Source organism: Tasmannia lanceolata, unplaced genomic scaffold (assembly GCF_043159265.1).
Source record: "Tasmannia lanceolata isolate RefF3 unplaced genomic scaffold, GAP_Taslan_0.1 ptg000015l, whole genome shotgun sequence".
Taxonomy (NCBI): domain Eukaryota; kingdom Viridiplantae; phylum Streptophyta; class Magnoliopsida; order Canellales; family Winteraceae; genus Tasmannia; species Tasmannia lanceolata.
This window is the reverse complement of record NW_027518692.1, coordinates 43,639,346-43,783,524: the sequence shown is the minus strand read 5'-3', so window position 1 is coordinate 43,783,524 and position 144,179 is coordinate 43,639,346. Positions and strand designations below refer to the sequence as shown.

Here is a 144,179-nt window from a genome sequence, read left to right as displayed (position 1 = left end):
AATAGGCATAACCGAACGAAATCAAGAAGGGCATTTTTGTACATTGCCAGCCTCCATTTGGATTAAGTACGCTCCATTGGATTTTGAGGCTACATCAGGTCAAGGTTTTAAATTTCGATTTCGGGGTAATAATTTCGATCCTCACTGAAACCAAAATTTTAGCCGAAATCCTGAAATTCGGTTTTTTTGGGCTGAAATTTTGTAAAGGATTAAAAAAATAATATTTTATCAGAAATTTCGACCGTCATTTAGTAGATTTCGGCAATTTCGGTTTCGGAATGTTTCGGTTTCGATCCTCACCGAAATCTGAAATTTTGGATTTCTGCCGAAATTTAAAACCTTGCATCATCAGGGTCACGATTCAAAATAATTGATTGAATATTTGTTTGGCAATGACAAATTCTGAGCGTTATTCTTGAAGCAAATCTAAAACGAACATGGTCTAAATAATTCTAGTTCTTGTTCCATCAGAGGCCCCGTTTAAGGTTCAACTAAGAAAACATCAGACCTCTGATTTCCGTAGGGTCTAATCTTACCATGTTCGTTTGGCATGGACCATGATCATTTGTAAACACGTTGCAGTCACATGCAATAGTAAAAAGATTATCGGATCTACCAACTACATCAAGTAAATTATAAGATGTGATCTTACTAACCAACCCTGGGTCCCAAATGTTATACGTGTGATCGAGACCATTGATTACTCGGGGTCAGCTGCAATGAGCTAGACTTGCTCGCTCCTTCAATGGATTTGATATTGCATGGCCTAGATTTTTTTTTTGTTTCTTCTCTTTTCTTTTGTCTATGGGGTTAAAAGTCTTTTGATTTAGACGTTTTATGTATAGCCAAGGTTTCTTCTTCTTAAGATTTGTTGTCATCCATAATATAATATGTACAAATGTTTAAAGCATTTATCATAGTATAATGTATAAAAAGAAATAAGATTCCTTGGATATAGATTTTTTTTATTTTTTGGGTAGGAAAGCTGGGATTGAACCCCGACCTCTAAGTTGAAGACCAGAGCCTGAATCATTGAGCTAAGGTTCAATCCCTATTTTAATATAGTTCTTTGTTGGGTAAGGTATTTAAAAGCTATAAAAAACACAGTCAACAGATATTTAATAACACTAGTGATATTGACACTAGTATTCTTTTATAATTTAAATAGGGCAGTGATAGTGATAGATCGACCCCCATATATCTTAAATCGAAAATTAACTTTGTGTCTTGGGATTGGGACCACTTTAGCTTATCTGTGTACACACACCATGAGAGATATCTTGAGAAGTTAAGTTTGATTGTCCATGCTTCTTAGATGTGGCAACACATTTACGTAAGCCACAGGAACTTGTATTTTGATGCTGTTCTTTGCCTGGGTAACTATGATTGGTTATTCAAAGGATCTGCGACTAATACCCACACAATTCTAAGCATGTTTAGAAGATTTATCAACAGCTTCAGCTCAACCCACCTGGGCACTGTTCTTCACTTTCTGATAAAATGGAGCATAGTTCAAGGGCAGGGAAACGCATATAGATTGGATAATCCATATCCTATAATTAGAGAGAATCACAGAAACACATGTAGATTGGATAATCCATTTCGAAGAATTAGAGAGAACTGCAGAAAGTCCAAATTTTCAGATGTTGAAAGCGAAATGCCAGATCCCGCAATGGCGGGAGCCTCATGCACTGGGCCGCCATTTTCAAAGCGAAATACCAGGGGTAGGCCCTCCATTTCAAAGTCCATTGAGTAAAATTAAGAAGTCCTTACCATTCAAAAATAAATAAAAATTAAGAAGTCCTCCTTCAATCACTTGATCGCAGATTTGGAGAAGACCAATATTTGCAAGACCTAATAGGAGTGATGAAATTTCCACCAAGACTAGACAGATAACGCACATGGCTTTAGTCCAACTTTGTCTCACAAAAGAAACAACAAAAAGCTCCATACAGGGAAATTGTAGCATGTCCCAAAAATCCTACTATTTACAGTTCAAATCCTTGAATGGACTCCATGGATACGAATCACGATCCACCTTTGATCCAATTTGATAAAATTAAAAGTAAAGAACAACTGGTTTCTGATATATGATTCGTTTGGATGCCCTATCTGTCCATTAGTAAGAAATGCCATGTTTTTTCTTTTTCTTTTTTTTCTTTTTTTTTTGAATGGTAGTAAGAAATGCCATGCTCTAGATAGCATGCCACACATAATCAAAAAGTTAGCACATCACCTAATTACTGCCTATAAATGCACAACCTTCTGTAACCGAAAAACTTCTGATTTCCGATGGACCCGATGGTACAAATGAATCTATTATAAAAGGCGCAACAACTTGAATTTATACAACAGATCAATGTCATTGCAAATGAAAAATATGATATATGACAAGGTCTTGATCACAATAAACAACAGACACACATACACAGGTAAATAGCACCTGCAACTCCGAAACCTACTGGCAAAATAAACATAGCATCAACAAACAAAGCATAACAATGGCAATTAACATTTGACAAGAACACAGACTCCTCACCTTTGACTCAGTATGCACCACTTTAGCTTCACACAGAAACTGAAAAGTCTGATGCTGGAGACATAAACAATATAACCCTTTATTGTGATTCCTCAGTGAGGATCAATGCGTACTCTAGCCTAGCTTACGAACTGGCAGTTGATGAAGGGTTGAATGCAACTTGTTCTGCACAAGTAAGAAACTCATGGGGCCCAGCAGCCTCTCGGCCAATTCCCATCAAATCGAGGTAATAAAGGTAGTGTGAGGCGATGTTGTTCATTGAATCTACGTCGCCTTGACCACACACAAGATCTCCGTAAAGAATATTCATAGTAGTCCCAAAACCCGGCAACCTATTAGACAAGGTATCATTTTTTGTGGGCTTCCAGTTTCCCACAAACACATCGTGCGCCGAAGGTTGCTTCTCCCTCTTTGGGGTCATCCACGTCCACATAGCTGATTGAAAGGCTAATGTTGCATTCTGTTCTATATATTCTGGATGGTTCAACAAATCTTGCTTCAATCCCTGACCAATAATTCCATAGTTGTAGTTCCTGGAATCAACAACAAGATCCACAACCATACACACATTTAGGCGCTCTTCTTCTAGTCGGCAGAGCATCATAGTATTTCAAGTCTTCTAAACAATTATGAAATGCAAAATGAGTGTTATATAAAGTTATTGATAGACGCTCAAACATACCAATACACAGGAATGGCACCACGCCCATAGTACTCAGCACCGGGGGTGCAGGGGTAGAGATAGTTTGGATCACAGTAGTCTTGGCTCGGGCTCATTTCATGGTTATAGCATAGTCCCCATGCAAAAGGACCACCAGTCGCAACACCGTACCCACCTGAAAGAGTTCAAAACTATCAAGAGCCAACAAGTTTATCCAACTATGGAACATGACATTTATACACTTAACCATAGAGCACAACATGCCTTGATCAATCAATGTATAATAGCTGTGGTTTTTCCATTGAAAATTGTATGAGGTTAGCAAAAACTCATTTAAAATGTATAATCAACGCCGTACCGAATACACAGTGCTTTATCTGTATCAGCACAAGAAATATTCAAAAGAGAACTGAATAACCCATAAATTGCCATATCCAATACCTAGAAGCCCCTTGGTGGGCGACTTTTGTAGCATTATTTATTCTCAATTGTTGGGAATTCAATCAATAGTCTGAACTGAAGACAACCAAGGTAAGCTAAAAGGAAAACAAAGAAAGATATCAAGGGGAGAATTGAAACCTTTTTTTTTTGTGGGTGAGAATTGAAACTTGAAACAGGTGAAAGTGTAGAACCCAATTCCCCTAAATTAATTGACAGGCAACTGATATGAATATTTAATTTCTCAGTAGGATTCAACAAACTAATGACAATAAAAGGCTAAAATTTAATTTCTCAGTATTGATGATAAAAGAGCTAAAAAATTAAATTGTCATTAGGATTCAAACAAGAGATTAGATTGGTTTGGTGGGTTGCTTACAGGATGTCTTGCTACCGACATGGCCGAGGAATGCGGCGATCTCTTTCATCTGCATCTGTTTTCCGCCGGTAGTTCCGAATCCAATGGGCTCATAGACGGAGGCGGCGGTGATAAATGAGTGATAGTCCCAGAATCCAGTGGCATGAGCCACAGGAGCATTGCGGTTAGGAAAAAGCTGCTCAAAATTGTAGACCTGGAACAGATCTGATATAGTAGCGTTACAGCAAAAAACCCCTTTGCACTCCCAACCCTTGTCACAGATTTTCTCATGATTCTTCCCATCCACCCAAACAATCACAAAAGATAATAACAAAATCATCACAACCCATCTCTTCATTCCCTCCATTTTCACTGATTCAACAACCAAATGTTTGAGAGATTCTAATAATATATTAAAATAACATATAAACAAACAAGAGGCAAATGAGAGAGGGAGAGACTTACAGGATGAATAGATCGATCTATGAGAGGAATGCCCAACACACAAATAATGGGATTTGTTGCTTCTCTTCTACCTGAATTTTTAGTCTATTCCTTCCTTATTCCTTTTCTTTTCACAGACCAAAACCCCAGGGGCGTAAATAATGAGCAGTTTGTATATGATCCAACGGTCAAGATAGCTATATGAGGAGCACTATGAGAGAGAGAGAGAGAGATGTTCGAAGTTTAAGCGACTACCAGGCTGGAGAAAGGGATCTGCTACCCACCGACGCTAGCTTTAATAATTCTCTAATCCTCTGGTTTATACGGTGAGAGTCTTAAATTATAAAAAAGTCCTTCCTTTATAAATAATCTCAAAAGTACCCAATTCATTACCATCATGCCATGTACACTAAAATGAGGATATTTTTGTCATTTTCAAAATGGGTGAGGGTATTCTTGTCCGTAAAAGTGATGGTACATGGATTAATGTGTCATTTACTTCTCGACAGTGTAAACTAATAGAGAAAAGTGTCGGCAAGATTGGTTTTGTCGAGCACCGACACTAGGGAGTTGAAAACTTAGGCTGTAAAACTAAGGAACTCTCATCTTTTTCACTAGATTGGACGGATGAGACCAAATACTCTTAAACTTCGTTGCAAAGCTTATGCCATAGGAATGCTAAAACTCGGCCTCCAGTTGGTTTGAAAGGGAGCCCCGCATTAGTGGAACCGGACCAAAGTGCATTTATAACATGTAAAAGAACATTGAATGCGCTTTGGTGACATTCCACCAATGGGGATGCCCTTTCGGCCTCTCCCGAGCGGCTCAGCGTCTCTTGCAAGAAAGCCTCCAGACAACACAACGCCATCATGGGCTGACAATACCAAAATTTGCACCAAATCTCAGTCCCGTTGTACCAAGGTCTATTCCAGTCAACCGTTAATCTGTCACCGCTAGATCTCCTATCCTGTTGAATCGTCTTCTAGGATCATACATGCATGCACTGCCCGCTGGCATCTTCAGCGATATACACGGTTCAGGTCACCACCCCATCGCGCCCACGATACTGGAACTCCCTCCTATACAAGGGGGGACCCCCTATTTAAAGAAGAGGAGAGGAAAAACAAAGGAGAACTCCTTAAGCTAGACTTTCGGCATTCCACTCTCCGACTAAGATAACCCCATCAGGTGCACTTACCGGTGGCCTCACCGTCTATAATTTAGTTCTCCTTTCCTCCTAGTGCCTTGATCTGACTTGAGTGTCGAAGGGTCCCCTGGAGTTCCAACTCCGGATGATCCATAACCCTTTGTTTGTGGGTGCAGGATACAAGTCAGACGGATACGCATCGAGAGAAGGATCACCTATCCGGATTGTTCACACTCAGGTACGGATTTGAGGCGGATCATATTGGTGCTTTCATTGAGATCTGAACCCGGTACAGATCGCCTCTAACCTCCCATCCCCGCCCCGGGTAGCGGAGATGGCATTCAATCATCACCACGATCACGATCTTCATTCACCCCGGAGATTACCAGTGTGCCCATTTAAGGGTGCAACTCAAGTCGAATTCAACCCAAACCCGACGGGTTCAACCCAAAAAAAAACAAACGGGTCGGGTTGGGTAACGTTTGGGTCGGGTTCGTGTTTTCTAACGCGGGTTGAGTTCGGGTCAGGTTCGGGTTGAGGGCACGGGCAACCAGACCCGGGTGAAACCCAACATTTTTTTAATTCTTTATCATTTAAAGCTGAACAATTTGGGTGCGTCAGGTTAGACTCATGTCGAGTCGAGTTCAGGTTGGGAAAAAAGGGTTACTGAGGTTGGGTCGTGTTGAACCTCATTGGGTTGGATTGTTGGAATTCAAGTCGGGTCGGGTCGGGTTCGTGTTGGCCTCAACCCGACCCAACCAACCCGAGTTGCACCCCCATGCCCATTCCGAAGAGAGTCTGCAAATACCATTGTTTGCCCCTTATGGCAGCTCCGTCGATCCCAGAGAATATATGGATGGGTTTGGCTCCACGCTACTTCTCAGAGGTATCCCAAACGCCATCGGATGTTGAGTCCTCCCATCCACTCTAGAGAGGGTGGTGCGAGTTGGGCTCACCACGCTCCAGCCCAACTCTATCAGATCCTACAAGGAGCTCTGTGAGCAAATGGCCATGTGCTTTGACGCCACCTAAGGATATTGGGACCCAATCATCCCTGGCCACCCTCAAGCAACAAAAGGGTGAATCCCTCGACAGCTATCTCCACATATACAACGGTAGGGTCGGCGCAGCCAGCCTCGACGGATCTGATGCCAAAACCACTATGCTCGCTTTCCAAAGAGGCTAAGACCCCTCTTCCCCGCTTCTCCACTCTCTGCGGAGAACACCACCATGAAAAATCCATGACTTGGCCGTCAAAGCCAACACATTCATCACTTCCGAGAGGCACACCTCCGCGCACCAAATACCGGGAGAGCTAGTGAGATTCTCCCTTCCAGCGGTGCGGAGGGTGCAGCACTGGTCCACCCGAAGAAGAGCCAAGTAGGCCTCCCCCAAGAGCCGGCAATCGGCCCATCTCCAAGGCCCGGAGAGCATACTCTACTTAACACCTTCTTGGAAGACATTCTCTCTCACATATCCAAGAGGCTCAAAGGCCTCCTCTGGTGGCCGAAAAGGCTGCGCTCCAACTAGGGGCACAACTTGGCTTGGGTCGGGTTGGAATCACCTCGAACCCTACGCGATTTTAAGGTAAAAGCTCAACCCGTATTCCCAAAAATCAACCTGAGTTGCACCCATAGCTCCAACGGCGAAGGATGGACAAGATCAAATTTTGCCAGTTTCACGGGGATACGGACATACGGTCACAAAACCGAAGATTGTCACCTCATAAAGGATCAGATCGTGGAGCTTATCCGTCAAGGACACCTTCGTGAGTACGTCGCGGAACAGCCCCCCTCCATAACCGGTCACATCCATCTCAACGCGCCCGCACGACCAACTGGGACGGGCCTCAAAGTTCCTGTATTGGCCCTAGGGCTGCAACAGGGCCGGGTTGGGTCGGGTTTTTCAAAACCCTAGCTGAACCCTGGATCCCATTATCTCGGCCCTGACCCGCCCTGAGTCAGGGCCGACAAACCTCAACCCATTGCCTGCTCTACAGGGCTTAGTGCTGGCCCTGGCCCGCCTTGATTGGCCCTGATTGGGAAGGGCCGGCCCTAATTGACCCTAGTGCAAATACCTATTAAGAGTGCCAAAAATAAAGCAACCACTTATCGTGTAGAACAAAATGATCAATAAACAGAAAAAGGGAACAATAAGACAATATGAATTCAACAACATGACGGGCAACAGAGACAATTAATAATAATAATCTAAAGAAACATCAATCCAAGATAATAGAAAACATTAGCAAAAGAAACATGCACAGATGGTTCAATTCTATAATAGAAAACTTAGGGTCGGGCCGGGTCAGGGTACCCGAGGCATTAACCGAGAACACAACCCGAGTCAGGGTCTAAAAAAATGAACCCTGACCCTGTTCGGGCTCAGGGTGGGTTAGGGGGCGAGTCAGGGCTAACAGGGCCAAACTTGCACCCCTAATTGGCCCTCTCTCCCCTTAGCGATGTTCCGATGCACCGCCGCCCAGGTGAATCCAAAAAAGCACTTGTTGTGTTGTCACTTCACCAGGAAGGGCCCATCATGATCCCCAGTTGTACTTTCACCACGTTAATATAATAATAATAAGCGCGTTTATATTACTTGTTCTACTCGCTATAAAAGGGCCTCGTAGGCGTCCCACTACCCTTTATCTTGCCCATGGACACAAAATCTAGAGAGACAATGAAACTTGGGCAGCATTGCATGAATTCATGACTTCCTTAGGACCTTAAGTGGAGTAATGTCTGTGGTTTGGGATTTTCCCTTTCCAAGAGATTTGCTAGCAGGATGAGATATTTCACTTAGTGGCTTTTGTTCTACATAAAACTTTCTCATATAGTGGCGAAAATGGCAATTTATTAGCATGTTTGAGTCGTGGTCCATTAAGACAAAGAAAGTATGAGTGTATAACTCAAACAATGTAGATTTTTGTTAGTCTTCGACTATTAATTATCTAGCTCCCCAGAATATATTAGTAACATTATGTTGTATGTCGTCCATTGTAAAGGCAGCTTGCTTCCTCAAGGGGACATATATATAAAAGAGGAGAGTTCTAATCTCTTTGCAGATTTCATGGAATGGATAGATGAGCCCATATCCGAACTTATGAGGATGGAATCCTGCATGACATGGAATGCACTCCACAATGCTTTCATACGGGAACTATTCCCATTTATTCTTGAAGTTTGGCTACCTAGAGGATGGCGATACTTATTAGACCACCATTTTTGGAATGAATTATCTGCAGACAGAAAATTTTATCAATTGTGTTATAAAGCCTTCAAATGAGCAGATTCCAACCTGAAGAAGAAGAAGAAGAATAAGATGCTTGAAAGTCATCCATTATAGCAGTACATGACTGCATTGGACCATCAAATTCCGTGAAATAATTTTTTCCATGACAGAACATAAAGTTCCATGGCATGATAGGAAAGGAACAGGGAACTCCACTCATATCATAGTTAGAAAAAATTCGAATTTGCTAATAATTCGGTAAGACATTCGTTCAAAGATTTTGGGAAATGTTTGGAAAGAGATTTGAAAAAAATTGAAAAATATGTTTTTTTTTTTTTAATTATAACAAGTCTATATGCTATATAAACATTTTTTTTTTAAAGTTCAAAAAAATAAACACTTTTTTTAAATTAAGACAATTAAAAGTTTGGATGGATGGTTAAGTGCATGTGTTTGCTGGGGTAAGATTTGAGTTCAGTTTTCAGTGACGATGTCCCTTTCATTACTTTTGAATTTCTCACAATATTCACAAATCATGGAATCATTGAATTATTTTTCAAATTCGTATTTTATGATGAAAAAAGGGTTGATTAAAAAAATGCCATTTAAATCCAATAATGTGAAATATTTTAGATTATTCAGTGCATTTAAAGCTTAAAACAAGGCATCAAGAAAATTGTTCAGTAAATTTTGTAACTATAGTGGCAGTTAAGGAACTGCTTCTTTGGTGGCAACAAAAGGTGCCAGCAATCAATCTGTTTCCCAAAGAATTGGTAAGGATTTGCCCCCTTGAAAATACATGCCTGTGGGGGAATACAATATAAAAATCTTAGAAATAAAATGCATTTTAGCTATTTGGAAGAAAAATGGTGAAAGGGGTATTTCACCCAGTGTCTCTAGGGATGTTTTAGTCTCAAACAATAGTTCCAGATGAAATTATCTCTTCCAAATGAGAACTCAAACTGCATATAGACAAGAAATTAGAGAATATCCTTACAAATAATATGTGAAGCTTAGGATTTACACAATTCAACTCAACTCAACTAAGCTTTTGTCCCAAAGTAGTCGGTGGCCCAATATTCTGAGCCGTACAGCATGAAGCTTAGGATTTACATTTTGGTAAAATATAAATGATAAAAATAATATTTTGGTGAAAGCATTTTGACGAACATGTAAAATGGGATGTGCTGCACTCTCATTTTATTATCTGGCAATCAGCCTTACAGTAGGTTTGTAGTGGCAAGAAGAAATCTATGACAAGTATTCAACATCCCATCTCCCTTCTTTCAAAAATATATGTTGGATTATGGGGATATGACAAACTTTAAGACGGTCCTCGCTTTCATATGTACTTACCCAAGAAGACAGTTGCTCTGGCATCTCCAGTAGATTTATCTCTTTGAGGGTAGAAAGGTATTCAATGCCCCAAGGCAGCATCTTCAACTCGCCACAACGGAGGAGACATATTTCTTCTATGCTTTGCATTGTTCCCTCCTCCATTGTTATAAAATTCAATTGAATCATGTCACACAAGTATAGTTTCTTGAGTTTAGGGAAGTCTCCAGCATGGAAGCACAATTCATGCGCATTGTATGCCTTTCTTAAACAAAGGAAAGTGAGATTGGGCAATGGTGCAAGGAAAGAGAGTGGATCTTCTCTTAGTCGAGACCAGTGCAACGTCAAATGCGTGAGATTCTCAAGGGTGCCAAGCCAGTGAGGCAGCTTCTCTAGAGGCCCACACAGCAAAAATTTTTGAAGAAGAGGAGGAGGAGAAGATAGTGAATCCAAGTCAAGAGCTTCTTCCACTTTGTCTGCCATTACATTCAACATGATAAGGTTTTTCATCTTTGTTAAGGATGCACATAACTCTATTCCATCTTCCCTTCTCACATTTGTAATTCCAAACTTTCTCAGTTGGGTCAAGTTCCCAACATGCTTTACTATCCCTCCTTTTGCTTTGATCCATGAAAGACTTTGTAAGCTTCTTAATTTCCAAATTCCTCTGGGAAGATGCACTCCAGCTACATAATCAAAACTGGTAAGTGTCTCATCACGAACTTGGAATGCTAATAAGTGTCGCAATTTCTCCAGCTTTAAAATCTCCCGAGGAAGACACTCTATATTGGTTCCCCTAATATCAAGATATTGAAGGTTACAAAGCTTCCCCAAAGATTTTGGAAGCTCTCTCACTTTAGAATACCTTAAATTCAAGAACCGTAAACAAAATAAATCTCCCAGTATATTTGGCACACTCTGAATTAAAGAATTCTGAAGATCTAAGACCCTTAATAATCTAAAACTTGCTGTTATTTTATTCAGAGTAGATGATGGAATAGTGCCATTCACAAATATAAAGAAAGAACGAAGATGAAACATACTCATGCTTGATTGAACATCATCACTAATCTTGTGGATTGTTAGGCGGCGGAATCTGTCTCCCACACTTGCTTCTTGCCCGTCATATACCACGCAAAATCTCTCTTTCTCGGATATCGACAAAGCCAAATCACGCATAAGATCGTGCATTTTGATTGCTATCACACTTCCGTAAGAATTTGTCTCTGCAACTTGAAGCATGTTCCGAAAAATCAGTTCCTTCAGGTAGTCTTCTGCAATCTCTTCCATAGTCAAGCCCCTTCTTTCTTCTAAAAAGCCTTCAGCAACCCATAATCTGATCAACCTTGTTCTGTTAATTAGATAATCCTCAGGAAAAATGATACAGCACAAGAAACAATTTTTAAGGTAGTAGGGCAAATCGTTGAAGCTAAGCAACAGGATGCACTTCAATCTTTCCAATATGGGATTGTTACTTAGTTCTGAACCGAGGCTATTTTCAACTTTCTTCCATTCCAACATGGTCTTCACTCTTAGTGCCATGAGGCTACCTAGAGCGACAATTGCAAGTGGCAAGCCTTAACACTTTCCAACAATTCGTCGAGCTGATGACTCCAACTCCTGCGGGCATCTTCTTTCGAGGATGTTCCAAAAGGCTTTCTTACAAAACAAGGTGAAAGCATCATCATCGTGCAGAGGCTCATGGTGGAGAATAGAGCTTCCAATTCCTCCTGCAGAAGAAGAAAAAGAAGAAGCTACATCTTCTTGTCTAGTTGTAAGCATGACCCTACTTCCACATTTATCATCTGGAAGTGCAACACTTATTTGAGACCAAACATCCGTAGTCCAAACATCATCCAAAACAACCACATACCTTTTCCCCCGCAAATAGTTGATGGTCGTCTCAACTAGTTCTACGTAATCCATAGTATCAAGTTCATTCGAAGGGACCTCCATATTTGCCTTGAAAAGTTTTTTGATCAAGCTTTTGAGAAGCTCCTCGATCCGATAAGATTGAGAAACAGAGATCCAGGCATGACAGTGAAAATGTTGCTTCACGGCTTGGCTCTTGTAAGCTTGAGTGACAAGAGTGGTTTTGCCCAAACCACCCATCCCTACCACTGCAAATAACACGAGTGGTTCTTTTTCTTCTATCAACCATTTGGTTAGCATCTCCTTATTTTTCTCGATTCCTACAATCTCATCTTCATGGATGAATAATGAGGATTCTGAATAACGTCGCCATCTTTCGATATCATCATTTGAAGTTGATCCTTCTTCGACTGTGTCCAAACCGTATCGCTTTCTCCTCTCCGAAATTTCATATATCTCTTTTTTCACGGCTTGCAGTTGGTTGGCAAATTGATGCCTCACAAAAATGGTCTTGGGGAGGTGAATTGCTTTGAAGAGAAAATTCATCCTATGTTGCTTCTCCATGCGGTAGATGAACTCGTCGATGATATCCTCCACTTTGTATGCCGCATCTCTTACTTCCATCATCCAAGTTCTACCTCCTTCATTCAATTGTTTCTTTCTTTCAGCATCCTTGATGAAGGATTGCATACTCTCTAGCTCGCGTGTGACTCCATCTATTTCCCCAGAGACTCTTTGTAAGGATGATGCTTCCTCGGCTAATTTTTGAAGCAAAAAGCTCATGGTTGTCCCCAATACACTTCCGATAATTGCATGAGACATCTTATCTTTTTCACTCCCTCAACCTTCAACCTTGAAATTTTCTGCACTTGGATAGTTTCTTTTTTATTCAACAAACACTGTTAGTAAAAAAGGCTTTTAAATCTCTGCCCCCGTAATATATTAATATTGGAAGCACTTGCCTAGAAATTTCACTCCACGTAATTTACTAGACTCCATGATTGACGGACGGACAGGCTGTTCTTTCTTGTTTTTTGCTATCATCTTTTTCATATGATACTGTATTAATGCTCTCTCTCTCTCTCTCTCTCTCTCTCTCTCTCTCTCTCTCTCTCCGATATTGACAGCCCATTCTTGTAATTTTAGGATTTCTACCAGTCAAACACAAGTGTAAAACGGAGCTTTTATATGGTGGCCGACCATGTAACAACAAGGGCGGGAACCTTTCTGGTGCACGGTCGGCCATCATTTCAACACAAGTGATTGGGGGAGGGGGATAGCCGAGCCGAGGGCTGCTTTTCATTATTTGCAGAAAAAAGAGGAGTACAAAACTGATTATTGGACTCAGAATTAAGGCCCTTTTGTTTTGAATTTTATGAACCGACTGCGAGTCCAAAACTGATTATTAGACCCACAGTCGTTTCTCACAATAAAAAATAAACTTGGTCTTAGGTTCTGTTCGTTTGAGATTATGACAACCGATTGTGAGTGCCAAACCGATTATTGGACTCAAAATTAACAGTTTGGCAGTCACAATCGGTTGTTTTAATTTTGAGTCCAATGATATGTTTGGCACTCACAATCGGCTGTCATAATCTTAAACGGACAAGGCCTATAGGAATTTGAGAACCGATTGTTAGGCCAAACTAATTATTGGACTCAAAATTAAAGCCCCCTTTTTTAAGGTTTTGAAAACCGACTGCGAGTCATTGTTTTTGTCCAAACTTCAAATTTTTTGCAATTGAAGTATCCTTTTGCTTTAACAAACAATAGTGAACCCAGTCTATGAAATAATGTATGGAATGTTATCTTTCCACGCGGCTTCTTTAGCATCCCAGTGTCTCTCTCCTCATCATATAATGATACAATCATGGTTTTAAATTTTGACCGAAATCCGAAACCGAAATTCCCGAAACATACCAAATTTCGGTCGAAAATTACGAAATTTTGAAAACCTCGATAGGTCGAGGTCATTGCAAGCTCATCTAAGATAGGAAACTAACTTACATGTGGGCCAGAGCACGTGCTGGCGTCCTGCTATACATACGCGTTTTTTTTTCCCCGAAGACTTTTCCGAATTCTTCTCCGTCATTGGCGAAATCTTGTTAACACTCATTCCACCATCCGCTCTCTATCAGCAGTCTTATGAAACACTTTTAAAACGGGATCGCGTTTAGAAAATAAAGAAGATGGTGAAATTGACCGATGATTTGGTCAAATTTCAAATTGATTTTCCGCTTTTGTACGGATTCGTGCCCCTGCATCGTCCTTTTTTTTCCCACACGGGATCCCGTTTTGCTAGATTCCCTTTAATTTTGAAAACAAGTGTTTCGACCGTTCATTTCTGTAGGTCTCAATCGAGCAGATAGGACCTTCTTCTTTTCACACGCGATCAATGTCCACTATACTGAGACTTTAGTAGAGTAGAGTAGAGTAGAGAGAGAGAGAGAGAGGATGTCGAGCGCCTTGGCAAATGGATTGGCCGGAGCTGGAGGAGGCATCATAGCTCAGATCATCACATATCCCCTCCAAACGGTATCTTATCCGATCATCTCTCTTCCATATCCTTTTTTTTTTTTATGACATAGGGTATCGCTACTCCATTTAGGGCTCTCTCCCATATCCCAAATAATCACAGACACACACACACACACACGATGTCTTGCTTTCAGGTGAATACTCGACAGCAAACAGAAAGGGTTGCTAAGAAGGGTGGCAATCTCCTTGTCTCAGATGCTTCGGCCCGGACCCAGACCCACCGGGGAACCCTCCTTCAAATCCTTCAGGTCTTCTTTCTTATTCTCTCAATGCCCACTCAAAATTATTTGCATATGATATTGTAAAATGCAAATGTTTTAGACAAGCTGGTTCGGAGCTCACCCGACTTTGTTTCATGACCGGGGATTACTCATTCTCTGTCCAAAACTATAGAAATTCAATCTATGGATCAAGAGCGTAATAATCTTACCAAAATTACTGAAAGAGACCAAACGAGTTGTTATGCTGCTTGATCTTGCAAAGGATTTATCAGGGAATTAATGCGGATTTTTGTCTCTTCTCACTCCAGGTTATAAGAAGTGAAGGTTGGGGAGGATTATACAGTGGACTTAAGCCTTCTTTATTTGGTACTGCCGCATCACAGGTCCATCCTTTTTATCTTTTCTATTGATTTGTAAATGCACTTATTCATTATAGGATACAATGACTAATGTGAAACAGCCCGTTACTCCAAAAGCTGTTGGAGAAGGCGTTATTTATTCTTTTATACTTTTAACACCCCCTCACGTGTGGCCCTCTTTCTTTGAGTTGGCCTACACGTGGCACATGTGGTCTCACTTTTGGGTTGGCCATTTCATGTGGATTTTTTTAACACCGAGGAGGTTTGGACTTAGGACCTTTTGCTCTGAAACAACCAGTTACTCCAAAAAGCTTAAGCTGTTTGAGAAAACGTTATTTATTCTTTTTTACTTTAACAACTAACAATGCGTTTGGATTGAACATGGAGCATTTGGTCAACCACTGTTTGGGAATTGCGATCCAATTTATGATTTGATAAGGCATAAATTGCTATTATGGAATGTCTACTTCAACAAGAAAATTTCAGTTTTGCGACTTGAGTTCATTGATTCTAGAGCTCTGGTCAAGTTCACACCACAAACCACTTGTCTATGATAGAACCCAAGTTCTATCAAGCAAAAACAATGGAATTTTACTCAATATGAGAAAGAAAGTAGGCACAGAGTTATTTGAGGCAACCCAACCTCCAAAATGCTCAATCATGAGTATAATTCTTCTATGTTCTTCCTTTTCCGAAGACCTACAGTCCACACATATCAATCACATTTCTCCACATGTCTGCCTCTTACACTTCAAGAGTCAGCCCATTACAAATAAGTCATTTCCCCACCCTTAATTTCAACCTTGTCCTCAAGTTCGACCTTTAACAAACTCTAGAAATTTCCCTTCTAGAGAACGGAAAACTTCTCAATTAGCATCCTCCGCTGACAGATTATCCTGTATTGCACCAGTTTCTTAGTAACCGCCTGATTATATCTTGTAACAAATTTGTGTGACAACCCAATATAGATTGTGGCTAGATTTTGAAATCACCATCTGAAGTTGTGTCTGGGTGTTAGCTTTGAGCTGTCACTTGATCTCCAAGCTTTCTTTTTAAGCATGAAACATGGAAGACCGGGTGTGTTTTGAACTCTCTTAGAAGATCAAAATGATGTGACAGTCCTTATGCCCAAGCACCTTGTAAGGAAAAATTTCATTGAAGAATGACTATTGATTGATATCTTTTAGTAAGGTTGCATGTGAAAGAATAGCCTATTGCCAACCTCAAATTCATGTTCATTCCAGTGTTTTTATGCTTGTTGTTTCATCCGGGCTTGGGCTGCATGTAAATTATCCTTGAGAAGTTGCAAACCACAATCACTATCTCTTAGATTACAATCAACTTGATTAACTTGTAGATCCGTGTGAATAGGCAGTGGTAAGAGGTGGGGCCGTGGGGGTGCCCATACACAACCTCAATTGGTGTTCATTTGATATATTTTTTTAAATTGGTGTTCTTTTGATAGATGATTGGTAAGTATTATACGACCATTCCACCCATGGAAGCCAACTTACTCGCTCTTTTGGTCGATCACTTGTGAAACAACCTAAATAATTTTCGAACCATCAATCGAACACCTCAGTTTGTCCATCCATCTATGGTTGATATGCAGCGCTCATTCAATAGAGTTCATTCCAGAAGTTGGTAGTTAAATTCGGGTCTTGATCACTAACAATGGATCTTGGTATTCCATGCAACCTAAAAGTGTTGTTGATGAATGTTTGAGCATTCAGAGTTGCAGTGTATGGATTGGATATGGGGGGAAATGGGCATGTAATTTGAAGCTATCAATAACCACAAAAATTGTATTTTTACCTGAGAAAGTGGTCGTCCACCCACAAAGTCCATAGAAATATCTGACAATACCTGCATTGGAATGGGCAACGGCTGAAGTAATCCCAGTTTTTTGTTTCGCTGGAAGATATCGCATTCCTCTACAAAGTGCTTGATTTCCTTTTGCATTCCCTTCCAATAGAAGGCCCGTGAAACTCATTTGTAAGGGCAAAGAAATCCCGACTGGCCAGCATATGGCGATGCATGAAGTTCTTAAAGTAGAAATGATTTTTGAGTTGAATTACTCATTATTATGTCTCACCCTTTGAACCAGTTTAACTCGTCCCATATATAGTGTGGGATAACATTTGGATCCTGCTGCAACTTTTGGATAATTGCTAATCATCTCTTTTCAATATGTAGGGAATTTATTACTATTTCTACCAGGTATTTAAAAATAAGGCGGAGGCTATTGCAGTTTCTCGAAAAAAGAAAGGAGTCGGTGATGGCACTGTTGGCATGTTATCTTGGCTTGTAGTGGCAGCTATTGCTGGGTAATTATTTTTTGTTACCAAAACTAGGACTTTGAAGGATCCTAGCTTTTGATACCAAAGCTAGGATGTTGAAAGTTCCTAGATTTTGATTGTTGCTTTTTTAAGTAATTCAAGTAATCTTTTTATTTTTTTACAACAAAGTAAATAAATTTTATTAATTAGTAAAATAGTGCCCAAACTTAAGTTGCAAGGAGGATTATTGAAAAGATACAAAAATGGTTTGCCATGAGGGCACAAAGCAACTATTCTGCTGAAAAGTCGTCTAAAATAGTTGTATTTGTCTATTGGGATAACCGTGGAATTAAGATCTCTACTGGGATAAAATCTATCTTCTTGGGGAATGGTTTCAACAAAATGAGATGGAAACTCTCTCTCAGTTCTTTTAAGTTGCATTTGTAGTTATTTTGTTCTCTGCCATGTAGTTGATTTAATCCAAGCATGGACACCTTAGGATGCACGTTGGTGACAATAATTAAGTAGATTTAGCATGTTTGCTGCCATGGAAAGGAGCATATGTTTTGATTATACCTTACTCGGATTATCATACTTCACAGGTCCTTGAACGTATTGCTGACAATTCCCATATGGGTCCTCGTGACGCGTATGCAGGTAAGTTAGGACTGACAATCTATAGTATGTTTTATAAAAAATAATTGGACTTGTAGTTCAATTGGATGCGGTTTTGTGCATCATCCTCATGAACCAAATTACCTAACAGAAAAGCAACAATCATTTTTTCTTTTAAATCCTTAATTTGCAAAGCATATCCCAATTAATAATTGAAAAATAGGATATTGTAAAAATGTTTAATATTTTGAAAGTATCTTCACAAAATCCCTAAATGTATTTCAATTAGGCATTGGGTTTTTGTTAATGAAAATGTCCTTAAAGCAATATTAAAATCAGAATTTTTCTTTGGTTCAATTTTTATGTCTTTCTCATTTAAAAATAACTCAAGTCTTAATAAATATATATGAATAAAATATTTTGAGCATTACTTCTGATTGTAGAGTTTCTCAAAGGGCTTTATTGTCAAGAAAAAGTTTAATGTGTAATTATGCTAAAAAGGTAGTATTTTGGGAGTTCATGGAAACATTTTTCAAAATATTGAACCTTTCGGCTAAATTTTGATATTAGATTAGTTGTTTGGATATACTCTGCAAATTAGGGATTAATTGACAACATTAAAACGCGGAGTGTAACTTGTTTGTGTCTAGTTGTAATGTGATTCTACAATGAAGTTTAACTAGCAATCATTTGGTCCATGTCTCCTTTTTAAAAATGACAATATGCCTCTGTGGTGATATTTAAGAACAGGTCCATGTGTTTTAGATAGTAATCATTTGGTTCTCATCCAATGTGTTGACTGACAAATGTTTCATGTTGCTCAATATTTGCTTCGAGGAATTTCCATCAATTATGAAGAACACTGGCTTCCTACTCTTGGTTATGATGTATATATTTTTTTCTCAAACTAGTATTTTATAAATGAGGGAAAACAAACAAACAAAAAAAAATGGCTAAAGAAAGCACCTAGCAAACAAGAACAAAGGCAAAGAAAAAGATTGCATATTTGGTATCTCGTGCCACACGATTGGAGCTTAGAAATATACTCCTAAGTTGGGTGATGAATCTGCCTGAGTATTTTCATCCATGATGAATATGTGAGAACTGAATATCCCTCATTTCTCAACAACAACACCACCACCACCAGCGGCAGGCGGCATGAGTCTGATCCACTTATCATCCAGAGCAAACATCATGAGTCTTGGTTTGGAGGGAGTACTCAGCACATATAGATTACCAATCCTAAATAATATCCTGAAGACCAATACCTATATAAAAAGATGTGATTTTGAAACCTGGTAGGAGACTCCCACAGTGATCCAAACTATTTCTTTGCCTATTGGTATTTTATTATTTTTCTCCTTCCAAAATTTACAAATTATTGATGGTGACATGATTTTCCAAAGATAATCTAACCATTTGGTACCGACCCACTTTCTCTGTCACAGACATAGAGTACTCACAACCATAGTTTTAAATTTCAAAATCCTGAAATTTCAGCCGAAATCCGGTACACCAAAAAAAGCAATATTTTAATATTTACCAAATTTCGGAAAAATAATAATTAAGAAAAATGGATTTCTCGAAATTTTGGATTTAGAAAAATTTTGGTTTCGGTCCCAACCGAAATTTCGGATTTCGGCTGAAATTTAAAACCATGCTTACAACTATAACATAATCAATTCCAGGACATACTCCAAATAGTCCAAAGAAATAACTCCAAATCTAAGAAGACCAATGTTATTGAATAAACATATGAATTGGGGAATTCGACAGGAAAATCATAGAAAATGCAATCACTAGTCACAAATGTTTCTTCTGATTAGTTGCGCCAACAACACCCCCCCACCCCCCCTAAAAAAAATAGAACACATCACAAGAAAACAGTTGCCCTTGGAGTAGCCGAAGAAATCTAGATTTTTGGGAAAATAGGAAAGCTCTACTTTGATGGGAACAATACAGTTTCTAAGAAGAATCACCATGTGATGCAGGGTAAACGTGTAGGGGAACTATCTAAGTGAGAGGTTGCACAAGCCTTGGCCAATTAGATGATTCCCGGAGTAAAAGTGACTGTAATCTTTGTAAATAAGAACAAAATTCTGAAATTTCTGAAGCTATCATATAGGAAAAGTCTTCTTCCAATTGAATTCAAAAATTTCCTCTCAATAGTATTAGCCCTAATTCGTGTTCTAAAACAGTTCTCCTTATTAGTTTATGAACCACCTTTTGATCTCTACACTTCCAAAGCAATTGTCACTCTCAGAAATTCCTCATTCTCTAACAAGCTGGCATGTCAACAATGTGGCTAGCTGACTTGGGATCTGCCTAAATTTAATGCCAGTGATATAATGATCTTTCTTTAGATCCCAGACCAGGTAACGAATCACATCAGAATTCACGTTCAAAAATGGTAATTGAAACTGAAATCAATTTAAAGATGAATTCAACAAAAACCTGTCTATAAGCCACTTTTTCTGCATTAAACTTGCAAAATTTAGACCGTTTAGATCTTCAGTTCGGAAGAGATCATACCAGAGTTATGTAATGGTTGTTAGCTAACTGTGGTCTTCAGTTAAAATAGTGGGATTTTCAGATCAGCTAGCCTAACCTTCAACCAGTTCTCACAACACTGCTGAATAGCTCAGATCTGTCATTTTGACCTGAGAAACACCCAAATTCGTGGAAATTTTAGCAGATCTGGAGAGCAAAACCGTGGAAAGCTGAGGAGGCTTTGAAGACTGAATTAGAGTTTCCAATTCAAAGAAAAAAACTTCAAGATCCTTGGACTAGGCTCTCAGTTTGGACAACCATTCAACATGCAAACCGGGGGCACTAGTTCTGTCCTCTTGAATTTGATTCAAATAACGTCTACGAAATTCCTTCTAAATTTCATTAACTTGTTGAATTCAGCTTGCAGGTATTGTAATTCAGAGGCCAAACTCAATTCCAATTGAAACAGAAAACTCAGCTAGACACTCAAATCTGGAATGAGGTGTCCAATTCCAGACCTAGAAAGTGAATTCGGTGGATTCAATGGAAGCGCAGATCTGAACTATACACCTTTTGTTCTTACTAGAATTCTCAATTGCAAACTTCAAATTTAGTAGAGATAAAAAAAACAGCAATGAAATATTTTACCAAACATGCAGAGGGAATGACTTTAGGTGCCAAAATTCATAAAAGAATTGCCACGAGCAGAGAGTTTTCACACAGAGAGTAATGGCAGAAATCTGGTCTTTATTCATGAAATCTTCAATCAAAGACAAGGCTGTGCGAGGAGTCACCTGGCAAGTTACAAGGTGTTGATGTTTAACAAGGAAAGGAGCTTGAGATTCAAGCTTAGTTTTCCTCCTTGTTGAACATGAATTTTAGCAACCAGAATTTTAGTTTAAAAAACTCTCACCAATTTCAGATCTCTTTAAATTCAAATGTAAATCTAGCAAAAACTAAACTCTTAATGGAGGGAAGGCTATTTATATGCTCCCTTTACAGTTGAAATTCAAATGAAAACACTAATCCACATCTAATGTGGTGCATGTGCAAGTGGCACGTGCCTTATTAGTGTTTAAGCTTCATTAAGCAAGTAAACTTGCTTCTTCTTCAAAGAAAAGTCTTCTCCCACCCCTTAGATCACCTAGGCTGGCCCACCACATTTGAGTTAGAGGGATGCCAAAAGCCACTGCATCACCCTCCCCTTCTTGGGAGAACTTGACCTCGAATTGATAGGCTTATATTCCAACTTTCTTCCTTTTTCACTTTCTAGCAAGGCCCTTTTCAAACAATGTAAGCGCTTCTGTGATGTTCTCTGCCCTTGAACTCTTGTCTTGCATGGATATTGGTACATAGAAGCATTTTCAAACCAATATCAGTCCCTTGAAGCAATTTGCTCATAGTTAACAATATATCTTGCACCGGTGGCATGTGTACTTCATAGCATTCATCTAGGAGTACCCATGCCTCCTTGGGGAGTACGCATTGGTTCTCAATGCAAGTTTCCCTACCCCTTTGTTCATTCAAATCACGTCCGCTTGCAACAATTTCCAACTTCTCTTCAGTGCCCAACTTCTCTTCAAAGCTATATCCCAATTTCCCGCCAATTTCTTGCCCCTCCTTAGGAGATTTCCCAAAGATCGATTAACTACTTCGGTTTGTCCGTCGATTTGAGGATGATATTGGCTGCTGGAATTCAATTTTGTTGCAAGTTTCCAAAAAGTGAATTATGAACTTGGAATCTCGATCAGAAACAATGCTCTTAAGAATACAATGATATCTTATGATTTTCTTAATGAACAAATTGGCGATCTCGGTAGGATCCAATGTAGTTTTACTGGGAATGAAGTAGCCATTTTGGAGAATTTGTCTATCCAAGATGAAGTCCATAGTCCCCATACTAAACTATCCTTTCGGAGCTTTTGGAAAACCCAAGATGAGATGGAAACATCCATGGAAATATTTCCATTAAAAAATGTCCATGGAAATATCCATACAGGGGAAAGTAAGAAAAAAATAACAGTGTGTATAACCCTGCATCAGAAGCATGCCCTTTTCCCTTTTCTATCTTCAATGAATTGGATGCTATTCTATCATCCCAAGGTGTTCATCATCTCGGATCTCGTCATTCAACAAATCAAAACCCATGGTTTGGATTCTCATGGTGCTCAATAAAAGATGTCGATGAATAAGGGCGTTAGCTACTTTGTTCTGTGTGCTGGATTCATGCTTGATGGAGAAAGAGTGTGTGTGCGTGCGCGCGCGCGCTCACTTATTTGTCATTTTCCTAATTTCTTCAAAATGAAGAAGATGCTATTTCCTTGTCTCCTTCGTCCTCCTTCCCAAGCACCACTACCAATCCTGGCAGATGTGTTCTTCATCTACTGACCTTTTTAGAGCTCCAATTCACAAGTTTGTGATCTTTTCTCTTTCCCTCTCATAATCCCATCTTCTTCTCAAAAACTCTAACCAAAAACAAAAAGGAAAGCTATCATCTTCAATGCGAATTATTATTTTTTGGATTGGAATTCCCGTAACTCACTGGAATGTCATCCAAAATGAAGCTTTTAAGAGAAACATGGCTCATAAACTCACCAAAGGACGATAATCCACAAGCAAGAAGATCTTTTGAAAAATTAGTGCTGCCCTCTAATCGAGCTCTCTAGAATGCCCTTCAACACTTATGGGTCTTATCATTATTGTTGCTGATGATGTTCTGCCACTTTTTGGCCGGGGGATCAATTGCATCTTCAATCTCATTGCGGACATTCTCTAGCTTCTTTGTGTTCAGAGGGAGAGAGGCAACTCTTGCTTCAATCAAAATAAAACATATTGTTATTCAGAAATACATCTTTCCGACAGAGGATTTTGTTTTTATACATACGCACACATGTAGTTAGTAGTAGTTCCTCTCTCTCTCTCTCTCTCTCTCTCTCTCTCTCTCTCTCTCACACACACACACACACACACACACATATGCTTGCCCTGTTTGTATTTTTCAGTGTCCCTGCCATTTTTTGAAATGATTGGAATCCTAATTGGAATCTGATGTTCAAATTTATCTCCAAGCTATGTTTTTGAACAATTTCAACGTCTTGATTATTTTTTATATGGAATTCATGTCTTAAAAGACAGTTTTGTAGTTCTAATTCATTTGTCATAAGGGACAGATTTTCATCTGCCAATGGCTCAATGCAAGCATGATCTCTGTTTCCTTTCTTGCTTTTCAAATATTTTTTTAACTCTTTATATGCTTCATTGAGAATTCATCGGTTGATGTTATTCTATTTTCATTCTAGACACATACGCAAGCCGAGAAAAAAATTATGGAAGGAAAGAGGGAAGCTATTCTAAGGGAGGCTTCTGAGAGTGGTTCTACAGGTCCTTCCACAATTCAAGACAAGTTGGCCCAACTTGAGTTGATCAGACCTCATCCATACGGAACATTGAATGCGGTTGGTATTGTTTACCACTGCCTTTAGCCTTAATGCGAATATTTAGAATGTACTTCCATTTTGACAAGTTGGGCAAAGCTATTTTTCGATATATAAACATGGTATGCTTTGGAAAGAGGAATATGCCTAATTATGTTAGGACAAAGCTATTCTTCAAAATGATCGAGTTTAGTGTGCAAGCTCCTTTACAACACTCGTTCTACCAGCCTAGGTTCTCCACTCTAGCGACTGAGACAAGTCACCCTGCTCTATTGGAGAAGCTAGACTGATGACACTTGTCTCAACCCCAACTGTGATCACCTTTAGGTCTATGAGGAGTGGAGTGTCATATCTCCCTTCCCCTTAGGATCTGTGAATCCTTGGGCATGATATACATGCAATGTTACCTAGGGAAAACATGTGTTCATAAAAATAAGCACATTACACATTCCTTTAATTATCCAATATCAATTTTGAAATAAAATGATGATCAAAGTTTTTATTACAAACAGTCTTTTAGGACATATGGTCTAACAATAATATAGATTGTTAGGCTTTGAATGCCCAAAATGACATATTATAATATGCTAAGATATGCCTTGTAGATGATTTTATTCCTCTAGATGTTTGGTTTATTTACTTCTGTGATTATGAAACAAGTTTTAAAATCACCGTTGTGGTACAAGTCCAACATTTACTTTTGTTGCTTTTCTTATTGTGATTTCATGCGTTTGCTTGATTTTTAAAGGCAAAGGAGGTTTATTGTGAAGCAGGCATAGCAGGATTTTGGAAAGGCATTATTCCAACTCTTATCATGGTCAGTATATTTTGATGGCTTGGTTAACTTTCATATTTAATATCAGAAAATTAATGCCAATAATTACCAAAAATCTTAACTGCATGGACAGGTTTGTAATCCATCGATCCAATTTATGATTTATGAAACCTCATTAAAGCGCCTAAGGGCAAAACGCGCTGTGAACAGACATGGGTTGAAAAATGTGACATCCTTGGAGGTACATGGTGCCTTTCATTTTAGGAATTGCGTGATATCTATAGTCTTTAGAATTGATTGGTCACATTCACGGGTTTGATTTCTTATATATTTCTTCATGTGGCTTCTTACTTGTTTGGGTGCATTCGTCGCATAAAATGCTTTGCATATAAGATGGAAATATCACTGGAATTGCTGAAATGTTTCTTCACCCTCTTTTCTGTTTCTTACATGAGCAGGTTTTCTTATTGGGTGCCGTGGCAAAACTGGGAGCAACTGTATCAACCTACCCCTTGTTAGTCGTTAAGGTATAATTAGCTTCTTAAATATTCCATATTGTTAGCTTCTGACTTCATGATGATGATATATACATATATCAAGTAAGAAGGTGCTTTATCAAGGCGTATGAAGAGCTTCTCTAGGAAAGAGTTATGAAATATTTAAGGAAAACATAGGCTTTTCACATGGGTACTGTTCCATTTGTATTGGGAAGTAAGTGGTGGCTGATGTGTTGTCCAACTACTCAGATTATCTGTTGGATGTCAGGAGACAAACTTTGTTCTCAGTCTATGTCCTTTATGCTGACCTCCACATGTATTTTTAGATTACAAGGTAGTCATGAATTTCCTGGGTATGGTTGATGCAAAATGCCTTGTGTAGTATCAATATGTATTTTTACTTATTATTCTTATTATAATTTTTTGGGGTGGGTGGGGGCAGGATTTGGCCTAAGCAGCCTCCGATAATCTGGAATCAACAGCAGAAAAATCTTTTGTATGTTAACCAAACTTAATTTGACACCTGACAAAATGACAAATTTGAGAGTGCGTTGCTTATTTTCTCAAGAGATAGGCCTCAAAGAATAGGTTAAATGGAATCAGTTGCCCCTGTCAAGTTTCAATTGAGGCCAGTGAATTCCATTGACATTTCAAGTTGCCTTTTGTTTGAATTAGTAGACTTACGGAATTCAACCAAGTATTGGATTTTGTTCAGCTTTTGTAGAAGGTCTTGATCATAGTTAGCAAAACTCCATTTTAAACGGTATTTTTTTTCAAAAAAACACGTTTTATTAGTTTGCTGTTTAATACTTTTACACCAAAAATATTTTTTTTTTTGTTTTTGAGGAAAACGTTGTAAATATGTTTAAAATGCATTTTGAACGTATTAAACATGTTTTTGGGGCCAACTTTCTAACTTTATCCTCACTATATTTTGTAAATGACAAAATTTTAAATGCATTTTTTGGTATTTCCATTTTTTTGACAATGTTTTTTTTTAACCAATACCGTATAAAACTCGATTTTTTCCGGTCCCCTTTTTTTGGCGTATCACGTTTTTCTAACTATGGTCTTGATTAGGTTAATTACAATTATTTCCTAGCCGTCTGCAATATTTTCAACCATGCTCAGAAAAAAGCCACATTGTTGGGATAAAGTATAAATACTTTACATCATCTTCCTCGTTCTCGTCATCTCTCACTGGTTGCTGTAGCTTGGGGAAGAAGTTATGTTTGCAGCTTCTTTTTTTTCATGCTCTCTCTATGATTTGCATCATCCATTTATCCATTGTTGTATGTTAGATGTATGTATATGCCTAAGGGCATAGTGGTCATTTATAATATTCTATCTTTATATAAATACATGAGTGAGGGGGAGTTTTTCCTAATTTATTTTCTTCCTCTCCATCCTTTCTCTCTAACATGGTATCAGAGCCCTAGGGTTTTGATCCCCTAGGGACCACCATCGGCACCTCTCTCTCTCTCTCTCTCTCTCTCTCTCTCTCTCTCTCTCTCTCTCTCTCTCTCTCTCTCTCTCAGCCCCAACCCCTCTTCCCAAAACCCTCGGCACCATTCCCCTCACATCTCGGCAACATCCCCACCCCTCTTGGCCATCGCTCCCCCCCCCCCCCCACTCCCTTCTCCCCCTGTAACCCCTCCCCACCCCACCCCACGCCCAGCCCCAACCCCTCTTCCCAAAACCCTCGGCACCATGAGCTACGTCCCCTCCACTGAGCCTCGTTTTGGACGCTCCGCACACCTGTCAGCACCGGATGCTTTAGAGTCCTTGGCCACTTCATCCCAGTCCGGCCCCACCCCTACTGCTAATGGGGTCTTTCTCTCTCGTGCCGACTATGATGAGTTACAGTGACTCAGGTTGACCAGCCACCCCCGAGTGCCAGTTTTGCCAAGCCAGGTAGCTCCCCTTACTAGCTCCAGCTCCTGGATCATTGATTCTGGAGCCTCCAATCATATGACAGGTACTTCTTCCTCACTTAGTTCTTTTCGTCCCTTTTTATTCTCGGTCTATTGTGCTTGTTGATGGGAGCTCTACTCCTATCTCTGGTGTTGGGTGAGTGCGCCTATTTCCAAGGTTTAAAATCTCGGTTTTGGTCACCATGGAAACGGAAAATGTTTCGGTTTCAGTTGGAAATTTCAGTGGAAATCCTTTAAAATTATGGAAACATATGGAAATCATAGAATTTAAAGATGAGACTTCTAGAGATACTAGAACAAACACAAATACACTCTTAGAAACCATCACATAAGCAAGACAGCCATCCATATTGGTTTAAAAAAATCAAACACCTAGTGACATGCACTATCATGCTTGTTTGTCAATTTAGTACGTACCAAATTACACATGTAATTCATATAAATATTTATACATAATACATGTGCAACATTTTGCATGCAATTCATATAAATATGGGATCTGCTAGGGTCCATCGCAAAAGGCATTTTGCGGCTGGTCTGTCGCATGTCAGACCAGCCAACTCATGAATGAAGACAACAGCTTTTGTCTCCATTCACGAGGTGGCTGGTCTGATGTGCGACATACCAGCCGCGAAATGCCTTTTGCGATGGACGCTAGCAATTCCCTATAAATATAATTATATAATAAATACTGATATAGTATTAATTATGTAATAAATACTGATATAGTATATCAATATTGCACTAACAATTTTGGTTTATGCATTTTGGTCATTTTGGTTTTGGTTTCAATGGGGATGGAAACAGAAACATTTCGATATTTTCATGTCGGTTTTGGTGGAAAGTTTTTACCATGCCTATTTCTCAAAATCTACAAGTATAAATGCCTTCTCGTAGGTAGTTATAGTTGCTGAAAACATGAATACTGATATTCACATCAATCTTACGTCAATTTTGGTTTATGCATTTCCTCATGAGTAATAGTTTGATGCTAGGGTCTGACTTTCAAGATAATTTCATTTTTATTTAACCTACACTAGACAACCCTTGATTTATCATGAGTAATAGTTTCCTGAACATGCTGCTTGAATGATCTATATCTTGAAAATGTCAATGCAGTCAAGACTTCAGGCAAAGCAGGAGATTGGTGGAAACATTGCATTGAGATACACAGGTTTTTTTTTTCTGTTTTCCTTTCGGCACATTGTAGCCTTTGTTTCTTTATTTATTCTTTGATCTAGATTCCTTTTTTTGGTAGTCAGCATCTTATTATCATTTTATCACCATATAGCCATTGTTGTTCTCCTATCGAGGTATATCATTGTCATCAAAATCTTTATTTTTCATTCTCATATTGTTGCTATTGTGGGTTGGTAAAAGCCCTCCAATCAACCAAGTTTCTAACGTTTATGGTCTAGATTTGAAGCTTTGTGTGAAAGATGTTCTCAATGAGGATGGAGTGTGGGATCTTTATGCAGTGAAAAATAATCTCTTGATGAGGTTATAAATGACATCAACGTTTTGTTTTTAAAAATATTCCCTAATAGAGATAAGCCGGTTTGGATACCTGATAACTTGGGTCATTTTTCTACTTCCTCTACTTGGAGTGTTATGAGGAGCAAGATGACCCTGAAAATTTGGCCAAAGTTTATTTAGAAGTACTTGCATTTGAAAGTCAGTTGCTTTCTTTGGAGAGTGAAAAGGTGATTCCTGTGGATAGCAGAATTAAGATTATGTTTTTTCCTTATCCTTCTAAATGTAATTTTTGTGAAGAGGCCAAGGACGAAGACCTTGATCACTTGTGTGTTGAGAGTGATTTTGCTAGAGCTTTATGGAGCCACTTTGCTTCTAAATTAGACGTGCCATTGTTGCATAACCAAGCCATCATCAGTTGGGAGATTTGGAAGGAGGGATGGAAGCAATGCATGGATGTTATTTCTTTGGAAATAAAGTTGAACACGGATGATGCTACCAAAGGTAATCCTGGTATTTCTGGTGGCGGATGTAACATTAGAGATGACATGGGTAAGCTCATTTTTGCTTCTCTCATTTTTATGAGGTTGGTACCAACCTGCGGGCTGAAATGAGAGGCATCTTAGATGGTCTTAGATATTCTAAGGCCTTGGATTTCGCTGAGGTTTTGTTTGAATCTGATAGCAAGGTTTTGATCGATATGATTAATCCAATAAGGACCCTCCTTAGTCTATTTCTTATTATTGGCGGGGTCATGGCCTTATCTTAGACATTAAGCTGCGGTTTTCACCCCAGTGCTGAGAAGGTAATCAAGTAGCTGATTCCCTTGCCAATCTTGCTCGTGACATGTGATGCAATAAATTTTCATTCATTTAAAATTAACTAGTCTCAGGATTAGACTTAGTCAATTTGAGCCGGGTAGATCCTTTCACCTTCTTCATGAAAATTTTCTAAAGGATTCATTAGCCGACCCCAACTAGTTTGGGACCAAGGCTTAGTTGAGTTGAGTTGAGTTGAGTTGAGTTGTACAAGGGGGTAAAATGATCTAAGAAAGTTATGGTAACCGATTCTGCTACTATTTATCGTTCAACCGACAAGGGAAAGTAGCTGCTTGAGTATACACGATGAACAGTTGGACCTGAACAAACTGGTAGAGGAGTTGAAACCCCTAATAATACATCTAATTCTCCTTGTGTGTCATGCCATATGTATGCACCATAACCTTGCAAGGATACTAGTCTGCGCTGCTTGTTGAGCGGGTATATCATAGTTTGTTCTCATATTGCCCACTTTCTCTGGCAACTTTGCCTTTTTTTAACTTCTTCATATCTGTCTTATCTGCAAGAGAATATTTCTACTGATATCTTAATTCGATCTAAAGTGCACCTCATTCATCTTTTATTATTCACTTTATTTTTCGACCCTGTTCGTTTTTTATTTTTAGAATTGATTTTGAATCCGAAACTGATTAATGGACTCAAAATTAAATGCTAGTTTGAGTCAATAACCAGTTTTGGACTCAAAATCAATTGTCAAAACCCAAAACGAGGGCCTTAAAGTTATCAGAACTGCACTTTCTTCAGTGGTTGAAGCATCGTGGGGTGTCTTGTTTGCAGTGTATATAATGGTTTTTTCTCGCATTGCCCACTTTCTCTGGCAAGTTTGCTTCTTTTTTTTCACTCTTATCTGCAAAGAATATATATATATATATTTTTTAATGGTATCTGCAAAGAATATTCCAACTGATATTTCTAGTTGATCTGAAAGTGCACCCCATTCATCTTTTATTATTCACATTATTTTTAGACCCTATTCGTTTTGGATTTTTAGAATTGATTTTGAGTTCAAAACTGATTATTGGATTCAAATTTAAATGGAATTTTGAGTCGATAATCAGTTTTGGACTCAAAATCACTTCTAAAAGCCCAAAACGAACAGGGCCTTGGAGTTTGGTAATCAGGACTTGACTTTCATGGGTGGTTAAAGCATCATGGAGTTTCTTGTTTGAAATGTAATAACTAACCATTTGTGGGTACAGGTACATTGGATGCAATAATTAAGATGATCCGTTATGAAGGCTTGAGGGGTTTTTACAAAGGGATGAGCACAAAGATAGTGCAGAGCGTTTTTGCTGCTTCAGTTCTTTTCATGATAAAGGAGGAGCTGGTCAAGGCATATTTGGTACTAGCACATGGGAGTAGGACACTTCTCTCAACTCTAGTGAAATGATATCCTGTTTAGGCACATTACAATAATCCCAGTGAGATGGTTCTATAGTCTCTTCCACATTCATTTTCTGTAATTCAGAAAAATCATACATGCATTGCATTTTATCTGCCTATTTATATGGAGGTTTTTCTTCTTTTTTTTGGCTCTGTTTTTCAGACACTTCTTACCCTGTCCTCATGCCCTCTCAAGCCTCTCCCTCTCCCACCCTACCCCTATCACACTACTCGGTGAACTAATATTCTTTGGAAAAAAAATTCATTGTTGCAAAACATGGCCTACGTCGTTTTATTGTCATCCCAGCAGGGATTAATGAGGGATTATTTCAGGGTTTTTCTAATACCACATCACTTTACTAGTGTCTGGTCCAAATCCCTCTCCAAAGCACTCCCTAAATTTGCATTAAAAAGAAGCAAAATTTTGGATTCTGAAAATAATATTTCTACTGAAAAATGAGTTATACAAATGCTAGAAAATTCACTTTCAAAGAAAAGCTTGTTTTAAAAAAAAAAATTAAAAAAATCAATAGGTCCAAACAACCCTTATCCTGTTTGGATTGCAGGAATTTTTTGGAAAAGTTTCCAGAGGAAAAATAATTCTAAATTACCCTAAATTTTTCCACAAGAAAAAGTATAACCTGAACCAACCTAGAGGAACTTTCAATTTACAATAATATGCCTCTAAACTAACCACAATCATATCATTTCCATCTAAATCGTGGAAAGAAAAAATAAAAGACAAGCTTAGTTTGTGGAGTTATTAAAACATGGTAGTGCCAAAATCACTAGGCAAAATCTAATACCAATGAGATTTGATAAAATATTTTGTCGAATTTACACACACACACATCGGGTACAACTGCGTATGCAAATTTAACAGATTAGTTTTATCCACGTTCCATATTAGTTATCTCGCTCAACGTATGGAGATAAATATGTTTGCAATTTACATACATACACAAGGTAAGTATCTTCTGATAGAATTCTTTGGAGGAATCAAAGCTTATGCAAACGACTAAGATAAAAATTCGGATACAACAGCCTGGAATGAAACCTAGTTAATCCAATCTTGTTGCTGCCGAGTCTTATCTGCCGCTTTTCAATAGGCAAAAATCTCTAGATTTTACAGATATGGGTCATAAAATCCGGAAATAAAGAAGCTTTTATTGTAAGTGAGATAGGTCCCAAGAAAAAGTAACCTCATCTAGATTTTGTAGGGTTTGTTAATAGGCGTAAAATCAAGTATCATATAACTCTAACTAACTTATATTACCCTATTTTACTGTGACACGTATACGTAACCACAAATATTCTTTTCACTTTTTAACCTTCTTTGAATCAGAGCAAGCAAAATTAGAAGGTAAATGGATCTTCTGAAGAGCAATGATAAGGTGGTGAGACTAAAGAGTCACCATAACAAGTATCTCGTAGCAGGAGATGATAAAGAATCTGTGTATCAATCTTCATCTGCTCCATCTCAATATTCTACATGGGTGATCGAGTACTTAGAGCATAGTTCTAAATTTAGACTGAAAAGTTGTTTTTCTAGGTATCTAGCATCATCTCATAAGCCCTTCTTGTTAGGTGCAACAGGAATGAAGGTAGAACAAACCACTGAGAAAACCCACAACTTGGACATTGAGTGGGAGATTTCAAAAGAAGAAGGGTTTCGAGTAAGATTGAGGAATCGATATGGGGGATTTTTACGTGCTAATGTTGGTCTCCCTCTTTGTAGAAACTCTGTGACACATGACTTTCCTTGGGGCACCAATACAAGATCGATTTTGTGGGAATTAGAGATAGTTGAGGTTAAGAGTATTGAAACCCGGCTTTTCAATTGGGTTCCATCAAAAGATGAAAATAAAGATAAGGGAGTACCTTTACTTTGTTTCTCACCCTCAAGAGAAGATAAAAAACATGCATGGGTACGTTTTCTTTCTTTCTTTTTTGTATATTAATAATAAGATTGGCAAGCATGCTTACACTCCCCTTCTAAGCCAACTAGGGGTGCAACTCGGGTCGATTTTTTGGAATCAGGGTTGAGCTTTTAATTTAAAATCAGGTCGGGTTCAGGTTGATTCCTATTCATTTTTTTATCAAAAGCTCAACCCGACCCGACCCAAATTGCACCCCTAAAGCAAACCCTAAAAGCATGAGATGCGAATTTTTTAATATTTTTATGCTTTTAATATCTTCATTTCAAAATTTCAACATAATAATAATAATCTAGCAATAGATACAATATTGTCTGGATTAACAAAAATGGTAAAACACTCCAAAAATCTCATGCACATGATTGAGAACAATCAATGGCTTGGAGTGTTAGAATAATATCAAGATATGATCCTGGGATCGATTAGGGCAGATTAAGTAGTTAGAATAGATTAGGATACTAGTAATCTAATCTCTCTTGTAACTACTTAATCTACGCCAATCAATCCAAAGGAATACAAATCCTTGAAAAGTTTGCCATTCAAAAAAAATCCTTGAATGTTTGTTCGTAGGATTGGCTATCCTACTGCAGTAAATTTATTCTGAAATTGAGTATGTAGTTCCCCAATATTTTTTGGAAATATTTTAACTAAAAACAAAGATCTTACCCTTATCCCTAGAATTAACTAAACCCCAGCTTGCTATCATCAGGATGAAAACTTTTTTATTACCTTTCATCAAGGAAGTATTTCTAATCATACCCAGATTAGAATATAAGTCTAATATTGTAGTACTATTACCACTTTAATTTATGTGCAGAATTCTAAGAATTCAGCCGGAGATGGTCACAGTCGAATCATGTACTACCGAGTCTGCAAAGACAGAGACTGCGAAAATAACAATTGCAACAACATAGACAGTTCGGAGTGGTCATTTTTATCTTTCAAGGGAAGGAATTTGCATGAATTGAGAGAGCAGTTAAAGAAGGAAACTGGTTATGAAGATTTGGTCCTATGTACAAGCTCTACATTTAGAGGAGCTCATTGTCCCTTACACTTACCACTACCACCTGGTAATCTGCCTATGAAAGTGGTCTTGATACCAGGAACTGAAATTAATTCTGAAACTTAGGCCAGTTGGGTTTATGGTATTCCTTTCTTGAATACAAAGCTGAAAGTTCATTACTCTCTTAGCAAATACAAATAATATTTTCTTTAAAAAGGGAAGTTTCCATCTCTTGAGGTGTAAATTTTGGATCAAAGGTAAGCAAAAGAAAACAGAAATAATGCATTTCTGTTATTTACTTCAGTTTTGTTGAATTAGTATGCAAATATGTGTAAGGATTTATTGTACTTAATACATACACGGGAAGCCTCCTAGGTTAGTTAAAAATTGATTTCTAAATAAAATCCTAATCTCTCTCATCCTTGTATGCCTTTTGCTGGTTTTGTCTAATGCCAATGTTAACCCTAATTAAGGCCTAAGACAACTATTCTTCTTACTGTTTACTTAGTTAAGGCTATTATGCATGTGAATATCTTGACCTGGGTCAATTGGCTTGGCCAGCCCATCGTTTACTTGCACCGAGGGCCACTTCGTCATTATAAGTCACGTTACTAATGAAAATCCTTAACATCCCGGCCAAGTAGCTACTAATGAAAGTCCTTAACATCCCGGCCAAGTCTGCTACTTGTCGAGATAGGCTATTGAATTGGTCTGCTGTAGGAGCATTGGGGAGTTGAGGCTCCGAAGGTGGAGCTTCTTCTGCGGGAGGAAATTGGTTTTCATTCAACAGAGGAGCTCTCGTGGAGGTTGTGGATCCCCGGCGAGTTTGATTGCTCCTGGTTCATGATGCTTTTCAGAAGAAAGGGTTCTTCGACTTAAGAGTGGAAGGTCCATTGGATGAAGCCAATTTGTTGGTGCCAAAACCCGCTCCAGTCAGATGAACAGGCGTGCGGGTCTAGAGTTTATCTTGGAGATCTTGAGTTTCCTTATGGAATTTGATTTCTATTTACACAATTGAGCTTTGAGGAAGGTTGTCATATGGGAGTTACCAATTTTAATTTGGAGGTGAAAGGGCCTTTCTCGCCCAGCTTTATAATGGGCAAGTTCGGTCTCTACAAGATCGCGGTGCATGCCATGTATCCTGTGCTTATTAACTGTATGGATTTTACCCTTAACAGTAGGCAGAGATAAAAATTGCTCAAGCAGCATTGAACAAGTACCCACATGTGCCTTCCATTAGTCACTAAATGTTCTGCCTTGTGAGTAGCTTTTTGCTTCTTGCTAATCTAATACATCAAAGGTAGTAGGCATGGCATCCAGGCATCTCCATAGGAAAACAATGCCATGCAAAAGAAGATTACTGTATTATTGATATTTACAATTCCAGCTATCTTTTGATAAATCCTTTATGAGATGAAGGAAAAAAGTTTTTATTTGTCTGCCAATTGGGTTCTGCTTGCAATAAGATGGGATATATACCTTTAATTTCTCTTGAAAAGTGGTCTTGTGAGGCTGTTAATGAACATTTGTTTTTTACCCAGGCATTATAATCTAACTGATTGAAGATTCATATTAGTAAATGATTTTGAGTGGCAAATATGATTAAGCTTGTTCAATCCATTAGAGTCTTTTACATGTTACACTTCGTAACTTCCCAAATTTGGTTTTGTCAGTAATTAAAATATCTTTTTTACGGCAAATCCTTTTTTTTCCAGCGGTTTGAACCGCCGTCTAAAACCCAATACATGTGTTATTCGTAGAATTACAATTATACAGAGACTTTTAAATATATTTGCATATAATAAACCCTTACTCATATTTCCATACTAATTCAACACATATTTCCTTATATGGCAAATGATATTAGTATTCCTCAGAAAACACAGCGAAACCTAAAATTACTCGACAAAACTAAAGTAAATAACAAAAATGTAATATTACTCAGTACAAGAAAATGTGTTGATAGTGCTCCATTATTCTGTTTCAGAAAAACTTATCAAGATAGAAAAGTCCTTTCCTTTTAATGGGAGCTAGAAAAGTTTTCAAGATGACAAAGTTACCAAGATCATCCTAGACTGGATCCTCAATTTACTTTTCTAGACTTAAACCTCACCAGAAGTTTAAGACAAAATTTATTTTCTAATCCACCAAGAAAACTGCCGGGAGACCTTCTGAATGGGAGCATCTTTCAAAAAAAATAAATCGAATGGGCCTAAATTAGTCATTCTCTTCAAAAGGTTCCTGGGAAAACAAAGACAAAAAGGAGCCTAACGAGAAGCACCAATCTTCTAGGACAATTTAGAAACATATTTTCTGGTAGGATTCTAAGGATCAATAGGAAAAATCGTAGCCGAAGTGCATGACCCGAAAATACTCCCTGAGGGGCCGTTTGGATACGCGGATTTTAGAATCCAGGTTTTTAGTTTGAAAAGTGTAAAAGAGGGTTCATGATCAAGCTGTATACTGTTAAAAACAGCGTTTCTTGGATTTTAAGTGAGAAATTCAAGTTTTAAAAATCTCTCCTGCATCCTGAGATTTCTAAATCCTGAAAATATGGGAGGATCTGCTACTCTCTTGCTGTTGGAAAGAAGGGCAAGAAGTCAAACACGACAGCTGGTCCGCTTTACAATTTTAAAGAAATCCCGGATTCTAAAATCCGTGTATCCAAACGCCCCTAAAGACTTGGGGAACTAAAAATTCAAACACCTATTGATAATTCGTTTCTAAAAGAGGCAAATCCTTACAAACTACAATCCACCAATAAAAAAGAACCCAACTAGGAAATGTAAATCCTAAACTAATTAAATCCCGGTGTCCTACATCAGATTCTCCATTATTTTTATTTTATGGCTGGAGGAAGCTTTATTAAAAGATTAAGCAGAAATAACGACAGGAGTAGAGCTTGTCCAAGTTTCCACGCTTTTTTCTTGCCAATTCGCCATCACCTTACCCTTGTTTGAGTCCCAAGCTTCTTGGTCTCACAATTATTTGCAAATTTTTCTTCAAAAATATCCAACTTTGGGGTCTCCCATATGCTGAAGTCTCCTTGAGTCTCTTCATTTACCAACTATGGTAGCCACAGGAAGTTTGCATACATGGGGCAGAACAAACAATCTACCTAATTCTCAACCTTCCCCAAAACCTCAATTAGTGTTTCTTCTACAAAACAGGGCATAGAGATTCTTACTTTCTTGACCTTATTTGACAAATGGCATCTATATTAGACTTCTTAAACATTCTCGTTGGGCCTTTTAAGAAACAGCAGGAAGCAGATGCAAGAGTGCAAGCTGCTTAAAACAATAGGACATAAGCTACTTTTAGACCTAAAGCTAACAAGAATCATGAGATTCTAAACAGGTACAAATCAAGAAAGCAAAAAAATATTTCCTGAGGACATACGGTGAGACCCTTCTTTCTCCCTTTCTATCAATTGCATAAGCCTCTTTTCAATTCCGAAAAAGAACTATAAGCAAGCTGGGTGTTAAGACAATAAACTCAGAAAATAGCAATTTAAACAGCCTTTAATCCACTTTTATGGAAGTCTTTACACATATTATACCTCTACTGTAGAATGCAGATTGGTCTTTAGTTTCTGGGCTATTCCACCCACCCACGCTCCCACTCCCCACTGAAAGGGTGAATTTGGTAACACCTAGTGAAGAAACATAACAAATCTGTCATTCTGTATCTGAAATCTTAGTGTTGCATGCATGATTTTGACATTGTAACAACCCAAAAATCCTCAGTCACCAAAAGCAGCAGGAGAAGTAAAAAATAGTAGAAAAAAGAAACTACTTTACGAATCGAAGCATTAGGAAGAATAAACTTCTAAAGTGAACTGATACCATAATTAGTAGATGCACATAAGCGGCCCACCACTAAAACCTATAAAAATATGCTTCCTAACATTTTTAGGTGATGCTAAAAATTTTCCATGCAGAATTCAAGTCTTCTTGGAAGCATACCAGCCAAGAGGCTGAATACATCCCAAAACAACAATCAAGAACCATCAGAAACATAAGAATCACTCAATCTAAACAATGCGGTTACAGTATGAAATGATGCACAAACATGACTAAATTACAGCAATCAACTGGGCTACAAAGAGCATGGCATTGATTAGATATATTGCTAGTCCCTCTCATTTTGAAGACCCCATTAAAATAAGGGACTAAAATAAAACAAAAGTGTATAAGGCCTGAGAATCTTTGTAAGCTCTTCTGTTGGGCCCCTGATTGTGGATGATGGCTCAATGTAATCCTAGGCCGGGAAAAGAGGAGCCATCTCCTAGTAGGTCAACAAATACTTTTTTTTCCTTTTTGAAAGATAATGAAATAAAGTTTATCGAAAGAAAGAAATTACAAGCTAACCCAACAAGATTATCTTTAGAAAAACATTGCTTGGCAAGAGTGCCTGCCATACAGTCTCGAAGTAGGCATGCGACAAATTAAGCTCTCCACTCAAATCAAGAATCTCATTCACAATACCAGTGATCCTCGAGGCCCCGGGCAATAAGATGTTGACCTAGTATTTGAAGAATCACCCTAAAACAATCTTCCACCAAGATTACCCTTGAAAATTGAAGGAGCGTGAGAAACCCTACTCATTAGAATCATTGATGTCAATTGGATTGTAGAATACTTCAACGACATTACATCTCATCTTAAAAAAACAACACTTTACACACCTGAAGGCTGAAGCTTTCAATATGAGCTATCATCAAAATTAAACTTCAGAGAGTTTAGAGAAGAGGCCGTCCACCTCATCGCAACGCTATCTAGTAAACACTATCTAGTCTTTTAACTGCAATGGTGTTCCAGTAACAGGAAGTTCTTGCACGAAGATGCCCCAAAACTTCTCTTCTAGAAAAAGCCAAGCAAATAATTGAACCTTTTATGCATTCCTTAGTTTTCTAACAACGGTTAGCGTTCTCATTTATTTTATTTTATTTTTTAACTTTTTCGTATGTGTGTAAAACTCTCTATGACTTCAACCCGTCTCTCTAATTTCCCCCACATAATGGTCCAACCTCCATGGCCCCATTCCATCTCATTTCAATCCACTCTATCATGGTTGTCATATCTCCATCTACAACCAATCTTACTTCATCCCTTCCTTGAATAGTTTGCTTCCAGCAGATAAAGTGCTCAGATCTGTCCAATAGGTCCTAAAAATGACACCAATTTGTCCCAGTTTTCATTCCGGAACACCCAACCCCACCATTGAGTCCACATCAGCAATTTGCGTTTATAGTAGCAAAAAATGTAAATGTGAAGGACATAATAAATGCAGCTTGATGAATTGGATTCAATGGGGCGGCCTTGTGGCTGATTTTCACATGGGCACCCTTCAGTTAGCATTTGTGTGTGTGTGTCCGCTGGTCTAGGGATCGCCAGAAAGCAACCATCACAATTCATCTTGACTAAGGTTGAGGGAGGTGCTTTACGCTTAGCTTTGATCTTCTTCACAAGACTAAGGTTTTAAATTTTGGTTTCAATCGGCACAGAACGGAACCACTTTGGTTTCGGTTGGAAATTTCAGTGGAAATCATGTACGATTACGGAAAAGCGTGAAAGCATATGCAAGTGAACCAATTTTAAGAAAAAACTTCAGGAAATGCTAGAATAAGCACAAATACACACTTAAAAACCATCACATAAGCAACACAGTCATCCATAATGGTTTAATAACTTTCAACATCTAGTGACATGTGTTGCCACTAGTGACATGTGTTGCAGTGCATACCTGATAATTCAATACATACCACATTTTACATATAATTTAAATACATATTTATACATAATACATACAGCGCATTTCACATGCAATTCATATAAATGTGATTATGTAACACATACTGATATAGTATACCACTTGTGTACTAATGATTTTGGTTTCGGTATGCTTTTCGGTTTAGGTATCCTTTCGTTGGGGATGGAAACGAAAACATTTCAGTTGTTTCATGTCAGTTTCAGTAGAAATTTAAAACCATGCATTGGACTCCTTGTAATTATCTCATTCTACTTTCTAAGAAATGCTTCCATTGTGTAATATCTGCAATCTTGAGTGACTAAGGACCAACTCTCAGTTTGAAACTAAATTTCCCATGCTGACAGCATGTAATTGCAGCACTGCCCTTCGAACGTTTGCTGTTACGGTCAGCCCATATGAAAAATGGAGCTTTAGAGCACAAAACCCTTCCCATACAACAAAGATGTTGGCATGGTTAGCATTCGCTTCACAAATCGTATATTTTCTTTAATTCTCTGAGCCCAAAAAAAAGTCATTTCTGCATAAATATTCAGTGGAATTTTACCCCCTGTCACCAAAAGGCCCACACATCTGTCAGCATAGCATTTGGTAACACCCACTTGTACCAAAACTACTATTTACTTCCTTTTTTCTTTGCAAGTATCGGGAATATCCCCATTCAGCACTGCCCTTCGAACATTTGCTGTTACGATCCGCCCATATGCAAAATGGAGCTTTAGAGCACAAAACCATTCCCATACAACAAAGATGTTGGCATGGTTAGCATTCGCTTCACAAATTGTATATTTTCTTTAATTCCCTGAGCACAAAAAAAAGTCATTTCTGCATAAATATTCATTGGAATTTTCCCCTCTGTCACCAAAAGGCCCACACATCTGTCAGCATAGCTTTGGTAACACCCACTCATACCAAAACTACTATGAAGTGAGCACCAGACTCGATTCACCACCTTTGAATGGATAAAAAGATGATTGATTGACTCTTCCCTACAAAAAACACACGTCGGTCACTCAAAACCTTTTCCTTATTCAAACTATCACCTATTGATCATGATTGCCACGTAGACCAACATAAAAGCATCTCCCTGGATGGCAGGCGCCTCACCAACAAAGCTGTCACAAGGGAGAACCCCCAGACCCTGAAATGACCCTAAAATAAAATAATGGACAGAGAAAAGCATGAAGATCCCACACCGAAACTTTCCTATCCACCACACGAGAAATTGGAACCTCTAGTAACCAAAGCAAGATGAAAAGACTCTATATTGTTTCCAGCGATAGAAATAAGATAGAAGAGAGAATCTAGAGGAGTTGTCTCCTAAAAACGAAAGCAAAACTGACAGAAGAAAAAAGGACTATTATAGAATGGGGGGGCTAATCCACCCCAATGGTACAGATGAACCTCTTGCCAATCTATCATCCATATCATTCACTCTTCTTAGAATGAGATCGGAAAATACAGAGATCCCCTACCAATATAAAAATCTCCAAGAATATAAGCTCATTTCGACAGCCCTAGGAATGATCACATGGCATATGCTGCTGCCTTCTTTAAATCCCTTTACACCACACACTTCCTGACAACTCTACCTTTATGCAGCACACAATAAGGACTGCTCTGCTACAGAGCAGACCCACCCCACCTCCCCCCTCCTCTATCCACCAATTTATATCATAGACCAAAAAGCCTCTTAAAACTCCTCACACATGACCTACAACGCTGTATAATTTAATTTCCAATATGATCCTTCGAACTGATTCATCTTCTTAAAAAAGTTCGATTCATTTCTTCCTGCCCAAATGAACCAAAATTCCATAGATTGTGTCATTTCCCACAGTATTTTGCCTTAAACACCAAAGGACCTTTGATGCCAGCCCAGAAGAATATCAGGGACTGATTATAGAAACACCTTGTAAACCTAATTTTCTGTGCAACTTTGCAATGAATGAAGAAGATGTGGTCCGTGGATCCTCCTTTTTCTCTACAAAGAAAACAAATTTTGTATTTGGCATATCAAATTATTGAGCTTTCTTGCTGTTGTCACCTAACAGAAGACTTCCACACAAGGTGGAACTAGAGCATACAGACGCAAGTGGGGAAGTGAAGACAGACTTCACTGACAAGCAACATTCGGAATCCTAAATTTAAAAAAAAAATCCAGATTCTCTTATCAGATCGGAAAGTGAGATGCGGACATCATCGAGCACTCGGATAAGAGCTAGAAAACAATCAAACTTAACTTGCTAAAGGGCTCCCCCACTGAATGACATCTTTTATCATGCTCCTTAATGTTCCTTAATGTTCCACTGAATGACATTTTTATCAATCAATCCCCTTCTCTCATAACATCTTTTATCATGCTCCTTAATGTTCCACTGAATGATATATGATTGAGAATGTATATCCAAGAGAGACTTCCCTGACATTAATCCTCCCAAAATCTTATGTCTCTCAAAACCATTGATTTGAATTTTCAATAAGATGAACAAATTCAACACATGCTCCCGAACCTTTTCCTAAAACAGGTTCCTAGACCCTAGTTCCTACACTCCCACTCACCCCATTTCAATCCTTATTTATACCCAGTTATTTTCTGTTACAAGGCAGTTTTCCTTCCATGAATCTTTAAAACTACTTTCCCTAAAAATGATGTATTCCTCGATTTTAAGCTCTTCTAAACAGTAACACGGAAAACACCCTCCCACCTCTCTTAAACAGTAACTCTGAAACCACCCTCCCATCCTTGTCTCGGAATATCTATTATTACACTCATTTATGGTCCACTAAACCTAATAAGCTCGAGAATGCATGGTAATATGATGACTTTCCTGACCATAAATCCTCCCAAAGCATTATTTCTTTGCATCTCCCACCCTACACCTAACCTTTGACTCGAATTTTCTGCTAGATGAACAAACTTAGCCCACGCTCCCAGGCCTTTTCCTATTAAGGGTTCCTACACTCACCCCACATCAAACAATATTTATCCCTAGTAATTTTGTGTTCGAAGAAAATTTTCCTTCCCTAAATCTCTGTGATCATTTCCCCCAATCTTCTTTGGCTTACATACCTCTCTTTTCAGTTCATCAAAAGAAAGACAAGAATAAATTCAAATTCAAATTCTTGATATACCTCGTAAACATCGAATTCCAAACCTTATAACCACGCCTCTCCTAGGGAACAACATATAAAAGCTCGGGGAATGAAGGATAAAGGGGCATCAACAACCACAAGTCTTCCCAAAACACTCCCTAGCTCTACCCACCATTAAACTTACACCCCAATGGAAATCAACACTAACTTTACAAATACAGCACTAAGTATCTTAACCCACGACCTTGGGCAAGCCAACCTGAACCCCTACCACGAAGCTTCTTTTCCCTCTCCAACCCTCCAAAGCTATTCTCCAAGATGTGCCTTATTCCCAGACTTAGATTCCCAAAACTTGTCATTTGTTAGAAGTACTTTGTCAGAAACTCAGAATGTCAAAAGTGAGAAACAAAAAGTGATTCATTATCTCAAGGATTCCTTAAAATCAGGCAATGAAAGGAAAGCAAGGGACAACACATGACCTGAAAGGCGAGGAAAGCAAAGTAAATGCCAGCACATGACATGAAAAGGATTGCACAAGAGAGGGAAAAAACGCACGGGGCAGCCAAGAAAGCAGGAGGTTGTGAGGATTCACCAATTGAAAACATAGCATGGTTTGAGGAGCTTTACCTCGACTCTATCGTCTTCTTGTATATGATGTCGCAATGAAAAGTCCTGAAACCCTCATATCTATTAGAAGAAATCGACCCAATTTCAGCTAGAGAATGCCTGGTAAGAAAGAGGTGGGTTACAGGAAAGACATCTAGTCCAACTCTTTAAGATAGCTCACGAACATCATGATAGCTTTGCAGCTTGTGTTGAAGAAATCTTCTGTCTTGATGGAATGGCTCACGGGCTCCATAAGATGCCGAGGTTCTGTTCGGGATGCAATTTTCCACGGGACAGGGCTGAGGTAAGTAGAGGGAATAGAGCGCATCGATTGTTCATTTGCACAGTTTTGGTTCCTGAAGCCTTAGTCATGGTTATGGAAATGCGAGAGGGCATTATTTCACGAAGTTTCCTCGCAGGAGATAGAAAGATGTATATTGTACTAGCAGATGCATGATTGAGTGCTTTGAACCCCATTGCTCTGTGAAATTTCGTTTTTCTTGCGGATTGAAGGAGAATATATGCATTGAATAAAGAGAGAGGAGGACTAGAGGAATTGTCGTTAAATTCTGCAACATTTGCACCAATGTTACCGGGATCGTTACTCCCCTAGCATCCAGTGATCAGGGTCGCACGACCCGAAACGCTGTACACTCACGATCCGAATCGCTAAAAATAGCGACCCTAGCGTCCCAGCCTACAACAAACTTGCATATCTAGCTTTGCAAGAGGGAGCATTTGGTGGACAAGGGAAAGGCAGTTGCACGCTAGTTTCTTTGATTATTAACATGTTTTCATGCTTGATGGTTCTTCTGCTATGTATTGTCAACATTGTACGCCTACTCTTGAAGTGGGCATGCATTGGCTTTCAATCAAAACTGGGTAGTTGTCAGACTTGGGGAGCTATTTTCTGTTTGCTTTCTTTTAAAATTGAGTATCCAATATATGCTGGTACTTTATTTAGTGATATTTTGAGATCTTCAAATTTTATTTATTTTGGTTTGGAATTGGAACTTTCTTTCTGAATAAAAACCCCAACCGCGTACCACGCTATCCATCGTACCCCGTACCCGTTCTCATACTACTCTCCAGGTAACATTGATTCGCACCCAGCTTTGGAAGGTGTGTGAGGGAGGACGAGAGGATGATGTCTGTAAGGAGAAAAGTCGAGGAAGTTCTGGGGAAAAAAAAAGGCTAAACAATAACAATATGATACAGGATTAAATTGCAATACAAGGAATTTCCTAGAGTAGATTATTGCAATCTAATAGGATTGCAAGAATATTATATAATTTAAAACAAGTACATTAGTTAAAGGTGGAAGGGGGGAATTCGGTAAAAGGGAAATCCAAGTGGCCTAAGAGTTCTTGTTTTGTCCAAAAAACAATAAGGGAAATCCGAGTGGAATTAGGAATTTTCTTTTAGAGAACAACTACATACAAAGTCACTTTTGGGATCAATGGTAACAAGCAATTTTAGGGTCCCACAGTGGCACATGTACGTAAAATCAACACAATTGATCTTTTTGAACATTATAGGGTGAACCACATGGTCTTGGTCCCATCCCAAATGGACATCCTATGCAGAAGATTAAGGACTACAAAAATCAACCATTTAGCTTCTTTTGGCAAAACCCTAAATGAGGTTTGATGGAAAAAGGGCTCAGGAGCAACCGATCAAGGTGATCTCAACAGTAATTGGCCATACTTATGGTTAACAAAAGAGCTTTACTTCGAAACTTTATTACCAATCCTTGTAGGCTACTCTTCTTAGATTTACAAAACTTCCAATTCAGACTACAAAAATCAACCATTTAGCTTTTCTGGCAAAACCCTAAACAAGGCTTGATGGAAAAAGGGTTAGGAGCATCCGATCAAGGTGATCTCGACAGTAATTGGCCGTGGTTATGGTTAACAAAAAGAGCTTTACTTCAAAGCCTTATTAAAAAGTTCTCTACTTCAAAACAATATTACCAATCCTCATAGGCTACTCTTCTTAGATTTGCAAACTTCCACTTCACTAGATGCCTTTCACCTTTCCCTTCCTCTCTGTTTTCCCATAAGAAGACATCAAACCCATGATTTTGAATAATGACATAAAATAAATAAAAAAATCAGAGTGACAGATTTATAGAAATAGTTCTCCACCTCAAACAATAAGTAGTTCCACTTCTAAGTCATGGAGGTGCTAAAGCGACTTTGGTAATATTCTTAAACCAGTAAACAAAAAAGATAATGGATTGGCAAACTCCCATCACAACCAAAATCCTCCAAATGCTCATCTGGTCACCTAAATATTCATCCCTACTGTTGTAGTTTTATGTGGAAAAACTTCTTTGGATCTCAACTATTTGCCGTAATATTCACCCCTAACATGGTACTTTTATGCGATAAAACGGCTTCGAACCATCTTAAAATGCATCTATTATTTATGACCTCTACTAAACCAACACAAAGGATTAGGGTGCCTCCCTGAAATAAAAGTGACTGAATAAGAGATTACATCACTAACCAAAAAGCCTTCAATCAAGCCCCTTTTCTCCGCTCTACTAATTGGCTTTCCAAAAAACTTGTCTCACCATAATAAAGAGAAATAAACAAATAAAATATCCCCTTTTCTTATACTGGACAAACTTCTATTTAGGAGGATCAAAAAATTAGCCAAACATAAACAACCCGATACCCATTCCATACACCTCTCGTCAAAATCCATCATGAGTTCAAATAATTCACAATGTCCCGCTCTAACATGATCATAAGGGTTTCTTCATATTAACTTGACACAAAGTTCTCTATTTCTCTATCCCAACGTTCATTAGCTACAAGGACCACATCCAAAGTTTGTTTCCATTAATAAAAAGCACCAAGAGAGGGTGATATCATGTATATGAATGCACTGTTTAAATCAATTGATAGGATTTTGGCCCTAACCATACATATATTACACATAAGACTGATGAAAGGAATGTCCTTCACCTCTTCAGCTCCTTTTATGAATAAAAATGATAAAAGTAGTGTTATCCCCTTTCTCGATGTCATTTCTCTCATCAGTTGAGTAATAGGAGAGAAACTATTTCATATTTTATTTTATTTTTTGAATGGCAACTATTTCATATTTTATTATACTAATGAATCAAATCAATTTAACCACCATTGGACACGAAGTGTCGAAGCCTATCAGATTATAGGAAAAAATGGAAAAACATATTCAGAGTAAAGTCAGGAATATTAACTTCAATCCAAGGAAAAATTGCAAATATTCAAGTGGTGATGGGAAAAGAAGATAAAAGAAATGATGCTTTTTCCATTTTTTTGATGGGTAATAGAAAGCAATGGCAGAGAAATGCTATAGAAACAAAAACAGGCTTGTAAATGTTAAAAGCGATGAAAAAAATGCAGTTGGAGCCATGGCAGATATTGTATTGAAAATCTTAAGGTTTATGATTCAATCAAATCTAACGGATTTTGATTTGAATCCTATGATTGAATCTTAATTTGTATGAATCTTTTGATTTTCAATTGAATCTTACGATTTGATCGCAAATCGCATGATTTATATGATTCATGCAATTTATCCTAATTAAGTTTTGTATAAAAGAAACTAGGACTTTCTTTCAAAAGATCCCATTTCCCTCTTGCATTAGAAAAAGCCTTCGAAAACTCACTAGTGAAATGGAAGAAGATTAAGGAGTTCAAACGAATTGAATCAGTCAAACTCAGTGAATGTGCTTGAAGAGATTACTTACATCGAGGAGGAAAATTATTATAATGAGGACAACATCGACGACTTAACATTTTTTATAATTGATATTTGTCATTTGATGTAAGAGATTTTTAGAATCAATATAATCTTGTGTCATTTATTATTTCTAAGATTATTATCCAATACGCATAGGTTTGGATTGGAACTAGATGATTAGTGTGTGATAAATGTGTTAGCAAACAATTTGTATTATGATATTGAATATTCAATTATGACAATTTCTATTTAAAGTAATGAATTTGGATGAAAAAAGAATGAGTGGCTATTTTCTTTTTCTCTAATTTGTTTTTTATACTTTTTGATATAAATAAAGATCTAAATGAAACATACAATTTACGATTCGACCCTCGTACGATTTGCGAGTCGATTCTGAATTTCAAACATTGATGGCAGATATATGCAACACAAAAACCAACACACTTGCAAATGTTAAAAACGGTGAACAAAGTGTAGTTGATGAATCTAATAATTTGTATCACCTACTAAATATGAAAATTTTCTATGTATCTCCCTCATGAGAATATATAGCAGCACTCAGAAGAAAAAGCAAGCAACAAAACCAGACCTTGGGTCCAAAGATCAAGCCACAGCCTCGAACTGTTTAAGCATGTCGCAATGCGGAGTGTTCTGCGTGAGGCCCCACTGGCGTCGTTGCAATTCAACCCGGCAATTTTGTGAAAGAACATTAACATAGTTTCTATCAATACGTTCTTCAAGTGTGACACGCTCTGAGCTCTGAGAAGGGTACTCTTGTTCGAATTTTGATGTCCTCACAAAATAAGGCGCACCCCTTTGTGTAACAAGCCGATGCTCATACGGGTAAGAACGGCTAAGGGAATAAATGGGCTCCGAAGATGGGAGAAAGTTCAACAGAATCACGAGAATGATGGGAAGTATCTGAATAAGAGCACGTAAATTGGAATTTGCGGGCCTGTTGGTCGCACCTGCTCTAACATTTGGTCCCATGCCATTGCCAAACCTAAACCCACCAAACGTGGTGGTAGCCATAGGCACACCTCCACCAAAGAAGAAATTTCTAAAAATCTCATCAGGGTCAATATCAGCACCATCATAGAAACCATTGAAACCAGGATTTCCACGCCTTGCCATCGGTCTATCATGAACAACATCCTCCAACCCAACAAGATCATACCTTTTCCTACTCTCCTCATTACTAAGGCATTGGAAAGCCTTTGAGACTGACTTAAATGCTTCGTCTGCGCCTGGCGCCTTGTTCTTATCGGGATGAATTTTCAGAGAGAGTTTCTTATATCCCTTGCGAATGTCTTCAACAGAACACCCTTTTTCCAACCCTAAAATCGCGTAGTAATCCTTCTGCTTTTTAATCTGCCTTACAACTGATATCTGCTCCTCTGTGTAATCCTTCGAATGAGAAGAAGAAGAAGAAGACCCATCAGCAGAAGCCCTAGAAACCCTAGGTTTAGCAGAAGAATTCCCATTGGGCTTGTTCGAATCGGATGTTCTATCACTTGGACTGTCTGTGGGCCCAACAGGGTCCGAACCTGGAGGATCACTGGATTCTCCATTGATCTTGGCTATGAGATCTTCGATCGGGAGAGTTGGATCTAGACGATGGGCTTTGCTCATGAACTTTAGGGCACGGATCTTATCCCCGTTCTCTAGGGCTTCTTGTCCAATCCTCAAGCATTTTAGAGCCTCGTCTTTATTCCCGTCCATTGCTTCTTGAGAGGATTTGGACCGTAACAGATAAGGGGGAAAATAACCCTAATCAAATTACGGAAGAGAGATTCGAGAAAGAATACAATGGGATCGTTCAATTCCTGTAGGAAACAATAGAAGTTTGCCCTACAATAACCTAAACGATACGGGTTCAAAATTAATAAAAACAGATACGGATTGAAGGGAGATTGAAACGAATTTGGAGAGATAGAGCTTACCGATAATCGAAAAGAGGTCTTTCCTAGCAATTCTTCGGACGGTGGTCTCTTTTGGGGACTTTTCCCTTTTATATATAGAGATGAATGACTTTTTCCCATCTCATAGAATGATCCAAACCGTTGATTTGTTGCGGCCTACAATGTAAATAGGTAGATTATCTCCATAGGTTGGTCCTGAGTCTCTGATCTATAGGGGTCTCTAGGATGTCCAGTTCTTCTATTAATCGATTGCGGGATCTCATGAACGGACGGGTAGTTAATCTCGGCTCATAAAAATGATCCTAAGCCTCTATAATCAATCTTGGAGAGGGCAATCAGCATAAATTTAAGGAAAAAATACACGTTTCACTCCCTCAACACATTCAACAATAACCCTGTAGTTTCAAACTCATGAACTACAGCCCCAGACTGACTTTTCAATGTGTATGAGATGGACCCTCTTAGTTGACTGTTCGTCCACAGATCGAAGGGCTAGGATGATCCTATGGAGCTGATTTTTTGGGCACATTATCTATGCTAGGTCCATCAAATGAATGCTTTTGATCATCCAAACAATATGAGCCTACTGTGTTTTTGGCCGGTTGACTAGAGAAGGTTCTCTAGTCGACCGACTACAGACTGAGATCTTAATTAGCATTGTTAGTGTTTCGAAAGAAGGTTGTGATTTTTTAAGGGCTTTTTTAAGCCCTTTAAATACTACACGACAAGATGCATCGCGCATGTTTATCAAAACATTGGAGCACTGAAATCATTTCCCGAGGAAATTTACGGAAATTATTATTTTCCAATAATTTTTTTTCTGGCTTCTGTTTCTGGAATTTTGTTTATTTCAATTTGATTCATACACATTGGTTGAGCACAATTTCAAAGGGTCATGTCAGCAGTGACATTGGATGATTGGAAAGCTTCGTTCCTAGCATCATAACTTAGGGAAAGCCATGACACAAGGAAGCTTCCATCAATTCTGTCATCTTCCATCGACTCTCTTGCTGGGTTAGGGTTACCGGGTGGTTGAGGTGCTCTCTATAGCAATGGTGGAAAACATGGTTCTATAGGAATGGTTGAAAACATGGTTTTGGATTTGCAAGGGAAAACCTGGGTTTTATCATCGCCATGGCTTGAAGAGGGAGGGATTAGGGTTAGGGCTTGAGGAGAAAGATGCCAAAAAGTGGGAAAGACGGTGATGTTGCTGTGAACGCCTGAAAAAATAAGAATTTTTCTTTCTTGGAAAATGAAATAATAGGTGTGAGATGCTCTTTTACTTTCTCCATTTTTGCATAAAATTTTATCCAAGAATTTTAAAATTCATGTTAAAGTGGTTGACCAAACCTTGGATTTTACTCTTTCCATAAAAAGTTTTTTCCTTGAAAAAAATACCTAGATCCAAACATACTCTATTATTCCACTGAAAACCCTTTAAATACTACTTGACAGGATACCTCGCGTATCTTTATCAAACATGGGAGCGCTGAAATCATTTCCATTTCTTCTCCCTAGTTCCAAACAAAGTTTTAAATTCCGGTTCGAAATGCGTTACTGTCCTCACTGAAACCGAAGTCTGCCGAAATCAAATAAAATAATATTTCATCTCCTACAAATTTCAGGCAAAATTACCGAAATTTGGTGAAAATATATAATAATGAATAAAATTGAGATTTTTGGGTGAAATTCCTTAAAAATTCAAAATTTCGTTTGAAATTTGGTAACGTTTCTAGTGACTAGTATACCTGGTTTCCATTTCGGTCTCAAATGAGAGTTTGAGACCCGGACCGAAATTTAAAACCTTGGGACTTCCAAACATGCCCTAAGGTTGAGCCACTGCACCAGATTAGCGTGCATTAGACGGATGGTCCAGATCAATCAAAGGATCTGTGTATATAATACCAGTCGTGCCTCAACCCTTACCACAATAACGCCCGTGTCTTTGAACCATTCCTCTTTGTAAGCACACGCTTCTAACGTTGGCACGTGCCGCCACCATATATAATTCATTCATCGTCTCTCACCTCTCAGGGTTTTCCTCCCTCTCAAAAACCCCTAAAACGGAACGAAGGAGAGTGAGACACAGATAGGCGAAAAGAAGAGCTAAAAATCCCATTTTCCCTTCGGTAAGCTCTATTTTCAGAGATTTGATTTCTCTTCAAATAGCAAAAACTAATGAACTGTATTTTTATTTTCTCTGTTTCATCCTTTTTTTGAGAGGTTATTTTCTGTTGATTTTGTCATCATATCATTTAATGGTATGGTTTCTCGGTTTATTCTATTGCTTTTGTGATTCTCTGAGTTTTTTTTTCCGATCAGAAAACAAATGAATGAGCAAAACCTAGGTTTCTTTTGTTCCTCATTTGCGCAAAAATTAGGTTTCTTCTTTTCCTCATTTGCGCAAAAATTAGGTTTATTCTGTTCCTCATTTGCCTTTGCATTTTTATGTTTTTATTTCTAATATGCAATGGCTTACTCTGAAATCAATTTTCATTTTTTTTAGAAATCTTATATGGATTTTTTTGCTTATTCCGATTAGAAATCGAATTAATGAGCAAAATCTAGCCATTTGGCAGATGAATGAATGAACAGATTTTGTTATTTAACATGTTCTCCACACTCTAATATTCTTCTATTAATCTAGCAATTGAAAAAAGTAACAAATGCTAGTTTTATTGGCCTTTTTCTAACTCATGGTTTGTAACTGTGGCTCTTTCTTCAGTGTCCAAATCCGTTTTCAATGGAAGCGAATTTAATCTGAGAAGTAAAGGTGATATATCAGAACATGCTCTCCCGGCATACTGCGCGGAGACTTTTCACCTCAATCAATCTTGCCGTGTCTGTTATTTCAACAAATATTTCGAAACAGAAACCTCAAGTTGAGTCTCCCACACCTGTTAAGCTCAATCCAGAAAGAGAGCCCAGAAAACCCAAAGCTCAGTCTCCCACACCTGTTAAGCTCAATCCAGAAAGAGAACCCAGAAAACCCAAAGCTCAGTCTCCCACATCTTTTAAGCTCAAGGCAGAAAGAGAACCCAGAAAACCTGAAGCCGAGCCACCCGCACTCATTAAGCTCAAGACTGAGAGAGACCCTGATAAGCTCTTCAATCTCTTTCAGGCCAACTCTCGCAATCGCCTAGTTGTTGAGAACCGCTTTGCATTCGAAGACACAGTCTCTCGCCTAGCTGGTGCACGCCGCTTTGACTACATTGAGCAACTCCTTGAACATCAAAAGGCCCTTCCCCAGGGTCGACGCGAGGGTTTCATTGTCCGCATCATCATGCTATATGGGAAGGCTGGAATGCCTAATCATGCTCTCAAGACCTTCTATGATATGCACCTTCATGGTTGCCCTCGGACCGTCAAGTCCTTCAATGCTACTCTAAAGGTTTTGTTGCTGACCCAGACATTTGATACAATCCGGCCGTATTTTTATGAGGCCCCTGAGGAATTTGGTATTCAACGAGATGAATTTTCTTTTAATCTTGTTATCAAGGCTTTATGCGAAATGGGTAGTTTGGATTCTGCTTATTTGATGATGATAGAGATGGAAAAGGCAGGGATTAGGCCTGATGTTGTTACCTACACAACACTTATTTCCGCATTTTATAAGTGTGATAGACGGGTGATTGCTGATGGGTTGTGGAATCTAATGGTAATGAGGAAGTGTCTTCCTAATCTCGCCACTTTTAATGTTAGGATTCAGTACCTAGTTAACAAAGGGAGGGCTTGGCAGGCTAGGAGTTTAATGCAAAAGATGGTTGCCATTGGCATAAACCCTGATGAGTTGACACTTAATTTGATTATAAAGGGCTTTTGCAGGCTCGGTAATCTCGAAATGGCAAAGAAAACTTACGATGCATTGCACAGCTGGGGTTGCAAACCCAATAGTAAGATATACCAGACCATGATTCATTACCTTTGTGAAGAAGGGGAATTTGTTTCTGCTTTCAGGATGTGTAAAGACAGCATGACTAGAAACTGGTTTCCAAGTGTTCATAGCATTTGTAAACTTCTTGAAGTCCTTATGAAGAATTCAAAGGACAGGAATGCTTGGGAGATTATAAAGTTGGTTCGAAGAAGAGTACCTCCTTATTCAGTGAATGAACTAAAGGCATTTGAAGACATTTTATCTCGGGATAAAATAGAGTGATAACCCATAGGATGATTTATTCATAGTTTACCTAGGCAGCTCAGTAAGAGCTGAATCATTCTCATATTCGTTTATTGATTTGAACAATTAACAGGATATGCATTTTCAGTTGGTGAGAATTGGAGCGAGCAGGCCTCAAAATATGATGGCTAGTTCAGGTTGGAGGAATTCAGCTCCCATGGTTGAAAATTTTGATCTTATTACTTGAATTCTTTGGACCACTTCAATAAAAAAGTTCTGAGATAAATCAAGACTTCCAGATGACCAAATGGTCACTTGAGTTCTCTTGTAAGTTATTTTTGAGTCACACTCCTTTTATGTTGGCAAGTCTTTATAAGCTCATATTTTGATGTTCTTTGGGCATGTTTTTAAGTTTAAATATGCTTTGTAAGTTAATTAGAAAAACTATGTGAACTATGTCAATTGTTTGTCACAGTCTGGGATCCCTCTCTATGTGGTGCATGTATATGTGGGCACCGATCCCGCTGTAATTGGATGGTCTTTGCAACTAAAGGTGTTTAAAAGAAATCTTTTCAGGGACAAACTTAACTGCTGATTGTTAACTTGCTGATTGTTTGCAAGCCTTGACCTGGCGGAAAACATTACCATTGCCATGGGACCAGGATCACTGTATTGACTGCGGTGACTCACTGATCTGCTGCCCTACTCCTGATCAATAACAAGCGTGCCATGTGTCAGTGGGGACAAATTGTGAGGAAAGGTCATAATCATCATAATTACTGTCACTACAGTGTAGCTCTTCTCATTATCATTATTAGTGTTCCTGTCATTCGGATGCCCTCAGAATACATCTTTCAAGAAAGTAAAGTCTGTTGATATGGGATTTCCTATTAGGGTCTGTTCAGGTGTCTGTTGTGATCCTAATTTCGAGTGGAAAGACCGAAAGAAAGCATTCCCGTTTCAAATCTTGCTGCATTACTAGTTTGACCTGAAATTTCACTGGTTGCGAAATTTGTGGGATTGCATCATCTGATTCTGCTAAAAATTCCACAGCTTTTACATTTTTATCTCTTATTTTACGTAGTTAAATTTGTAATGCAAATGCATGAAATATATTCTTTCTAGAGAACTTATATGGTGCCCGACTGTCAAAACCTAAAGGGCGGAGAGAGAGAACCATCTGTCCCTTGATTTTTAATCCAAGAGAAACCCCCTTTTTTTACTTTTCCTTGGTTCAGTTCTCAAGGCAACAGGTTTTTTCTATATGCGCCCTTTATGTTTTGACGGTCGGGCATCATATAAATTCTCTTCTTTCTAATATTAAAGAACTTCTTCTCCTCCAAGAGTAAATATGGTCAAGTGCGACAAACATCTAATGGGTTCTTGTCACATTCTGTGTTCTGTTAATTTAATATTTTGAATTTTGTAGACCGACGGTGATATAAATTATTCGTCTATTTGACCCGGAATTTTACTACTTAACCACATTATGCTATCTTCACGTGACAATGAAAGATCTCAACTAGATGCTGTCAAATTGTATGATGATGCTTCAATTTTCTATCTTTCATATTCTTGTATGTGTTAGTTTCTGAGGTTTGCCTGTCAGACTTAGTCACTTTGAGCCGGGTAGATTCTTTCGCCTTCTTGATGAAAATTTTCAAAAGGATTCATTAGCTGACGCCAACTAAATGGGACAAAGGCTTAGTTGAGTTGAGTTGAGTATACTGAATTGAGTTATTCCTAAACTGGGTCTTACTGATAGGCAAATGTTCATTGCTAAGATTATATTTAATCGTGGTAATCAGATTTTAACTTTTTTGTTTAGAATCGGAAGTATGGTTGTAATTTGTTTTACAAGGGATTTGTTTGTGACAATATGAGCCCATTTTAGTAGGTAGAGTTGATTTATTTATTTATATATATATTAAATACGTCGTCATTAACTTAGTTGATTATGTATAGGAGGAAGTTATTGTAATGGTCCATCCCTTTTTTTCTTGTTTCTGTTGTGTGTGTATTGCCTAGAGCTTGACAAACTAGATTGAGTAAAATTATATTTCTTCCCATGTATTTCATTGCATCCAAACCACTAAGAGAATTCTAGTTCTTTCAAAGTGTGTGGTCCTTTCTATGAAGACTGAATCAATTGTTTCTGCAGTCCATCGCAAAATCTGCATAGTTGGCGGTGAAATCTCAAGTGAACTTAGTGTCAGTCTTTTGGATATACATTCCCTAAGGTTAGTTGTTATTGCTCTTTTTCTTTATTTAAATGTTCTTCCTTTTTCCTTTTTCCTTTTTCTTCGCTTTCCCTTGTGCTGCTTCATGTTATTCCTTTTAACCTTTCATGCTTGATCCTATTGATTTTATTTTTCAGGGGCTAACATCTAGTGTCTTCTTTTGTAAATTTATCAGACATTAGTTTTGTGAATTCTATAAAAAACAAATGGGAGAGAACATTGACACAACAAAGTGAGCAGATTGACGTCTTCTTAATCTTCATCTTCCCTTGGTGTCTGACATCTCATCCTCAAGCCCAAAAGTTTGTTTCTACGTTGATAAATATCAGCCCATTTTAGTGGTCGTTTTCATCCAAGAGAGTAAAGGCGAGAGGGAATCACGTGAAGAGTGGAATCCTTCTTGATGCTGTAATATGAAAGAGTCATCAAATCGCCCTTGAGCCTTTTTCCAGCAAGGAAGAGATGCATGAGAGAAGCTGCTTTCCACGCATTGTTCTCATACTTGGCAATGACATCATTGGCGGTGTCGGAGCTCTCCACTTCAAGTCGTATGTTTTGTCCACTCAATGTCTTGACAAATACTCGCACAACAGGAGGATCCAAGTAGAGCGTGACTTCTCTTTTGATGTTATATTCCAGCAAAGTCCGGTGATTGTCAAGCTGCTTTCCAGAATGGACAAACCTCTATTGGTTTGATTGGACATCAACCCTGCTCCCAATCATGGCCATGATATGTAGAACAATATACCATGTTTTAACATCTTGTGCAATGCCTTCTCCGGTTGGCATCTTAATGAGAATTTGTCTTTCTTCCCTAGGACAGACGATATGAAGAGTGGATTGCATTGTGATGTTGTAAGCCACAAGAATCTGGCTATCCTCAAGTGATCTTCCAGCATGAATGACTATATGTAGCTCTGATGGGATACCCTCTTTTTACTGAATCTTGACCTTAATGTTCTGGATGGTATCCCTTGGCATTACATCAAGATTCCATCAGATGCTTGATGTAATGCCAAGGGATACCGTCCAGAACATTAAGGTCAAGATTCAAGAAAAGAGGGTATCCTATCATAGCTACATACAGTCATCTAGGTTGGATGATCAATTGAGGACAGCCTGGTGGCTTACAATAGATGAATTGACTGCCTGTTGCTCTGATGGGATCCCCTCCTTCACAAGGAATGTAGCTTTTGACAGAACGGACGTGACCTTTGGAATGCTTGCGAACACAAGATTGATGTTTCCAGCTTAGGGATTTGAACAGTGAAACGAATATGCAAGTCTACTGGATGACCTTTATGCCATATCTCACTTCAAGTAGAAAATATGCGGTGGATACATATTTTAGCATTAAACCAGGATATATTAGGCTGCTTCTCTATTATCCAAGTAAGATGTGAAAGAATCCGTTATATAGCCTATTTGGGTAATGTAGCCGAGCTAGCATCAAAATAAGTGGATGGTTTTATGATGAGATGGACAAAGGAATTCCATCATGGGAAAGAATCCAATGGGTTACAATTTTTGGTTTGCAAGGATCTCACTTAAATTTGGCCTTTGATTGCAAAATGAAACAGTAGGAGAATACAGTGTCTAAACTCGCAGGTGGGTTTTTTTGGGTTTATCCAATCACTCTAGGTTTTAGGCAAAATGATGGATTTTCAAGAACAAGCAGGCCATATCTTTCAGATACAATGGGTACATTCTTGATTACTGTCTAGGGGTACATTTTTGGGTAATCTTTGTATATTGTTTTTCTTCTACTGGAAGATCATGTTTCTCGCCCGTGGTTTTTTTGGGTTTCCCCTATCATTCTAAGTGAAAATTGGTGTCATAAAAGTTCCTTCTTAGTGGTCATTGGGCATTTCCTCGGTTCTTCTATCTCCCACAAGAATCGACACCATCCTCATCTGAGAGGTAGCTTAGCCAGCTTTTGTCGCAAGAAGGTTTCAATGTAAATTTGTCATCATGTAATAAACAGGTCTTTGTTTTTCATAGTTCTCGAGTACCCTTGATAAATCACTCTTAACTGGTAGCAAAGTAAATGCTACCCCGAGTTGTGTTTATGATACCACTTTCCCAAGCTATGCAAGTTTTGAAGAAAATGCAACTGAGTCGTAGTGAAAAAGATCTTTCTGAACCAACACCCACTTGATTTAGGGCATGTTTGGCTACTTTGAAATTATTTTATGGAAGTTTTTTTTCCTTGAGAAATATTTAAGGTAAGTTTGGCAACCATGAAAATTTATTCTATGGAATATTTGTGGGCCCAATGGTAAGGGCAGCATGTTTGGCGGCCATGAAACTGCTGACCTCGTGTGAGAAGGGGGCACACATGGCAAGAGAGGTAGATTTAAGGGGGTGTTAGAGTGAGGACTGAGGAGAGCATGAAATAGTGATGAAGAGCAGGGAAAAAGAAGCAGAAAAAAATGTTCCGGGGGGGATATTTTTTCCCTACTTTTCCAGCCCATCTCATGCTCTCCCCACTCACGCCCTCTCGTATCTCTCTCAAGTCTCACCAGCCCTCTCTGCACATCTCTCCCATTGGGTAAATGCTAGAAAAATAGGAATTCTTTGGATTTTTTTCATGGTTGCCAAACGTGTCCTGAAAGATGGGGAGAGAATAAAACCCGTACAGGGTTGGCATGTCAGTTGGTGTTGTGGGTTTATTCCCCCATAGACGTGTGTTCAAATCCCCCAGGCTTACCCGATGCATGTGGTTTAAGGGTGATTGTGTTCATCCGTAGGTATTAGTCTTGCCCTAAATGGGGGTGGGGATACCCTGTCAAAAAAAGGATGGGGGAGAGAATGTGCTTGGTGGAGAGAGCATGGAATGTGAACATGAGAACTCCCAGAAAAACAGGAAAGTTATTACGTTACTTCAAAAATAAAAAAATTCTTGTTTTTCGTGGCTTCTCATGCTCCCCCTCTCCCAACCTCACAAGTCACTCCACTCCCTCTATGCCCATCACTCACAACTGGCTCCCACTAATCTTCTATGGAATAATTTGTTAGATATTTATTCAACTTCACCAGAAAAGATCGTTACCACCACCACCACCATGATGAACGATGTGCGTGATCTGACATCCAAAGCGTTATAGTCTGCCCAAATCACAATTCACGTTAAAAGGGCGAAATGTTACCAGCACTACACTACCGTATTTTGATGAGGGTAATCATCACTTTATTTAAAGTATGGTATGACGGTCCACACCATAAGATGCTCCAAACCGTCCATTAGATGGGCCACTAGTTAAAAGTATGGTATGACGGTCCACACCATAAGATGCTCCAAACCGTCCATTAGATGGGCCACTAGCCTCGAAGGGTTAGATCAACCTATGAAAATAATTTTTGGGGAACAATCTATTTAGGCTGTGGCCCATCTAATGGACGGTTTGTTCATCTATGGAGCGGGCTATACCGTACTTTTAATAAAGTGAAGAGCACACTGCGCCCTCATCAAAATACAGTAGTACTGGCTCCTCATATGTCATGATCTGAAACAAACAGGGCATAAATCTGTCGCTCGATATAAGAGTCCCGCCTTACTTCTTGCTTCTAAAACGTTGTATTGTCTTCCTCCTCGTATTTCTTCTCCTTCAAAACTTTCCTCGGCGTCCCCCCCTGGATTCCGACTTATCATCCGAGGACGACACTGAAAGGTTAGCCCCTCTCTCTCTCATATCTGACAGTATTTCTGTTCTGTGTACCATTTCCCCCCTACGATATCGATTTTTTTTCCAATTTTTTCTTTTTCGGTGGTGTCGTTATTTCTAAAACCCTAATTTCTAACGGTCACAATGTGTGTTTGTGTTTTCAAAAATTATAGCTGATTTCAGTTTCTCCAGCGAATCTTTTAACGAAAAGGTAAAGAAACTGAAGGTTGATTATTTGTGGAACAAATTCGGTAATCGACTATTGAAATAACTCTTTTAGGGTTCTCTATTGACATGTGCTTTGTTTTTCCAACGGTTCTTGTGTTTTCTGGTGTGCTTATAGTTTTAGGGTTTGTTATTTAAATGTGCTTTGTTTTTCAAACGGTTGTTGTTTTCTGGTGTGCATCGTTTTAGGTTCTTTGGGCTCAATTTAGGAAAAAAGAATGTATGGGTTTTAGGATATGGCTGTCCTTTCTCTGGATTTTCATTTTAACGAAGAAAAAGCTTTTTTTTTTTTTGAAAGATTAAAATTTGGACTATTTCTCGATTTGTGCGTGTCATCCTTTCACTGGGGCCATGCTAATCTTCTCTGTATCGTTCCAATTTTCTGGGATGTCTTTGAAGAGTCGCGAAGAAGAAACTGTTACAAGCCTCTTGGGAAAGTGCAACATCTATCTCTATTTGCATGCTAATCTTCTCTTAGGTTTTTATAGTGCAACAAACACTCCTTGTTTAGGAATGAGGTGGATTTGTGCGTTGGGATTCTTTCATGAGAATACATTGGTTCAGGGATTCAACCCATTGTTTTGGTTTTGATTTGTCGCATAAGGGGTGGACACACGGATAATTTTAGGGCAAAACCGCAATGACGGCCGGAGAAGAGGGCCCTATTTTTGAAATAGCTGCAGCATTCAAAATCTTACTATAAAAACCTAGATTGTGTAACAAAAAAACAAAAAGAAGAGCTTTTTTCTTTTCTTCTTCTTTTTCTCTGATTTTTTATTTCGTATTTTTTATCTATTCAACTAGGACACCCTACTTCTCTTTCTTGCTCTGTTTGTCACTTTTTTCTGAAAATACACTCCATCTCTCTCCTATTTTAAGCCCTCTCATCGTTTTTCATTCATATCAGTATTTTTAGATCTCATTGCCCCATTTTTTTTTCTTCTAATTTTAACGGGCTTTGTGTATATGCCTTCAAGTTTTCTTTGAAGTGCTCATTTTCTGTTTCCAGGCAACGAGCATCCAAGGGTGAAGCCCTTGACGACCATCTCTCGCGTTCAGAGCGGCCTGTGGTTGGGAATTTTGCATCAAGAATTCCACTGAGATTCTGTTACTCTTCACGGAGCCATTGCGATTCTTCTCGAAATCATTGAAATTTTAGATTGCGAGAGATCAAGTGGGGGTTGGCAGTGCTTACCCAATTTGCAATATAGAAGGAAGGATTTGGACATGTGAGATTTCCTCTTTTTTTCTTTTCTTAATAATCTTTAAAATGTCTGCTTTCTGAATTGGTTTTATTTTACCTTGGGTTGTTCTGTTACCATCCTTTGCAGGACCATGATTAAATTGGAAGTCCCTTGTTCCAAGAGCTTTCATGGAATATCTCCGGATCCTAACCCGGATTGGAATTTGGACAGTCTCATTTCGGAGCTAAATGCATTAGAAATAAAGCTCAAAGATTCGGCTCCAACAAATTTAAAGAAAACAAAACCCCTGTATGGAACCTTTCCTCATCTCATTTTCTCTTCTACCTGCTCTCTATTGATGTAGAATTTCAAGCTTGGTGAATAAAATACCAACTTTTAACTTTCTTGAGTTGTTTGTTATACCAATTGTATTAAAATGCTGAGTAATTTTCTGTATCTGTAACATAGAGTCAATGCAAGATGATCATTTCTTATTTGTTAGTGGTTGATTTGATTGAATCCTGTTAGTAGAGTTGGGAATGCTCCTTGGGAGCTTGGTTTGTTGATGCAAGTGGGCGGGTCCTCTCTTGGTAGAATCTGCCTTAGCTTTGTTCTTAATTTTCTCTTTACCAGAGAAAAAGAATAGAAGAAGAATTGCTGTTGGTTAGGAGATCAACCTCCTAACTTCAATATATGACCATTTTAGTACATTCTTCATGTGATTTTGGAAAATATATTTTCTTTTCTCTAAATTATTTCGTCCAATAGTAATGCTTTTTCTAATTTTTGGCTTAGAGAGTTCTCCAATGCGAAGTACAATTATACAATGTCTGAGGGGTTTGTAATGCGCGTCTTGGATGATGAAATGGAGCATATTGATGACAATGATGAAGGGGGTTATGATCAAAGTTTGATGACTGGCAGGCGATTTTCTTGTCCCGATCTTGATTTGAGGTAAATAGATTCATTAGCTGTCATGATTCTTTGTCTGTAAGTAATTTATATAAAAAGGAATACAATGATTCTGCAGATTAGTGTAGTATTTAATGCAAATTATGAACTTCTATATATATAAAATTGGGATCCACATGATGTGTATATTGATTGTGCATCATCATTTGTACTCATTTGGAATTTTATGTGGGGTCGAGTAATCAGCCGGCGTAAATTATCATTTCTATTGTGCGTGACTTGATTGTATACAATGGGATGACAAATATGTCCAATGTGTATCTTGTAAAGATTACACCTGGTTCTATATGCATGTTCTGAGTTTGTAACTTTTGGCGACAATGACATCTTTGAAGTTTCCCCGGGTTTGCTTTGGCTATGATGGATGTGTTGACTACAAATAAAAATAGAGGATTGTAGTTTTGGACTTATACTAACAAAATTGATGAGAAAGTTGGATTTAAGGAAGTCCTATGATTACCACATTAATTGTGTCATCATCAATTCAATTTAGTCCCAACATTCCTCTAAGATGACAGTGATCATTGTGGTGATATTTTTCCCTTAATCAATAAAAAGCAATATGTCACACATTTTAATCACTAGGGAACGAATTTTTATTTGAACAGGTGAAACTTCTTTTTATAAAAGAAGAGGAATATAAAAAAATCCAACATGGCAAACCGCTGACAAAGATCATAAGTAAAATACAAAAACTATACACTACATATTAGCTAACATCCTCTGCCTTAATTAGCAAGAATATACATATTGGAATTTCCATATTAATGTGTGAAATATGGCCTATTTCAAATTTGGACAGAATGTGAAATCGTTTTAAATGTTGCTAAAAATCTCCAAGGGGGATAGGGCTTTATTTTTTAAGCCATCTCACAAATCTCCTCCAATCTACAACTTGTTTTCCATTTTGCAAAGCCAAAAACCACTGTTCAATAGCATGAGCAAGACTGGCAAGACTGGCATTAGGCAAGGATACAACATCTATTATGGGCTGAAATTCCACCTCCAAATTCAGCTCGTCACAATTCTTCTCCTAGATTCTAACTACTTGAGAACTTTTCAGATATAACTTTGGTCCTGTCAATAGTGGACCTGATCATGCCAATCTTTCTGTCTGGTGTTCCAAAAATTAATTGTTTGACACAAGAGAATGCCTTAGAAGCAATCTTATTCTCAGGCTCTTTCAGTAACCTCCAGATTAATGCTTCAAGTTCAAACATAACACCTTTGAGATTTCATTGGATACCTGTGAAGCCATGCGCATTTGTTTTCTCCAAATATCTAATTCATTTGTGGGGAAGATGATTCTCCAAAATCACATGGATTTAATATTTTCCATAGAGGACACATTCTACCCCAAAATTCAGCAAATGAATTAACAATGCAAGTGGACAATCTAACAAAAAAGATCAAACTTTGAGTTAACTGGACTCAACATTAAACTATAAATAGAAGATCAATGTATTACCACCAAAAATTTTAGGGCATCATAGATGAGATTTTCCCTTCTACTAACTGTTTTCTGCTTAAAGTTTTTCCTTGCAACGCTTTCCAAAGAAAACTGATAGCTTTGTGAGACCTCTTAGTCCCCAAATCAATGGATAGGAAGTTCATGTTGTAAATTTTGATACGTAAATACAATATAGGAAAAAAGAAGGGCTTTTAAAACTTAGGATGTTGCTATCTGTAAGCCCACCTAAGCAAGTGCTGGTTTCATCTCCGAATGACAGCTCCCAGTCAACTGGAAGAGTCTCTCCATAGTTGGTGGTGCTGGCCTCTCTAAGTCGGACTGTAGGACGGAGTTGCTGCTCAAGGAATCTATGGAGTTTTGGGGTGTTTCTTTAGGTTGCCAGCATGTTGAACCTGATACCAAGAAAAAATTGCGGATTTGGTGATGCTTGGTGGAGATGCAACATCGGTGGGAGTGAGAGGCTAATATTGATAATCTATAGGGTGGGATACATACATTGTAAAGGGTCATGAGATTTGAGTTCCCTGGGTTGGCGTGAGGGTGTAAATGCCACTCACAATATGGATTTGGCGTAGCTGTTGTTGCATGTGGGGGACACCTTGTCCCCTAGTTGTAATCCGGTTATTGCCAGATAAATAAATTCGTTACTATTAAAAAACAAAAAATTGACACTGATTCAGATATCACTTATTTTAGTGAATCAGGTATTCAATACTTTCACGACTGTAAGATTAACACTTGTAGGTAGCAAAAAGGATTATGTATACCAGAGGCACATTAGATTGTGGCTTATTTTTTGGGGTTCATCAGGCCAAGAAAGTTGGGGTGCAAATATGCTTATTGATTAGAAGATCCAGTCACAAGTAGGTCAGTCACTAGTAGGTAAATTACATGGTACTTCATCATGGTGAACAATTGCTTAGCTTCATGGTGTTTTTCTTTAGAAAAAAAAATCGAGTTATGGCATTCATTGCAACTGAGCTCACTTGGTTAAGACATCTTCCGGAAGAACTACATTGGAGGTCTGATTATCACATTTTTTATTATGCTAATGAAGGCACTGTTTAAAATCTCCCTAAGTCAATCACCGTCTCGCCTGAGTCCAACTTTTCTCTTACCAAGTCAATCAAAAGCTCCTTCGACATGCTCAATTTAGTGAAAAATTGACTGCATAAATCATCGACTTACTTGAGTTGGCCTTTTTAGCCTTGATTGAGTTCTCCTTTGAGACTGAGTTTTTAAGAACTGAATCAAAATGCAGTAAAGGTGTTTCAAAATCCATTTTCATGCCAAGACAATATTGCGCATTGAGATTGATTTTTGTTTTATTTGGGAGAAGTAGAGAATGGTGAAATTCTTCCCCTATATGTCAAGTTGCAGATATCATCATAAAGAGGTGCACTACGGATCATTAGATGTGTTTAGTTGACAAGCTGATCATGGTCCAAGGAACACATCTATTTGACAGGGTGTGTTGAATAGAGTTTTTTCTTTCCTTATTTTTCAGCCACTCGGTAGCATCTCCTCACTCATGCCGTCTAAATTTTCTGCCCATCCCGCCCTCCTTGCCTCTCTCCGAAAATTTGATAAACTTATATTCCATGAAAAAAAAATTCATGGCTGCCAAACATGGCCTTAGATATTTTTTTTCCATCGAATCTTCTTATAAGGTTTATTTTGATTTGATGAACAGTTTTGTATCGAAACTCTACAACACCTGATTGTGTTGAGATGCATGGTTGTGCAAATGTGTTGGCATCTGCACATTCATCTTTAAAATTTGCAATTTTTTTTTTCTAATTTCATATATGCATGCATGTATGGATGCAGGCAAAAGTACAATGGGGGCAACTTGTTCAATGATCCATACGACCAAACCATTTATTCTCTAGGCACTGCTATTGGTAGGCCAGTGAACAAAATGCACCCTAATTAGATGATTCTAACCCTCCTATTTGTGGTCGTTAAATGGATCGTGAGGAAACAATAAGCAACATTATGTATTCATCAAGAAAGCCTCTATAGATTAGAGGTTTACAATAATCCATTGGAAGTTGATTTTAATGTATGGCCATCCATAGCAAAAGGCTTGGCAGATAGATGGTTTGGATCATTGAACAAGTGGGCCACGATTGTCTTCTACCCGCTCATATTTTTCCTTGGAAAATTATGTGCTTGCATCCCATATATATATATATATATATATATATATATATATATATATATATATATATCTTTGAGAGTTCCACTAGGCTTATGTTGGACACGCATTTTTATGCATGTCCTTAGTAACATAGTTTTCTCATAAATAATTTTCTTCTCCAATGATTCTTACTGTGACTCTTACTACAGTTGGAGCTCTAATAATTAATATTTTTGGTGGCCACATTTTATATCAGGTACTAGAAAGTATGTATTAATTATCAGATAATTGTTTTCCATCACCCCTGCTCCTTACCATTACTCACGTGATACTTCCTCCGTCCAAATCTTTGCCCTTGCCCATAGCTTGCATTATTGGTGCACTAGGTTTGATGCCTGTCTAGTTGGCACGAAGAAAACCCGATAACCTCCTACTGTCATTGCATGGCATGAGTCTCTATGCCTGCATCTTCCATTGGTGCCACTGTCATTGCCATGCCAAAGCTTGTGGTTTATGCGACCACCACCTTAGAAGCATGAATCTTCCCTCGGGGTGCCGCTCCCACCTCGGAACCTCGATTCGACGCTCCTTGGGAAGGAGCTTCCAGGGAGCGCGACCCAAAGGGACAGGAACCTCTCCCATGACTCTCCAAGCCTGCTTCTATTACTCCATAAGTCTCACCATCACCTACTTTCTTGCATCAAACTCCTCAAACTCTTCAAAGCGCTTCATTGGAGCAAGGACAAATGTTTGTGCATCTTCAAAAGGCACGACGAATGAGTGTACGGAAATGAAGATGGTTAGAAATTACTGCTTTTTTATGTACTTAAAATTTGAAAATACATATGAAAATGGTTAGAAACTATTAGTCTTTGATGTACTTGAATTTTGAAAGATATATAAAGAAAATATTACATAGACGCTCCCATGGTGCTCCCAAACTTGGACTCTTCTAGACCCCCACGCTTCCTTGCGCCCGCTCCCGCTCCCGCCCCCGCACCCTCACCCGCTTCGTGCTTCTAAGACCACCACAACAGATTTCACTGAAGAGACTGAAAAACGTTTCTTCTATACTACCTACATATAATATGTAAAAAAAGGGCGGCCCAGTGCACGAGGCTCCCTCCATTGCAGGATCTGGGGAGGGCTAGATGTACGTAGCCTTACCCTTGCTTTGTAGAGAGGCTATTTCTGTGAGTCGAACCCGTGACCACCAGGTCAAAATGGAGCAACCTTACCGTTGTGCCAAGGCTCACCCTCTTACCTACATATAATATGTACTCTTCAACAGTGTTTAAAATCTCGTTGACTTGGCTCGGAACTCGGCCAAGTCGACGCGGAATGGTGGTGACCGCGTCACGGAGTCACGGACTCGGCGAGTCCGCGCCATCTTGGCCGAGTTTAGACCTAGTCAAACACAAATCCAGCCTTTTACTGGATGTGATCGACTCTGACAGCCATTTTTGCCCATTCGTGACTCCTCAGACCTTTAATCTTTCCGTATTTTCCTTGTTATTCAAAAAAAATAAAAAAAATCTCTGTTCAAAAATCATTCCTGTAAATTTGTGTGAATATTGATTCTCATCCGCTTGGATTTTTGCTGGTTGGTTTCTGATTTTCGAAAGATTGGTGCTTATTTCCCATTTACGTTGTTGCTGCTTGGGTTGGTTTTTGGTTTCACAAGGGTTCATTTTCTTTCTCAAGGTAAGAAGAAGACGATGACTTAAAAAAAAAAAAAACTTAAGAAATTTTGTAATGCATAAAAGATGTTTGAAATCTCAGCCGTTGGATCAGCATAAGCAAAACCCGAAATTTCTCTGAGCAGAAATGAAATTTGGAAGGGCTTGATATAGGATATGTTATATATGCCCCTTTTTTACATGAGACAACACCCTGTAGTATAAAAGAGTAGTAAGAAATACACTAGAGGAGGCTGTCCCCCAGTAAAAACAAGGGTAAAATATATCACTTCTCTTATCCTTTATTATATGAATAAACGTGATGTACATTGGCTGACACAGCTAGAGACACAGATAAAGGTGGCTTTATGACAGCTAGTTTGTGTTGTCAAAATAATGAATAGTTGTCTTAAAGCTGGCATCCCAACTCTCTCTCTCTCTCTCTCTCTCTCTCTCTCTCTCTCACCTGCTATATTTGAGACTTTCCCCATTTGCTGGCACTATTTTGATAATGCCACCCAGAGTTTGTTTTGCACTTTCGAATTTGACGTTCATGCGCATCAAGTATGGTGAATTTGTAATAGTCAATGTGCTGAACTGCTGAAATCATTTGCCTAAAAGTTTTTTAAAGAAGTGTTCTACTGCCCATCCCATATGTTGAACCATACTGTCCATTTGATGGCTCACATCAAGGGCTAGGATCATCATATGGAAATGTTTTATTGGGCACAATCTATTTACATAGCGGCCCATCAAATGGGTGGTTTGGATCATCCTATGGTGGGGGCTGTACACTACTTTTTTGAAAAATACTGGACTATATGGCCCCACACCATATAAAATCTTGTAAAATAAACCAGTAGTGTCATTATTAAAATATGGTAGTGCTGGCCCCCTAACTTTTACTTATTGTTTTTTTTTTTTTAAAGTTAGATAAATCTTTTACTATTCAAATCTAAATTCACTAAAATTCACTAAAAAAGTTAGATAAATCTTTTTTTTTTTCATTTATTATTTATAAAAATTACAACTCATCTAACTTGGCCGCGTCAACCGCGTTCTCGGCCGCGTCCGCGTCGAGTCGACATGGATTTTCTTCGGTCGCATTCTACTTCGCATCCGCGTTTTTAAACACCGCTGTTAACAATATTAAAGTTTGCCCACATGTACTTTGAATAGTGTTTCCTAAGAAAGTATTCTCTTGTACCTTATATCACTGAATTTTTGCATTAAGTATTAGAAATAAGAGAGTATAAACTACCACCATAGGCTGGTTATTGGTCTGAGCAATAAGATATAAGAGAGTATAAACTACCACCATAGGCTGTTGTATTTGTGCACTTAGTCGTTATTGTTACCTTTTTTTTTCAGTGATATAGAAGATTCTGAAGATGAGCTAGATCATGAAACAATTGAAACCCATTTAATGGAGAAAACAGGGCTAGAGGAAGGCATTTTGTTCGAATTGGAACATGAATGCCAGCTAAGAGTTAAGGTGCGTGTTCTGTTATCAATTTAATTTGATTGTGTCTCTTGTGAATGGGTTTAGGACTCAATTGCATTTAAAGAACCGAACCGATTTTTGATTCATTAAGCAACATGGCTTGCATAGTTTCAGGTTTTTTTATTTTTTATGAATAGCAATCATGGGTTGTACATTCTAGCTTTTATATTCTTGCATGCTGCTTTCTCTCCCATCGTAGTGTCTGTAAGCTGATATTCTTGAGATGTTTTCCTCAACATTATGGGGCACCTAAGAGGGAGAGGAAGACTAAACTTATTCAAGGAAGTATGCTGCTATTATCTAGCTATTATATTCTTCCATGCTGCTTTTCTCCCACTACGATGGGATGTTCGTCGTTATCTATTTCAGTTCCCTCAGAATCAGTTTGCGATTCTCTTTTGCTTCTGTTTTCCTCGGCTTCTTTCTTCTCTGCCAGGATCAGGAACTTGTTTTACATATTGGCTTTTATATGGGTTGGCGTGGCCTGGGCTTGTTCATTTTACTTACGTTTTCATGCTTCATTGGTTTTTCCTCCATGTCTCGCTCTTCTCAGCAGGGTATCAATGACTAAAGAGGGGCTGATATACTTCACGTTAGAAGGATTCAATGGGGCTGATTGCCACGTACACTGCTGCTGGGTGTCCCAAGTAATCAAAATGGGCGGATATATCACTTCCCTATATTAATCATTAAGTTAATCTATTTACTTCAGTAGAAAATGTGGTAAGGCATAAGTTACAAAATGCCTCCTGCCACCTTTTGGTTTTATTTCATGTCCTTCATTTTTTTAAATGGCATTTGCTTCCTTTCTAATACATGCTTCTTGAGGTCGTCTTTTATTACATCAAGAGTTGCAGACAACATTCTGCATTTACTGCTATTTTTGTAATTCACACTTGAAAATCATTTTCCCGTTACAGAGTATGAATTGGTTGAGTTAGTGAAAAACTTGTGGTACTCGGCTGCCAAAACAGAGTTGACCCATGCAAGTTTCAAGTCAGTGAAAATTTTCAATATTTATCATGGAATTTTTTTCGCAAATTATGCATAATAACTATTATGTAGAATGAGGAAAGTGGCTAGAGAGGTACGTGGAGAATCTAGAGGAAGTGGGCTGCCGTCTAAAGATACATGGTCGTGGAATGAGGAGGTCCAAAAGGCGATTAGGTCTAAAAGGGAGTGTTATAAATGTCTGCATGAGTGTAGAAATGAGAAGGACATTGAGAAATATTAATTGGCTAAAAAAGAAGCTAAGAAGGCAGTAAGGCAAGCTAGAGGCAAGGCCTATGAGGATTTGTACCACAGTGTTAACTTCCAACTTCTCCAAAAGCTTAAGCTGTTGGAGAAAGGTGTTATTTATCTTTTATACTTTTAACACTCCCCTACACGTGTGACCCACTTGGCAAACACGTGGCACATGTGGTCCCACTTTGGGCCGACCATCGCATGTGGATTGTTGCTATCCGGGAGGTTTGAACTCGAGACCTTTGGCTCTGATACCATGTTAACTTACCAATTTCTCCAAAAGCTTAAGCTGTTGGAGAAAGGCGTTATTTATCTTTTATACTTTTAACACACAAGTTAGGGACGAAAGAGGGTGAAAAAGATGTTTTCAAGCTTGCTAAGATGAGAGAAAGGAAGAGCAGGGACTTTGATCGTATAAAATGCATCGAAGACGAGAATCAAAGATTGTTTATTTTTTTGAAAGGGCAAATTGATAATATATTAAGAAAACGAGACTGAGGAAGTCCCGAAGGGAGTACAAGATCACAACAAAAATAAACATAAACTCTACAAATATCAAAGATTGTTAGTAAAAGAAAGAGAGGTGGAGAAGTTACTTCGATAAGTTGTTTAATGCAGAGCCCGTAGCGAGTTTGGGAGAACTTGATAACGCTTTTGATGATACAAACCAGAAGTTTTTTCGTAGAATCTGAACATCAGAAGTAAGAGTAGCTATGAAAAATATGAAATTATGTAAGGCTATGGGGCCGAACGGTATTCCTATTGAGACTTGGAGATGCTTGGGTGATGTGGGTTTGGGTTGTTAACTAGATTATTTAACAATATTTTGAAGACTAAGAAGGTGCCTGATGAGTGGAGGGAGAGTACATTAGTACTTGTTTATAAGAATAAATGGGATATTCAGAGTTGCACCAATTACCGGGGAATTAAGCTAATGAGTCACACCATGAAGCTTTGGGATAGAATAATTGAGCATAGACTAAGAAAATAGAGTAAGGTGTCAGAGAATCAGTTTGGCTTCATGCCCAGATGATCGACTATGGAAGCTATCTTATTGATTAGGTGGTTAATGGAGAGATTTAGAGAAAATAAAAAAGACCTTTATATGGTTTTCATTGATTTGGACAAAGCGTATGATAGGGTCTCCAGGAGTGTTATGTGGTGGGTCCTTGAAAGGAAAAAAGTGCTTACTGAATATGTTGATGTGTTTAAGGATATGTTCGATGGAGCAGTAACTAGTGTCAAAACTACGGATGGCACGTTTGGTGAGTTTCTAATTACAATAGGACTGCACCAAGGATCAGCTCTAAGCCCTTTTATTTTTGCGCTAGTTATGGATGAACTTACGGAGGGTATCCAGGCTGTGGTGCCGTGGTGTATGTTATTTGCAGATGACATAGTATTAATTGACGAAACCAAAACAGGAGTTAATACTAAGTTAGAGTTGTGGAGAACTACTTTGGAATCCAAAGGCTTTAGACTGAGTAGGACTAAGACAGAGTATATGGAGTGCAAGTTTAGTAATATAAAGAGGCGGGGTGAGGATGTAGTAAATATGACTGGACAGGAGGTACCTAAGAAAGATATCTTTCGCTATCTTGGTTCAATCCTACACTAGGAAGAAGAGATTGAAGAGGATGTTAACTCAGAATAAGAGCAGGTTGGTTGAAGTGGAAGCATGCTTCATGAGTTCTGTGCGACTGTAAAATACCTACCAAGTTGAAGGGAAAGTTTCATAAAACAACTGTGAGGCCAACCATGCTGTACGGCTCAGAATGTTGGGCTACCAAGAAGCAACCTGTGCATAAGATGAGTGTATCGGAGATGCGAATGCTTAGATGGATGTGCGACTGCACTAGGTTAGATCGAATTAAAAATGAAGACATTCCTAAAAAGGTGGGGGTGGCACCAATTGAAGAGAAGATGAGAGAGCACCGCTGAAGATGGTTTGGGCATATCTAACGTAGGCCTTTGGATGCTCCAGTGAGAAGAAGTGACTGGTGCCAAGTTGATGGAGTAAAAAGAGGTAGGGGCAAACCGAAAACAACTTGGGTAGAAATAGTGAGGAAAGACTTGATGACTAGGAAAATAACAGAGAACATGACCTTGGATAGGAGAGAATGGAAGAAAATGATCCATGTAGACGAACCCAACTAGTGTCAGGATTAGACTTAGTCAATTTGAGCTGGGTAGATTCTTTCACCATCTTCATGAAAATTTTCTAAAGGATTCATTAGCCGACCCCAACTAGTTTGGGACAAAGGCTTAGTTGAGTTGAGTATACGTGGATGCTATATCATCTTTAATATCATAGTTTGATGAATTAGCCACTGAAAATTCGGGTTTACACAAAACGACTCAATCAGATGTTCATTATTCTTTCTTCCTTAGCTGCCTTCTCAAGCTTGGACTATCTTTCCTCTTTCAAACTTTATTTTGCATTTGTTTTCCTTTTCCTTAGTGTTTCTTCCGTTCAGCGGTTACCGTTTAAGCTATAATTGAGTTTTGATGGTCTTGTGTATATTTTATGTTATTGTCCGTATTGATATGCAAGATAATGCAAATTTGTTTGTTTATTTGTTTAGGCTGAAGGATTAGTTCTTTTGGCATGAATAGAGACTTCAATGTGGCGTGGAACTTTTCATCTTATAGATATTTTCTTTGATTAATAGGAGGAAATAAGGAATAGATTTTCAGCATTGGAGGAAGATCTGGCGAATGAAAATGAGAGGTCATATTCAGCACTTATTCAGGTTGAGAAGTACATGGATGCAAAGAGGGAAATGGATAGAAGGCTAGATAAACAGTACCAACGCAAAATGTGAGATCTCCTTGTTGTCCTTCTTGCAGTTTTGTTCTTTCTTCTTGGAAGCAAGGTTGTTGGTTCGAAAAGTCACAATCCTATTATTTCTTCTTTTTTTAAAATGATTATTGTATTAGTATATGAGTTGTATGCCCTGATGATTTGCAAATTTAAACAAAAATGTTGGCACAATTATCCTTCTAGCTTCTAAAATATGGTAGTTTCACCAGAAAGGTCATTTTTTTTACTATACAGCTCTAACTCATCGTGTGAAAGTTTGGAATGCCCTGGACCTTGTGAGCTCTTGTAATATTTGAAATAAATCACGAGGCACCTAAAATTAAATGATATGGGGACCGGGGAGAATAAATCTCTTGCAATATTTTCTTTGATTTGTGGACACAGACATGAGTGTCGCGTCTCGACACGGACACGGGGTGTCGGACACGTCAAACTCCCAAAATTTAGAAACAAAAAGTACATATACTCATGATTTGTGGACACAGATTCGTGTGCTGAGTTTCGACACGGATACGATGTATCTGATATGGAAACCCATAAAAAACTAGAAATAGTGTCACACTCATACACATACATACATATAAAGTTGCTAACACTTCTAGCAATACATTTGAAAGTGTCTAAAGGAGTGTCGACACGTGTGGACACGGGTGTCATGTCGGACACGACACGACACGTGTGTCGGCAATAAATTCGAAGTGTCTGCCAAATCATAGAATATTTGAAATAAATCATGAACCAACTAAAAGTAAAATGGTCTGGGGAGTGGGGAGAATTAAGTCCTAGGGCTCTCAAATGTCTAAAACACCATTTTCGACTTGACAATAGAAAGACTGGAAACTGACTGACATTTTTGGTTGAAGGACAATATGATTACTCAAAAACATTCTTAGAATTTCTTCTTTAAAGCTGCAGTGTACCTAGGATTCATTGATATATTTCATGACTTATTCTTCTTTCGACCTTAAAATTATACTGTTTAGTTTATTATTTGTGAATTTGGGGATTTGTGATATTTATGGTACTTGTTCATAGAAGTAAAAGACTTGCTTCCCTCTCTTGTGTTTATGCTTGCAACAATGGTTCTTGTTTATATCATTTGTGCCACTTCTGAGTGTCGTCTCTTTTGAGTTATTGAAGTGGGTAATAGAAGCTCAATTATCTCGTCCCTTCAATATCTGGATGGAACTCTTGTTCTTTGTTGGGCTTTCTCTATTAATCATTGTAGAATATCTTGGCCATTGCATTTAGTCTTTTGTGGTGCTCTTCTTTAGGAGATGGTCTATATTTATTAGTAGCAAATACAAGCAGGAGTCCTTACTCTTCAAATACCCGGGTCTTCCTCTCAAGAAAGGACCCCTATGTCACTATGTCATGATTGGGACCCTGTTTTCAAATTCTAGTGCTACTTTGACAGTTGGATTGGTTGCTATTGTCTCTTCAACGTTGGATCATGTTGGTAAAATCAACTTTGGCCAGCGTTCAAGATTTTTTTTTCAAAGTATTGGATCTCTTCATTGATTGTTTTTAAGTTGGAATATGAACAACCAGACTTTCTTGAAAGAGGTAACAGGGTTAAAATGCTTATTAACCGGGAGACTTCCTATATATAGAAAAAATATGCCAATCTTGGATTCAAAAACCTGAGAGCTTAATTTTTACCTCCCTTGGTAGTGGCGGTGAGTTGGAAGGGAATTCCGACTGTGCAATAGAGATGAAACTGGGAAAATTTTTATCCGATCTCTAGATCTGTTCGAGTGGAAGCCCTTGAATGAGATCTAAACCATTTAACCCCCTTCCATTGGGAGGAGCATGAATTAAAATTCTACGTAGGTTTTTATCCACTGGATGGATCATGTCTCCTAGTACAATAGCTTTCTTTTTTGTCAGAGTGGTTTCCAATGGAGAATTGCAGGTCGTTAGGCCCTTATCATGATTTAATGTTCGGTTAGACCCTTATCAACAAGATCCAAACTTAGAGTTCACCTTCAGAATAATCATCAAACTTTTAGTATCCTTCATTCAATTTAAAGGAGCCAGGCAGGTTTAGAATTAAAATCAAAATTTGTTCCAAGATTATTGGACTTGGATTGCTTTTACATATATTTTTATTATTATTATTTTTTGCTGTTACTTCCTCGCAATGTGTGGTGTGAAGAGAGTACAGAGCGGTGAAATTTTCATTATTTGAAAAGATCTTCACCAAATAAGTAAATTGATTGGTTCTAGATTCCTTGCTTTTGAGGTCCTAAAACCTCCGAGACACAATGTTACTATGCCAAATAGGGCCAAACAAGTCTTTTGGAAAACTAATGATACTATTTGTAAGATCGATTCTAGATCACAATGTTACACAATCTATTCAATTATTATATCCCAATCTGAGATAAAAGCTTTCAACACTATCTATTTGCATCTGCTTGCATGATAGTAGCATACCCTCTGAAATATTTCAATATTTCAGCTTAAGAAACAGCCTCAAACCTTACTTTTGGAGTTGTAGGAGGCCTCTACTTTCTTCATCTCATACCTAAAAAAGGTGATGTATTTGGCATGCATTTTTTTAGTTTACTTACACAAGAATGATGAGGGACATATATTAATTTTGGACTCCCTTACAATCTGTTTTGGTATCACCCTATGAGAGATATCAAAATATTTCCATAAATGGTTCTCACTTGTATGAAAATTTTGTTCTCAATTTCTTGGGTGATTTCACTCCATGAACTGATTTTTTTAAAGTATTTAGTTTCTTGAATAACTAGTTGTTCAACCCTTCTTAAATTATATTTGTCCTTAATAAGCTGTCCTTGAATAACTAACATTGAACTAAAGTTGGGTAGGAATTGAGGAAATATTCTATGCTAACTGACAAAATGAATTGACCAAGACACACTAAATCAGCTTTTGGACAAATATGGCCCTAAGAAATGTCTAAAAAAAGTCTAATTTCCTTGATACCTTCTCATGTATTGCTCTGATTTTGGTATAGTGTGCTGCTTATTATGTTGAATTGCCTTTATTTGTTTTCACTTTATTTCAACTTGCATTCTTGATGCAATCATGACTCATGGGAAGGTTTTACATATTAAAATCAATCTCAGTCGACTGTCAAAGCAAATCCAAACAACTGCATATTTAGAAAATCTAATCACAATACTTATATTGTATGAAACGATCTCAAAACAGCCCAAAGTACAGATCTAGTGCCGAAACTATGATATATTTTTTTGAATGGTTCAGAAACTATGCTTAATAAACTATGATATTAAGCAAGAAATAATTTACTTGAACAACAATAAATAAACCTTAACCAAGAAAAGAGTTACTTAAAGAAAAATACTTGAGAACCAACACTAAGCTCCAACACGAATCTCCAAATTGGAAGATGCAGCCAAGAAGAGAAATTTCTCTCTTTTTGTAAACGAAAAAACTAAAAACTCCTACAATTCATGGTTTGAACCCCCTCCCTGTAAAGCCTTACACAATGCTAGGTGAAAAGACACAATTGCCCCTCAATCCCTCACTGAAAGCCCTGTACTTTAACAAACATCAATACCCTTTTATGTCCAGCTAGAATAACCCTTAAATAAGAGAAAAGTCCAACTAATTTAAATAAAAAATAAGTCTCCATAAGGTTACTTAATGGTCACATACTCTCATGGTCTCTTGCGTGGGCCATGACCCTCATGCATGCCATTCCTTACTGGGGTATGGGCCGTATGGCTCACGCTTGCATCATCTTACCTCAGTTGGAGAAGAACTTGGCCTCGAGCTCAGTTGCTCTGGCGAGTCAATCACGTAAATGTTGCTCCCAATTTTCTTCAACACAAAACATTGTGAAGCCTTCTTGTTGCTGCGCATTTTGTACGTTCCCATTACAAATCGTTCTTTATGTAAATACTAAATAGGCAATGATGAGATCTTCTTGAAACTTTTGATATCACTTGTGTTTGCTAGTTGACTGTCACTTTGAAGTGGTCTATGACTCTATTCTAGCTTCCTGCACACCTGCTCATTGATCTCTCTGCTTGCCATTAATCTTCCCCATAATCGGCAGTGGCACAAAATCAAGAAGACCGTTGGGATTCCTCCGATAGACTACCTCAAATGTACTCTTCCCCTCATACTTCTTACGTGAAGAGATGTATGCGAGCTCTTCACGAGCTAGTTCCCATTGTCTCTTTCGATTGCCAACTATACTCCTAAGAAGATTTCCATACGACTCACTGCCTCAATTTGTTCGTCCATCTGAGGTGATATGCACAGCTATACTGCAGTTTCTTGCCCATCTTCCTCACAAAGTTCTCCAAAAGTTTCCGAGAATCATTTTGTCCCTGTTTGATGTTCTGATTTGATTGTCATGGGTGTACCCAGCGTAGTTTCACCATTGAAAGCAATTTTCTTTTTTACATCTCTGCCTTATCCTTGTTGTTCTCTTCCTCAAGGGATCCAAAATAACTTTTACACCATCCTTAAAGTATGTGTAAGTATTTTACTACCCATCATGGACATTTCTAATATTGTATTGCCATGGCTGGCACAAAAGCAACTGACATCACACACCATTCATTTTTGTAAGTTTTTTCAATGGAAAGTGAAACTAGATACTGCTTAAAAATTGTGTGGTTCAATAATTGTGATTTCGTTTCCTTTATTGAACCACACAATTTTGTATGGACTAGGGTGTGATGTAGGACCGGGAAGAGGATATAAGAAGAAGAAAAAAAGAGGAAGAAATAGAAGAAGACAGGGAAGAGAAATAGAAGAAAGGGGAGAGGAGAAGAAGTAGAGAATCGAAGGAGAAGAATAGAAGAAGAGTAGGGGAAGGAGAGAATAGAAGAAGAATCGGGGAAGAAGGGAAGAGGAATTAGGGGAGAAGAAAACTAGAAAGAAGAGAATATTTGAGGGGAGAAATCTCAATTCAATTAATCGTCCAAAGTTAAGAATCCCTAATACATGAGGCCTTTATATAGGCAATTGAAATAAAATTCCATGGAAAATAAAATCCTAAAACTAAAACATGGAAATATAAATCCTAGAAACTAAATAACATGAAAATAAATCGTAATGAAAATAAATCCTAATGGGCAAATATGCCACTTATTTGGCCTACTATCTGCATCAGGGCGCTTCTCTGTCTCTAGTTCCAGTTTCCGGCCCAGACTTGGGATATGATGCTTCAAATAACCCCATCAATAATCAGATTGAATATTTTCCCGTTCGTAGCGCATCGAGTTTGGAAGATGTCCGTGTGCAGAAAATCTTCCTCTTCAACAGCCTTAGGAGAAATTAGACTCCTCTTCGAATGACCAGTGGTCACCATGACCACTAACTGATCTCATCATCTGTAGTTCCATGTGGTTCACTGTCTTAGAGTAGATCTCCAATGTCTCCATCTTCCTCCTCGACTACATTTACAAATTTTCTATCTGGACAAGTCAATGATGTATGTCAATAAGACGTTTGAAGAATTTAACAATGCGTTCTTTATGATTTACCCGGCTAGTTTCCTCTATCACCTCTCTAGCTATTGAAGTCGTTGAATTTCCCTTTCCAAATGCACACATATTGGGTGCTCTAAATTCTTTTCCTAGATCATCATTTCCCCGGTTTACTTGCTGCCCACGATTGTAATCCCTTACCGTACTGGCCATGTTATTATTCCATTGTATTGTTGCCCTCTTTTCTTTCTTTTCTACCTTGATTGCTAGATAATATGCTTCACCCAATGACCTATAAGGTTGAGAGTAAATACAACCTATATGTGCAAACACAATCCCCCACAAACATGTAATTTGCTCTTCCATATCTGTCAGGGCACTTCGGGCTATGAGAAGGTGAAACTCTTCCGTGTAGTCATCCACACTTCAATCCTATTGCTTTAGGCTTCACACCCTTTGGTATAAGTAATTATAATTTTTTACCAAAAATCTGCTAGTAATTTCTTCATTTTCTCCAATGACGTGATCTTCGACTTACCTTGCCCTAAGTTGTTGGCATTGTGCCAATGCATTTCTACTTGATAGCCACAATTTTCACATTTTTGTGATTTTGCACATAATTATAGTTGTCACACTTGTTTAATGTTACTAAACCAATAAATAAAATCCTCATGTTTCCACCTCCCCTTATAATCATGGATATCTACCTTTATATCATATCCCCCATGCCCCATTTCCATGATTTGGGCAAATATGTGGGTTTCCTCCATCTCATTTTGAGAACAGTCAAACTGTTGCAGCTCAAATCCGGCAGGGTGCCTGAGCGGGTCCCTCCGCCCGATCTAATCAGAATGTAGCAGAAGGGACGATCTTGGGATGGCGCCTGCACTCACAGACACAAGTTAAGGGCACTCGAAGTTTGGAACTTCGTCGACATTCAAGTTAGTTAGAGGCAAGAGAGAGAGAGAGAGAGAGAGAGAGAGAGAGAGAGAGAGAGAGAGAGAGAGAGAGAGAGAGAGAGAGAGAGAGAGAGCTTGATTGGGGTTTGGTATTTGGTATTCATGTTACCTTGAGACTGGAGTGGAGGCTTACCCTTTATGGGCGGAGGTTTCATGTTACCTTAACGGTAACATTCTACGACATTCTACAGGTCAACTGTTGTCATTGGCTATGGTATCTGTGCGACAGGATAGTTCAGGTGTCTCGTGACAATGGTGCGACTGGCGACGGGATGATGCGGGTAGTACCATGATTAGCAATGATGTGCAAAGTGGCCGGTGAGAGCCCAATGGATGCTAGGACGGCGCATGGCTTGTATTATGTGGGTTTGGCGTATCGTGTGCGTTAGCCGCATGGTGGGTCGTTCTTGTCATACCACGTGGTGGCGTCCGACGGAGGATGCTTGGGGCCCTGAGGGAGCCCAATTTTACCCCCAACATATAGTCCCCCACTTTCTTGGGCCGAGGAAGTAGTCTCGGCCATCTTTCGAACCTGTTCTTCGTGAGTTCACGTCAGGTGACTCGGTATTGGAGGACCTTAGTGTTTGTCGGGAGGTGGCGGTCCTGCTCGACATTTCATCGTTTTGTGTGTGAATTTTTTCTCTCTGTTCACATTGCCTTTGTTTAGCGAAGGGCTTTTCGATACAGGTCAACCATTAAAGAGAACACAGAGTTGTTGAGGAGGGCTCAACCCGTGAAGAGGAGGCTGAGTCGCTGAAGAGCGATCGGCTTGTAAGGAGGCGAAGCCAAAGAGTGATCGACCTATAAGGAGGCGGAGCCGCTGAAGAGCGATCGACATGTAAAGAGGCGGTGCCGCTGAAGAGCGATCGACGTGTAAAGAGTTGGTGTCGTTGAAGAGCGATCGGCCTGTAAAGAGGCGGTGCCGCTGAAGAGCGACCGACCGATAAGGTGGTGGAGCTGCTGAAGAGCGATTGACCCTTAAGGAGTCGGTGACACTGAAGAGCGATTGGTCTGTAATGAGGCGGGGCCACTGAAGATCGCTTGGCTTGGAGAGGGTTTCTACAAATACGGGTCAGAGGCTCGAGTAGCTTGCGGACGCTAGCTGGGACAGTGCGTCCACGCAGGTGTTTTTGGCTCTTGGAATTCGAACGATTTCGAACTCGGTGAACATTTGGTGGATAGCTCTTTTCATGGCTTCAAGGTACTTTATCATTCTGGGTTTTCGAACTTCGCATTCGCCTGTTACCTTGCCATTTTCTCCGCCTTGGGGTAGTTGGCCTCGACATCCCTTAAGAGTTTGCTGGAATAATAGACAGGTTTTTCTACACGGTTCTCGGTCCTGACCAGGACGACACCCAGTGCTACTGGTCCAACCGAGAGCCTGAGAGGTAAAACTGTAATTCTTCTCGATGGTATGGTGAGGAGAGGTGGTGCGTTGAGGTTCGCCTTAAGTTGCTCAAAGGCGTTTTGGTGTTCGTTCATCCATTTAAATTTCTGGGCGTTCCTGAGAATGGTGAAGAAGGGTAGAATTGCTCGGCTGATTTTCTGATAAATTGGCCGAGGGCGGCAACTCGACCCGCCAATTTTTGGATTTCCTTTGCGGTGGTTGGTGTTGACATGTCTAAGATTGTGTGAATCTTTTCAGAGTTGGCCTCGATTGCTCTTTGGCTGACAAGGAATCCTAGAAACTTGCCCGAGGCTACCCAAAAGCACATTTTGCAGGGTTCAACTTCATCTTGAATTGTTGACGGACTTGAAACGTCTCAAGGTCAGCGACATGGTCCTTGGCCCGAAGGTTCTTGATGAGCATGTCGTCGACATATACTTCCATGTTGTGTCCGATCTAGTTGGCATAGAGTTTGTTTACTAGCTGCTGGTATGTAGCACCGACATTCTTCAGACCGAAGGGCATCATTTTATAGTAGCAGATTCCCTGGTCAATGATGAATGAGGTCTTCGGTATGTCCCATTCATGCATTGGGATCTGATTGTATCCTGAGAAGGTGTCCATAAAACTAAGAAGCTCATGTCCAGAGGTGGCATCGATAAGGTGATCAATGCGAGGGAGAGGGTAGGGATCCTTTGGGTAAGCCTTGTTGAGGTCAGTGAAGTTGATGTATATTCTCCACTTGCCATTTGGTTTCATTTGCATGACTAAGTTGGCTAGCCAGTCCGAAAATATGGTCTCCTGGATGAATCCTGCTTGAAGGAGCTTGTCGACCTCCTCCTTGATAGCCTGCTGATGTTTAAGGGCAAAGTCCTTGTTAGCCTGCTGATGCTCGAGCGCAAAGGTCCTCATCGTCTGCTTAACCGGCCTCGCTGCCGAGTCGACATTTACTCGATGGGTGGCAGCCTCGGTGCTGTTGCCGGGCATGTCTTCCGCTGACCAGGCGAAGACGTCGGCATTCGCTCTCAGAGACTTAACGAGGTCGTCGTGGAGTTCAGCAGGGAGCAATGAGCCTACTTGAACTGTTCACTCATTGTCCCCCTCGTATAATGGGATGAGGACGAGCTCTTCTGCGGGCCTTCCTCTGTCCATCGGGGTTTCACTCCTTAGATCAGGCATCTCGATAGTTAGGTTTGTTTTTGCTTTTTACCCTACCTGAGTGACTACAGAGTGAGGCGTAGTAGCAGTCCCGACCAGGGGTGCTCTACTGGTCTCCTTGAATCTCTTCAACACTGTGGTTAGTTGGGAGCTTCATCTTCAGGTGGCTGGTTGAGATGACGGCCTAAAGGCGGTTCAGGGCTGGCCTGCCGAGGATGGTATTGTACGCGGACGGGACCTTCACCACTAAGAAGTCGACCATCGTGGTCATCTGTTTGGGGGAGTCATGATAGTGACCGAGAGCGCGATTGACCCTTCAACGTCCACCGAGCTTCCTGTGAAGCAGTCCTGGGAAAGGTTATATGCACTAACATTAGTCCAAAATGATTCTCAGAACAAATCCAAACAATTTTAAAATCTAACCCCAAGAGTAATAAAGCATGAAATAATCCCTAAACAGAGGACAGGTCTATGTAGAAACTATGGGATTAAGCAATAAATAATTTACATGAGCATCAATAAATAAACCCTAATCAAGAAAATCGTGAATAAAGAATAGGATAATCACATGCTTGAAGGAAACTCCTCACAATCCTAGTTTTGGACACGGTGCATGGATCCATCGTTTGGTTATGGTTCACTAGGATGGACCATAAGTCATCTCAGATTTGTATATTAGCTCTGTACTTCATTATTTAGGGGCATTCTTTCCTGTTTATTCTCAATCTTTAGGTTTTATAAATGTAATAAATTCCATGTGATTCAATTGTTATTTTCTAGTCTCTAATAAGTAATAACATCTTGTGTTCCTGGTACTGGTTTGACAAGCAATCAGTCTTTCTATGTAATTTGTCTAGTTTTAGTTGTGTAGTTTATTATTCTGGGACATCATGTTCCTTTGCATACCATCTTGCGAGCTTTGGTAGTTTTTAATAGGTTTAATTATTATTTTTTGAATGATTAGGCTTAATTATTCTTATATTTGGAAACATTCTTGTTGACATTTTGTTGGAATCATTGTAGTGCAGAAGCACTTGATAACCACTTATCTGCTGTCCAAAGAGATCATGAACAGATATCCTTAATTGAAGAACGGAGAATAAGAAATGATGCAGCTTTCGAAGAAGCTAGACGAAAGGAGATAGCTCTTCATGAGGAAAAGATGCGCCAAGAAAAAGCTAAAGAAGAAGCAGAGGTTAGTTCTCCTTGTAGTTATGGTTGCCTTGATGTTTTTTACAAAAATTTGTAGCTCATAGCGTTAGCTTTTGGAAAGCCTACATAATACTTGGTACCTATTTTAATATAGTTTCTTTCAGCCATTTAGAATCAGGTATTAAATTTAATCCATAATTGGAATGCCATCATAACATTTTATGTCACTTTATATGCACCATTTCCTTAGATGATTAACCTCTTGAAAATCATACAAAACAAGCAAATTCTTCGATCTATTGGATTTTATCTATTTGGTTATGGCAGTGATGCTGTCCTAAATCTTGAACTCTCCACTACTTTTCTATTTCTTTTTTGTTATAATAAATGATAAATGGCTGTAGAATTTATTTGGTACTGTATTTGATTTAAGGAATTTAGATGTTCAATTGTCAAAACTCATCTAAGAAGTGGGGATGATAACATTCATGAAATGTCTTGTATATCCCTCTTTTGCTGGTATATTCTAAAGGACTACCTATACTCTTTCCATTAAAGAGGTACTCCTAGTTTATTAGCAAATTTACCCTAACCCTAATATTTCCTAATCAAATTACAATCAGGCTTCTTGCACTAGCCTCTCACCCCCGCCCTCTTAAATCTCCCTCTTAATCTTTATTTTTTTTCTTTACCTTTTCCTGCTGGCTTAGATGTTCTTATGAGTTTTTTACATCATATTTTTTGCTGTGTCCAAATGTCACAAAGAAGATAACGGATACGTGTCAAACACTTCAGACATGTATTGAACACAACATTCTTGTTTATGTTCATGCGACCATATAAAATTAGTCTTTATCGCTATTTATTAAGTGAAGGGTGTCAAGCTTGTAATAGCTTACTATATTATGTAAAGGTTAGCTAAAAGAGTGTCGAGCCACGCCCAGTTTGATGATCAAAACTAACTCTCTCTCTTCTTCTTATTTTTTATCTTCTAGTTTTACATACTACGCCTATCAATTATGTTTGACCTCACTGGTGTCGAACAACACTCACTTTGATGATCAAAACTCTTTCTATCTTGTTCACCTTATTTTTTATCTTCTAGTTTTACATACTATGCCTATCAATTATGTTTTATTTCATTTTACTTCTTTACCTGCTTCTGGTCACCAAGAAATTCATTTCCCCTTCACATTTTTCAATACTCTGTGATTCTGGCATGCTTTTTTTTTTCCCATTTCTGATTTTGACCTATTTTGTCCTCCACTACGTAAATTTTTCATCATATTCTGCTTTCAGAAAAAAAATGGGAATAAAAATAATGTTCTTGGTGTTTAGTGGGATGCTCGATAAATACAATCTATTTATGAAGAAATTCTTGTAGATTCATTGGGTTGTCTAACGTGAAACTGAAGGGGAATTTTGTACTAATTTTTCCATTTCATATGACATTTTCCTTAATTTGATTCAGGCTAGGCTCAAGGCTGTGAAGGTAGCTGAAGAAGCCCAGAAGGCAGCTTTGGAAGCTAAAAGAAAGGGAGTCAAAGAAGCTGCAGAAAGGGAAGCTACTGAAACTACAAAAGTCGTTGCTATGGGAGTGACACAAAATGGAGTTATCCAATGCAAGGAGGACACTAATGGACAGCTCAAGGGATCAGGATCCCATGCACCCAGTGTAGTTCAGTCAGCAGGTACTGCAATTTTAAAGGAGATGCACTTCTGTAAGAAATCAAGAATGCACATAGTTTAGTTGCTTTTCTTTCATTTTTAGTTTCCCAATATGTTTTTATTTGTTTTTATAGTTTATCAATATCTTTCTCTTGAATTCCTCGGATATTCTGTCATCCATGAAATACTTTATAGATCTTTAGGGGCTGTTTGGATACGTGGATTTTAGAATCCAGGTTTTAGTTTAAGCGGTGTAAAATTCTGGATTTTCAATCCATAATCCTGGATTTTAAGTAAGAAATCCAGGCTTTAGAAATCTCTCCCACATCCTGAGATTTCTAAAACCTGGAAACATGGGACAATCTCCTCCCTCGCTCGACGGACAGAAGGGCGTGAAATCAGAAAACGACGGACAATCTTCTTCTCTCGTCCCCCATCCAGGATTTTGAGGAAATCCAAGATTCTAAAATCCGTGTATCCAAACAACACCTTAGAGAATTATTCTGGATTTTCTCTCGGATTGGTCCTTCATAACCTCAAGTTGGGCTGCATCTTATTATCAAGATAACACATGCTGCAGAAGTGGAAATTCTTAGTGTAGGCTGTTGATCAAAAACATGTGTGGATTCCATATTGTGACTGCTTTTGTATATGATGGTTTTCTGGCCATACTGTCCTCTAATGTCACTTGGTCATCTCTGTTACATTCAGCCTTAGATAGAGTTTATCACATGTACAGGCAATTCATTTTTGAAGACCAACTATCGCAATGATCTGTCTCCAATCCTAATCAATATACTCCTAAGATATTTAATATAATTTTTTTGATCAATGCTTGTCACTTTATATTTTTGGTGTCTTATTACTATTTGGGATGGCTAGTTAATGGAATTTTGCTGTGTCAATGGCTAAATCATCTTTTTGATGCATTGGATGAAAGAAATGTAGACGCCAATTCTAATGTTTGATGTGATGCCTGGAATCTTTGGACATGTAATTGTGAAATCTCATTTTCTGTAACAGCATCTAAGGACTTTGTTCATAGGTTTTTTCCATTTTGAGATTTAGAGTTTCCATTCTCATTTAAGGTCAAATGTCCTCGAATTTTGCATTGTAGTTTCCACCGTTAAAGCTGCAGAATCTGCACTAAGAGCTGAGAGAGAGATACTTGGGAGATACAAGCAATTAGCTGAAATCAACCGTGGGTTCTCTTCCAATAAGGTAATTTTGGTATGGTATATTATATGGGAATTCCTTCACTCCACAATTGCTGGATTATAAGTAGTTTCTATTTTCATTGTAATGTTTAACATTTGGCCTTACATTTTACTGTTTTAGAAGTACCTATAGAACTATGTCACAAATGTCGTTCTTGGGAATTTCTCGGCAAGGGAAAATCTAAGGATATATTAATTTTTATTAATTTTTTCGGCTTTATATCAGGAAATAAACGGTAAAATTAAAATTATTTAAAAAAAAATATAAAAATATTAAATTTAAGAAAAAAATATAAAATAAAAAAATCGTAAAAATACGGGATAATATCGTGATACTGTCGGGATATTTTTTTGATAAAAATGAAAATATCGCTATATTTTTAAAATCTCGGGATTAGTTCGAGATTTTGTCGTTTTATCAAAATCTCGCGATAAAAACGCTATATTTTGAAAATATTGGATATATTTGTGACATAGCTACAGAAGTATATGCTTTTATATTTCCCTTCTAATTCATAGTATACATCCTTGATTTGAAGAATTTTGATTATTTTTTCTTTGCCTTGACATAAATTTCGTCTTTACTTCCTTGAATGAATATCGCATCCGTAATTTATTGTAAACTCTTGGCTTATTCCAGAAGCTAGCTTATCTGTATTTTGTTATGCTGATTTTGCCTTCAATGATATTTCTGTCATGGGGTTGCATTTATGGGCAGGGATTTCTAAGTTATGAGCGTCAGATTGGTAGAAAACTAAGACAAATATCTGGAGGCCAAGATAACATCCGGTAAGATCAATATTTTTTAGTAAGCTGGAGCCTCTCCATTATTTGAGTACCATCTCTTTCTATTTCACTTTCTTTGCATATCTTTATTATGGCAGTTACAACACTTGGATCAATACTTTTAAAATTCTATTTCTCTTTCTTTGCATATCATGTTGGTTGATTTTGCCTTTCAGATGCTAAATGTCAATATGCTGATGGGGCTAAAATTTAGCCCTGTAGACACAAAAAATCCACCTGCTGATGGGGCTAAAAGCTAGAAACCCCCCTCCCCCTCTCTCTCTGTCCCTCTCTCTCAATGCACACAGGCTGACTAAAAATCTATATGATGGTGGGGCTAAAACTCAGCACCACAAACACAAACAAATCTATCTGCTGGTGTGTCTAATCTTTGGCTCTAAAGTTTAGCCCCACATACAATAAAATAAATATGCTAGTAGATCTAAATTTAGCCACACAGACACTAATAATCTACATGTTGGTGTGGCTAAAATTTAGCTCCATAAAAATTAGAATACATATGCTTGTGAGGCTAGCATTTTGCCCCTTCACGCACCAAAAACCCCTCTGTTGGTGGGGCCAAAATTTAACCCCTCATCGTAAAGCCCAAATGGAAGAATGCAATGATCGAAGAGATGAAGGCATTGTCGAAAAATAACACCTGGGAGATGGTTTCTTACCTATGGTTAAAGAGCCAGTGTGATGCAAGTGCGGGACACAAGCAAAGGGCTGATGGGTCGGTTGAAAGATTCAGGTTAGGCTGATTGTAAAAGTTTATCCGCATACCTATGGAGTGGACTTCAAGGAAACCTTTGCTCCTATAGCTAGGTTCAACTCTATTAAAGTTTTCGTCTCCCTTGTCGCAAACTATTATTGGCCTTTATATTGACTCGATGTGATTATGTGAAGAACGCTTATTGAATGTGGATCTACAAAAGGAAGTATATATGATGCCACCTCCATGATTTTGACCTCTAGGAAGTCAAGGTATGATGTGCCGTTTTAAGAAGCCCATTTACAGCCTCAAACATTCTCCATAGGCTTGTTTTGAGAGATTTGAGTAACAATGTGGTGAAAAGAATTGGGTATTACAAAGTTATGCTGATTACATGTTGCCTTTTCATGGAGAGGGAGAGCTACGTGCAGCTCTCTTTGTGACATGGAATCATCTACAAGAAATCAAGAGATTGAAAGAGTTTCTGGCAGAAGGATTCAAAATAAAATACTTGAGAGATACGAAGTACTTCGTGGAAATTGAAGTTGCTAGTTTGCAGGAGGGAATTTTCATACTACAATGGAAGTATGTGTTGGATTGTTTAAGGATCATAGCAAAGTTGTGAGAAAAACCAACAGAGACTCCATTTGAGGAAAAGCTTCTTGACAATTGGAGTCTGTATGGAAGACTAGTTGGCCGACTTTTATCTGTCTCTAACTTTGCTAGTTATAACCAAGGTTTTAAATTTCGATCGAAATCCAAAATTTCAGGTTTTGGTCGAGAACAAAACCAAAATCGAAAATACAGGAGAGTAGTTTATTTCGGCCGAAATTTCGAGATTTCTTAAATTTTGGTCGAAATTCATTTATCCCAAAATTTCGTAAATTTATGGGATTTCACCCAAAAATCTCGCATTTTTATATTTATTTAATATTATCCCGAAATTTCAGTTCTAAATTTTGTAAGAGATCAAATAGCGATAAAATAGCCGTTAAATTGATTTTGATAAAATTTCGGTTTCGGTGGGGACTGAAACGCATTCCTAAACCGAAATTTGAAACCGTGGATATAACTTACGCTGTAAGTGTGGCAAGTCAATCTATGCATGGACCTCAAGTTTCACATTTGAACGTTGCATAGAGAATTTTGAGGCACATTAATTCTACTCTAAGAAAGGAGATTCTATTTTCTATATATGGTCACTTGAAGCTAGAGAGGCCTTCACTGACTGGGAGGTAATCTTGTTACATGGAGGAGTTAAGCAATCTGTGGTTTCTACATCAATTGCTGAAGCGAAAGTAGCGATGACTTGTAGGTAGCCAGACTTTTATCGCTACAGATTCTTCTACGTGAACTAGGAATGGCGGTTGACAGCCCTATGAGATTTATTGTGATTCTCAAGCAACTATCAACATTGCACATAACATTACACAGCATGGTAGGGCCAAAAATATTGAGGTGGATAGAAACTTTATCAGTGAGTTGTATATGATGAAGTGTATTTTCTGTATGTGAGATAAGAGGTCCAACTAGCTGATGTCCTTACAAAGGATTTAGTAACTATCAAATTTAATGATGTACTTGGCAAGCTTGGCATGATCAAATCAACATCTCTGCCAAGCTTAAGGGGGAGTGTTGATGTGCGTGAGTATTATGGTGGGTTCTTTCTGTCTTAGTAGCATACTTGTGATATTTTATTTACAAGGGAGTAGAAGTCATGGGTTTTGACCAAGAAAATCCACGAGCTCATTTCCGGTTTCCCCCTTCGTCCTCCTCTCTTCTATTTTCTTTCTCTTTCGTCTTTTCCATCAACTGTCAATGTCAATTGAACCTATTTGAGCGTTATCAAATGCTACATCAAAAATATACTTTTGTTGAGTAGTATATTGATGAATTATTTGTGTACGGGCTAGCTGAATCAGAGATCACTACTTAAAGATACTTACTAGGTCTGAAGTTATAGATTAGAGGGAACTTGACAGTCTCTCGCGTTTGGACCGTAGATAAAGTGTATTAGCTTGCATTGAACGTGGAAAAAAAAATACTAGAGGAAGAACATTGTAGAGAGAAGAAGAATTACCAGTGGAGACCGAAGTGTTGGTGCTGTTTGCTAGTCCCAACACAACTGAACCTCATAAACTCATAACCATACAGCTTCTTCATGTGCAAACAGGGTTGTAGGCACTATTGCCGGTCATGATAAGGATTGTTAACTTACCAACTTCTCCAATAGCTTAAGCTGTTGGAGAAAGGCGTTATTTATCTTTTATACTTTAACACTCCCCCCGCACGTGTAGCCCACTTGGCAAACACGTGGCACATGTGGTCCCACTTTGGGCCGACCATCGCATGTGGATTTTTTGCTATTTGGGAGGTTTGAACTCGAGACCTTTGGCTCTGATAGTCTGATACCATATTAACTTACCAACTTCTCCAAAAGCTTAAGCTGTTGGAGAAAGGCGTTATTTATCTTTTATACTTTAACAAGGATGAATCTTCATCGCAAAATCATTCGGGTGGTGCTGGTCTACGTGGACATCCAAGCAATCTCTCCTTTGAGTGGCCTAAAACGAGGAGCATGAGGCTGGAGACTAATCAAGCTGGACTAAAAGAAGGGGACATCAATGAACATATTGGTCCTCTGAGTTTGGATCTTAAATCGAAGAAGAGGAGAGCGTGATGATGATTGAAAAGCTTAAATTGCCAACTTAGAAGCCCCCCCCCTCCCCCCACGTCATACTCATCTTTAATCTCAATTTTTGTGTTCTTTTCCATGCATAGATCTATTATGAACAAATTTCTGGCATATCTAATGGGACACATTTCTTGTATTGTCTCAACTTCTGGATAGGGGATCGATGGGGCCCTTTCACTGAGGAGTTTTCTATTCCAGTGGGGTATCCTCCTTTGACGTGGTTATAAATTTCCATGAAACTTCCCTGAAATGACTGAAATGTTTCTGTTTCCATCCCCCACCGAAACAAAATCTCAATGAATTTCTTCCATGTCATTATTTCCGTCTAAATTCCTAAGATTTCAACCGAAATTCAACCAAAACTTTACCGAATTTGACCGAAGTGGTCGGTCAGAATGACAAAAAAGGAAAAGATGTTATGATTTGTATTTCATTTCTTTTCATTAGTGTAGATAATGATATTTTGTAGTCAACTTCATTGAACTGCATAGCAAAGTAATTATATCTTATGCATGAGATGTCAGATCGGCATGGGACCAATTATACCTCGTAACTATATGTGGGATTGACATAGAGTTGGGGTGCTTGGAGGGGAGATTGGTTGTTGCACTTTCTTATACTTCATTACATTGTACTTTATTGGCTTTACTGTTCTAGACATGTGCGACGACGCATGTCACTAGGTGTTCGATGTGATTAAGCCATTTTGAACACCTTTCTTGCTTATGTGATGGTTTCTAAGTATGTATTTGTGCTTATTCAATATTTCCTAAAGTTTCATCTCAAAATTTCAGCACATATGTTACCATACGTTTCCATGTTTTTACAAGATTTCTACTGAAATTTCCATCTAAACCGAAATGTTTCCGTTTCCATGCCGATTGAAACAGGAACAGAAATTTAAAATTTTTCCTTGGAATTCGGCCTTGTTACCTTGTTAATGACCGTTGGAGTTTGTACAACATGGGTCTTGTTAATGTGACACTTTAAAACATTGCATATGAAGCATGCTATAGTGATAGTATAGTAGTGGTTATTTAGTGCTTTTATGTTTAAATACCTCAAAACGTGATAGAGAGAAACATGTTTATTTATTTTTCTTCCTTGAGAACTTGGATCCATCTAGTGCGGCTTCGATTCTATGGGAAGCAGTGCATAACTAGTTGGATTCCAAGGTTGGTTTCTTTGATATCTATCTCCTTTTCCTTCTGGAGTGTGTTTGGTGTTGGTGGTCGCATTGCTGCTATCCCAGCCCCGGTAATCTTATGAATTTATTCATCATTTTATTAATCTGATTTTCTTTTCTTGCATATTAAGTGATCGCTTGATGCTTATTGATCCATTCGTATGAGAGAAGAAATTTTTGATGTCTTACTTATTGCAGAGTAGTTTTGTGCAAATGTACCTTTTGTCTGTGAACAAGGTTTTGGTTTCTGTATGCGTCTCGGTTGTGATGGAAATGGAAACATGTCGTTGCCAAATGAGAATTTCAATGGAAATCCTGTAAAATCACGGAAACATATTTAAACATATGCAAATAACGGATTTTTAAGTTGAACGTTCAAGAAGTTCTACAATACCAACAATTACACACTAAAAATCCATCACATAAGCCGAAAAAAAAGAGCATAATGGCTTTACAATATCTAACACCTAGTGGCATTCGCTGTCCCATATGTCCAGTAATGAATCAGTACGTCTCACATTTCCCATGTGATTCATACATCACATTTTTCATTCAACTCATAAAATAAATATGTTACACATGGTATAGTTTACTAACTATGCACTTAGAGATTTGGGTTCAATACGTATTTCGGTTTCAGTACGCATTTTTGTGGGCATGAAAATGAAAACATTTCGGTCGTATCATATCAGTTTCGGTGGAAATTTAAAGCAATATCTTTGAATTGTAAGAGATGTTCAATGCCTGTGTTTCTTTTAACTTAATCACCAGCCTTTAATACTCCCCTCTTAATAAATTCTGTACCTTTGAGAGATAAGATTTGTTCCATGCATTTGTTTGTGTCAATCTTTTTCTTCAATCATCTCATCTTATGATTTTTTTTCATTTTCATTTGTTTTTCTTCTTAATTTCATTGGTCATAATTCTTACAGTTTGTTATTCACCATTAATCATGTGCTATCTTTTTTGGACTATTCAGTTGATTTATTAGATGCTCTTAATTTTTCTTCCTTTTTGCAGAGCCAGAGCAAGTGATTTGGTTAAAATTATTAATGATCCCCATTGCCCTCAATCAATGTCTATCGCAATGTTTGCAAAGCAGGTAACATGCATTTCCTAGTTATGGAACATATCTTTCTGCTCACTGAAAGTACTGTTTCTTTTTTGTCTACACTTTAGTTAGCGCTTTATTCTCAACCAGAGTCACAACCAAGGTTTCAAATTTCGGTTTCGGAATGCGTTTCGTTCCTCACCAAAACCGAAATAATGGGCTGATATTTCGGACGAAATAAAATAAAATAATATTTTATCTCGTACAAAATTTCGAATGAAATTACTGGAATTTCGGCTGAAATCTCGGGAAATATTAAATAAAGAATAAAATCCAGATTTTTTGGAGATTTTCCTTAAATTTCGGACTGAAATTTCTGGGAAAACAAAAATTTGAAATTTTGGTCGAAATTTTGTAACGTATCGACTTTACCCAATTTCGGTTTCGGGGTTGACTGAAACCCGAAATTTCGGATTTTGAACGAAATTTAAAACCTTGGTCACAACCATGGTTTTAAATTTCGGTTTCGGCTAACATTTTGGACTTATCCGAAATCGAAATTTTGGGTGAAATTCCATATTAGCTTACGAAATGCCCTTTTTTTGGACGAAATTTCGACAGAAATTACCTAAATTTCGGCAATTCCGTACGAAATTCTCTAACGGAAAAAAAAATAAAAATTTATAGCAAATTTTGCCAAAATTCTCGAAATTTTCGAAAATTTGTAAATTTCATCGGTTTCGGTCCACACCCCGAAATTTAAAATCATGGTCACAACTAGGTTTATTGGGATCTTATCAGCAAAACATCACATCACTATACTTTGATTTATCAGTAATATGTTAGAAGCATATAGGTGATATATCGATAACAATTTCATGGTTAGCTTTTTTTTTTGAATGGTACATGGTTAGCTTATATTGGTGTGGGACATGTAATAATGTTGAATATTATTAAATTTTAATATTCGAACAGAAGGGAATTGATCACAAACTTTATTTAGAGAAATGATATCCTCCCTCCCTTAGTTTGATGGCATTTCTCTCTTTGTTAAACACTTTTTTGATAGCACGTTGATAACTTTTTGTGAATTATAACACATTTTATTTCTAATTAGAAAAGTGTAAATTGTAGAGTGAACTTCCATGCCATGATCAATTATGGGAGTCCATATATCATTATTTTCTATGTAGTTATACTTAATAGAGGATGAGCCTTGATGCAACGCTAAGGTTGCTCCATTGTGACTTGGTGGTTACGGGTTCGAGTCACGGAAACAGCCTCTCTGCAAAGCATGGGGGAGGCTGCGTACATCTAGCCCTCCCCAGACCCCGCAATGGCAGGAGCCTCGTGCACTGGGCCGCCCTTTTTTTGTACAGTTATACTTAATGATATTTAATAATTGTCTACTAGTTATTTCTTAGAATATGTAGAATGCCTAAGGGCATAGTTGTCTTTGTACCTTTCTTCTCTTTTAATATAAATACATAAGTGAGGGGGAGTTCTCTCCAACTCACTGTCTTTTTCTTTCATTTCTTCTCTAACATGGTATCAGAGCCCTAGGGTTTTGATCCCCTAGGGACCACCATAGAGTTTTTTTCCACCTCTTATCTCCACCACCTCTCCCTCAGCCCCAAACCGTACCCTAACCCTACGCCTAGACCACTCCCTCTTCTCTCTCTTCCTCCCCGCCCGGCAGCCCTCGCCCCTCCTCCCTGTCCCCGGAACCCCGCTGCCCCTTCTCCCTGTCCTTGGAAACCCCCACCCCTTCTCCATGTTCCCACGCCACCTCCCTGCCCCCCCAACCTCCCCAACCTCTCTCTCTCTCACCGGCACACCCACCCCCTCTCTCCCACTGGCCTCTCTCTTTCTCTGGTCCAAAGCCTTAACACACAAAAAAAATAATTTAGGCTCTAATGTCTTGAATCCTCTCCACCCCTCTTGTTCTTGTTCGTGGCTTCGGTTCCCACTACTATGTCTCTCTCCTTTGCATTTCTATAGGGAAGGACGACGTACCATGATACTTTCTGTTTCATCGAGTCCTGCTTTGGTCTCTGGTTTGATGGTTGCACGTGCTAAAAATCTGGTACATTTCGTTTCGTTTCCCATCCCAGTCTTTGGCGACACTTCAGGTTTTACTTCTTTTTTTAGGTCTTGACTTCTCCGCTATGATCTCCCCAATAGTTCATATAGGAGCTTCCAGAGTCGCAATATGACCCTTGGCCCCATCTAGTTTTCTCCTTTCTCATATTTTTCTTTGCCAATTGTCGTGGTTGTTGTCTTCTCTATCTCTTTGTCTTCATGGAGCCTCCTGTCATTGACTATCCCTCCATCGGCACGACCAATGTGGTCCATGCAACACAAGCACTTTCGGCTATTCCCTCATCTAGTCACTCATCTTCTGTAGAGTGCTCATTCCCATAGATGACTACTGTTAAATTGGATGAGACCAATTACTTAACTTGGAAAGTCGTTGTTGAGACATATCTCCTTGGTCGAGGCAAGGTTAGCTGTATTCACCAGGATCCTCCCTCTTCCACTGATCCTACATATGCTCGATGGGAGCAGGAGGATGCGTCGATTCACACACTTCTTTGGCAGAGTATGACTCCGTCTATAGCTGCCACTATGATGCTTCCCACTTCGAAGCCGATCTAGGATCATACTGCACTCTATTATGAGGTCGATAACCTTACGCGCTTATTCTGAGTGAATACGCTTTCACCGTGGTGATCTGTCTCTCGCTACCCACTATAGCCAGTTCGTCTCCCTCTGTTGGCAGCCTGATCTTTTTATTCCCCTCGCTTATGACATCATAGTACTTACCCGTCAGTGGGACCAGCTCCGTGTTGTCAACTACCTTGACAGTCTGGGCCTTGAGTTCGTTCATCTACACCTGGAGATCATTGGCTCTAGCTCTATTCCCTCCCTCATGGAGGTCTATTATTGTGCCTAGTAGTGTCTTCTGGGCGAATCCTCCCCGGCTATTCCTGTTGATAGCATTGCCCTGGCGGCAACCTATGATGATGGTGGTCGCTCTGGTCATGGTGGAGGTTCTTTTCCCCAGGGCAGGGGACGTGGTGGCTGTGGTGGTGGCCGTGTTGTTGGTGGTCGTGGCCGCTCATATTGTACTCATTGTCCGAGAAAGGGCCATCGTGTCGACACTTGTTGTTCCCTTCATCCTGAGTTTCGCTAGATTCGCTCGGCGCACCTCACTGTTGGTGGTCCTCCTGAGGTTTCGCCTTTCACCTCCACTGCCCCGTGCCGGCCAATGACACATTCACTTTATCACAGGCCGACTATGAGGAGTTTCAGTGCCTTCGCTTCGGCGCCCGCCCTCCTGCACGCTTTCCACTGCCAGGTAGTTCACCTACTACCCTCCTTTCTAGCTCTGGGTTCTGGATTGTTGATTCGGGGGCCTCGAACCACATGACCGGTAACTCTTCTCAGCTTACCTCTTTTCGAGCTTTTCATTCTGTCTCTCAATCAATTACCCTTGCTGATGGGACCTCTACTCCCATCTTTGGTGTTGTAGTATTTATCCTCATCCTAGCCACCTTCAGTCTTATGTGTCCCTAAGTCTCCTTTTAGTTTACTTTCTGTTAGCCAGCTTACTAAAGTCTCAATTGCTCTGTCTCATTTTACCCATTTTACTGTCTCTTTCAGGATCTCTCGACTAAGAAGACAATTGGACCGGGACGTGAGGTGGACGGGCTCTATCGTCTGGATTATAGCACGCCTACAGTTGTCTTAGATAGTTCTGTCGATGCTTATCAGTGGCACTGTCGTCTTTGCCATCCTTCTCTTCAGTGGCTTTAGCAGACGCATGTTGTTCCTGAACCTGTTTCTCATTTTCAGTGCGAGTTATGTGAACTCCGGAAACACCATCGTGCGTCTTTTCCATCCCGAGTAGTCAGTAGAGTGTCGAGTCCTTTTCGGTTAGTTCATTATGATGTATGGGGACCATCTAGGGTCGCGTCTTATTCTGGTTATAAGTAATTTATTGTTTTTATTGATGACTATTCGCGTATGACATTGCTAATTTTACTTAGAGAGACCGTTCTGAGGTTTTTTAGCCTTTCGTGCTTTTCATGCTGAAATTACAAACCAATATAATTGCGATCTCAAATGTCTACGCACTGATAACGCTAGGGAATATTTTTTTAGGTCGAATGGTTTTCAGGATCACCTCTCCACTCATGGCATTCTTCATCGGTCCTCTTGTGCCTACACCTCTCAATAAAATGATGTTTCTGAGAAAAAACTGTGTTACTTAGTGGCCCGCACCCTCATTTTTCAAATGCGGGTGCCTAAAACCTATTGGAGTGATGCCATTCTTACTGCCATCATCCTCGGCAATCATCTCCTGTCATTGGTAGTTAGTGGTGACTCACCCTTCATGGTCTTACATCCTCAGCGCGATCCTTTCCCTCTTACCCCTCCTGTATTTGGTGGTGTTTGCTTCGTTCACAATCTAGGTTATGGTCGTGATAAGTTAAACCCTCTATTGGAGTGTTGTATCTTCCTGAGCTACTCTCGTATCTAGAAGGGATATCGTTGCTACAACCCTCCTCTTCGACGATGGTTTGTGTCTGTTGATGTGATATTCTTTGAGTTTGAGCCATTCTTCACTCAGACGCATGAGTCTCGTCCTGATGTTCTCGAGCAGGCGCATTCCCTTCCTCTTGCGGTTCTACCTGACCCAATTGTGCTGCCGTGTCCGCCTCTATCTGTGGTAGTAGATGCACTCTCAGGAATCATCTCTTCTTCTGTTGAGCTTTCTGATTCTCGTATTGCTTCGCGCATCCGTTCTCATTCTATTGCGCATCCTATTTCGACCTTTGTCTCCTATGATAATCTAACACCCCCTCCCTTCAGAGGCTTTGTATCTTCTTTGGATTCTATCTGTTTACCGCAGTCGGTGGCCGAGGCTTTTGCTTACCCTGGCTGGCGTGCAGCCATGGATCTGGAGATGGGTGCGGTGCACTTCTTTTTTTCTTTTTTTTGAAAATTGACTTTTATTACCAAATAACGGTACATGTAGTGTTTCATACAAGTGAGCGGAATTACATCCCATTGTTCCTCATGCCTCACAAGATGAGGTACAGTAAAAATAGACACAAATTTCAGCGATTCACCATCCTTGGCCAGACGGTCCACCGTCACGCTAGCAATTCTCCTCCTATGTTCAATTTGGGGTTAGATTTGAAGGACCAAGTCCGTAATTTCCGTAATAACGTGCTGAATTTTTCACGGTCCCTTCGATTGATTTGATATTGCATTCGCCGAATCACCCTCCACTTGAGATGGGTGCATTTCACACCAATCAGACCAGGGATTTGCTTCCTCTGCCTTCTGATGCTCGCCCTGTTGGATGTCGATGGGTGTTCTCTATTAAGTATTTGCCAGATGGTATTGTTGAGCGCTTGAAGACGTGATTAGTGGTAAAGGGTATACTGAAACTTTTGGTGTTGATTACACCGAGACATTCTCTCCTGTTGCAAAGATTTCATCATTTCGTGTGTTACTTTCTTTGGCCGTTAATCATGGTTAACCCCTCTATCAGTTAGATGTGAAGAATGCCTTTCTCCATGGCGACCTCACCGAGGAGGTGTAAATGGAGCAACCTCCAGGATATGTTGCTTAGGGGGAGATGTCCTTCTATGTGTGTCGCCTGTGGAAATCTTTCGATGGTTTAAAGCAATCTCCGCGAGCATTGTTTGGGAGGTTAAGTGAAGCTGTCATGCGTTTTGGCATGAAACAATGCGTCGTAGACCATTCAGTTTTCAGTCATCAGTTTGCAGCTGGTATATTGTTGATAGTATATGTTGATAACATTATCATCACTGGCAGTAATTCAGGAGGCATACAGAAATTGAAGAGCTTCTTGCAGAAAGAGTTCTCCACCAAGGATCTAGGTCGCTTAAGATACTTTCTTGAGATAGAGGTAGCATATTCTTCGCGAGGTCTCTCTCTATCACAAAGAAAGTACGTGGTTGATTTATTAGATGAGCCAGGAAATCTGGGAGTGAAACCTTCATCTGTACACATGGACCCTAATGTGAAGCTTATTCCAGAAGAGGGGGACTTGTTGAATGACCCAGCAGATATAGGAGACTAGTTGGTAAGCTCATATAACTCAAAATCCGCATCCAGACATCTCATATGTTGTAGGAGTAGTTAGTTAGTATATGAGCTTCCTACGTCTCTCTCACTAGGTTGTAGTAGTTCATATTCTCAAGTACTTGAAAGGCGCTCCAGGGAGAGGCATGTTGTTTAAAAGGCATGGTCATATGAGGATTGAAGGTTTTTCTGATGCAGATTGGGCTGGATCTCCAGCAGATAGGAGATCGACCACTGGGAACTGCACCTTTGTAGGAGGTAACTTGGTGTCCCGGCGAAGCAAGAAACAAGATTTCGTAGCCAAGTCCAGTGCTGAAGCTGAATACAGGGCCATGCACACACGAGTACTAGACTCATCTGGCTGCGTTCACTTTTGTCTGAGATTGGTATTGTTCCTTCTTCGCCTTCTCGTATTGTGATAACAAGGCTGCAATACATATTGCTACCAATTGAGTCTTCAATGAATGAACGAAACATATTGAGGTGGACTGCCATTTTATCCGTCAGAGAATCCAGAAGGGGGAGATATGCACAATTTTCACTTGATCTGTGGATCATCTGGCTGATATGTTTACAAAGTTGTTGAGTAAAGCTAAGTTAAGCGATATTTGTAACAAGCTAGGAATATATGATATATAAATTCTAGCTTGAGGGAGAGTGTTAGAATATGCAGAATGCCCAAGGGCATAGTCATCTTTGTTCCTTTTCTTCTCTCTTAATATAAATGCACAAGTGAGGGGGAGTTCTCTCTCCAACTCTCTCTTTTTCTCTCATTTCTTCTCCAACAGTATTAAAGTAAAAACTATTGTTACTGTTAAGAGATTTACACCAAGTTTCATTATAATTCCTTTAAGTGAGAGTACGTATTTCATGTTAATTAGACAGGGCACATTGTGGGTGGTCCTATTAATTATTCTTAACGTTTATAAAATGCTTCAATTCGTGGGGTTGGGGATTCAACCACCATGAAAGTTCTATTCACCTTTTGTTTTCTTCTTTCTCTTCTCTTCACAATCCTCTTTACACAAGATACGATCGTGATCTTCTAAATTTCAACATGGATTCAAATCATGATCTTAGGCGCATGTCATAGAACTCTAGCTCTCCACTCTGTTCCCTTCTTGTCTTATGGATCTTACCTTCTTCACTACCAGTGTCGTGGAGAGTTCAAACATAATTGCTTTCTCCGCCATCGGAGTCATGCATTGTGAATCTTATCTTCTCCATTGTCAGAATCATTGCAAGTGGCCTCAATCAAATTGCTGTCCAAAACCCTAATCTTACCATTCAAAAACCTTAAGATCCATCTTTCTACCACTCGAACACTCCAAAACCCAAACCCCACTATGTAAACTTTCAGTGATGTGTGCATGCCAGAATGTGCTAAGCAAGGGTGCCTAAAATGGACTAACTATGGAATCAGCTAAATAATTGTGCCCAAATTGGTTTAATCTGGGTGTCCGACACCCATGTTGATTTCTTGGGCTGGGTTGGGTACCCATTGGGTTTCTATATTTGAAATGGGTTGGATTTTGGTATTGTGCCCACCTTGCCTTTGGATTGGGTGGGGTCTAAAATTTTAGACTCGGGCTTTATTAGGTAATACCCCTAACTGCTGAAACCGAGCCCAACTTTCACCATATGCTCATTATTTAGCTATTTTTGGGGTTTGTGCTGAACCTTTTCACCCTGTTATTGTTTTTCCTTGTTTTAGGCATAAATGGTCATCCGTGTTGTTTGGATTCTTCTGAACGGGCTAAGTACCCGTGTCAGACATGTATCAGATTTCAATAATTCATTGTGACACTTCTAGATCTCTTTTATCTGTTTTTCTGAATACTACTGCCACAATTTTAAATTATTGCATGTTTTGAGTTTTATCCGTCCTAATAATAAGGTTTTATATAGAAATAAAACCTTTCATTTACTTAACAGATTAAAATTTTCGAGTTATAACCATAGTACGATGTAAAAAAATTAAAATTTAAGAAGTGATTAAAATATTATTGCGAATCTACATATCTCTCTTTGATGTCTACATATCTCTCTCTGATGTTTGCACAATCCAAAACTCGATACATGGTGTCGGATTCCGACACTCGGACTGATGTAAAATAGGTTACCAATTATTATTTTCTTTTATTTGTATTTGCCTTTTGTTTTAATGATTTTGTCATTCATTAAAATGGGGATTTGGTAGGCAATTTCACAAAAGCCAATAGAGTGGCTCACTTTTTTCAGGAGAGAACAGCCACCTACCAGCAAATTTCGGGAGAGAACAACCACCTGAACTGATCGATAATGAACTGATCGATCTTCCTTTATCGGGATCAGCTTTCACATGGTCTCGAGGAGAAAGTCGAAGCAGACTTGATCGATTCCTTATTTGTGCTGAGTGGATGGCTATGGTGTCGGATATCCTCCAAAAGGCTTTGATTCATTCGGTTTCAGATCATTCCCCTATTTTGCTTGATCCAAGGCTAGAATGTTGGGGCCCGACTCCTTTTAGATTTGAAATTGCTTGGTTAAATTATCCACAGATGGTAGAAAGGTTGGGAGAATGGTGGTCGTCTTATCATGTGGAAGGTCCAGCGGATGTGATAATAGGGAAGAAGCTCAAATTTGTGAAGAAGAACATTAAAGTGTGCGTGGGAGAAGAAAAAAAACAGATTTTAAACAGAAAATTAGTACTGGAAAATAGAATGGAGGAATTAAAAGCTCTAGAAGATAGTGGTTTGGGCGGGGAAGAGGAGTGGGAAGAATTGGGTAAACTTAATCAAGAACACCAGGCTTTTCTTCTACACGAGGAAATATCTTGGAGGCAGAAATCCCGAATTACATGGCTGAAGGAAGGAGACAAAAACACTGCATTTTTTCATGCTATGGCGAGTGCTAGAAGGAGAAGAAACAGAATTGAAGTCCTTAATGCTGGTAATGATTTGATCACAAATAAGGATGATATCTCTCAAACCTTTGTTGAATTCTTCTCATCCCTGTACACTTCTGAGAATTTATCTCGTCCAATTCCGGAGGATGCAGAGTTCAATAGTTTATCTTTAGAAGAGAGTTCTAATTTGAAAAGATCTTTTGAAGAGGATGAGGTGAAGGTTGCCCTTTTTTCTATGGAGAGAGATAAGGCTCCTGGTCCTTATGGTTTCTGCCTAGCTTTCTTCCAATCTTGTTGGTCTTATGTCAAATCCGACGTCCTTCGATTTTTCAAGGATTTTCATAGAGGTATTTCTCTTGATAAAGGATCAGGTGCCTCTTTTATCGCCTTGATCCCTAAAGTAGAGGGTGCTTCGAAAGTTTCAGATTTCAGACCTATTAGTTTGGTGGGTTGCTTATACAAAGTTTTGGTTGATCGTTTAAAAGTTGTTCTTCCTAGGGTGGTGTCCGATAATAGTCAAAGTGGTTTTGTATGCAACAGACAAATTCTTGACTGTTCCTTGATTGCGAATGAAGCAATCGATTACTTTTCGAGAAGTGGTGGAAAAGGAGTGGTTTGTAAGTTGGATATGGAGAAGGCATATGACAGAGTTGAATGGGACTGTTTAGATTATATCCTTGGGAGAATGGGTTTCAGAAGTATTTGGAGAGGTTGGATCCGAAATTGTGTCTTCGGCTTGGTTCTCTATATTGATTAATGGTTCTCCTAAAGGTTTGTTTAAATCATCTAGAGGCCTCAGGCAAGGTGATCCACTATCTCCTTTTCTTTTTGTTAAACTCTCAGTAAATTGATCCATAAAGGTTGCGAGAAAAGATTAATTGCAGGTTTTGAAGTTGGTAAGAATAAAGTGGAAGTGTCTATTTTGCAATTTGCAGATGACACCTTGCTTTTCTGTGTGCCGAAGAACAACAATCTTTTAAACCTCAAGGCGATCCTAAGATGCTATGAACTGATAACAGGGCAGAGGACAAATTTGTTAAAATCCAGAATATTTGCTATTAATATTTCTTCTGCAGAAATTGGTTTGTTTGCAGAAATCTTGGGGTGCAAGGTGGATTCTTTTCCATCTTCTTATTTTGGTCTTATCTTGGTCTGCCTTTGTGTAACGACCTGGCGTCCATTGCTTGAGGTCGCTACCAAAACCACGGAATTTTTTTTTTTTTTTTTTAAGAATAGATAACAAATAGCGGAAGCGATTAATTAAAACTAAATAAATTAAAACCTTCCCATCATCATTATTCTCGTAAACAACCAACAATAATAAAAAAAAATGTCTCCAAATTTGAGACCCACTAACATAATTAAACCCAAAGTCTGAATAATCAAAATAATAAATCCTAAATCCAACTAAACCAAAACCACGGAAGTGACCATGATGTCAATCCGCACTTTATGACTCTAGCACCCCAAATGCCCGCATTGGTCTCATCAAATGTCTTCATTAGCAAAAGCTCCCTCCTCTTCACCCACCATTCCTTGACGTTAGAACTTGGAAAATTCGAAGCCGCTTCTAACCAGAATCAGAGAAGCACAAATCCTGGGATCATGGAACCGCACACACAACTAAGCTTTTCATTAAATCGCTAAATCTCATCCCAAGTTAGGTTACACTTCCTAATTACACTTAGTTCTCTTTACTCCAATATTCTCAATTTATTTGAATGAGTGATTACTTATATTTAAGGTGTTAAATTAGCCATCGATTTCCGGCCCCTTACTACTTATATAACGATCATAGATATCAAAATAACTTGATATTAAAAACACTGATCGAACTAAAATATAAGAAATTTCTTTAACTTAATATGAAAGTACTGATTTAAAAAAAATTCTTATTAGAGGACATCTACCTGTTTATATATATATATATATATATATATATATATATATATATATAGAGAGAGAGAGAGAGAGAGAGAGAGAGAGAGAGAGAGAGAGAGAGAGAGAGAGAGAACGGTTCCTACACATGTGTAGATAAATTATCTACACACTAGCTTAAAATACAGTGGGGGCCACATTATTTGGGTGATCCAAACCATTCATTTTTAAGGCCCTCACATAGATAGGGTGTCCACAAAAAATCAGATCCATAGGATCATCCTAACCATTCGAACTGTGGAGGCAAAAAATGGACTAATTTGTGAAGGTTTAAAGACATCCATTTTACCTCCACAAATCGTAGGGTTGGGATGATCCTATGGATCTGATTTTTTGTAGACACCCTATCTATGTGAGGGCCTTTAAAATGGATGGCTTGGATCACCCAAACAATGTGGGCCCCCACTGTATTTTAAGCTAGTGTGTAGAGAACTCTCTACACATATGTGTAGGAACCATTTTCTCATATATATATATATATATATTTATATTTATCATAACAAAATTTCCAATAATTTATACGTATAATAGTACTGTCCTAAGGTACTATAAGATTTTCTTAAAAAAATTTGCACTAGATAACATTTAGTATTCTAGAGAAAATGATAAAGTTCATCGTATGATGTTGACATGAATAATATAAAGTTTCTATGTACCTATTTTCTACACAATAATACTGCCACGTAGAAAAATTTCAAAGTTAATATATATTGCTGACTAAACGGATTGAAAATAAAATCCTACGTTATATGCACGTTTATGTAGATACAGTGCTAACTTATAATACAAAATCACTTGATGTACATAAAGTATTAAAATTTCAGTTGAAAGCATAGTTATAAGGAGATATCAGTTAAATGAAATTTTGTTTGGCATAAAAGTATCGATTAACTTACGAACTCATTTTACATGGACGAAGTACAATTTTGATAATTAAAATCTTTTCCTTGTACCTATCTAATACATGTGGTATAAAAACAAAACAAAATAATATTTAATTTCTCTTGAACACTAATTTATTTGCCAAATGTATATATAAGGTTCTGTTCCGAAAACAAAATTATTTATAACTCCAAGAGATATCATAATTGTATAGAATATGGGCTTTGAAAGAGGTTTTAGAAATCCAATCATTTTTTTTTATAAGCCTATTCGGAGAAAAGAAATGATTAGTTTACTGAGCACTTACTTGTAATCAAATGAATCAAGATGAACCTCTCTTCTCCTTTTTCTTTTAATTGTCGACCACCTCTCTCTGTCTCTCTCAAAAATATTGTTGGGGATAGAAAAAGAAGCAATACACGATCATAAGAGGGACAGAAAGAGAGGAAGGCTTCCTAATTTATAAATTGGATTCCTACCCAAGAAATCCCTATTTACATAAGTTTTCTATTTTTATTTACCATGCTTCCAATTGATCCACCAAGAAGATTAAAAGGTTAACAAAATAAAAATCTTTGATTGCAAGATTGAAGGTGGCCCACATAATATTTTAAGGAAGTATGGGGAGGCACAAGCGCACACGTCCCTACTTGGGATAGTATGCACGCCCAAAATTGTTTGTAGAGATTTGTAAATCTCCACTTTTACCATCTTCCTTTAATTCTTCTTATTAACCTTCCTTCTTTATAAGATTAGATCTTCTAATCCCCCTTTTTTTTTTAACCTTTGCACAAGCAATTTAATTACCTAATTTTATATAACTAGGGGCCACAAGGGACGCCCAAAATGGGGAATTTAATTGCCGTTCCCACTCCAATTTGGAGTGGGCTGCAATTAATTAGGAGAAAAAGGAGGGACGTCCCATGATATTTGGAAATTAGTAATATTTTCCCAATACTAGAGGCCTAAGAATTTTGGCTAAGATTTGATTTGCTATTTTTAAGGGATTGAATTATGGCAAACTTTTTGAGGCCTCCAATCATAAAAGTTATTTCTCAACTTAACTTTATATGCCAAGAATGCCCCTTCCCTTATGCCTAGTGTAAAAATCTTGCTTGAGCATTCTTGACACACCCACTTTAATTTAAATTTGGGGTGGAAATATCAATTTTTTTGTTTTACAAGACATAAACAAGGGGTCTTTTAAGAAGGGATATGGTTTACACGGTTAAATTGTAGGGTCCCACCAAAAATCAAAAATTAAAGTCTCCACTGACTTTGTATAAAGTGCCAAAAATACCCCTTGAAACCCTTTTAATGAAACATATTAAATCGGATCAGATTGGAAACTTAGAAGAGAAAATTAGTTTCAAGGGGGGGGGGGGGGGGGATTAACTTTGAATAAATCGGTTCTTGCTAACATCCCAGTTTATTTTCTATCTTTATTCAGGTGCCCGGCTAGTGTGGTTTTGAGGATTGAGAAAATCCAGCGTAGATTCCTTTGGGGCGGATCAAATCATGGGGGTGGAATTGCTTTAGTAAAATGGGATAAAGTTTGCCTTCCTCATAAAAATGGAGTCCTGGGTATTCGCAGAATTAAGCAATTCAACCTCGCTCTCATGAGCAAATAGTTGTGGAGATTTGGAGAAGAGAGGTCTGCTTTTTGGGTGAGAGTTATTGGGAGTAAATATGGTTTTCTCTCCGGAAATTGGGAGTCAGATGATCGGTTTGAAAAGAAAGGTACAACTACTTGGAGGGATATTATTATTTTGAACCATGAATTCAGAAAAAGGGTGTTGCTTCAAAGTCTATTCTGAAAATCGGATCAGATTTTGGATTGATGCTTGGTGTTCAAAAGACCATATGAATATTATTTTCCCTGATCTTTTTATTATAGCTGCGGAAAAGAATGTTCTTGTCTACGACTACTTCGAAAGAGTGGATCAGAAAGTGGTGTGGTGTCCAAAATTTAGCAAGAATTTTTTCGAAAAAGAATTATCTTTTCTCATAATTACTTGATTTAATTGAAAAATGCTTTATAAAGAAGTCTGGTTCGGATAAAAGAATTTGGATGTTGGATTCATCCGGATTCTTCTTGGTTAAGTCATTTTATGATCGGGGTGCTATTGGCTCTGAGGAATCCTTATCGGCAAATGTTTGGAATTTCCATTGCCCTCCAAGAGTAAGTTTCTTTGGGGGTCTGTTAGTTGCCGTCGCATTCAGACTATTGAATTCTTAAGAAAAAGAGGTATGTGGCTAGTTGATCATTGTTCTTTATGCTTAAAGGATGGAGAATCAATTGATCATATATTCATTCATTGTAGTTATGTTCGCTAAGTTTGGGGTTTGATTTTGGTGAGATTCGGTATTCGGTGGGTTTTTCCGTACTCTACTGATCAAGTTCTTGAAAGCTGGGATTTTGTTCCTTGGAAGAAAAAAATGCAAGGTTCTTTGGAAAATTTGTTTATTGGCTGTCTGGTGGTCCATTTGGAAAGAGCGTAACGAGAGAATCTTTAATGGAAAGGCAAAATCTTCCTATGGTCTATATTTGAAGATTATTGCCCTGGCTATTCACTGGGCGAAAAGTTCTCCTCTCTTCTGTACGGTTTCTGCCTATGATTTGTGGGAGGGTTGGCAGATCATATGCAATGAGGCGTCTTCCAAATCAAAGGCGATTCAAAAGTGGGCTCTTCCTCCTGTTGGTCTTTTCAAGCTTAATTTTGATGGTGCTTCTTTTGAGAATCCGGGTGTAGCTGAAATTGGTGGTCTTCTTAGGAATGATAGAGGTGAAGTGGTTTGTGCTTTTTCCGGTCCAATCGGTATAAGCGATTCTTCTGAAGCGGAAGTAATAGTGGCTTATTCCGGAATATTACATTTAGATAAACTCATCCTGGACAAGGTGATAGTAGAAGGGGACTCGGCAAATGTGGTAAAGTGGCTTTCGGGTTTTGCTCCGCCGCTGCGGAGATTCCTCAGTCTTATGGATGAGATCTCTGATTATGTTTCTGATTTGGCTGCAGTTTTCTCACATATTCGGAGATCGGCAAATGACGAATCTGATTCCCTTGCCAAATCTGGGGTTAGCAGGGCTAGTTTAGAGTGGTTTGATTATCTCCCTCCGTAAATTGTATTTTCGTTTTCATTTTCTTTGTATTTTGTGAACCTTCTCGGTTCCTTCCTTCAATATATTAATATTTCAAAAAAAAAGAACAGCTACCTGAAATTACAAAATATCCATCATATCCACCCACATGTCAACGACTCCAATCTTTGTATCACATGGATATGGGTCACTTCCCACTCCATTGATATAGTAGAAAAGATAGAAAAGTGAAATTCTCGACAATTTATATGATGTTAAATTATTTATTATAACTATTTTTTAAATATATCATGTTCTAAATTCTTTGTTACCATTCTAAGAGTCTTCTAATTCTGTGCATGATTCTTTTTCCAAAAGAGCTCAAGTTTAGTTTTCTTCAGACTACCCAAATGGGTAGTTCACCCTGATCAACACCCATACACTTGGCATTTGTCGCTGATTGGAACCTGTGTTTCAAAACTCGGTCTCGGAATGTAATACATTTATATACCGACTATCTCATTCTTTATCTGTTTTGCTGTCTTATGGTGTCATTATACAGATGTAATGCATCTCCTTTATTGAGTTTTACTAACTAACTTGCCTTTTCTCGTGATAACAAAATAATCGATTCCAGTTTGTTTTACCCAATTTGATATTGTAGGTTGTCTCCCTATGCGAAGACTCAAATGTAGACACTACTAGTGTTGCATTTGCTCGTGGCCGTTTCATTGCCCATGTTACTTCACAGGCACGCTTCCTATTCCTAACTCTGTGTCACATTATCTGTATAACATTTTGTGTTAATTTTACTAGAGCTATTATATTGTATACTTATCTTTCTTTAATGGGCGGAACTATCCGAAGCCTAATTTTTTTTGGTAAGGATCTAGTTATGCCTGATGCTTGTAGTCTTGAATATCACACTTGTTCTTAGCCTGGTGAAAGAAATATACCTCATCCTGAGTGGGATGGCAGTTACGTGCATAACCATGACACGTTCATTTTCTGTGGAGCAATTAGGAATGTATTTGCCATTTTATCATTATGACTGAAGGTTCCAAACTTTTGTTGAAACTGTGTGATAAGAAGATTTTCATTATTATATCATACAAACCTTATTTGGTGAACCATGTCTTGTTATAGATAAATGACAATTATGTAAAGCAATGCTTCAGTGAAAACTTTTGTCCCGAATGACGGTTATGTCCCAAAGTGCCATTCTGTGGGATTAAGTGTAAAATAGGGCAGACTCTTATGTAAGACAGGGCCACCATAAAAGATGGAGAGATGATCTTAACATGATAGGGATGAGGGCTTGCTCTACACCACATACGTGCATACAATGACCTCACTACTTGTCAGAATGTTAGGTGATTGGCGAAGATCTTGCCACTTCTTTTAGGAGACTGCCCATGTTTACAAGCAACGAAAAGCCATACACCTCAGTATATTATTGACCGAAGGCCAGGGGTAGTTTCTTAGGTTTGATTGCAACAATTCTAGTGAGTTTTGGCCACCAAGATAGAGTAGTAATGGGAGCAACCTGAGACTTGTGTGGCTGAACAGAGCCAAAATATATGCATTCTAAAATGCCCCTAAGTAATTGGCAATTTACATTATAAGCCAGGACGAGTAATATTTGTCATTTTTGCTTCTCCTTGACCTACCATGGATTAAGGGCGAGAGGCTCATCCATTTCTGCAGATAACATATTAGGGAACCAAAGCAATGCAATGCGAGCAATCGTGGGAAGCTGATGCCCACAAACCTGCAACAATACTTGAGTTATTCAGCAATTCCATATCACACTAGTCAATCTAGGGTCTGCTTCCGTGCATTCCCTTACACATTAGTGCCAACTATTCCAAATGATGGGAATGTTACAAAGTTAAGCCATAACATTATCAACTGATGGAGGATATCCTATTATCATATTAAACCAATGGTCTCAGAGACAAAACATTAGAGTAGTCAATTTTTTGAAAATCGGAATCGAATCGTAAATCGTAATCGGGGTCGAATTGTATCGGATTGTAAATCGTATCGTAAATCGTAAGATTCATTCAAAAATATAAAAAATATGTATAATAAAAAATTGTAAATAAATTAAAGAATAAAAATAGCCAATTATTCATTTTTCATCCAAATTCATTAATTCATACAGAAACTACCATGATTAGCATTCAATATCGTAATACAAATTGTTTGCTGACAAACTTGACACATACTAATCATCTAATTCTCATCCAAAACCATGTATCTTGGTTAATAATCTTTAAAAAGAGACACAAGATCATATCAATTCTCAGAGTCTCAAACATCAAATGACAAATATCTATCATAAAAGACGAGAATCGATGTTGTCTTTATTACGGTAGTCTCCCACCTCGATGTGAGTGTAATGCCTTCAACGAATGCTTTGCTCGACTGGTTCGATTCGTTCAATGTCCTACTCCTCCTCTGTCTTCTTCCTTCTAATGAGAGGGATTTCAAAGGCTTCTTGTAATGTGGAAAGGAAATGAGGTCTTTTGAAAGAGAGACATATTTTCTTTTATACAAAACTTAATTTGGATAAATCGCATTAATCATATGAATCGTACGATTTACTATCGAATCGTAAGATTCATACAAATTAAGATTCAATCATGGGATTCAAATCGTTTTGCCTAAGAATCGTAAATCGAATAGTAAATCGAACCGTAAATCATAAGATTTTCAAAACAATGAGAGCAGTAATGGGAGCAACTTGAGACTTGTGTGGCTGAACAGAGCCAAAATATATGCATTCTAAAATGCCCCTAAGTAACTGGCAATTTACATTATAAGCCAGGACGAGTAATATTTGTCATTTTTGCTTCTCCTTTACCTACCATGGATTAAGGGCGAGAGGTTCATCCATTTCTGCAGACAACATATTAGGGAACCAAAGCAATGCAATGCGAGCAATCGTGGGAAGCTGATGCCCACAAACCTGCAACAATACTAGAGTTATTCAGCAATTCCATATCACATTAGTCAATCTAGGGTCTGCTTCCGTGCATTCCCTTACACATTAGTGCCAACTATTCCAAATGATGGGAATGTTACAAAGTTAAGCCATAACATTATCAACTGAAATGCCATAAAAAAAACATTATCAACTTATGGAGGATATCCTATTATCATATTAAACCAATGGTCTCAGAGACCTATGATGGCATGAAAAGAATGCCACAAGAAATTCCTTTTTAATACACAAACTCCTAGATGTTCCGTTGAGCTACACCCGATGAGTGTCTTGAGGTTGTCTTATGTTGTCTTATGTTCTTTGGCAGTTCTCAGTGTTGTTTTTTTCTGAACTACAAGATGTGTTGGGAAGCTGATGCCCACAAACCTGCAACAATACTTGAGTTATTCAGCAATTCCATATCACATTAGTCAATCTAGGGTCTGCTTCCGTGCATCCCTTACACATTAGTACCAACTATTAAAAATGATGGGAATGTTACAAAGTTAAGCCATAACATTATCAACTGAAATGCCATTAAAAAACATTATCTACTGATGTAGGATACCCTATTATCATATTAAACCAATGGTCTCAGAGACATGATGGCATGAAAAGAATGCCACAAGAAATTCCTTTTCAACACACAAACTCCTAGATGTTCTGTTGAGCTACACCTGATGAGTGTCTTGAGGTTGTCTTACGTTCTTTGGCAGTTCTCAGTTTTGTTTCTTTCTGAACTACAAGATGTGTGTTTGAATATTGTACTCATAAGTTACATATATTTGATCACTTCTCGACATTTAGTCCCTGATTTACTTCTTTGCCTGATCAGTGATCCTTTGGTACATGCACATCAAGGAGTACTCAAACCTATTTGAAAAAAAAAAACTCAACTTTCAATGCTGTAGTAATAGAAGTTACCATGTCACTGTGGGAATGCCGACCAATGCTGCTCCTATGCATGTAATAGGCAACATTCCCCCGTCTATGTAAATTTATCAATACTTCTGATCAAGAGGTAATAGAAAAAGGACAATGCAATAATAGATGATCTAATGATTCCTCCTCCCTTCTACATAGCACACACCAACTTGCTAGCCGAAACTTTCTTTTTTCTTTTATGCGGTTGCATGTGTTCATGCTTTTATGAACTGCAGTCCATGCAAAAGCCACTAGCCTTGGAGGGGGTAATGGAGTTTCCATATTTTGGCCCGGATTGAGGCAGCCCTGCATCCATCATTCAACCTGTAAAAAAAGATTTGACCGAAAAATCACCTTGGGAGTCAGGGATCCAAACACTAAGGTCAAGCTCAAAAGGGGAACAATAATAAGAGTTTAAGTGGCCAAGAAAGGGATGAGAAGCTAACAATTTCATTATCTTCAAGGTCTCTCCTAAGTCTAATATCCCATAATCCCCTCCCATTTTCCTCACCCCTCAACAAATAATTACTAACTCTAGACTCTCTATTGATCGCTAGACGGAATAGATTCGGAAATGCATGGCACAAACAAGACTCCCCGACCCAAAGATCCACCCAAAAACGAACCTTATCTACCATTCCCACTCTAAATCTAACAAGAGACTCAAACTGGACACGAGGGACACAAATAGACTTCCCATGCACCTTAACATTTACCAATAACCGGGTTCCTAGCATCCCAATCCCCCACCGTCTCCCATATTTATCCCTAATGATACAGTGCCAAAGTGCTTCCTTTTCCACCTGAAATCTCCACAACCATTTGCCAAGCATTTATTTCGTAATTTTGATTTTTCCTATCCCCAAACCTCCATGCTTCTTTAGTTTGCATACCTTTTTCTGATTCATTAGATGCTTTAGCCTTTTGCTATTTTCATCTCCATCCTAAAGAAAGTCTCTTTGCGACTTTCAATTCATTTTGTCACTTCTACCGTACTGCATAGAGAGACATAAAATATGCTAGCATATTAGATAAAGTCGCTTTGATCAAAGTGATCATTCCACCAATAGAGATATATTTCTTCTTCCAGGTTGCTTATTTTCTTTCGATTCTCTTCACCACCGGGTCACATTGAGAGCCTTTGGAATGTCTTAGGCTAAGGAGAGGCCAAGATAGGTTATAGGAGGAAGTGTCTCTTCCCTACAACCCAGACTCTCAGCATACACTTTCACCATATACGGCTCAACATTGATGCCCGCAATTGCACTTTTAGAAAAGTTTATTTTTAACTCAGATGCCATCTTGAACCACCTAAACAACCTTTTGAAATTTGCAATAGCCGGCTCACCTTCCTCCATGAAGATTGATGTGTCATCGGCAAATTGAAGGTGAGTGACTGTTGGGGACCTTCTACTCGGCTTTAGGCCCTTAAAGTACCCTTTAATCTCCGCTTTGGAAATTAATAAGCTTAATGTTTCCACAGCCATGTTGGTATGGTGATGAGGGATCACCATGCCTCAAAGCCCAGTAGCTCCCAAAGAATCCAATTGGGGAACCATCAAAGAGTATGGAAAAAAATGCCGTTGACGTGCAAGAAGACACCCATCTTGTCTATTTAGTGCCAAATCCCATCTTTTTCTTGAATGAGATCAAGTACCCTCAAATCTACGTGATCATATGCTTTTTCCAGATCTATTTTGGCAACGATTCCTTTGTCTACTTCCCTCTTCAAAGTATCCAGAATTACATTTGCAATGACTATGCCATCCAAGACTTGCCTATCATTGACAAAGTCCCCTTGGAACTTCGAAATGATGTCACCCATGATTCTTGTTAATCTTCAAGCTAATACCTTAGCCAAGAGTTTGTACAAGCTGTTTACTAGCCAAAAGTTTCCTCTCTCCTTAGCATCTCGTCATATTCCTCCATAAGAGCCACTCTTTCCACTTTATCTTCCACCTCAATTTGTGCCTACTCTTCTTTCCTTTCCAGGTGATTCAATGCCAACAATATCTCTTCTTTTCTACCTTTCAAAAAAAAAAAAAAAAACTCTTCTTTTCTAAATTTCTTTCTTTCGTCCTCCCTCTTCTGCCATTCCCTGATTTTCAGCTTAAGGGCGTTTAGTTTTCTACAAAAAATGAATCCTTTCCACCCATCTTCATGTACTTCATTCCACAATTCTTTAATTTTTCCATCAAAGCTAGGAGTTTCACATTGAAGGGCCCCGGTCCGCCACAAAAATCGGTCAATTCCAGAAGAATTGGATTATGATCCAAAATAGGTCTTGGAAGGGCCTTTGATAGATGAGAGGGATTGATTCTTCCCACTCTTTTGAGATAAGAACCCGATCTAATCTGCTCAAGACCAGATGGTCTTGATTATTTGACCATGTATATATATCTTGCACCTTCCAATGGTAGATCAATCAACTGACACCCTTGAATTAAATTAGAGAGATTTCTCATAATAGTGGTGATTCTTCCTTGCCTATTCTTTGTCCACTACATTTGGTAGAGTTATTGTTTGTCCTTTCTCTTCAACTCTTCTTTTTCACTATCTTCACATGGTTTTAAATTTTCACTGAAACCAACGCGAAATGACCGAAATGTTTCCGTTTCCATCCCCACTGAAATACATATCAAAGCCGAGCCTTATACCGAAACCGAAATTGTAAATGTCTTAGTGGTATATAATATCCTTCTCAACTCAACTCAATTCAACTCAACTAAGCCTTTGTCCCAAACTAGTTGGTGTTGTGTTACAAAAATCGTAAATGTATTATTAGCATACAATAATATCCTTATGTGTTACATAGTTATATTTATATGAATTGCACGTGAAATGTGATGTATGTATTATATATAAATATTTATATGAATTACATGTGAATGTGGTATGTACTGAATTATCAGACATCCGTGACAACGCATGTCACTAGGTGTTCGATATTGTTAAACCATTATAGATGGAAGTCTTGCTTATGTGATGGTTTTTAAGTGTGTATTTGTGCTTATTCTTGGATTTCCTGAAGTTTCATTTTAAAATTCCATCATTAGTATATGTTTTCATATGTTTCCATGATCTTACAGGATTTACACCAAAATTTCCAATCGAAACTGGAACGTTTCCTTTTCTGTGACAACCAATACTGAATCCAAAACTGAAATTTAAACCTTGGTCTTGTGTTCTTCATGTTCCTAACTTTCCTTCCGACTTTTTATTTATAACTAAACTAGGCAAGTCTCTTCAGTCTTCTGTAATCTTTATCCTTCTGTTTTTTAAGGATCTAAATAGAAATAGAAAAATACCTGAAATTTAAAACCTTGATCTTCAGTTCTTCATGTTCCTGACTTTCCTTCCGACTTGTTATTTATAACCACGGTTTTAAATTTCGACCGAAATCCGGTGGAGACCGACACCGAAATGGCGAAAAACCGAAACAGTATTTTATTTCGGCCGAAATTTCGTTTTTTTCTAAAATTTCACCCAAAAAATCATGTTTCTTTTAATTAATTTAATATCTCACCGAAATTTAATATTGAAAAAAATAATCATTTCGTTAGAGTACCAGATTTCGACCGAAATTTCAAATTTTCAGGGGTCCGAAACCGGTACTGAAACCGAAATTTTAAACCATGTTTATAACTATAAGTAAACTATCCAAGTCTCTTCAGTCTTTTGTAACCTTTATCCTTCTATTGTTTGAAGGATCTAGAGAGATAGGAAAACAGCTAGATGAATTAGGTGGGACAAGCTTTATTATATGGATCCTGGACTTCATGGTGTTGTTCTACATTCAATATCCTCTCCACACATCTAGCATTTTCAGTTAGTTCATTCATTTCTGATTAGATTCGGATCTTCTTTTTTTCTTTTTTGAAAAATTGATTGGGATCCTTAATTCTTTCTTTTCAGTTCATGTCTTGTTTAGAGTGTGGGGCTTATGAGTTAAACAAGGATCACAGGCCACATTTTATTCTAGAAATGATGAAGGAGAGAGATACTTTTTCTGTCGCTCATTTTGATATTCGTGGTCCAACTAGATAAAAGTCCTTGTCTGTACATTAAACTTTGTGATACCTGTTGATGATTTTTATAGAATGACATGGTTATGTATGATGGAAAGATTTGAAATCTTTTCCATTTTAAAGTTGTTTCATGTTAAAGTTTAGAATTAGTTTGGTGAAAATATTCGTGTACTATGATCTGATAATGTTAAAGAATTTTTGTTACATGAGTTCTAATATTATCTTCGTAATTATGAAATTCTGCACCAAATCTCTCCGGCACATACTCAGAATGGAGTGTGAGAACGTAAGTATATCATTATCTCATTAAGTAACATGCATTTTATTGTTGTGTGTTCCAAAAGTATATTGGGCATAGATGTTTTTATTATGCATTACTTAATTAATCGCATGTCTGCTTTAGTCTTTGAAGGTAAACCTCCTCATTATTTTCTCTTTCCTGACACTAGATTGTTTTCTATTACTGGTGTAGTTGATTGTGTTAAATCCTACATTAATAACTGTAAAATAAGATTAAATTGATAAAGATCATTTTAGGTGAAGGTATTCACCTGTCACTTTGATGCCAGGTCAGGAGTAGGGCGTTGATTTAAAATGTTACATAAATAGATGTAGTGACAACCATGGTTTTAAATTTCGAACGAAATCTGAAATTTCGGATTTTGGTGGAGACCGACACCGAAATGGGTAATGGGTAAAAAATCTTTTTTTTTTAATATTAATTTAATATTTCACTGAAATTACCGAAATTTCGGCCGAAATTTAATAGTAAATAAAATATTAGTTTCGGGTTTGGTATCAGATTTCGACCGAAATTTCAAAATTTCAAGGTCCGAAACCGGAATTTTAAACCTTGGTGCAACCATATCGAGTCCTCCTTAATGATGGTTCATTCTTCTGCTTGTGTTCATGTTATTAATCTGTGTGGTGTAATTGACTATCAGGATCATTCAATCATTTTTTGAAGAATTATTTGTGATACAGGTCCCAACCGCAATGGATATTGTTCTCGCAGAGTTCCATAAAGCTTGCATCTACACTGTTCCAAAGCATATAAATTACTCAGAGGTGGGTCCTTCGTTTCATCACTTGGGTCTACACTATTTTTTTCTCATACCAGCCCTGATATAAAGTATTATATCTCTTGTTTGGACTTCTTTCGAGGATTAAATGGGTCAAACACAGCTTTAGGAGTTTAGAAATTTGACCAATCTCAATTGGAATTTCGGAAATTTAATTTCCAATTATCCAGTAGGACTTTTGCTTGTTTGATTTATGCAAGCATAGATTCCTCTTCAAACGGCACAATAAAAATATTCAGAACACATGGTTACACATTGTTATAGAAGTATTTCGACTGAGATTGGGTTCTCATGAATTATAAAAATATCTTGTTTGCATGATCTTTCCTTAGAAAATAAACATGAAGCCAAAACTAATTCAATCTCTTTCTGAAATAAAAGAATGACAAAAAGAGAGGGCGACCAGGATGTTACCTTCCAATGAGATCATTTTCCAGTGGCATGGATTCTAAAACCAGCTTTGTTTCATTGTTTCAGTCGGCATTTAAAAGCGAAGAGGCTTATTATAAAGCAGTCGGATATCAGGAAGGAGGAGGGAAGATTGAACCCACAGACAGTTATTTGGAAAGGGTGCGGTCTTACATGACCCTTTATGCCGCAATCGTTCAGGTTCTTCTTCATCATCATCCTACAATCAGAAGCTCAATTTGTGGAAGTTTACTAAACTAGGATTGATCAAAATGCTCTAATTTGCATTTATCATCGGGGCTCTATAATCTATTGCAAATGAAAATTCAGCTAGTAAAATATTTTTATCCATTGAAATTTCTGCTTTTCTACATAAGATTGGAAACTTTATTTTTGTTAGATTTGGCTTTTCCACCTACAAGCCTCTTGAGTTGTAAAGGAACTTACTACACCATATATAGGAAAAATACAATCAATTGCTTGGCCAAGTACAATTTTAGAAACATCAATTGTATTTATAAGCTTCTCCATCATTCATTATATTCATGTGAAGATTTTAAAAGCTCCAGATTAATAAATCCTTCCCTTGTCAATAACATCACTTGTGATCATAACATCACAAACTAGGGTTGTTTATTTTTGCAGACGGAGATACCTGGTATCAGAAACCTTCATGGCCTGAAGGAAGCATGGGCATGGCTTGCAAGGTTTTTGAATGCTCTCCCAGCTAACTTATACACTGCAGTCGCGCTACTCTCATTCCTCAAGGTAAGCTGATACTGCATCTGCCCTTTTACTTTTTGTAGTGGTTCTCGTAGCCTCCATTTCTTACGACCTGAAATGAGCATAAAACAAATTTTACACCCATTTTTCCATGTAAGAGTAGGCATAAAATTTGTTTTGCACCAATTTTACGTTGAACCAAACAAAGCCATGGTAAATATAGCTGAACCTGCTGTTACTATTCCTTCAGATTTCTGGCTATACGCTATTACAGAAATACAAGTCTCAGTTCAGAAAGATACTGAATGTCATCTCTGGCGAGTTTCTGTTTTCATTGAAAGCACTAGGAGATCCGAAGTTGAATAAAGTTATCGCGGAAATTGAAACGTACTTCGACACCGAGCAGTTTCTCCAAGAACCAGAAGGGCTGCGTCCCCAATCATATTTGCTATCAAAACATTACTAGAGTTGTACATAAATTCATTGTAACAGATCTTATTTAAGTTAGTCTGTTGTTCCATATGTTACATCAATTCACACTCGACCATTAAGAAACAAAAGCGGAGAGAGAAAACTCCCCGCCCTTGATTTTCGATCCAACAAAAAGTCAAAAATAGGGGCTTTTGTTCGATTAGAAATCGGGGGGGGGGGGGGGGGGGGGGGGGGTGTTTCTCTCTCTCTCTCCGCCCTTGTTTCTTGACGGTTGGGCACCATATAAAATCTCTCCTTTAAATAGGTGGGGCGTTTTTGCATGTAGGCCCACCCCTATGCAAAACCCGAAAGCGTTTCCAAAACAATTTTGAATTTTCAAACAAAATCCATATTCCCCTAGACTACAAATATTTCTTGTGTTTTATTTAAAACACAAAATCACCCCCAGATGGTGGTGGACGAAATTTCATGGGTTTCACCCATCATTTATGTATTTACTCTATGAGTCTATATATAGCTAAATTAAAACTTCTCATTTAATTCTCCAATTAAATAAACTTAATTTCTCTATGGGATAAAAGCTTCATCCATATTTTTCATAATTTCTGAAATACCCTTAGTTAACATTTAACTATTTGGGTGTTCCAAATGTGTCCTACGACATGTATATACTAAAAGTACTACGCATATCTTTTCCATCGCATCAATTGCAATGAAACTAATTCGTTCGTGCAATCTAGTAAATGTGGGATCCTTATTCAAAGGATATAAATGGGTCATTCGAGTTGTGAGTGGGATCTTTGCAGGGAGTTGATAGTTGATTCTGCATAACCTAAAGTGGGGTCCCACTGCGATCATGCTCCGTAGTTAAAACTACAATCACATTGGATCAGTGGCCTCCATCGAGACATAATCCTGAAGATGACTGTCAAATCATCATACTCCTAATCACATCTAATATATGCAAGTCCCTTCTCCTTCCCACATCTACTGAGTTGGGTCATACAGGGGGGAGTGGATATATACTACCCTCTGGGCTACTTACGGCATACCTTCCAGTCAAGTAGTTAGGGCCGGCAAATGCATTTGCGAAATCATTTCAAAAATATGCAAGTGTTTTTGTAAAAAATTTGATAAATCATTTGTTAAATTCGCCTGGCTAGATTATTTTATAGGCATGCTGCTCAATCCGAAACTGTAGATGATATCCCCATAATGAGGGGCGGATAATTCCATGTCAACTATTCTTATTAGCCTTGTGGGTTTGTCCAAGACTCCAGTACCATCCTCAGGTGACTCATAGAATGACCACTATTAGATAGACTAAGACTCTAAGCCGGGCCCACAGACCAATATGACCCCTCAGGTCTAAGGACATGTAAAGGGTCATGGCTGGTAGAATAGCCTTACTAACTCTTATCCACGGGCTATTCTAGTGTGATCATATTCAGTGTGCGATCCCATTGATGCACCCACTCTTCTTGCTAAGGGTCCAACCACCCAAGTGATTGTGATAAGCCACTCCACAACTTGTGCATGTAGGCAAGGCTAGTGCTGGTTGTGTAAAGAAGGAGATGTCCAATCTCGATCCCAACGAGGAACCTTTACTGTATGCAAAGAACCGGGATATCATATCTCCTTGCTCCATTGGATCTGTGAATCATCGAGCATGGTACTACCACTTTGCCACCTAAGGACGAATATGTGTCGAGAAATAAACACATCATACATATTCATTTAAATTACCCAATAAATGTCATGAAATGGAATCTTTATTAATATTTAAGTGACAAGATATATGAAAAGTAGTCGCTTTTAGGGCACTACCTCTAACAACAACTTCATCGGTGACAGGGATCAAAATTGCATAGCATGCGGTCATTTAATGCACGAAGGGTTATGGGGCTACTGACCGCCAGCTTTAAACACAACGTGTCTATCAGAACCTTAGGGTTTTGCTGGACTCTGTGGTATTATCCAACTCTGAACCAAGTCTCCCACCTTCAACCTTAGGGTTTTGCATGACTATAGAATTTATGATCTATTGCCCATTTGAACTCTGAACCTCATCATTTTGTAACCCCATAAATCGACCCTTGGATATAGACATTGACTTCTAATTTGAGAATTGATAGAATTGTGAAATATTTGAATCTTTGTTACTTGTTTTGTCTCCGTTTTCTTGGCCCACATAACCGTAGTAATCCTTTATTGCTTTTCTTGGCCTTCACTTCACTTTTAGATAATTTTGAAGAAAGGCATTTAGCTAGGCTCACTTTTCCCCAAATTTTGTCTTATTCATTTAATTCATATGAGGTGACTTCTCTCTCATGCAACAACTGGCGGAGAAATGCCTTTGTGCAAAAGTCCTTAGCAAATTCCTTTTCCACACGTGACAGTTAACACGTGTCTCTTCATATATTCCCCTCTTGGCCCCAAAATGGCCTCTCTATTTTTTTCTTCTTCAATTAACTGATACTGGTAGGGTTTTCTTTCTTCCATCAATGGCGACTGTAGCGATTAACGGAGATAAATTTCAGAAGGTCTTAGAAAATCTCGAAGCCCAAAAAACTCTCATTACCAGCTGCACTTCCCTATGGAAGAACCTCTCCACCCATTTCTCATCCTTACAAGAAACCCTCCTCCAAAAATCACAAACCCTAGATACCAAATTCAAAACCCTAGACTCCAAAACCAAGCAAACCCTAAAAACCCTAAACCTCCGCGAACAATCCATCTCCAAACGCGAATCCGCTGCCATCATCCTCATCAACAAGCAGAAAGAATCTGCACTCTCCGACTTCGAAAAGCCGGTCACCGGAAATCCCTCTTTGCCGGAAGCTCTCCGTTCTCTCTGCCGGAAAATGGATTCCGGCGGATTATGGAGGTTTTTGGTTGCGAAACGTAAGGATTTGGCGGTTCTGAGGACGGAGATTTCTCTCGCCATTGCAGAATCTGTGGATCCCCAGAGTTTGGTTTTGGATGCTGTTGAGGATTTTGTATTGCAGAAGTCTGGCAGGGTTGGGATTTCTGATCAGTGTAGGGCATGTGGGTTGTTACTTCGCGGGCTTTTTCCTGAGACAGAGTTTGGTGGGAAAGGGTTGGAAAAAGGGCTGGGTGTTGCTAGTAGTATTGGGGAAAGGGCGTATGTGGTGTCGGAGAAATGGAAGGAGAGGATGGAAGAGAAGGAAGGGGAAGCATTGGGCGCTGCAGAGGCGCAGATGTTTCTGGTGATGGTGGTGGGGTTTGGTCTCTCTTCAAGGTTTGATAAGGAATTTTTAAGAAAATTGGTTGTGAGTTTTCCGTCGAGGAGGGATATGCCCAAGGTTGCTGCTGCTTTAGGTTTTGGGGAGAAAATGGGAGGTATTGTTTTAAAGTTTTATTTATTTATTGTTATTAACTTTTCAAAATTTTCGTTTGATTGGTTTTGTTGATGTTAAGAATCTAAGATTTTGTGATGAGCATCTTGTAATTGTTACAATTGGTAAGTGGTGGATTTAGAAGAAATTATAAATTGTTAGTGGAATTTATGGGCAGTTGAAGAACAATCCAGATGCAGGGTGTTTCATACTGAAACAGCCTGGCCATTTGAAAAACAGGTAACATGTTTGTCTCTAATGACATGACTGTTTTAACATGCGAAATCCATGCGTTGGGGTTTTCAATCACTGCCTGTAGCATTTGCTAAATTAGTACTAATCACGGATGGATAAATGATACATAGATTCATGGTCTGTTGGTGTATCTGTATATCTCATTGTATGATACCGTGGTGCATTTCGCCTGTGATTTTGTAGGTTGTTTCTGTCTTCATGTCTTATGCTTAGTTTATTTACATTTTCTGTTTGAGGACTTTATGTATCGTTGTGAACAATTAGATGTGGACACTTGTAACTCTCCCTGAACAAATGACTTTTATTTCTCATTTTACCATATGACTTGTGGTAATGAATCATCATATAATAGTGGCTGCTATCAGGGTTTAATGGGCATTGTACTCAGAGACGGAGCCAGGGGGGCAATTGTCCCCCCTCAAAATTGGGAAATTTTCAGAAAAGTCTTAATGCTAGCGATTTTTATACCAAAGTTTTTTTGATAAGTTCCGCATAGCTCTTATTTGGCGAAGTATCCCGAAAATATTCCATATCAGATCCGAAGTATCAGCGAGAATCTCCTCGTGATAGTCTGCTACGAAAACAACCCCCATAAAGGAGACTATAATTAAGCGTCATCCTTTCCTTTTCTGTCTCTGTACGCTACTTATCATTGGAAAAAAACATTGTACATCTAGATGACTAGATTTAAGGCATTTTGTTTCCATTTCTGAAATTTCTTAATATATACTAATATTTTGAGAAAGTAATAAACTTCCAAGTTTCTATTCCATATATACCTCCTTCAATAAAATTTCTTTTACATGTTCGATTTTATTGCTTTGTTTTCAGTTGTAGTCGTGAGGTAAGTCTTCCTCACCTTACCCAAACCTATGAGGACAACTTGTATGCCATTTTATTCATGACTTAAATGGCATTCGGTGCATATAATTTCACTATCATTCTTGGCCCAATAATGGGCCTCACCCTATGCATGGGTTTGAATGGAGTTGGTGGGACTCACAATATCACAACATCATGGTGCAAAATGGTGGGCCCACATGGATTTGGGTGGAGATGGTGGGCCATCTCATGAGTGCAAAATGCTGGAACCCATCATTTGCCTGTAGCATTTGCTAAATTAGTACTAATAACAAAGGATAAATGATACATAGATTCATGGTCTATTGGTGTATCTGTATGTCTCACTGTATAATTCCATGGTGTAGTCCGCCTGTGATTTTGTAGATATTTTCTGTCTTCACGTCTTATGCTGAGTTTATTTACATTTTCTGTTTCGGGACTTTATGTATCGTTGTGAACAATTAGATGTGGACACTTGTAACTCTCGTTGAACAAATGATTTTTACTACTCATTTTACCATATGACTTGCGGAATGAATCATCATATAATAGTGGCTGCTATCAGGGTTTAATGGGCATTGTACTCAGAGACGGAGCCCCCCTCCCCCCTCCCCCTCCGTAAAATTGGGAAATTTTCAGAAAAGTCTTACTGTTAGTGTTTTTTTATACCAAAAGTTTTTTTTGATAAGTTCCGCATAGATCTTATTGGACGAAGTATCGCGAAAATCTTCCATATCAGATCCGAAGTATCAGCGAGAATCTCCTCGTGATACTCTGCTACGAAAACAACCCCCATAAAGAAGACTATAATTAACGTCATCCTTTCCTTTTCTGTTCCTGTAAGTTACTTATCATTGGAAATTTTTTTTTTTACATCTAGATGACTAGATTTAAGGCGTTTTGTTTCCATTTCTGAAATTTCTTATTATATACTAATATTTTGAGAAAGTATTAAACTTCCAAGTTTCTATTCCATATATATCTCCTTCAGTAAAATTTCTTTTACATGTTCGATTTTATTGCTTTGTTTTCGGCTGTGGGGTAAGCCTTCCTCACCTTACCCAAACCAATGAGGACAACTTGTATGCCATTTTATTCATGACTTAAATGGCATTCGGTGCATATAATATTATAATTTCACTATCATTCTTGGCCCAATAATGGGCCTCACCCTATGCATGGGTTTGAATTGAATTGGTGGGACTCACAATATGGTGGGCCCACATGGACTTGGGTGGAGATGGTGGGCCATCTCATGAGTGCAAAATGCTGGGCCCGTAGTTGGGAGGAAGCTGGGAGGCCACATATAAGTTTCTTTGGGGCCAGTGGTTGAGAGGAAGCTTTCCCTTTGGTAACAGAGCCTTATGTCATTTGGGAAAGGGTTATGTTGATTAAAGCGGTGCTTACCAATCTCCCTCTATATTTTATGCCCCCCTTTCGCTGCTTCATTGGTGTGGCTAATAGGCATGAAATGGTCCAAAGGAATTTCCTTTGGAGTGATATGGAGGTCTGCAGGAAATTTCACTTTGTTAGTTTGGCTGAGGTTTGTAGTGAGATGAATTTTGCTTCACTGGTTAAATGGCTTTGGAGGTTTGGTGAGGAAGGGGTCGCCTTTGGAGATTGGTTATTGAGGAGTCATATGGTCCTAGCTTTGGTGGGTGGACCGATATCGATGTCTCTACGTTCCAGGGCATCACTGTGTGGTGGAACATCATGAAATGTTCATACCAGATTCAAAAAGATCTGATGCTTACGGTTGGCACAGGTGAGAGGATCAGGTTTTGGTAGGATATTTGGTGTTCGCTGAGATCTGTTTTGGTAGGATATTCGGTGTTGGCGGAGATCTTTGCAGACTGACTTCTCTCCTTCTTGTGAGTTCTTTTTTTTTTTGAATGGCCACAAGATTAGAGTTTCCTCCGCGAGTGGATCTGTGTTGGTGCCTCTTTTTGTCTGCAGGGCGTTAGAGTGGATGGATAGGAAAGTTAAAGTTTCAAGGGCGTTTCTTCGATCGGGAACTGGATGCAATTGCTGCTTTCTTGGCTAGGTTGGATTCTTTTTCATTCTGAGGCAGGGTAAGGATAGGTGGGAATGGATTGGGACTAGAGGAGCAGAATTCGAAAATCAGAGACCGAAGAGAGATGATGACAGACAAGAATGAGATGTGAGATCTGAAATCTGCAAGTCCTTTGGACAGAAAAGAGGATAAGAGCTCGAAGAGATGAAGTTGATCGAAGAAGAGGAGATAACAGTCAGAAAGGAGGATAGGGAAGTGAGGGTGAGAAGAAGAGATGGTGACGGCCTTACTAACTAATAGGGGGGATGGAGGGTATTGGGTTACGGCCTAACTAAATAGGGGGGTTGGAGGGTTATTGGGTGTTGGAATGGGAGTTGGGGTTATCGGGAATGGGAAAGAGAGGTGCCCACTTAGGTTAGGTTTGACGGGATTTGAAAAAAGGGAATGTCGGGTGGTGAGAAGAGTGGTTTAATGGGGCGGGAATGAGAGATGGGGTTTGTCGGGATTTGGGTGGGATGATGACGGGATTGAGAAGGAGGGGTGACTGGATGATGGGGATGTCGGGTAGTGGAGGAAGAAAGAGAATAGAGAGAGATGAGAGACTCCTGATCGTCTCACATATGAAGATTTTTCTCTTCCCGCCTTTTTGTCTTCTGTTCATTCCATTGTCGAGCCTAAATCTGATTCTGAAGCTGCATCTCAGTTGTGTTGGAAAGAAGCAGAAGGATTGATGGGCGGATGAAAGCAGAAGGCTGGTAGAGTTCGACTTAGGCGACAAAGTGATGCTGAAACTTACTCCTCAGATTTGGAAGAAAGATAAGTCGAAAGACGGCACATAAAGGATTGATTCAAAGGTATGATGGACCCTTTGAAATCACAAGGAAGATTGGGAGATTGGCTTATATCTTCCAAGCCGTATCAAGATTCACCCCGTTTTCCATTTTAGTTTCTGAAGAAATATAATGAAGATACCACTGACCCAAGTTGAGGTTCCTCAAAGAGAGTACCCCCAATGATCACGAAGCAGTTCACGGACGTCGCTGAAGCAATCCTTGATTGCGACTCTGAATATAATACCGGCATCCGTTTTTCGTGCGACTGCTGCTGATAGTGAACCTGGACGCTCATTTCGTTTCTCTGATGATAATTTCATTCGAATGGAAAGTGAGAACTTTCAAGAGCGAAACATTCACTAGTATACAACTCAGTCCTGCTATTACTATTGCAATTACAGCCATTTTCTATTATTATCTCTAACCCTCTACCTAGCCCTATGGAGAAGGCTTGTTTATTGATTCTTGACTTGCGCCAGTCATTGCCCTGGTCGCCAATGTTGACAATTTTCATTGTCAAGATACTCTAGTGCATGGAATGCCCTGTTGCTGTCCATCATTCTACTATTAGCTTTTTTTGCCTGCCTCGCCTTTCCCTGTTTGGAGAGATTGGCGTGTTCCTGCTCACCTTTGTGTGAGTGATTTCTGTTGGACTATGTGTAGATTTTAATGATCAATCATTTGTGCAGTTGGCAGAGGATTATCATTAACCATTGTGCCATGCGTCGTGTAGATGAGAAAACAATGGATCATCTCTTCATCATGGTTTTGTGTGGGAAATTTGGTGTTTCATCTTTCTTCTCTTTGGTGTGAGTTGGGTTCTTCTTTGCCTTTTTGCGGAAATGTTTGAGTCCTAGGCCTTTGCTCCATGGCCGACTAGAGGTAGAATCCTCTGGAGTTTATCTCTTTACCTCGATTTGGTTAGTTTGGAAAGAAAGAAGCATGAGTGTCTTCTTGCAGTGTTTTTGGTGTTGAATTACATATCTTCTCTACCATTAAAAAGACAATTACATATCTTCTCTACCATGGTTAGCTGGCCAGCAATCATTCCATTCTTTAATTGCATTTCTTAGTATATTATTTGATGATCATGGAAGGAGATTTGCTGAAACAGTCTCCAGATTGAGAGCACCTCTCTAAGTTGATATCCCTTGGATTCCTGAAGTTGAACTTTGATGGTTCGAGCTTGGGTAATCCAGAGCTTGCAAGTATTGGTGTCTTGCTCTGTAGTGCGGAGAGAGACCAGATGAACCTGTTCTACCTATTCTGGGCCAAATGGTGAGAAGATTTCTAATGGGGCAGAGCCTGGCACTTCTTAGCGGCATTCAACTCGAGGACTAGTCTCTTTTGGATTCTCTCATTGTAGAGGGTCAGTTCACATGTCACATAAATATAATTATGTAACAATATTGGTTTAGTATACCACTAATTCACTTACAGTTTTAGTTCTGATATTCGTTTATATTTCATTTCCGTGGGTGTGGAAATGGTAACATTTCGGTTGTTACGTTCAGTGAAAATTTGAAAACATGGGCATCACCTATTCTACCCCAAAAGGCCAAAATATAAATGACAAAATCATTTTAGCAAAGCTACAATGAATAAATAAGTGATCAACAATCTCCTCCTTAGCACTACATATACCGCAATAATTAGTAATAATATTCCCTCTATGCCTTATATGATTAATCATATGTATTTTATCCACACACGCTGTCCGCCTGTTTTATTATAAACTCTTCTTTTAGTATTATTTCTATGTTATATCCCCTCCCTAAATCTAAAACCCTAAACAAATTCTTATTCCGATTTTATATTCATTGTATCCTATTATTGGTCTCCCTTTCTCATTGTATATTGGAGATGGGAGAAAACTAGATTAAATTGATGAATGCGTTGTTATTTGATGATGTCATGTTTATATTAAATTATAGTCAGTTAATCTTAAGATTATTAAATTGTTAAATGAATACCGTATTTCCATTTTAAAAAATAAAATAAATGTATACCATATTTATATTGTTGCAAATTATGATAATAATAAGTAATTTATATATACTTGTATGGGCATGTCACCATTTCTATATTTTTGGGGTTGCCGCGCCAAACACCTCGTATCCATGTCGAAACTCGACAGATGAATCCGTGTCCCCAAATCATGGTTATATATATACCTTTTATTTTAGCATTGTCCCTGTTTCTAAATTTTGGTTGTTTGCCGTGTCCATCACTCCGTGTCTACACGCGACACTTGCGTCCGTGTCCGCAATTCACAAATCATAGGCAGAAATTTTTTCAAAATACAGTCGAATATCTGAGTGCCAGAGAATTGGCAAATCAGCTATTCTGCTGATTGTCTTTTTGACACCTGTTTTTAGCTGATCATTTTTAAATTAGGAAAGTGTGTTTCTTTTCTTTTAGAGTTGAATAAAGTTGTGTGGATTTTCTTGCAGATATAATTGATGAATTGGTTAAGAGTGAGAAGGAGCTTGAGGCTATTTATTTTGCTCACGAGACTGGTTTGACTGAACGTTTTGCTCCAGTCCCTCTGCTTAAGGCCCATCTCAGGAATTCAAGGAGAAATGCAAGTACAATATTGAAGAATGGACACCACTCCACGGCTGCTTCGGTATGTTATCATCCAACTGCTTAATTCTGGACCTCCGTTACTCTTTCCATTTTATCATGAACCTTATTTAGTTTCGTACAAGTTGGCACCCTAGCAAACCAAGATCACCATCATGTTACACAGTTTCCAATAATTAAAATCTTCAAAAGCTTATCCGACCAAACCTTTTGTCCTATCAATTCCAAAGTCCTAGCTCCAATTTTACAAAATCGGTCCAGTTGGTGATTGATTTATAGCTAAGTGAAACTTATAATTGAAATATTGATGCCCTAGTTCATTCTGAGTTTTTGAGCATATTAAAAGGAAGCGTCTTAAGACTCAATTGATGAGTAATATGTCTGTTAGTGTGTCACCCACATGCAGGAAACAACACTTGATGCATATGCACCAAGGTTTTAGATTTCGGTTTCGGTCGCCGCAGAAATGGAAATGTTTCGACTTCGGTGGAAATCCTGTAAAATCAAGGAAACATATGGAAATATATGCAAATAGATATTTATTCATAATGCATGCACCACATTTTGTATGCAATTTATATAAATATAATTATGTAATATGTAGTAATATATTATATCGCTGTTACACTTACTATTTTGGTTTATGCATTTCAGTTGTTTTGGTTTCGGTTTCGGTGGGGATGGAAACGGATCAGTACCCTAATGCTTTGTAGAAGACTCTTAAAGAGACTTGAAAATGTGTAGATATATGTAGATATTCTAGGGTTTTATAGATTGTTCTTGAAGGTCCTTTGTAAAGACAAGTGTAGAATTTTAAGAAGTCTTGAAGTTTCTAGGTTGGTTCCTGAATGTTGGATGTCTGTCATGTCGCAAGATCAAGACCATTAGTTTAGGAGATGTCAACCTTTCTAGGGGTGTGTTACTCATTTGCAAATCACCTCTCAACCATTGAATTCAAGTCTTTGAATGATTTTCACGGTGTATTACGAGCCTTCTTCTCATTCCAATCTCGTGCCCCTGTTGATGTGATCTAACCCTGAGGACTTTCTATTTTAGAGCAGTTCCTATGTTTGCACAGCTTCCCATTTTGGGACACTTTCTATTTTGAACACTTTCTATTTAGCACTTTCTATTTTGCCATTGTTTCCATTTTTGGTATCCTGGATGTGGATGCTGTACGCATCATCTAGGGCCCACACCTCACCGTGATTTACCCATGTTCCACACCATGGCCCATTTCAGAGCCACAAGGTCACTTAAGTCACTCAAGTTAAATGACATAAGTATTCAATCTCTATCTCTCTCTCTTCTCTCTCTCTCTCTCTCTCTCTCTCTCTCTCTCTCTCTCTCTCTCTCCACTTTCCTCCTTTTTCTCCTCCTCACTTTTCTCCTTGTTGTCTAGTAAGTTCTGGACTGTTGGCCTGCAGTTTCTGGACTGCCAACAGCCCTCCCTCTACATCTTTCCTCACCTTCCACCCCAATTTCCCTTGTCTAGGCTGTCGGCTGTCAGTCCTTGCAGTTTGTGCAGCCGATAGTCATCTTTTATCCCAATTCTCCTCTATTTCCAGCATACGGCTGGCAACCCTGCTGGTTGCAACCCATTCTATCCCTTTTCCTCTCCTATCTCCCTTGCCTATCACCTTTCTTTTCTATCTTGGATTGCCTTGCTGCTTGTGGTGGCTGTACGAGTGATTCCTCACCGACTGTCACTGCCTTTGCAGCCCTATACCACCATGTTGCTGCTCTTGTTGCCATTGCTTCCACTGCACGTTCTGCTGCACTTTTACCCCACTGTTCGATGTGATGTTGGTGGCTGGTGCAGTCCTTGTACAGACCGTGGCTTGTGCTCTTTCTCCTCCTCCGCTTGGGCCTCTGATATCGTGGGATTTGTGGCTGACACACACACACACACACACACACACACACGACATGTACTTCAATCCTATTGTCTTTATTGACCTGAGTCCACACTATCGTGCAAGACATGTACTTCAATGCTATTGTCTTTATTGACCTGATTCTGCTGGCTACACTACTTTGATGAGCCACTCTCTCACCCAGATTTTATCTTGAAGCTGCCTACCTTAGATTGATGATTTTGAGCCATGGTAGTTTATCATTTTATTTTATTTTCAGATTGTACAGATTTCGAGACTTGGTGCCCCTATTTTATAGATTCAGCCTCATTTGATGTGAGCTAATGTTGCATGTTTTGTTTTGGTTGAATTAAGCTTGATGGCGAATGGTCTTTAAGGCTAACTTGCATGTGAAAACCCTAGTAAGATTTTCTCAATTTCTAAATGTTTAGTCTGATTTGGATTAGTAACACTAGCTTTAATTGAAAGTTTAGTCACTTTATGCTCTTAAGAGTTATCCAAAGATGTGAACCCTAGGTTTGTACCAAATGTCCTTCTTGCCTTGTCACAAGGCTAGATTACTTGATCTAGGCCGGCTCATTGGGAAATTGGGGTGTTGCACGTGTGAGGCCAAGGATTAGCAGACCCATGACAGTTGGTATTAGCATAGGTATACTACCTTTCTAAGCAAAGAAGGCTACATCCCTAACATGAATGTGAGGCCCGGGTTATCAGACCCCTTACAATTGTTATCAGCATGGGCCTGCTACGTTTGTAAGAAAAGGAGGGCTATGTCCCCAGTAGCGGAAGCAACAAGTCAACTTCAGAGGTCACTGCAGTGGAGCATGCTAGCAACAATTAAGAAGGGAGGGTGTGGGTCAGTTGCAGCTTCCCTTGTGGAGCGTGTGGGCCAGTTGTAGCTTCCCTCGACAAACCTTAATACATAGGCAGACTCTGTGGATGATGACAACCATGTGCTTGGGAAAGTTAATGCGGATCTTGAGGGTGACATGCATAGCCCATTGGGGGTGTCTTCAAGGATGCAATGAAGAAGGTGATGGGGGCACTCATGGACAGTGCCACTATCATATTGAGTGCACTTAGGAAAGACATCAAACTACCTTGAGGAGGTCTAGTTAGATACCAAAGTGGTAATCGTCAAGAATGCAGTGACCAATGGCGGAGTGGTCACAATGGACGTCACGGTACTTACATATTCTTAAGCCTAAGTGTTGCGTGTTAGATATACTAAGGAATCAGTGAACTTCTTGTGACAAATGGAGCAATACTAACATTAAAAAAGGATTGAAGATGTGGAAGACAAGTTAAGTTGCACACAACTACCATGTACCTCATCGACGACTTGTTGAGGGGCTGTAGACGACACGGTGACATAAGCAGAGGGGTTGTTTACCATCTAAATGTTAGAGAATCTCAAGAACGAGTTGAGCGGTCGATTCCTTCTTGGGAATGCAGAATACTTAAGCTCAAAAGTAACCCGTGCATCCCAAGCACTCAGGGTTGATTCATGAGTATGTGAAGCTTCAGAATTACTCTTACTTGATTTGGACATCGCAATGACTGATAAGCTTTTTATGAACAAATTGTAACCATAGCTTGGGCAATAACTTCAACGACACTATGATTCTCAATTTCCACCGAAACTAACACAAGACTATCGGAATATTGTTGTTTCCATCCCCACCGAAAGACATACTAAAACCGAAACACATACTGAAATTGAAACTGCAAGTATATATTGCATTATTTTGGTCAAAACTTTAAAGCATGTTGGTGCATGTTGGTTTAGTTGAAAATTTTGGTGAAAATCATATAAAATCACCAAAATGTATGAAAGCATATGCTACTGACAAATTCAAGATGAAACTTTCGGAAGTCCTAGACAATTATTTACTAAAAATAAGGAAAATAGTTGTTTTTCTTGTGTTAAAAATTAGAAAATAATAAATTTAATTCAAAAATTATAAAAAATGACCCATAAATTATATAAATAACACAATTCATATTTTTTTAATCTGCCCATACAAATCCTCGAAACTTCAACCTATAAGGTTTAAGAAACATTCGAAACCATCGCGGCAAAGGAAAGTTACATAATTATAATATTTAACTAATTTTTTATATGTTTATTGAACAATAAAAAACAATTAAACTTACCATTAAAAAAGACTTTTTGAAAAACGTACAATATCAACGCATGTGCAAATTTAACCATGCCATGTTATACATAAAATTTATGTTGTATTTTGTCACCATTTTATATTTGTTATACTTTTTAATAAGTTATTAAAAATTATTTAGAAAGATATCTTCTTCTTTTTTTTTTGCATTTAGTGTATTAGTTGTACAGTGTATTAGTTGTATATTATAATATTGTGTTACATAAGCATTCATTTGATGGGCCCTTTCATGGATAGGATGTCCACCAAAAATCAGCTCCATTGGATCACCTTAGGGTGTCCATCCATTTGTGGGCCCAAAAAATGGGCAGATAGTGGACAAACAGTATCTGTCCATTTTTGGCCCCACAAATGGACACACTATGGTGATCCAATGGAGCTGATTTTTGGTAGGCACCCTGCCATGATGGGGGCCTTCCAAATGAATGCTTAGGATCACCCCCCCCCCCCCCCCCCCCCCCCCCCCCCCCCGCGCGCGTTTTTGTGCTTGAGTGCATAAACCCTTTTCTCTATGTAGAGTTAAAAATCTATAGGGAAATTACCATTAAAAAAATATAGGGAAATGTTATCAGCACAGCCATATTTTGATATTTGCACAAACCCGGCAGTCTTTTCTTCTTTAATTGGCTCGTGGGAGCTTTTAAGGAAATGTAATAACCTTTTGACAGCTCTTTATATACTAAAAGACATGATGGGTTAGCGAAAATATCAAAATATGGTTGTGCTGATATCATTTCACAAAATATATTATGTGTGAATATTTATATGAATTATATGTGAAATGTGGTATGTACTAAATTATCAGACATGCACGACAACACATGCCACAAGGTGTTTGATGCTAAACTATAATGGGTGGTTTTCTTGCATATATGATGGTTCCTAGGTGTATTTGTGCTTATTATAGCATTTCATGATGTTTCTTTTCAAATGTTTTCATTTGTATGTGTTTACATATGTTTATGTGAATCATTCAAAAAAAAAAAAAAATGTCTGTGAATTTACAGGATCACCGAACTTCCCATTCGAAATCGACATGTTTCCATTTCCGTCATGATCGAAATGCATGGCGAAACTGCAACCTGAAACCTTGAATAACATGGTGTGCAGGACTTGGCTTTGCCCTTGGCAGCATCTGAGATGATGTTGGAGTTCACAAGGGAGGAGTATTCTGAGAAGCCAAGACTCTCCCGAGAAAAGTTGGGGAGACAAATTGTGTGATACAAGGAACCTAGTTAGGGAACCACTCAAAAAAAAGAAGAAGAAAAAGAACCTAGCTAGGAAGAAACCAATGACAGGAGGCAAACCTGTCTCGTGAGACATCACACAGAGCCATCAAGTTGGGGATTGCCCAAAGGAGACTCTTAATGTGATTGGGTTGATCGTAAGGAGAGTGAAGCATCTAGGGAGAGTGATGAGACATCATGATAGGTTTGTGCTTTGAGACTCCCCGATCAAGTGCCAATTGATGATCATTGAACCTTTGAAGTAGAGAGTTGATGCACGTGAATGTGCACATCAATGGGAGGGTGATGAGGTCCTTGGTGGACACAAGCCCGACTCTCAGCTTCATTTCAAAGGACACCAGCTGTCTAGGCCTACAACTTGAAAAGGAGACCACATCAGTAAAGGCCGTAAACTCAGAGGCCAAACTCATCGGTAGGGTGGCTAAAAGTGTGGAGCTCAAGATCGGTTGATGGACAAGTGTCGCTGACATTGCTGCAATTCTTTAGATGATTTCTAAGTAATCTTGGGCATGGAGTTCTTATTCGTGGCGAAGCTAAATCCAATTCCCCTTCTTGGGGCAGTTAGTAACATGGATGAGGGGTTCCCGTGCATGGCAACAATCATGCACATGAAGAAGAGCAAGGTGGGAGGGTGTCAGGCTTTACAACTGATTGATGGTCCTGTGAAGCAAGGAACAAGCCAAACTACGGGGATTGGATGCTCAGAGTCTACAAGTCAACCACAAGCTTGATGAGAGGATCAAATGTAGAAGGCAGCCATGTAATGAAGGTCTGATAGTACGTTAGAGAAATCACCCTTTTATAGGCCTAAAGGAGGCTGAATCCAACATGAGTAGAGAACGTTCTAGAATTCTAAGCTGTATAGAAGACTCTTGCAGAGAACTGGAAGTGTTCATATGTATATGTAGATAATGTAGGGGTTTTCTAGAGAGGTCTTGAAGGTTATTTATAAACAGGGTTTTAAATTTCGACCTTCGGGTTTCGGTGGAGAATGAAACCGAAATCAATAATACCCAAAAGGGTAGTTTATTTCGGTCGAAATTTCGCTTATCCCTAAATTTCCTAGGATTTCACCCCAAAATCTTGAAATTTGATAATTATTTAATATTATCCCGAAATTTCAGCCGAAATTACCGAAATTTAGGTCGAAATTGAGGAAATTTCGGTCGAAATTGCGGAAATTTCGGTTGAAATTGCGGAAATTTCGGTCGAAATAAAAAGGAGAAAAAATAGCCGCTGAATTGATTTCGACGGATTTCGCCCGAAATTTCTTTGGTGAGGACCGAAACGCATTCCGAAACCGAAATTTGAAACCTTGTTTGTAAAAGACAAATCAAGAAAATTCTTGAAAGTTTATAAGTTTTTAGGATAGTTTTGTAGTGTTGGATGTTTTCCATGTGGTAAGATTAGATTAGAACCGTTGGTCATAGGTGGATGGATCTTATATAGAAGCAAGCTCCTCATTTTCAAATCATGTTTAAACCTCCGGCTGAATCTCCAAACTTCAAGCCTTAGCTTCAATTGTGTAATATGAGTCTTCATCCCATTCTACTCTTGTGTGCTTCCTGCTGTCAGAGTTCCTAGTGTCCTTGCCTTAGTCACAAAGCTAGGTCACTTGAGCTGAGCTAGGCTTACTTTGGTAATGTTTGTACGGCGCACACGTGCTAGGCCATGGATTAGCAGGCCTATGAACGGTGGCTGGAATTGGAAATGGAGTCATGGATACATTCCATGACCTTGCTATATGTGCTCCTACACTTGTGTTGCATAACTACGATATTATCCATAACTGTCTTGATGTCACTTTGTCGAAGTAGGTGGGTTTTGCCCATAGTTTCTGCTTAGGATGCCCCTCCACCTTAGGCCCTCTCTTCATTTTGGAACTGAAGAGTTGTCCAAAACGAAGAGGGCCTAAGCAATCTCATAAAGCCTTAACCCTTTGCTCATAAAAGAACCATATATTTTATTTCTTTAGCTGCTGCCTTTATGCTGCTTCTGGTAACTAAGTTTTGCCAATTTATCATAAACCCAGGTTACCGGAAAAAGTGGTAGTCTGAGTGCTTATTGTTACTACTTATTGAGAGCTTATTGTTGCAACTTGCAATCCAATAAACATAGGATGTGGAATATCCTGTTTCTTTTTGCGTTCTAACCGACTTAAAACAGTTGTTCAGTGACATTGAGTCCCAAGTTTTTCCCTACCATGCTTTTCTGATCTTTCATGTATAATGAGATCTTGGTTGGATTCTGAGAGTTGTGCCGTATCAGTGACTTCAGGCTTGGCATCCACATAGATGCACGTTTGGACATTTATGGTTGCACCCAAAGATGTGTAGGTGTGAACAATGCACGCTTTTGTTGTTTATAATATTGTTACTGAATTTTGACTAATTGAGAACCTTTTGTTCTTCAGGAGGAAGCTGGGAATGTAGAGTTGAGCTCCCTTAGATCCATCATCAGATGTGTTGAAGACCACAAGCTTGAATCTGAGTTCACCCTTGAGAGCTTAAGGAAGCGTGTCCTCCAATTGGAGACTGCAAAGGCAGACAGGAAAAAGCACGCGGCAGCGAACAAGTCTCAGAATAAGCGAGCTCGATCGAGCATTGGTGGCGGCATCACTTTCCCTCCTGCCAAATCTGGTAGGCTCTCAGTCCACAGGGATGCCCCTTCACATCTGAACCCAGCAGCGGCTACTTTCACTCCTGGGGCTTTCAACTATCCTAGTCAGAGAGTTTACGAGGCACCTGCAGTGGCTCCATATGGGTCCCCATATGGCACAGCAGCCCGTGCCCAAAGTCCTGTTTCTCTCACTCAACAGTACCCCTACGTGGCTGAAGATATGGGTGGGAGTCGAAGTGGTGGCGCTTATGTGGGACCTATCGGTGGTTCTTATGTGGGATCTGCTGGCGGCTCTTATAGTGGATATGATTATGGTGCCACTCTTCCTCCGCCTTATCAATCATCCTATCCACAGTAATTTGCTGTTTATTAGCCTAGTGGATAATCAAGCTGTATGGAGTTCATGTGGGTTTTGTTCCCTGCCTTACATTTGTCATTTTCATGATGAGATTGATCGCATGTTTCATGCATTTGCTGTCTTTAGTTATTGGGGAATCCAGAAGGGAGGTTGGATTGAATTAAAAATATGCCATGTTTTATTTTCTTATGTTTTTTTTCGTCGATAAGTTGGGATTGAACCTCGGACCTCTGGGTTGAAGAACAAAGCCTTGACCATTGAGCTAGAGGCTCAATCCCTTTTATTTTATGATGTTAGCGAAAACTATGTGAATTGCTTTGTATTGATGATTGTCGGATTCTGATGTTATAGCTAAAACCATGTGGATTGCTTTGTTAACTAAAACCAGCCAGGCAAGGAGGTCGGAATGTTTGTTGTAAGAAATATGATATTGAGAGAACTAATCCATGGCCAATTGCATTACTCGACTGCTATACAGTATTCAGAGGGAAATGCTAATATCAGTATTGCAAGGATACACATGTTTATTATTTCCATTTTAATGTAGGGAGCTATATTTTTGCAGTGTGAAATCATACTTTCACCCCTTACATTTCCTTTTTTTTCTTTAAAAAAGTTTGTCACTTCAGCCTAGTTTTTATTGCATTTTCACCCGTATCTGTTCACCTCTTTCCCTGGAAACGGAGTTTGTAGTTTTCTGAGAATGACCCTATCCTCTTTTGTTTGTAGTTTTCTGAGAATGACTTTTTAGGAGAATACAAACAGTGGAAAACGGGTTGGAAATTATTGGAAAGGGGGTTGAGACATCTCTCTCTCTCTCTCTCTCTCTCTCTCTCTCTCTCTCTCTCTCTCTCTCGTGATTTTTGAAATGCAAAAAGAAAGGGGCTGTTATGCTGCTGCTTTGTAATGGACAATTATTGGGCCCCATTTCTGCCATGTGTCTGTGATCAGATCGTTGATCCAGGGATTGGACCTGTAGCTCAATGGCTGAGGGTTTATATCTCAACCTTGAGGTCCCAGGTTCGATCCGGCGGAACGCCCTTCTGAACACATTGATTGAATGAATGAATGATCCTAGGCCCTTCATCCATATGCTTAGTTTAGAGTGGGTTGTCCCTTGTGAACACTTTGATTGAATGATCCTAGGCCCTTCATCCATAAGCCTAGTTTAAGAGTGGGTTTGTCGCCAAAAGCTAGATTGTTGATTTTTGTCTCTTATTTTACACATGTTGGGGTGTTCCTTCGGATGTGACCGAGACCATCTGTAGAAAAATTAGAAATTAATTATTTTGATTTAATCAATTTAGTTTGACTGATGTGGTTTGCCATGAATACTCATGTGATGTGTTATAAGTAAGAGGTGAATTATGGCCAAATTAGAAACTCTTTTTACATCAATTTGATGACTGATGTGGTTTGCCATGAATACTCTGCGCTGTTCAACCGTTGATCACGAACAGACCGCCCATCATCACATGTCAATAGCAACCAACCATTGCTTTTTGGCATGTGAACAATCTTCAGCCTGTGTGCTTTTGCTAGAGTATATGCCCTGGAAGCCGGTGCATTTTATATACTTTGCATTTATGTATGAATAGAAATTATCTATTTGGTAATTTCTATTGGAATGTGCTTATTTCATGACACATATTCATCCCTAGGTAGCAAAGTAGGAATGCTATGCTCAGAAATTCGCAGATTGTAGGGAGCAGGGAGATAAGGTATTCCGGTTCTTTGTGAAAGAGTGCCAATCTTATTACCTGTTTTACATCCTTCCCTGGATGGCCCCAAAGTAAATTTCTTTGAATCCTTCATGAATGTGTAATTGTTCTTCTTCCCATCAAGAATTGCATGCCCATCAAACTCCCATGGCCTCCCACGTAGAATATGGCAGGGTGCATCCTAGTGGTAGATGGCCAGATGATCCAGATTGGACATCAGATTGATCAGATCTCCAAGATGAAAGGCCTAGCACATCAAAGCCATCATCGAACCATTACGGACCCTCAGATTCACCTTCGGATAATACAGATCGATGATCATTCACGAGGGATTTCCATATCATACTTCCTGAAGACTGGCCATCTCCAAATCAACTAGAGATTGGACGACGACCAAATCAACGGTCCTCGTTCACCAATGATCCACAATTTATTTCATTAAGTTTTTAATTTATTTGGAAAATTTTCTATTAACTAGAAAGGGATTTGCTAGCGTCCATCGCAAAGGCATTTTGCGGATGCTTTGTTGCATGTCAGAGAAGCCGCGTGGCTCTTTTTTCAGCAGGTTTTGTCTTCATTCACGAGGTTTTGTCTTCATTCACGAGATGGCTGATCTGGCATGCAACAGAGCATCCACGAAAAGCCTTTTGCGATGGACGCTAGCAAATAACAGATTATGTGAGAATGGTGCACTGCTTGAGGACAAATTCACCCCTTTTAACGTTTTTCTTTGCCTTTAAAACTTAATGAATAACGTTAAAGGGGGGGAATATCATTCCCCTTAGTATATTTAAGATTTTTTAGGAATTTTATATTGGACGATTTCTAGTTGTAATTGATCATCCAAAGTATAGAAAATTTAAGATATGGGGAGACTTTTTAGGAAGTTTGAGATTTTTTTGGTTTCACAATAGCGTTGATGGCTTAGGGGTTTTGCTTGGCATTTGGGTGGCACTTCAATAATCATTGCATGTAGGGGTGCAAGTTTGGCCCTGTCAGCCCTGACCCGCCCTGAGCCCGAACAGGGTCAGGGCTGGATTTTCTAACCCTGAGGGCGGGTCAGAGTTCATATTTTTATACCCTGACTCAAGTCGGGCGGGTTTTGGGTTAATGCCTCGTGTACCCTGACCCGGCCCGACCCTGAGTTTTCTATTATAGAATTGAACCATCTATGCATGTTTCTTTTGCTAATGTTTTCTATTATCTTGGATTGATGTTTCTTTAGATTATTATTATTAATTGTCTCTGTTGCCCGTCATGTTGTTGAATTCATATTGTCTTATTTTGTTCCCTTTCTCCGTTTATTGATCAATTTGTTCCATATGATAAGTGGTTGCTTTATTTTTGGCACTCTTAACAGGTATTTGCACCAGGGTCAATTAGGGCCGACCCGGCCCAACCCTGCCCAATCAGGCCAGGGCCAGCACAATACCCTGTAGGGCGGGTAATGGGTTGAGGTTTTCCGGCCTTGACTCAGGGTCAGGGCGGGTCAGGGCCGAGATAATGGGATCTAGGGTTGGGCTAGGGTTTTGAAAAACCCGACCCAACCCGACCCTGTTGCAGCCCTAATTGCATGTACGTTGATGTGTCACCATTGTCCCCTCCCTATAATATCCAAGCCCCAAACCACAAAAAATGTGAATTTTTCTTGGATTTGTTGGGAATGATGCTCTCTCTATTGGTAATGACACCCCTTGCCACTACTCTATGAGGTTGACAACCAAACACTACTCACAACTATTCTCAGAAGTTCGTTCCAAGCAAATCCAATGCTTGTCTCCTTCCTATTGACTACTTATTCCACTATTCTCCTGAGTCTCTACCGTCATTTTCGTAGAAAAAGCTCCTCAATATCGCTCCCCTTAACCATTCCTCTACACCCCTCTCCTCACTAAATACAATACTCATAGGCTGCAAAACACCCAAAAATCAGGGGAAATATATCCTCCAATTAAAACCCATTGGAATCAAATCCTTCAATAGATATTGAAACGTTGAAAATTCATATAAAGGTCGTCATTCATTTTTCCTCTCTTATTTATTTAGATATATATCAAATATAGAAAAAAAGAAGAAGAGAAATCCATTAAAGGGTGTTCACATAAATCCTCCAAATCTCAAAAAAACCATCACCTTATTGACTTATTCAATTCATGAAACTCAAACGCCCAAAATCAAGGGACTTTTATTGTAATTAAATCCAGTAGAACTCATTAAAATGTCGTTTTACATTACATTAGAAAATCATTCAATTCCATAAAAACATAACAAACCTCTTTCCCCATAAATCTCCTATAACTTCCTTACCTCTCTCTGAAACCTCTTCCTCCCCACTACATTTTCGCTCAACATCACAAAGAAGATGTCAAAGGGTCTTCAAAAATCTCTCCAAAATTACATCTCCAAGCTCAAAAACAACACACAACCACTTCAAAACACCCCTAATCCTCTCAAAAGCACTAGCCGGCTCTTATCAGCTTGCAAGAACCCCAAGACCCCTTCCTTTGCCGTCGATCAAAACCAATCCAACGGCCAGGACAATGCATTGACACTAACCGACATTGATCGATTCCTCATCGAGAACTTCAATTCCCTTTATACAGACGATCAAAACAGGGACGATGATAACCACATGGAAGAGAATGGATACGACAAGAGTAGTTTGATCTTATCGGAATCTCCTAAGTTCTTCAAAGTCCCACCAAATCTCCATTCCTCGCAACGTTTCTTTGTGTCCCCTGGGACATCAAACTCTTTAGTGGATTCGAGTGTCCTGACAACATCTGATGGTGATGATGAACCACCCACACGTCCCCACCACACAGACGAGAATGGATGCGACCAGAGTGTGATCTTATCGGAATCCCCGAAGTTCTTCAAAGTCCCACCAAATCTCCACTCCTCGCAACGTTTCTTTGTGTCCCCGGCCGGGACATCAAACTCTTTAGTTGATGAGGCCAGATCGAGTGACTTGACAACATCTGACGGTGATGATGAACCACCCACATTTCCTTACCACACCGACGACGAGAATGGATATGAAAAGAGTGTGATCTCAGCAGAATCCCATAAGTTCTTCAAAATCTCACCCGATCTCCATGCCTCACAACATTTCTTTGTGTCCCCTGGGACATCAAACTCTTTAGTTGATGAGGCCAGTTCATCTGATGGTGATGATGAACTGCCCACACTTCCCCACCACACCGTGGCGGTGCTCACAAGCTCACAGGATCCATACGATGACTTTCGGCGGTCTATGCAAGAGATGGTGGAAGTGCGCCAAGGGGCTCATCGTCAGCCGTTGGATTGGGATTTCTTGGAAGAGCTGCTCTTCTGCTACCTGAAGCTAAATGAGAAGAAGGTACACAAGTATATACTTGGGGCCTATATGGATTTGATGGTCAGCTTCCGTCGTGATATGGACCGTATTCCGGTAAGTCAACCGTATTCCGGTAAGTCAACGTAAGATTCCGGGCATCAGAAAAGGGAGAGGATAAGTGAAGAAAGGAGTTCGGAAGACATTTTTCCGGGAAAGTGGGTGACAACATGTGATTTAGTTGGATCCGAGAGAGCGGAAAATGCTCCGCAAGAAAAGGTACGTAATGGATGTATACTAAATATAGATAGAAGGCATTATGTGAATGCAAATCCTCTTATGCTCACATGTAGAGAATGCAATTATACAATATATTTTTTCTTCTTATAATGCTATTTTAATCTTCTGCCTTAATTTGCTTTTGTGTAATTTCTCAGTGGTCTAGGTGGGTTTTGTCCTTAGTTACATCTTGTTTTCTTCAATTACTTTATAGAGAAAATTTCCATTCTCTCTAGTAGAATTTCGGTGTAAATCTGTTCATCTCTTTATACTTAAAAAAATTTAAGGGAATCTTCATCTAGTCTAGTCGTGAGATTGGGCAGTAAGGGAGGGAGAGAGAGAGGGAATTTAGAGTGAGAATGGAAGCCATGAGAGTCGGGTTTAAAAGTTTGGAAAAAAAAAAAAAAAAACTCTTCACCTAAGGAAAAAAAAATCTTATTCAAATTTTAATTACCCAAGGCATGAGAGTTGACGGGTGTTTTCTGGAAAAGTTTGGAAAGGAAAAATGTTTCTAAAATTTTGTATTTTTTTTTACACAAGTAAGAAGATACCGGAACCAGTCTTATTCAATTTTAATGTAGAGGGACCTTCAATCTATGATGATATGCCTCTAAATCAACCATAATCATATTATTTCCATCAAAATTGTGGAAAGAAAACAAAAGTCAATGAAAAAAAATTCTATCAGAAATTTTTTCTTGCAATCCAAACTGGGCCTAAGAGCACATTTGGCTACCATGATTTTTTTTTTTGTGGAGTATTAGCTTAGCCAATGGCGATGGAGGCCGGGAGAGGGATAGATACTAGAAGGAGAGGGTAAGAAAAGGCAGAGAGATAATGATACAAAGAAACTCTACCCAAAATATGATAGACTTTTTCCTTGGTTTTAGCTACTCCACCTTCTACTCATTTATGCCCTCTCAAGTCTCTCCCTCCCACCCGCACTACCCCTCTCTCAACGATTGGACAAACTCATTTATCATGAATGGCCTAAGTAGCGTATTCTCTTCATTTTTTTTAGGGACTAGTCGTGCTCCTCTCACAACCACGTGCCCCTCCCCCTCTCCCAAGTCTCTTCCTCCCGGATCCTCTCAACTGACCCCACAAAAATTTTATGGAATATTTTTTCACGGTTGCCAAACATACCCATAAATTTCCACCATGGATTTAACAGATAATCCTAACCATATGATCAACATACATGCAACTGTCAAATTCAATATTTTGTCATTGAATTTGACAGCTGCATGTATATATTTGAACCCATTTTCTGATGGTCTATTGTGTTAATCATGTTAGTTTTGGGCAAGGTTTAAAATTTCGGTTTCGATACCGGTTTCGGACCCATGAAATTCCGAAATTTCCAAATTTCGGTCGAAATCTGGTACAAAAACCGAAACAATATTTTATTCAATATTAAATTTCGGTCGAAATTTTGGTGACTTTTTTTTGAAATGGTGGTGAAATATTAAATTAATTTTAAAAAGAAACAGATTTTTTGGGTCAAATTTCGGCCGAAATTCCGAAATTTCGACCGAAATAAATGACCGTTTCGGTTTTGATTGATTTCGGTGTCGGTCTCCACCGAAATCTTTAAAACCATGGTTTTGGACCTTCAGAGACATAGTGGGGCCTACGAATTGACGGTCGTCCATGTTACACCGTGGGTATCAAATATTCTAATCACTTTGCATCATATAAATGCACATAGTTGGGATGTTTCCACCTGTTATGATTTTGTCGGTTATGTCTATTTAATCTGGGAATATGTGAGCGTTAGAGGAGAAACCTTCTTAGAGAAGAAACCCTTCTCCAACATTCAACAAATATCGAACAGATTCTAAGGCACCATATTCTGAGACTGTATTTTATATAATGCAGTATGTTAAATTACTCATCAAATAGTGGTTTCAGTCAATTAATTCGCCATCTGTTTTGGAGTCACATGCAACGAAAAAATTCACTCATTAAATTACATTAATATTTTTTATTATTATCAAATTTACAATTCTATTTTCTTTCATTTGCAATAAGGGTGCAACTTGGGTCGGTATTACCCGACCCGCATCGACCTGACCCAAAAATAACATGGGCCGGGTTTAGAAAACATGGGTCTCGGGTAGGGTTGGGATTTAGTTTGAAAAACCCAGCTCAATCTTGAGTAGCATCGGGTTTAAATTAAATATAAAAAAAAACCCGGAAACCGACCAGACTTATATAGGTGTACTATGACTTTGTTTTTTTTTTTTTTGATGATTAAGCTTGGGGTTAGGCAAGACCCTCACCCAGATATATTAAAGAAATAGGAACTAATAAGTACAAGAGGTCCCCAGGGCACATAATTAAACCCCGGGGTTGGGCTCGGAGAGCTTACAGAGACAGAAAAAAAAGCAAAATACAACAATAAATCAGTCCATTCTAAGAATACCCTGATAATCTACAGCCTTTGATAAATCTCATCGGCTTGATCTCTGTATAGAATATCCATCAGAGGCAAAGGAATGGAATGGATGGGAATATTTCCGCCTTTGCATGGACAACTTCTTTTTGATAGATAGTGGGCTGCGGAGTTTGCTTCTCTCCAAATATGCAAGATCCTCCAATCAATACTATCGAGTTAGCTCCATGCGTTCTTGATGTCCGGGAGATTTTTCCAAGGTGGATGGGATGATTTATCCATAGAAGCAACAGCAAAGGTGGAGTCAGCTTCAATCCACAGTTTTGTGATCCCCAAAGCCATAGCAACAATGACCCCAGTACATATAGTGTGAATTTCCAGAGAATAAATTTTGCCTTTTGGAATTGACAGGGAGAAACAATAGATCGCATCCCCGTTTGAGTCCCTAATGATTCATCCTATGCCACCTCCTTCATCGGACAGAGACGCATCAGAATTGAGCTTAAATTCTCCTGGGATTGGCGGAATCCATCTGCAGAATTTGTCAGTTTTACAATTCAGGAGAAATTTGTACCCGAAATTGTTAGCCATTAGAATATTTCTATCAGCATGATCATCAGAGATATTAAGATTTCTCAACTTTATCTTGATATCATCCAGAATTTGACTGAGGACCTATCTTTTGTGTGAAGCCTTTCCTTCAAAAATTTTGAGATTCCGCTCTTTCCATATTCTGTAAATAGAGGTAGCAAATGCTACCTTAATGGCAAGAGTACTCTGTCTCTTCCCCTTCCAATTGTTCCTTATCCATTCTTCTTCGGCAGAGAGAGAACGTTTGAGGGATCTTCGAGTTCCACAACGCCAAAGAATAGATTTCCAAATCCAAGCAGAATCCGCATCGGAAAAATAAATGATTTATATTTTCCTTACCAGATTTACATTGTGGGAATTTGTCATCAATTGAAGAGTTGATGAATATTGGGTGATCTCTGGTGACGAGTTTGCTGTGAAGAGCTTTTCGTACCGTGATCGCATGTCTTGGAAACATGCTCAGGAAACCAGACAGACAGTGGAGGATCAAGGTTTAACAAGATACTTAGCTCTAAGAAAATTCCAGACACTTTTGGTTTGGTTATGAGTGTACTATGACTTTCTTAAATACTAGTGGGGACCAAC

The 144,179-nt window shown here is 38.8% G+C and overlaps 7 protein-coding genes, 1 non-coding gene and 2 pseudogenes across 13 annotated transcripts; 6 read left to right on the top strand and 4 right to left on the bottom strand.

Moving 5' to 3' along the window:
- Nucleotides 1–2,299: 2,299 nt before the first annotated feature.
- Nucleotides 2,300–4,680, bottom strand: LOC143847452 (chitinase-like protein 1). Its single transcript, XM_077356273.1, has 4 exons — nt 4,462–4,680; nt 4,018–4,368; nt 3,222–3,375; nt 2,300–3,072 (listed from the first exon to the last, which is right to left on the bottom strand). Exons 2-4 carry the CDS (start codon nt 4,361–4,363, stop codon nt 2,664–2,666), a joined length of 909 nt encoding a protein of 302 aa, XP_077212388.1. The 5' UTR covers nt 4,364–4,368; nt 4,462–4,680; the 3' UTR covers nt 2,300–2,663.
- A 5,311-nt stretch (nt 4,681–9,991) lies between these two features.
- LOC143845600 (disease resistance protein RPM1 pseudogene) lies at nt 9,992–12,937 on the bottom strand (annotated as a pseudogene).
- Nucleotides 12,938–14,401: 1,464 nt separating this feature from the next.
- Nucleotides 14,402–31,007, top strand: LOC143847451 (peroxisomal nicotinamide adenine dinucleotide carrier-like). Of its 2 annotated transcripts, XM_077356271.1 has the most exons (11): nt 14,402–14,560; nt 14,698–14,811; nt 15,093–15,167; nt 17,340–17,470; nt 18,025–18,079; nt 23,827–23,982; nt 24,710–24,778; nt 24,870–24,977; nt 25,195–25,263; nt 28,287–28,341; nt 30,679–31,007. In XM_077356271.1, the coding sequence occupies exons 1-11, from the start codon at nt 14,480–14,482 to the stop codon at nt 30,867–30,869; spliced, it is 1,104 nt and encodes a 367-aa protein (XP_077212386.1). In that variant the 5' UTR covers nt 14,402–14,479; the 3' UTR covers nt 30,870–31,007. The 2 variants fall into 2 exon arrangements, with proteins under 2 accessions (XP_077212386.1, XP_077212387.1); XM_077356272.1 differs by lacking the exon at nt 23,827–23,982.
- A 1,160-nt stretch (nt 31,008–32,167) lies between these two features.
- LOC143847349 (uncharacterized) lies at nt 32,168–34,260 on the top strand. Its single transcript, XM_077356150.1, has 2 exons — nt 32,168–32,790; nt 33,617–34,260. The coding sequence occupies exons 1-2, from the start codon at nt 32,230–32,232 to the stop codon at nt 33,926–33,928; spliced, it is 873 nt and encodes a 290-aa protein (XP_077212265.1). The 5' UTR covers nt 32,168–32,229; the 3' UTR covers nt 33,929–34,260.
- A 2,951-nt stretch (nt 34,261–37,211) lies between these two features.
- Nucleotides 37,212–49,112, bottom strand: LOC143847450 (chaperone protein dnaJ 49 pseudogene; annotated as a pseudogene). 2 transcript variants are annotated; one of them, XR_013235047.1, is made up of 3 exons: nt 48,955–49,112; nt 47,601–48,862; nt 37,212–37,454 (listed from the first exon to the last, which is right to left on the bottom strand). The product of XR_013235047.1 is annotated as a chaperone protein dnaJ 49 pseudogene, transcript variant X1 (transcript). The 2 variants fall into 2 exon arrangements; XR_013235048.1 differs by lacking the exon at nt 48,955–49,112 and having other exon boundaries at nt 47,601–48,948.
- A 1,793-nt stretch (nt 49,113–50,905) lies between these two features.
- Nucleotides 50,906–56,112, top strand: LOC143847449 (Tetratricopeptide repeat (TPR)-like superfamily protein). 2 transcript variants are annotated; one of them, XM_077356270.1, is made up of 5 exons: nt 50,906–51,062; nt 51,659–53,377; nt 53,526–53,810; nt 55,212–55,290; nt 55,466–56,112. In XM_077356270.1, exon 2 carries the CDS (start codon nt 51,722–51,724, stop codon nt 53,087–53,089), a length of 1,368 nt encoding a protein of 455 aa, XP_077212385.1. In that variant the 5' UTR covers nt 50,906–51,062; nt 51,659–51,721; the 3' UTR covers nt 53,090–53,377; nt 53,526–53,810; nt 55,212–55,290; nt 55,466–56,112. The 2 variants fall into 2 exon arrangements, with proteins under 2 accessions (XP_077212385.1, XP_077212383.1); XM_077356268.1 differs by lacking the exon at nt 53,526–53,810.
- A 2,642-nt stretch (nt 56,113–58,754) lies between these two features.
- On the top strand, nt 58,755–117,208 carry GLE1 (nucleoporin GLE1-like protein). 2 transcript variants are annotated; one of them, XM_077356266.1, is made up of 16 exons: nt 58,756–58,961; nt 60,190–60,409; nt 60,512–60,673; nt 61,160–61,318; nt 68,001–68,124; nt 72,051–72,199; nt 82,174–82,345; nt 83,774–83,993; nt 85,088–85,191; nt 85,906–85,976; nt 91,590–91,671; nt 107,197–107,283; nt 115,458–115,541; nt 116,033–116,164; nt 116,609–116,731; nt 116,937–117,208. In XM_077356266.1, coding segments are annotated over exons 2-16 (1,887 nt in total). In that variant the 5' UTR covers nt 58,756–58,961; nt 60,190–60,407; the 3' UTR covers nt 117,153–117,208. The 2 variants fall into 2 exon arrangements, with proteins under 2 accessions (XP_077212382.1, XP_077212381.1); XM_077356267.1 differs by lacking the exon at nt 107,197–107,283 and having other exon boundaries at nt 58,755–58,961.
- Nucleotides 59,481–59,583, bottom strand: LOC143847701 (U6 spliceosomal RNA). The gene has a single exon (XR_013235217.1). It is a non-coding gene; the product is annotated as a U6 spliceosomal RNA (small nuclear RNA).
- A 2,359-nt stretch (nt 117,209–119,567) lies between the features above and the next one.
- LOC143847447 (FRIGIDA-like protein 4a) lies at nt 119,568–135,804 on the top strand. Its single transcript, XM_077356265.1, has 3 exons — nt 119,568–120,481; nt 126,876–127,051; nt 134,726–135,804. Exons 1-3 carry the CDS (start codon nt 119,623–119,625, stop codon nt 135,287–135,289), a joined length of 1,599 nt encoding a protein of 532 aa, XP_077212380.1. The 5' UTR covers nt 119,568–119,622; the 3' UTR covers nt 135,290–135,804.
- Nucleotides 135,805–139,362: 3,558 nt separating this feature from the next.
- Nucleotides 139,363–140,476, top strand: LOC143892014 (transcription repressor OFP14-like). Its single transcript, XM_077396491.1, has 2 exons — nt 139,363–139,976; nt 140,157–140,476. The coding sequence occupies exons 1-2, from the start codon at nt 139,373–139,375 to the stop codon at nt 140,474–140,476; spliced, it is 924 nt and encodes a 307-aa protein (XP_077252606.1). The 5' UTR covers nt 139,363–139,372.
- Nucleotides 140,477–144,179: the final 3,703 nt, after the last annotated feature.

What these genes read in the sequence shown, in the direction of transcription:
- LOC143847452 (XM_077356273.1), bottom strand. Translation starts at nt 4,363, where the DNA reads ATGGAGGGAATGAAGAGATGGGTTGTGATGATTTTGTTATTATCTTTT. An exon ending in TGTCGGTAGCAAGACATCCT is followed by an intron (nt 3,376 to 4,017) that starts GTAAGCAACCCA and finishes GAACTCTTTCAG; the next exon opens with GTGGGTACGGTGTTGCGACT. An exon ending in GGTGCCATTCCTGTGTATTG is followed by an intron (nt 3,073 to 3,221) that starts GTATGTTTGAGC and finishes TGTTGATTCCAG; the next exon opens with GAACTACAACTATGGAATTA.
- LOC143847451 (XM_077356271.1), top strand. Translation starts at nt 14,480, where the DNA reads ATGTCGAGCGCCTTGGCAAATGGATTGGCCGGAGCTGGAGGAGGCATC. An exon ending in TTGGTACTGCCGCATCACAG is followed by an intron (nt 15,168 to 17,339) that starts GTCCATCCTTTT and finishes TTCAATATGTAG; the next exon opens with GGAATTTATTACTATTTCTA. An exon ending in GTAGTGGCAGCTATTGCTGG is followed by an intron (nt 17,471 to 18,024) that starts GTAATTATTTTT and finishes CATACTTCACAG; the next exon opens with GTCCTTGAACGTATTGCTGA.
- LOC143892014 (XM_077396491.1), top strand. Translation starts at nt 139,373, where the DNA reads ATGTCAAAGGGTCTTCAAAAATCTCTCCAAAATTACATCTCCAAGCTC. An exon ending in AGTTGATGAGGCCAGATCGA is followed by an intron (nt 139,977 to 140,156) that starts GTGACTTGACAA and finishes CAAACTCTTTAG; the next exon opens with TTGATGAGGCCAGTTCATCT.
- LOC143847349 (XM_077356150.1), top strand. Translation starts at nt 32,230, where the DNA reads ATGGATCTTCTGAAGAGCAATGATAAGGTGGTGAGACTAAAGAGTCAC. An exon ending in AAGATAAAAAACATGCATGG is followed by an intron (nt 32,791 to 33,616) that starts GTACGTTTTCTT and finishes ATTTATGTGCAG; the next exon opens with AATTCTAAGAATTCAGCCGG.
- LOC143847449 (XM_077356268.1), top strand. Translation starts at nt 51,722, where the DNA reads ATGCTCTCCCGGCATACTGCGCGGAGACTTTTCACCTCAATCAATCTT.
- GLE1 (XM_077356266.1), top strand. An exon ending in TTAAAGAAAACAAAACCCCT is followed by an intron (nt 60,674 to 61,159) that starts GTATGGAACCTT and finishes TTTTTGGCTTAG; the next exon opens with AGAGTTCTCCAATGCGAAGT. An exon ending in TTGCCCATGTTACTTCACAG is followed by an intron (nt 107,284 to 115,457) that starts GCACGCTTCCTA and finishes TTTGTGATACAG; the next exon opens with GTCCCAACCGCAATGGATAT.
- LOC143847447 (XM_077356265.1), top strand. Translation starts at nt 119,623, where the DNA reads ATGGCGACTGTAGCGATTAACGGAGATAAATTTCAGAAGGTCTTAGAA. An exon ending in TTTTGGGGAGAAAATGGGAG is followed by an intron (nt 120,482 to 126,875) that starts GTATTGTTTTAA and finishes ATTTTCTTGCAG; the next exon opens with ATATAATTGATGAATTGGTT. An exon ending in ACCACTCCACGGCTGCTTCG is followed by an intron (nt 127,052 to 134,725) that starts GTATGTTATCAT and finishes TTTGTTCTTCAG; the next exon opens with GAGGAAGCTGGGAATGTAGA.